Source organism: Gossypium arboreum, chromosome 7 (assembly GCF_025698485.1).
Source record: "Gossypium arboreum isolate Shixiya-1 chromosome 7, ASM2569848v2, whole genome shotgun sequence".
Lineage (NCBI taxonomy): Eukaryota > Viridiplantae > Streptophyta > Magnoliopsida > Malvales > Malvaceae > Gossypium > Gossypium arboreum.
The window spans coordinates 89,599,054-89,743,232 of NC_069076.1; the positions used below are offsets into that span (position 1 = coordinate 89,599,054).

General features: G+C 34.6%; 6 protein-coding genes, 1 long non-coding RNA gene and 1 pseudogene across 7 annotated transcripts; 4 read left to right on the top strand and 4 right to left on the bottom strand.

Annotated features, from left to right (window-relative positions):
- Nucleotides 1-6,693: 6,693 nt before the first annotated feature.
- On the bottom strand, nt 6,694-7,852 carry LOC128295381 (uncharacterized). Its single transcript, XR_008285851.1, has 2 exons — nt 7,459-7,852; nt 6,694-7,380 (listed from the first exon to the last, which is right to left on the bottom strand). It is a non-coding gene; the product is annotated as an uncharacterized LOC128295381 (long non-coding RNA).
- A 5,356-nt stretch (nt 7,853-13,208) lies between these two features.
- Nucleotides 13,209-17,730, top strand: LOC108478903 (putative respiratory burst oxidase homolog protein J). Its single transcript, XM_053030418.1, has 14 exons — nt 13,209-14,011; nt 14,110-14,272; nt 14,356-14,404; nt 14,483-14,596; nt 14,681-15,487; nt 15,581-15,676; nt 15,771-15,886; nt 15,980-16,082; nt 16,188-16,306; nt 16,401-16,545; nt 16,627-16,773; nt 16,860-16,988; nt 17,069-17,147; nt 17,236-17,730. The coding sequence occupies exons 1-14, from the start codon at nt 13,567-13,569 to the stop codon at nt 17,343-17,345; spliced, it is 2,622 nt and encodes an 873-aa protein (XP_052886378.1). The 5' UTR covers nt 13,209-13,566; the 3' UTR covers nt 17,346-17,730.
- Nucleotides 17,731-65,802: 48,072 nt separating this feature from the next.
- Nucleotides 65,803-66,662, bottom strand: LOC108487059 (embryo-specific protein ATS3A-like). The gene is made up of 2 exons (XM_017791283.2): nt 66,519-66,662; nt 65,803-66,411 (listed from the first exon to the last, which is right to left on the bottom strand). Exons 1-2 carry the CDS (start codon nt 66,615-66,617, stop codon nt 65,944-65,946), a joined length of 567 nt encoding a protein of 188 aa, XP_017646772.1. The 5' UTR covers nt 66,618-66,662; the 3' UTR covers nt 65,803-65,943.
- A 25,920-nt stretch (nt 66,663-92,582) lies between these two features.
- Nucleotides 92,583-93,972, top strand: LOC108478913 (pentatricopeptide repeat-containing protein At5g18390, mitochondrial-like; annotated as a pseudogene).
- A 2,012-nt stretch (nt 93,973-95,984) lies between these two features.
- LOC108478925 (chitinase 2-like) lies at nt 95,985-97,270 on the top strand. Its single transcript, XM_017781381.2, has one exon. It carries the CDS (start codon nt 96,199-96,201, stop codon nt 97,123-97,125), a length of 927 nt encoding a protein of 308 aa, XP_017636870.1. The 5' UTR covers nt 95,985-96,198; the 3' UTR covers nt 97,126-97,270.
- LOC108454895 (BTB/POZ domain-containing protein At5g60050-like) lies at nt 97,268-99,721 on the bottom strand. The gene is made up of 2 exons (XM_017753548.2): nt 98,778-99,721; nt 97,268-98,421 (listed from the first exon to the last, which is right to left on the bottom strand). The coding sequence occupies exons 1-2, from the start codon at nt 99,354-99,356 to the stop codon at nt 97,468-97,470; spliced, it is 1,533 nt and encodes a 510-aa protein (XP_017609037.1). The 5' UTR covers nt 99,357-99,721; the 3' UTR covers nt 97,268-97,467.
- Nucleotides 99,722-110,840: 11,119 nt separating this feature from the next.
- Nucleotides 110,841-112,902, top strand: LOC108478935 (uncharacterized). The gene is made up of 3 exons (XM_017781391.2): nt 110,841-111,832; nt 111,928-112,470; nt 112,559-112,902. The coding sequence occupies exons 1-3, from the start codon at nt 110,963-110,965 to the stop codon at nt 112,676-112,678; spliced, it is 1,533 nt and encodes a 510-aa protein (XP_017636880.2). The 5' UTR covers nt 110,841-110,962; the 3' UTR covers nt 112,679-112,902.
- An 18-nt stretch (nt 112,903-112,920) lies between these two features.
- LOC108478945 (uncharacterized) lies at nt 112,921-113,569 on the bottom strand. The gene is made up of 2 exons (XM_017781402.2): nt 113,395-113,569; nt 112,921-113,198 (listed from the first exon to the last, which is right to left on the bottom strand). Exons 1-2 carry the CDS (start codon nt 113,567-113,569, stop codon nt 113,023-113,025), a joined length of 351 nt encoding a protein of 116 aa, XP_017636891.1. The 3' UTR covers nt 112,921-113,022.
- Nucleotides 113,570-144,179: the final 30,610 nt, after the last annotated feature.

Consider the following 144,179-nt stretch of genomic DNA (forward strand, 5'->3'; position numbering starts at 1 on the left):
TGTTTCAGCGTGATTCACTTCGATCCTTGATGGCCTTCTTTTCATTATTTACAATATGAGTCCCTCTTCCCTTACATGTATCTCACTTTAGCTCAAATTCTAACTTTTAATTTATCCCTTAAAGTTCATTTCTTTTTATTTTCGGTTCCTTGACTATTTAATCTTGTTTATTTTTCATTTTTTATTATTTTCAATATTCGGTTTTATTTTTATTTTCTTTAGTATTTTATTTACTTGCTCTTTTAAATTCAACCCTTATATTTTATTTTATTTTTATATTTATTAATTTACCTATATTTTCGCCTTAGACTTCATTTTTTATGTTAATTCAAATTCTTTTAGTTTCCATTTTGTTTTTTCTTTATTTTATTTCACCATTGTTTTGTACTATTCTTTTGCCTTTATTTTTACATTCATGGCTTATTACAACTGCTCATTGTATTATTACTATTAATATCCTTATCACGTTGTCCTTTTGCTCCATCAATATTATTTGTTATTTTTGTCTTATTTGTTCTATTTATTTTATTTTACATTTATAATTTCAAACTAAATTGTTTTATTTATTATCTTGTTCATCTACTTATTTCTTTATTCCTTTAACTTTTATATTAAAAGTTCATTTATTTATGTTTTTAGATGCTCTTGATTTTTCTATTATTTTATTATTATTATTATTATTATTATTATTATTATTATTATTATTATTATTATTATTATTATTATTATTATTATTATTATTCCTAATATATATTTCATGTATACACATTTAAATATTATATCATACCCCATATTATGCATACATATTAACATTATACCGTATATGTATTTTTTATAAATATTATATTTATATATTTTTATATATTATATATTGTGTACATGCTTTGAGTATTATCATGTGTTCATTTTGATATATGTATATATCTATGTAATATCATTAATATCTTTTTATTATTTTTTAGCATGTATATACTATGTAAATATTTCAAAGATTGCATTTTATTATGTATATATTTTTAATACGGGTACATTTTTATATTACGTGTATATATCTTTTAATATTGCATTTTTATTGTTATGCATATACCTTAATACTACATCATTTATACATTATTATTTCTCATACTATCTTATGTTCATGTTTTTTTTAAAACTATGCCATGTATATACAAGTACTATATATCTATTTATATAGTTATTAATAGTTGTTTTTTTTTATGATTATTTCTAATATGTATGTATTGTGTATTTACCTCTAATACTATATATATTGTATATTCTTACCATTATCTTTGCTATATTTATTATTATTAATCTTTATTATTTGACATATTATTGTTATTACTTTTTCTTTCTTACTATCATTGCATTATTATTATTATTATTATTATTATTATTATTATTATTATTATTATTATTATTATTATTATCATTGTTTGTGTTATTTATTTATTTACGTATATATCATTTACTTAAGTTTTATTTTACTTTTCGTTATATTTGATCTGTGATTATTTAGCGTGTTAGCTAATTTTTGTTATTCTCGTCTCTTATTTTATTTTATATTAATGCATCTATTATGCTCATGTATATTATCCGTTTTTATTTTATTTGATTTACAAATATCACTTTATGATTTCTAATTCTCTAAATCTAATTCAAGTTAAATTAGTGTATTCAAGCGATTTATAATTATTAGTTTAAAATTCTTTAAAAGCGGAGATGATGTTCGATGTTTAGCAATTAGGGAATCGTGCCCTATCGTCTTTGGGTTGCAATTTCTTGTTTGCCCAAAATAATCGGATGTCTCTTTAGAATTTCGTTCATGTTTTCTAAAAAATTTAAAAGCGAAGGAAATGTTCGACGTTAAGCAATTAGAGAATCGTGCCCTATCGTCTTTGGGTTGTAATTTCTTGTTTGTGCAAAATAATCGAATATCCCTTTGGAATTTCATTCACGTTTTCCAAAGCGAGACAATGTTCAACGTTTGGAAATTCGAAGAACCGTGCCCTACCGTGTTGGATTTCGATTCTCTCGTTGGACTAAATAATTGGGCATCCTTTTGCGGTTTTCAACATATAAATTTTTGAAGTCAAAATTCATCATGTTTTTGAGGGCTTAAAGGATCATGTCCTATCGTGCTGGATGTGATGCTATATTCCTCTTAGGCAAGAGAATTTTGATGACTAACTTGAGTTACTCAAATGTTATAAAAAAGGAATCACATTTCAAAAACATTTTTTAAAGCTTAGACATAAGGACAGTAGTTAATTGATTTGGTATCAATTTTGGACGTAATTAGGGTGCTAATCCTTCCTCACACGTAACCGACTCCCGAACCTTTTTCTCAAAATTTCGTAGACCAAAATCATTGTTTTAGTAAACCAAAATGTTTTATTAAAACAACCCAATTTTCTAAGTGATCCGATCACACTTAAACAAGAAAAGATTGGTGACGACTCCATTTTCACTTTCCGAAAAGTTGATCCATTATTTTTAAATCGAAATAAAAAAATGGTTTCGACAAAGAGAAATAAATTCTTTCTAACCAACACCATCATCATCTCATCTCCCCCTTTCTAATAAAAAATTCTTGCCAAAGTGCTACTGGTTCCGCCTAGCAAGTAGATCATATCGAAGATTCTCAGCATGAGCCTTTATGGATAGGACATGCTACGAAGTATAAGCTTTTGTAACAGTTGCTCAACATGTGTAATTTCTTATTCTGTTACTAATTTATAAAAAAATATTTAGATAAAAGTAAACAATACCTTAAAGGTATACTGAAGTGTATAATATTTATTGAAATGTATATTTCATCACGTAAACATACAAATATAATTAAATACTTGCGAAAAACCCTCTTTAACGATATGCATTAATTGTGAAATATACACTCTGGTGATGAATAATGCTTCCACAGGAGATGGTGTGTTCTTAGAGGGTGTTATGAACTCCTCTATTGTGGTATCGACAATGGAAGAACGCATGTGATTAAATTTTGTCTACCAGAAACTATGATGATAAAAATTTATCATTAAACGTTGGGTTAATACATATGAAAATACATTAATTTAACAACTTTTACCTATTTAGTTTTTTTTTACTTAATTTATACCTAAACTTAAAAACTATGAGCCAAGTTAGTTTTTTTTATCGCTACCTAGTTAACACCATTATTTTTTACTTCATAGCCAATAGAATGCTCACACATGGCATAAAAATAATAATATATTTCAAAAATTAAAAATAGAGTTTTCTTTTTAATTTTTTTATTTTACACTTAATGAATCTAGACAACTACTTGCTCAAATTTATTTGAATTGAGATAACCATTTGCTCAAGTTAATTCTCTCTATATATATTAGTAATTTTATATTCTTATAATTTCAAAAATAAACTCATGTATTTTATAAAATTTTCTATTTTTAATTGTTTACATTTTAGATTTTTTTAAATTTTAGGATTATTTTACAAGTACGTGTAATTCTCTAGTAGCTTTATATATTTTATAATTTCAAAAATAATAATATAAAAATATATTTTAAATAAATTTCATGTTTTAAAATAAATTGAATTTTATTGATTAAATAATTTATAGTCATTTTAAAATTGAAATTTATTTAAATTTTATTACTTAAGTATTAAAATTTATTAGAAATGATTTATAATCATTATTATTTTTAAATTCTGAAATAAAATAAAACTTATTTTAATTTTAAATTCATTTTAAAAATACTTTTATATTTTTATCTTTTAAATTATAAAAATATATAATATTACTAGAGAAATACATGTTCAGAATGAACTTAAAAAATGGTTGTCCTATTTCAATTGTATTTGAACAACCATTTGTCTAGATTTATTATGCACTTGAAATAAAAAAATAAAATCCTAAAATTCAAGAAAATGCTAAAAATATAAAAGAAACTAAGAACGTGAAAATTTTATAAAATACAAGAGTTAATTATTGTTATTTTAAAATTATAAAAATATAAAAGGTACTACACAAACATTTAGAATAAACATAGACAACTGCTTATCTAAATTCATTACGCATGTAAAATAAAATATAAAAAATAAATTTCATGTAAAATAAAATATAAAAAATAAATTTTCTAATTTAAAAAATTATTATTATTATTCAATGTGTCAACATTGTATTTGTTATAAAGTCAAAAATTAACAATGTTAGTCAAGTAGCAATAAAAAGTACTAATTTTTATGATTTTCAAATTTAGGTACCAATTAGATCTCTAGGAGATACAAATTGCCAAGTTTAGGTTCCTCTGTATATATTAACCTTAAAAGTTTTATTAAATTCTAATTAAGAGAAAAAGATTAACATACCTTTTTAATAGGACAAATCTTTTAGGAACGTTTAGATTCTTGTAAGCCTTCATCGCTACTATAGAGAATATATAGTGTGTGATTACCTTTATAAATATTGCAGTTTGTTGGTGTTGAAACCATCTTTTAAGTTTAAGGAAAAATGGGAAATCGACTTTTTGAAAACGGAAATGGAGTCACCGCCAATCTTTTTTGTTTAGGTGTGATCGGATCACCTAGAAATTTGATTATTTTAATAGAATATTTCTTTTTACTAAAACAACGATTTTGGTCTTACGAAAATATGAGAAAACGGGTTCGGGAGTCGGTTACGCATGAGGAAGGATTAATACCCTCACTACGCCCAAAATTGGTACCAAATTGATTAAATACTGTCCTTATGTCTAAAATTTAAATTTTTTTTTTTGAAATGTGTTTCCTTTTATAAACATTTGAATAGCTCACGTTGGTCGTCAAAATTCTCTTGTTCCAAAGGAATTCAGCATCACATCCAGCACGATAGGACATAATCCTTTATACCCTCGAAAACACGATAAATTTCGACTTCCAAAAGTTTATATGTTAAAAAACAGTAAAAAGGATGCCCAATTATTTAGTCTAACGAGAAAATCGAAACCCAGCACGGTAGGGCACGACTCCTCGAATTTCTAGACATCGGGCATTGCCTTATTTTAGAATTTAGAGAACATGAGTGAAATTCTAGAGGAATATTCGATTATTTTGAATAAACAGGAAATTGCAACCCAGCACGATAGGGCACGATTCCCCGAATGGGCAAACATCGAATATTACCTTCGTTTTGAAGAATTTTTAAAGACATGAGTGAAATTTCAAACGAATATTTGATTATTTTGAACAAACGAGAAATCGCAACCCAACACGATGGGGCACGATTCCCGAATTGCCAAGCACCGAGTATTACCTTCGTTTTAATAAAATTTTAAATGAATAATTATAAAAATAGCTTAAAACGTGTCAATGCGACTTGAAATAAAATGAAATCAATCTTAAAGATTTGGACCTTATAAAACCAAATTTTGTAAATCAAGTGGAAAACAATGATATGGGACAATATACACACATGAGATATAATCAATTAACAAACTAATAACTAAGTATAACTAACCTAAAAAAATATAACCCGATTACGATCATGCATGGGGAATAATTGATATAATAATACAATGACGAAAGTAATAATATAACAATACAACACAACCGAAACAATACACACAATAATATGCCACAATAATATACATAGCATGATATAAAATAATCAATGCAAGGTGTAAAAAAGCGAAATAGCAATTAGAAGCCAATGTACTATAGAACGATTTTAAAATAATGACGAATAAATGAACACATAATATATAGGTTGACAAATTTGCATAAAAACTAGGGATATATAATTATTGAAGCGGATATTATAGAAATAAAGTTTGAATCAATTAATATGCAAAATATTTTGAACACAAATTCATTTAAAAATTGACAAGGTATATGATAACTTAAAAATATGAAAAAATGGTGGAATACATGATAAGATATACGTACCAAACATATATATATAAATACATTTAGGAATAATTATCTGTAAAAAAGGGCATGAAATGAATGATGCATACAAAATTAAGTTACCTTATAAATTATATATGTACCATTATACTTAAAAACATTTAAAAGAGATACTATATAAAACATAAAAATAATATAATACAAAGAAACATTCCAAAATAATAACTTTATAAATATAGAGATGAAGTTCCTAAAATAGTTTCATATATATATATATATAAAAAATACTTAGTGAATCATAAAGCAATAAGTATTTTAAAATAAAAAAAATCTATTAAAGTAATAAGTGTATTAATATATATACATATATATAAAAATTTAAAAGTAATTACATGTAAAAATAACATAGAAATGATAATATGTATAAGACCTAATTAATTTTATTATAAATTACATAATAGATTTAAAAACATGCTTATATATATAAAAAACTATATGTATAAAATACATAGATTTAGAAAAGTATAAGGATTAAACATAGGCATTAATTAATATATATACTTACATAATAATAATATAAAAGATATATTATGTAGGATCATGTAACAAAATATAAGAATGAATTTAAAAGGAATTATATGTGTAAAATAATATGAGATTATTAATATACATGAAATAAAATTAACTTTGTTATAAATATATATATATATATATATATATACGTATAATAGTGTATATAAAAATATTTACATGAAATAGCTTACAAAATATGAAAATACAATTACCCCAAAAAGGTAAGCAAATGATATATAATAATAAACACGAATAAGAAAAAAAAAACTAATTGAAATCAAATTAAAATAATAAGGATAATTTACAAATGAAATAGTTTATACGGCCAATATGTAATGCGCGCGATTGTGTAGGGACTCAAGCTGGAAATATTCCAGGCCCTCAAAACGCAGCACACAAATACGGACTAAAATGCAAACACGCACAAATTGCAGGGAAAATTTAAAAACAAAGGAAACACAAATATAAGCTGCTTTAAATGCGGCGCGAAAGGGGAGGGACTTAGATTGCAAATGACCCATTTGCAGCGCAAAGGCACTGGTTCGGGTCCTGGAACGGGTTGACGCGCGAACCCTTCCCCTTAAAAAGGCGCCGTTTCATTTTATTCTCAAAAAAAAAAAAAGAATGGCAATCAATCAGCCATTTTACAAGCCACAAAACCGAACACCCATTTGCTAGGGTTTCGGCGCCGCAACTTTGTGGCTTTTCCAACCTCTCTTGCCCTTTCAACTGCCACCGTCCCACCATTGAAACCGATGGAAGGTAGCTCGCCACGGAATCGCTCCCTTTTCCTTCTTTGAACCTCGCCTCAGAAGGTCATTTTTTCTTTTAGCCCCGAGAATCTATTTCGATCTTCGATTTCGACGAAGAAGAGATGGTCTCCGATGGCTTGTATGCGAAGGTAAGCCCCCTCCCTTTTCCTTTTTTATTTTTCTAAATGCACTGATGAAGGATTTTAGTAAGTACCATTAAAAGAAAGAAAAAAAAAAGGAGTATAGAAATCGAAAGCCAAAAAATCACCTTTCTCTGTTTTTTTGCCTTCTATTGCATGTTTTTGTATGTGTATATCGCGTAAAAAATTACAATGATCGAATCCCTTGGCTTTATAGTCGAAGGGATTAAATGATAGCAATAAAATAAAGAAAAATACAATATTCTTTGTTTTTGTTTCTTTTTGCTGTGCGTTCGTCCTATTTGTTTGCAGGTACGGAGTGTGGGGCATGCGCTGGCCCTTGGCGTGAGGCGTACGGAGGCGCGGACGTGGTCGTACGGTGTTGAAGGCACATGGAGGCTGGGACTGCTGCGGCGCAAAGTGGGAGAAGCCCTTAGGGTTTCTGTTAGGGTTTTAATTTTTCGGGCCTGCTGGGCCATAAATTCTTGGGTCTAGACTTGTTTGGGCCTGTACCTGTAAACTAGACTTGGACATTCAATGGACTTTTTATTATTTGTTTTTATTTTGGATTTTGGTTCTGACGTGGGCCTGAGCAAATTGGCCCATTTACAGTTGGGATTGACCTGTATAAACAACGAAATAAAAAATGTAGAGAAGGTTGAATACAAATTTTACGTGGAAAACTCCTCCGAATAGGATAAAAAATCATGAACAAAGGAGGTTTCGACTTTTCACTAAATGAATAAACAAACAAGAATACAATATGGAAAAAATAAGCGAAAATACAAAACACACCCCACACAGTTAATTTCAATAAACGAAAACAGTAAAAAAAATGTAAAGAAAATTATGTTTATATTCCATGAAATTTTGATACAATGGTGGAAGTAACGATAACTGCGACTTTATTTTGTTTCTCTAAAAGGGCATCATTGATTTGATAAGCAGATGATATTCAAATGTCGAAAAGTAACAAATATAGAATGGAAGTTTTAGTTTTAATAATAAATAAATTATTTGGTGTCTTCAACTTGTATTGTCCTCCTTAACACGATATTCCCATTCACTATTCTTTTATAATTTTTTCAGCCCACCAGTAACATTAATTTAATATGCAATGCAAAGGACAAGTATAATGATTATACAACATAAATTGAGTTGTTGATGGATAACTAACCTATGTTATTTTTGAGTCATGTGTGGACAAAATTAAATGACAAGAATACAATTTTGTGAAACATAATTGAAGCTATGTCAACATTAATTGGTTGGATGTATGTGTTGGACTTAAAACAATATAGTTGGATACTCTCAGTGATTTGCAAACAGAAAATTGTATAACGCGTAGACAGTTCCTTCTAGGATGTTTGAGCGGTGATTTTTTAAAATAAAGGCATGTATATGATCATCCTATACTAAATAATACAAATTAGGAACTCGAAATGTATAGTTAGGTAATTAAAATTGTTAAACTATAGATGAAATAACTTATTAAATTACTACTTACATTTTATTTAAAAGATCATTTCAACTACAATTCATTATTATTCGTATATTTATCGTATCCCATATTACATTAGCGTGAATTTTTATTTTTCAATTATTATCAATTGTTGTAAGCCAACTGATAAAGTTGTAACTTTGCATTATACTTATAGAAAAAAAGAAAATAATTAAAATAATGGGATGAATATAATGATAATTAATTGTTAAATAAGTTTGTATTTGTTTTATAAGTTTTTTAAGTAATAATATCACCTCCTAAAAACGTCATAAAAACTTGTAATATATACAACATTGTTAGTACATGTATGCGACGTTTCATTATTTTCTAAAAGGAATTTCAAACTATCGGGTGAAGAAACTCATGAATCAGCAACATATACTTGCAAAACATATTTTTTTATGAGAGACTGCCTTATTGCAAATGTGAATTGTGATGTTGTATTAGATGGAAAAATTTTCAGTGGAGGAATAAAAAAGTGTTGACCAATATGAGTATCAGTTATAGTAATTGCTTCATTCAATGGCGAGACCAAATTTGTTAAATCAATCTAGTGTGATTACATAGTCCAAGACTCTTATTTATGTTTTTGAGAAGGATAATTTGAATACCAATTTTCAAATCAATCTCATAGTTAGGGATTTCAAGAGATTTTAAGAATTCAGGGAGATATTAATTGTTGTTTAGAATTCCCTGATGTTGATGAGATTCTTCTGTCTATATTTAGATATTTCTTAAAATCGCTGGAATAAGAGATAATATAAATTCATTAACCCTGTCAACAATCACATTAGTGGGTGACAAAATAACTATATCTTTTATACAAGTTGGATTGAAATCAAGACAGTGGATTCAACAATGTCACAAAACAGAAATTCAAATCCATGTAAAATTAAAAACCTCTCCAAAACAGAAATTACTTGCGAAACATCATTCCCCTCATATTTGATAGTAGGTAATTTACCATCACTCAAAATCCAACAACCACTTACTAAAAGCAGGGATGGAAGAAGTTGAATTTACATCTAATCATATGTTTATGGTTAATTAGAAAAGCTCACAATGATCCTGTATTGGAGACTTACTAATAGAAGCTGAAATCATATCACTTTGGCTGCCCCAAGGAACAACAAATAATATATGTCTGAAATCATATCCTAGCAACATAGTAACCCCACTACATAATTTATTTTCAGATGAATAATCATCACACCGTAAAATGTCCTACAACATCTTATCAACATATTCAAATGCATGCCTATGAGCCATTGGCGCCCGCTTCTTCCCATATTTTTAAACTTAATGCCCCCTCACTCCTTACTTCATTCACCATCATTCTCTAGCACTTCTTCTCTACTTTTTGAGTTTCTCAATCAATTTTATCAACCTCCAACTCTAACTTCACCGAATATAGTAAGTCAATTACCTTACATGATTTATGTAATTATTAATTTAAGATTCAATGATATTAATTAGACTTTTTTTAATATCTAGCCAAGTTAATCCCCTTCCAATTATCATTTCTTACTTTACTCTTTTAACTTTTCATTCCAAACCTACAATGAAAAAAGAAAAAAATAGTAAATCCAAATTAAATCTAAAACCTATGAAATATTAAAAAATGTGAATAAAACATAATTAATCTGAAAAACTTTTAAAAATAATAATTAACCTAGAAGTTAGAATTTACTTGTAAATACTACGAAATATACTAAATTAATTTAAATTAATTAAAAATAAAATAATCATTTAATACAATGATTTATTTAATTTAGTCGGTGATAATATATATTTTTATTTATCTCTTAATTAATTTAAATCTTTTTAAAATAATCATAACTTCATGGGCGAAACTAGGGGGTGGCGGGCCCTAGATTCCCCAAAATGAAAAATTTTCCATTTAGACCCTTTAAAATTTTAAATTAGTAAAAATAAAAGTACATTTTACCCCTCTAAAAATATAAATATTTGATTTAATCTATTCCTTGCTTTTTTTTTATCTATATCTAACGACTACTCTTACTTGTTACTAGACGACTAAGCAATTCCTTAAAAAAAAAAAAGAGGGCTTCCAACAAAAAAAAAACTGTCTAGCACTTCACGTCGATATACTGTTTGGAATTGTGTTGCTATGTCAGAAGAAGGATAGCTATTCTAATTTGGTATACTCTAAAAATACCTTTAGTACAATATTGACGATCTCACAAAGATTGAGTTTCGGTGAATTCCCATTTATTGATCCCATCTTTTACGAAATCGATCCCCTACAAGAATATGTGGAGCTCGCATGTGCGGAAGCACGGAGAACGTTCTTTTGCGATATTATTACCGTATTAAATCTTTGGGTCATTTATAGTATTACTATATCTTTCCTATTCATTGCGGGTTGGTTATTCGTCAACACAGATTTAGCTTATGATGTGTTTGGAAGCTCTTGTCCAAACGAGTATTTTACAGAAAGCCAACAAGGAATTCCATAAATAACTGGCCGTTTTGATTCTTTGGAACAACTCGATGAATTTAGTAGATCTTTTTAGGAGGACCCATTCGGAAGGATTGTATCTCATAATTATCTATGACTGTTTATGTCTTTAGCATGACCACTTGATGAAATGCAGAGGGAAGTGGGATAAATGGTCGATACTACTGGAAGGATTCCTCTTAGGATAATAGGTACGGTAATTGGTATTCCTGTGATCGGTTTAATAGGTATTTTCTTTTATAGCTCATATTCTGGATTGGGTTCGTCCCTGTAATATGGAATAATGGATAATGGGATGAACTAAGTTATAGGCATGAAAGTGTAAGAACTCAACGGGGCCTGCCTCTTCTTTCTTTCTCTGATTCGCGAGGAAGGGGGGTCCTGTTGAATTCTTAAAGATCATGATCATAATATTTTGGTCGTATAAATAACAACAAACAGACCACTTTTTCCGATTATTTTTTTTTTGAAAAATGAATCCAATTTCAATTAATTGATTTATAGCATCTACTCTTTGATAGTATCTATTGATACTTTCAAGGTTAGAAGAAAAAAAGGAATCACTCAATTGGATGCCCCAATACAATATATATTTAATATTTCTTCTTCTTTTTTTCTGTCGACCAGATATCAATCAAACCTTTTCGAGACTAGTCTAACCTTACTCGATTTATTTTAGTATTTCATCAAAGTTTGAAATTATTTTATAAGTTTATCGCCTTGATTCTATTTTATCAAAAAAAAATCGTAAGGATTCCTTCTCTTTTTTTTGGTTGTCCATTACATAGTATATTTATTTCAACTTATTTTATACTTATTATATTATCCTTATTACTTATTCTATTATAAGTAAATCAAAAGAATAAAGGGTTCTGAAAAATCTGAAAAAATTGAAAATAAGAATAGAAATTTTTGACAAACGGGTCCTGGAATTGTTATTATTTCGACACAAGAAAAGGGTGTGTAAAATTCCTTTTCTTGTGTCGAAGGCTAGAAAGATGAAGAATATTCCCTATAATTATTTGTTCTCCTCATTTAATTTATCCTTCCTTTCTATTCTCCAATTACTTATCTTATGTTTAGTATCTACTCAAATTGAATTTAAAAACAAAACATATTCTGTAACATTTAAATATGACACTGACAATAGGAATATAATTACAACCCCCTCAATTTAGTTCAATTTAGATTGAAAAAAGAAGAAAAAAAGAGGTAAAGACAAATAGTCCTCTTCACAATATATATATTTTATTTTGAATGCGGTAAAAGTTTTAAAATTATTAAAATGATGAAATTATAATTTTACTATTATAAAAATTACGATTAATTTAGAACCCTAAAAATTTTCTAATTTCGCCTTTGCATGACATAATAAAAACTAATCTTTATTATTTAACACGTAACTTTTATAATTGTTTCGAAAAACTTCATCTACAAACACACAGTTTGCTTTAAAAAACAAACAAACATGCATGCATGACATAATTGAATATTTTTATAAAATTAAATAATTAAGAATATGGGATTATAATAATGTTTGTCGTTATCAAATAAAATTGTAGATTATAATCAATTCTCATTCGCATAAAAAACGTCCTCCATCTTCTTCAAGTGAAGAATTTTTTTTATTAAAATTGAATGGTACTGTATGATTTGATGTTGATGAAATAATTTGGTGGATGTTGTAGTAAATATTTTCGTATTTTAGAAAATCATGCATCAATCTAACTAATTCGTAACAAAGATTCCATTTTTACGTGAACAAAAATTTGGATCTTCCAGGATAAAGACAAGTAGCAAGTGATTTTCAGTTAGTGCCATCAAACATCTGTTAATGTTTTGCTTTATTAAGTGAGAGATATTGGTGGTTTCAATCTCCGAATTTATTAATGCTAAAATTGTGGGTCTCGATAGCTGTCTTAACAAAAAAAACCATAAAACGTGATCAAAATAGAGAGAAAGTTCCAATGTTTTGTGGAACAACAAAGGTGTTAGAATAACTTGAATCTTTGTAGCATATTGTCGTTATCTCCTAGGTTTTCTGTCTTAACAATTCCCTATTTTCAGACAAAAAAAAACAATAAAAATTGAATGTGGAAGGTCTCTTCCTTCTTTATCAACTCATGTTTGAACGTTTCTTTTTCATCATTCTCCCTGGAATTTCTCTAAATCAAGATCTCGGATTTTAGGTGATAAGAGTAACAAAGCACTCCCAATTACTCTTATCACCACCATTTTATTTTAACGAGTATGAAGGAAAAGGGTGAATCAGGGCAGGAAATAAAAGAGAATCCAAAGCAATGGAAGCTGGAGAGCATTGTGGTCGATAAGAATCCGGCTGGTGTTGAAGGTTCACGGAAATCCATTTCCCAAGAAAAACAACAGGCAGACTTATCGGGGAAAGCCGGAAGGAATCCGAGTAGTTCTCAAGGGTTACAACGGAATGCTTCGAAGGCGTCATCCTTTAGGAAGCTTATGAGTACCGCTAGGAAGAGAACAAATGGGCCTCCTCCAACCGGTATTCATAGATTGGACAGAACTGCTTCTTCTGCTGCAAAGGGGCTTGAGAGTCTACGTTTCCTCGATAAAAAAGTCACGGGGAAAGATTCGGATGCTTGGAAACCAACGGAAAGGCGCTTCAACCAGTTTGCGGTCGAGGGGAAGCTCCATAGGGATAAATTTGGCACCTGCGTTGGTAATATTATTATATATACACACACAGCTGTATACACCCTCAACTAATATTAACATATTTTTAATTTGATGGGAAATTGACAATGTCTTATATCGTAGGAATGGGAGATTCCAAGGAATTCGCAGAGGGACTATATGATGCTTTAGCAAGGCGTAAAGGTTTGAATCCAGAAGAAGGGATAACCAAGGAACAGTTGCATTCATTCTGGGATGAAATTACTAATCAAAATCTCGATTCAAGGCTTCAGATTTTCTTTGATATGTATAAATTACCCATGTTCCTATTTTCATTTAAATACAATGCAAGACGGAAGAGCTTGAACCTTGTTGTTACTTTTTTTCCAGGTGTGACAAGAATGGAGATGGTAAGCTGTCAGAGGACGAAGTGAAGGAGGTGAGAACTGAAACTAGCATTTTGTGAATGTGATTTCTTCTTTATATTATGCTTAATCTCTGCGGTGTATGTAAGTAGATTATAATGTTGAGTGCCTCCGCTAACAAGCTTGGGAGACTTAAAGATCAAGCCGGAACATATGCATCTTTAATCATGGAAGAGCTTGATCCTGATCACTTGGGATACATAGAGGTTAGGAATTATTGACCAGCTAAACAGATTCATTTAAGTTAACTAGAATTATAATCATTGTCAAATTTCTCTTGAAAAAAACAGCTATGGCAGCTAGATATTCTACTAAGGGGAATGGTTGCCTCGAATGACCCCAAGCCTGCCTGCAAGCGAGAGAAGAGCCTGGCAAAAGCTATGATCCCTAAAAACTATAGAACTCCAATCAGCAAATACAAGACCATAACTATAGAATATTTACATGACCACTGGAGAAGAATATGGGTTATTTTCCTTTTCATGGCCGTAAACTTAGTCCTCTTCTATTGGAAGTATATCGAGTTCATTGGTTCACCTACGTATCAGATCACAGGCTATTGTGTCTGCGTTGCTAAAGGTTCAGCTGAGGCTCTCAAGTTCAACATGGCTCTTGTTCTCCTTCCAGTGTGTAGAAGAACTCTCACTTGGCTTAGATCTTCATTTCTCAACCAGCTTGTCCCTTTTGATGACAATATAAACTTCCACAAGTTGGTTGCTTTGGCAATAGCCATTTGGTCCACCGTCCATACGTTTATGCATCTCGCTTGTAATTATCCGTTAATAGCAAGTTGCCCCAAAGCAAAATTCATGGCAACTCTTGGACCTGTCCTTAATTACAAGCAGCCAACTTATGCAGATCTAGTAGACAATGTTGTCGGCATTACTGGGATACTTATGGTGGTTATTATGTTGTTTTCGTTTATTCTGGCAACACATAATTTTAGAAGAAATGTTGTCCGTTTACCTTGGCCATTTACCACCTTGGCCGGCTTCAATTCCTTTTGGTATGCACATCATTTGCTGATCTTGGTATATATCCAAATGATCCTCCATGGTTACATCCTCATCTTCGAAAAGCCCTGGTACCAGAAGACGGTACGTATATATGTTGGATTAATTAAACTCCAAATCCTTCTTGAACAACATTACACAAAACGTTAATGGGGTTAACCCTCTCGTTCTCTACAGACTTGGATGTATCTCATTGTCCCAATGTTACTCTATGCTAGAGAGAGATTCCTTACCAGGTTCCAGGATCACAAGCATGTGGTCCATGTCATTAAGGTAGTTCATATAAATAACCCTCCCTCTTTTCATCTCTTTTGCATTCAGTCTCGGAATCGTAATCATATCTGTCATGTTATTGGGACGTTTTCAGGCAGTGATATATACAGGAAATGTTCTAGCTATATACATGACCAAGCCTCCTGGATTCGAGTACAGAAGTGGAATGTATCTGTTTATCAAGTGTCCAGATGTATCAAAATTTGAGTGGTACATATATATATATATATATTATATAATCTTGTCTTAGATTTGTCAGAAAATGTTATCCAAGCCTCAGAACTAATTATCATATGTTTACAGGCATCCATTTTCCATCACTTCGGCACCTAAAGATGACTACTTGAGTGTCCACATTCGGGCCCTAGGGGACTGGACTTCTGAACTAAGAAATACTTTTAAAAAGGTGATAAAACAAGTATTTTGGCATTAATGTCTTCCTTCTCAGCATTCCTTTTTTTCCCCCTTTTTAGCTGTTCTCCTTTCTGCACTCTAAACCAAAAGAATTCAGGTTTGTGAACCCCCCACTGTGGGAGGAAAAAGAGGAGAGTTACTGAGAATGGAAACTAAGACAGTAAATCATGCATCAGGTTCAAGTAATTATAAAGGCCCACAACAGGAACAACCAAAGTAAGTCAATTGTTGGTTCAAGGTCATTTTACGACCTCTCGATACATTGTTTTCAGTTTATACTAACATATATAGCTTTGGCTTCTTGGCACAGTTTTCCAGAAATCTTTATCAAAGGGCCATATGGAGCACCAGCTCAAGACTATAATAAGTATGACATCCTCTTTCTTATTGGCCTGGGAATTGGAGCAACTCCATTTATCAGCATCATAAAGGATCTGCTCAGCAACATCAAACCAGTGAGTAAATTTGGAAGTAGAACAAAAAACATATGCCCATTTGTTTTGTTTTTAAAAATGGAAATAATTTGAATGGCACAGGAAGGTCAAGAAGAAGAAAATTGCAGCTGTTTGAAGACTGGTAGGAAGTATCCTGAAAGGGCATATTTCTACTGGGTGACCAGGGAACAAGACTCCTTCGAATGGTTTAAAGGAGTTATGGATGACATTGCAGAATTTGACAAAAATGTAGGTTTCCAAGTTTTTTTAAAAAAACTTCATTTTTGTCTCAACAGTCAACATATGATCTCAATCAACCCTTTAAATTAATGCAGAAAATGATAGAGATGCACAACTACTTAACAAGTGTGTATGAAGAAGGGGATGCACGGTCTGCACTCATTGGCATGGTGCAGAAAATGCAACAGGCTAAGAATGGAGTTGATATTGTCTCAGAAAGCAGGGTAATCTTATTCACTTGGTCCATGGCCTGAATATGTTTAAGATAAGCTTATTTCTTTCTTAATTTCATCTTTTGACACAGATAACAACACATTTCGCAAGACCAAATTGGAGGAAAGTTTTCACTGCAATGGCTAACAATCACCCAGCTTCAAGAATAGGTTATAAAAACCAAACTGAAACCTTCAAATTTTATAGCTCATGCCCAAAGTTTTCTTTTTGTCTTCCTGAATATGATTATTGTTGCAGGTGTTTTCTACTGTGGAAGTGCTACACTTACCGAAGTATTAAGGAACCTATGTCATGAATTTAGCTTAGAGACGTCAACTCGGTTCCAATTTCACAAGGAGAACTTTTAATAAAGTAATAGTTTCAAAACTGGCTTTACGACACCAAATGATGGATAGAGTTGAAGAAACTGGCTCGTAGAGACACACCCAAAGAGGAGAAATTTGTGCAATCAATCCAATATTAACACATTGTAAAACCCTTAGGATACAACTTTAATTTTCATGATGATTTCATTTATAACCATTTAAATTATCCCCCCCCCAAAAAAAAAAAAAAAAAAAAAATTTCATTTATAACCATTTAAATTATCCCCCCCAAAAAAAAAGAAAAAAAAGATTGTGCCATTGGTTTTGGCGTCTTTTGTCACATAAATTGTACGGAACGGGTTGTAATTTATTTATTTTTGTAATACCCAATATTTTGGTGCAATTCAAACGTGAACTGATATACAATCAACATTGCCTTGCATGCATGCACAGATCACGTCGCTTGCTTTTTTCTTTGTAGTAATTAATATTTTCGGCTGTATTTACACCTTTTATTGCTCTGCAAGCTCTTTGAATGCTGTCTTGATATACATTTAATTAATAATTTGCATGTCTTTTACTTATAACCAGTGGAAGGCACTTGCACGGAAAGATTGTTATATACAAAAATATTTTAATGTAATTTAAGTGTTAAAAATATTTTATAAAAATAAAATATAAACTACGCATAAAACTTCACATTTTTCTTTCACAAAATAACACTTTTTACATTATTTTTCTCTTAAAATATTATTTATCAGAAATACATAAAAAATTGCTTGAAAAATTAATTTATAAAATTTAAAATAGAAAGTTAATAGTAAATGATCAAATATACCAATTTTAAATAGATTTGGGAGGACACATTCAATAAAATTTTAATATTAGAATTTTGTTTTAAGTCAAAGTTGTTACATTTTACTTTTTCAGTGTTAACATAATATATGATATGTTTGGATCAATGTTTTCTCATTAATTTCTTCATTTATTCTTTAAGTTTTTCTTCTATATTTTATTTTTTATTTAAAATTTTCTCCTTTATATAAATACAATTAATTATGTTTTTATTCCATTTCTTTTAGTGTGTAAATTTTTCCTCCCATTTTCACCTTTAATTTTTTTTTAATTTAGGTATAATCTATTACATATAAATTATATATGTTAATTTTTATACAATGTCTACTTCTACGGTTAATTTCTCAAATCCTTAAATATGCTTAAATCAACATCTTTCGATTGTTGCAATAGAAATAACCTATTAGCATAAAGCTCAATTAAAAATTATATATGTTAGTAGAGATTTCATTTTTAAATTAATACGTTGAAGACTTACCAAATTTTCAAATTTGATAAAAATAAAAATTGTACTTATAGTAAAAAAGTAATTAAGGAAGAAATAACATAATTATTTAAAATTAGACCCCAAACAAAATTTAGTGTCTACCGAAGATTGAACATTTAAAAGTTAATTTAGTGTTTTAAAATGACTTTAAAAATATAGCAATTTAATCTTTATCGTGTTTTAAAAAGTGCTTAATTTATTGGCCATTTTCAATTTTCATCACGTCATTGCAGCATCTTAAGGTGAGTTTGGATGGGCGATGCATTTACCTGAGGTTAGTGTAAAAACAGCGGTGGCGGTGAGATTGGATACTGTAGCGATACTGTAGCGTGAAACAAAAAATAAGCTAAATACACCGCACCGCACCGTACCACACCGCCGCCACAAACCCATCCTTAGTGTGGTTGTTCTAAGATTAAGATCAGAAAATTTTACCTAAAAGTTGTATGAACGATGCTTGCAAGTGGTGAAGGTGATAAGGATGGTCAAGCCGAGGATCAGTCCACCTAAAAGGTCTACGTTAAGGACCAGGGTTTAGATCCGATAACGTCAATTGTAGCGGAATCAGTCCTTGCACTAGCTGTATCCTGGAAGGACTAACTAATAGGAGGATCCTCCGCCTTAGGAGAGTTGACTGGAACACCAGAAATAGAGATGGGGACGGAATCTTCTCTAGAATTTGCTAAAGGAGACATCAAAAAATCATCCATCAATGGAATTACCTCTATTGTTTTTTCTAATAGGATCAATTAGATGCTTATTAACGATATGGTTTTGATGGTAGTGATAAAGCCACTATAGGAAAACAGACTTTTAGCGGCGCTTTTCCTACAAACGCCGCTAATTTTGGCAGATTTGTAATGTACATTTTTCACCAATATCCAACCCTTCCTGCATTAAATCCAACAAAAAACAGCAAATATAGCATTGAATCCAACCAAAAACAACAAATGTAGCATAAAAAATAAAACAAAAAACGTTAAATCTAAATGATACTTCAAATTCAACGAAAGATATATGATGTAAATTAATAAATGAAGTATAACTCAAAATATTCTTACAATAATGTTAAATGTGACAATGTTAAAAATATTCTTACAACGAGAAAACAAATGTCTAAGATGGCGGCTTTTGCGACTGCTGAAACATCTGCATCATATATTGAAGCTATAACTGGAGCTCATCGTACTTTTTGCTCTGCTCTGCTGCTATCACTGCTGCCTCTGCCTCCCTCGTTGTTGCTGCTGCCTCCCTCGCTGCTGCATCCACTCTAAGTTGTTGCTGGAGTTTTTCATATTTTCTTTCAACCTCGACAATTTGCTCAACTGTGCTCGCTTGCATCCGAGCTATCTGGTCTCTTAACCTCTGAACTTGACTTGAGCTTGACTCAGAAGGCATGTATTGCTAGAGTCGGATCCAAAATATTGGGTCGGGTAACACGGATCCTTGAAATTGAACCGACCATACCTTTCAGACCCAAAACTTGATAATAATTACATTATCAATGTTCTCAAGATTAACAGAACTATCAGTCGAAGCAATCGCTTCATACTCCTCCTTCTTCTCCTTTAGTTTCTCCTAATAAATCAATCAAAGAGTTAGAAACGAAATATATAATAAAAAGGAATGCAACATAACTTAACATTATTTAAAAATACTAACGATGAATTAAACCATTATAATTAAACATTATAAATATCTATAATAAATCAAATTTTATTAAGTAAATATACCATAATTTCTCCAGCTTCGGATGTCATAGGAGATCCATCTTTCTTCCTATGCGTAAACTCAAAAAGCTGAAGGCGTCCAACTTTTTGACCAGACGAGACTTCCGACAATATAGTAGTAAAAATATTATTTAATAGTAGAAAGTTATTAATATTTGATAGAATTAATAAATTCATAATACCTCGGCCTCAGCTACAGAAACAAAACTTCTCGACCCTACCGTGTGCGTGCAACTCGCTCACGGTCCTACATAATGTAATTATTATTATGTATATAGTAAACATTATATACCGAAAAATTTATAAGAATTTGGAAGGACGCAATACCTTTCCTTTCTTTGAATTCCAGAATCTAACCGCATCTTCCTATTCGTACCTCAGCATTCCCGGCGGGACATTTCACAATTTTTCTTCGAGGCTTATGTCTTTCTTAAAATATTATTTTTTCAAAGTACTTTTATGGTCTCTCCATTTTTTACCCAACACCTTCTTAATATAGTCATACGAGACCTCTAAAGCAAATCTCTCCTAAAAAAACACAAGTTTAGAATGTAAATATAAATGAAACTTAAACCAAAGTATTATAAATTACATTCACGTTTTGTTGCCTTAATATTATTGAGAGCTTGATTTTTATTGCTATCAGGCATGTGATGCCATGATTCGTAGTTGATGGGCAACATATTGGCATTTCGTGCTATAATGCCCAAATAGCCCGCTAAAAGTCGAGCTTTAGATCCAACAGGCTGACCATGGCTGTTTCTACTTAATTTGACACGTTCGACAGGATTTAAGTCATATAAATCTTTAAGTAGTGTACGTCCTCGACCTCTTTGCGTCCCACCACTTTCATCTGAAAAACGATATGTTATTATTTATATTAAAAATGAAAAATAAATCAATAATAAAAGTCAACACATGTAACACCCCTACCCGTATTCCAAGTATGATCAATCATGTAAAAAAATCAGCTATAAAATTTTTTCTAAATTAAAAACTTTCATACATATGTTTAACGTCCCTTATATGGGCCTACAGGGCCCAAAACATACATTCAGGGTGGTTCGGGACCAAACTGTAAACACATGAAACTTTTACAACACTTAGAAAATTTTCACACTTTGGAGAGTCAGACGCTCGTGTTTTCAACCCGTGTAACTCTCTGTTTATAACTTCATCACCCTTGTCAGTCGTACACTTCATATAAATAACAAGAAACGTGTATGGGCTTAATTCTCATTCAATTTCTCATATATATACACAATTTCACGTTATGTAATCATACAACATATATCACCATATCTCGTAATCTAAATATATTTTATAACAACTTATCTTGATTTCGGACTATTTCATATTTAAGCTTAAATAACCAAAGTATTTGAAATATCATCTTTATGCAAATAGTACACATGAGGTATATAATTCTATAATTATGAATAAACACATTTATCAAACATTTTCTATATTCATATATCAATGTCTCATGTCTCCATATATCAATAACCGTCATTTTTATGAATTCCGATTTCAATTTCATAATTATTTGTCTTGTGTTCAATTTATTCCATATCGGAATTTTATTCATTAAAACATTTGAATTATCAATACATATGGACAGTACATTCAAGATGAACAATTATATAATCACAAATGAATTCATTTATCAACCAAGTTCTATACTCGTATCTTATCAACTCAAACTTCCTTGTATAACATAATTCCATGTAACACTTACCAAACTTTGTCAAATTAGTGAACGTCTTACGAAATTGAGTACTTCGTTTTCTCGATGCCATAGGTCAACTATGGTCTTACACATCTTCACATAATGATGCCATAGCCCAGCTATGGTCTTACACGAATCACATATCTCACTGATGCCATATCCCAGATATGGTCTTATACATAGCATATATCACACCGATGCCATATCCCAGATATGGTCTTATAAGGAAATCACTTGTCACTTGTCACTTGTAGCTGGAGCTACCACTATTCACGATCGGTGGCCGAGCTACCATTTTCCTTGATCGGTGGCAGAGCTACCACTTTTCATCGATCGGTGGCCGAGCTACCATTTTCATCGATCGGTAGCAAAAGCTACCACTTTTCACTGATCAGGTAGCTGAAGCTACCACTTTTCACTTGTCATTTGTCATTGATCAGATAAGTGTAGCCGAAGCTATCACTTATCACTTTCACTTTTTCTTGATCAGATAAGTGTAGCCGAAGCTATCACTTATCACTTGTTTCCATGGTCCAACCATGGTCTTTTCCTTCAATTCATCTTGTCACTGAACTGAAATGCTCAATTTGATCATTTATTCAATTTTCATGCTTTTACATTATTCACGATTTTATCATCAATACATATGAAATAACACATCATGAAATTCATAAAATTAACAAATAATCACTAAAATTTAGCCATATAAACTCACAAGTTCAATTTTTGTATTATAACGATAATCATAATTTCATAATAAATATACCAAATAAAACATTATATCATTTCTAATCCAACACTTATCGATTATGATCGGGCATGTGATCAATTTATAGACTAGTCATTCATATATTTTTGTATATTTTCCTCCTCCTCCTCTCCATAATTTTCACTATCTACTTATGTGAATATTCAAGCTGTCCATCTGTGTCATAGTCACTAAATTATTTTTATCTTGAGCTACAGAACTCAAAATTAAGATCCATAATTTTTTTCAGAAACTAGACTCATATTTATTCTTACCATAAAAATTTAATAATTTTTGGTTGGGCCAATTAATACAGTTTATTCATTGAAGTCTCCCCAATTCTGCTGTCTGACAGTTCCGACCCTTCTTCACTAAAAATTAATTATCTTCTCGTAAAAGATTCTAATGATGTCCTCGTTTGTTTCTCTTGAAAATAGACTCATTCAGGATTCGAAACATATAAATTTAAGCCTCTAATTATTTTTATCAAATTTTTTATGATTTTCCAAATTCAGAACAGGGGAACCCGAAATCATTCTGACCTTGTCTCACAAAAGTTATTGTATCTCATGATTTACAATTCCATTGCTTACATAATTTCTTTTATAAAAAACTAGACTCAATAAGCTTTAATTTAATATTTTATTCATCCTCTAATTCGATTTCTAAAATTTTTGGTGATTTTTCAAAGTTAAACTACTGCTGCTGCCCAAAACAGTTTTAGTGCAAAATGTTGATTTCCATTTTACCCCAAATTTCACAATTCATACAATTCAGTCCTTGCTCAATTAACCCCTCAATTAAGATAATTTTCTCAATTAATACTTTTTCTAGACATTATAAGTTATTTCATAACTATTGAAATTCATAATTTTCACATAAAACTCTAACTTCAAACTCTTTTACAATTAGGTCCCAAACATTCACTTTCTATTCAATTCTTTCAATAAAATTAGAATATAAACAATTTAAAGCTCTAATTCCATGCCAAATCATCATATACTTCTAGAACTCATCCATAAAAACTTCAAAAATTAGACATGGAATAAAAAACTAATGAAATAGTAAGTTGGACCCAATTGTAAAAGTCGAAAAACATAAAAATGTCAAGGAGAAAGCAAGAATTAAACTTACATGAAGCTAGAGTATGAAAACCAGCTTGAACCCTCCTCCATGGCTGTTTTTCAGCTGATGAATATGAAGAGAAATGAAGAGAATTCTAGATATTCCAATTTAGTCCCATTTTTGTTTAGCCAATTTTGTCAATTTTCCAATTTTGCCCTTATTTCACTCATTTCTTGATTTATCTTAGCTATTGCCGCCCAAAATATCTCCTTTGGGCTTATTTGTACTTTAGGTCCTTCCTCATTTTACAATTGAACTATTTAATCCTTTTAGCAACTTTTACACCCTTTTCAATTTAGTCCTTTTTATTTAATTAACCATCCAAACGTCAAAATTTTCTAACTAAATTTTATTACTACCTCACCAACACTCCATAAATATTTCTAAAAATATTTATGGCTCGATTTATGAAGTCGAGGTCTCGATACCTCATTCTCGACCCAATTTACCTAATTAATTCTTTTAAATCACCAAATTCACTAATTCAAAAATGCTTTTATATTCACATTTGACTCATAGATATTAGTTTATTAAATTTTCAACTCACCTGTCGGATTGAGTAGTCTCAAATCTCTATTCTCGATACCACTAAAAATTAGGCTGTTACAACACACATGTAAAATAAACTTAACATTACTTTGAAATTCTGCAGGCTCGTCAAGTGTCTCCGGTACATTCGAAGATCCAATAATTATCTGCTGTTCACTATTTGCTTCTTTCGAATTTGGAGTATTCTGGACAATACTTAAATCTCGTAATCTTTTTCTACGCATTTTTCCTGCAATACACATAAAATAGTTGAAATTTTAGTAACAAATTACAACAATAATAGTACATATAGAATAGTCAAATTATATAACATGAGCAAGATTAAAATTATAATATTACATATAATTAAAAAATCGTAAAATCTTACTACATCATAATTCGTAAATATCTTCATCCACATCCTGACGAACCCATTGAAATTATGTACTAGTACTAGGGATATTTTCATTTAAGTTTTGTTCTGGAAAAGGCAAAGTTTCTGATCTTTCGACGATGTCATCTCTACTTCCATTGCCCATATCAAACAAGTCTCTAGGGGTGTTTCGGAGTACAATGTACCAACCCTCATCAGTTAGATCTTTCGAGTAAAAAACTTGTTTCACTTGAGAAGAAAATACATAAGGCTTGTCTATCAATTGTTCTCTAGTGTGAATCAATCGAGAGAAATTCACCATTGTAAAACCAAATTGATCGTTTTTAATTCCGCGAGCAGTATTAACATCAGCCTAATCACATCGAAATAAGACAACTTTCCATTTTCCATAGTAATCTAACTCAATTATATCAGTAATCTAAAGCTCGATCTATAGCGGTGTTTTTCAAAAAGCGCCGCTAATGCCACTAAGGCTCAACAAAAAAAGGCGTCGTGTTGATGAAATATTTTGCGGCGCTTCTAAAAAAATGCCGCTAATGCTCGACCTATAGCGGCGTTGGTCAAAAAGCGCCGTTAAATGCCTCTAAGGCACAACAAAAAAAGACAACGTGTTGATGAATTATTTTACGGCGTTTTTATAAAAGCACCGCTAATGGTCAATCTATAGCGGTGCTTTTATAAAAACGCCGCTAATAACACTAAAGCTCAACATAAAACGACGGCGTTCAACTTTACTTTTTGCGACATTCTAACGCCGCTAATGCTCGATCTTTAGCTACGTTTTTTGAAAACGCCACTAATGTTCAATCTATAGCAGCGTTTTTTTGTACAAATGCCGCGAAAAACCTGTTTTGCTGTAATGAAGCTGGTTAAATGGAATATTGGTTTTCTCTCTCTAAAAAATAGGATTTCAAACTTATAGAGACCCTCAATTCCTTTTCATTTAATGGATATAGAGAACGGGTATTTTCTGGTTAAGTTTCACAACAAAGACGATTATGATAAAGTTTTGTCCTAAGGGCCTTGGATTGTTTTTGGCCAATACTTAACAGTTCAACCCTAGTCCAAAGATTTTAATCCTGCAAAACCTTACCCGAGTTTGGCCAAATCTTGGATTCGGCTTCCTAGTCTTCCAAGGCATTTGTACAATCAAAAAATCCTTTGGGAGATTGGAGAACTGATAGGGAAGGTTGTTAGGCTAGATTTTAACACGGATAGTAAGGCCAGAGGAAGATTTGCTTGCATAGTTATATTCATTAATCATGATAAACCCTTGATTTCCCAAATTCTAATCAATGGTGTTATTCAAAGGATTGAATATGAATCTTTCCCGATTGTTTGCTTTGCCTGTGATAAATACGAACATGGAAAAAACTTATGCCCTTCTACTAAAAGTGGTTTGGTGGAGGAGGGTGAACAGGTTGTAGTGACTGGAAATGGAAAAGATGCTGCAGTGCTTGAGGTAAGATTGAATCGGCGAACTTTGGCCCTTGGATGATTGTTGTGAAAAAATCAAGGCATAATCCTAGGGATATTCGGGGATCTGGGGATGGAATCAAGGCAAAAGATTTTTCTGGCTCCTGTAATAGCATTATCACTACTGCAAATCAACAGGACTGCGGATTGGAAGGGATTTTGAAGGAAACTGATTGACAAGGAAAGGGAACGCTGGAGAATAATAGGCGTGGGGTTGTTTTCCAAATCTCTAATTCTGGAGTAGGAAATGATGGTTAATTAACATAAAAAATATGAAAAAGAATTAAATTCTGAAATGAGTTGTGAGTGATACTAATTACGAAAATGGTATGTTTTTCTGGTAGAGCCTTTTTATAGGTGACACTATTTGTATTATTTTTTCTCGGTTCAGTATATGACCTGTATATATATACCAATGTGGTATGAGATAGGTGGTGCCTATTTGGTAGGTGCCACTGGTGACTCCTATCTGATAGGCGCCACTAATGACTCCTATCAATTAAAATTGTCAAATAAAAATAAAAGTACATTATAAAAAATTTACATTAATAAAAATCACAAAACACTACATTAAACACTAACAATTTATATAACCTAATCATAAATTACTAACAAAATAACTATAATTTTTTTTTAAATTACATTATAAAAAATCATAAAACCCTAAGCTAAATACTAACAATTTATAAACTAATCATAAATTACTAACAAAATAACTATAACATTTTTAAAAAAAAGAATTTACATTACTAATAAATCACAAATGTCGAAACCATTTATAAATCGAGTTTTGGAAAATGAGAATCGACTTAAAAAACGAAAACGGGAGTCGCCACCAATCTTTTTAGGTGCGATTGGATCACCTTTAAAACATTTTGTTTTGAAATCATTAGTTTTGGTTTACGAAATCAGAAAATAGGTTCGGGAGCCGGTTACGTATGAGGAAGGGTTAGTACCGTCGTTACGCCCTAAAATTGGTACCTAATTGATTATCAAGTGTCTTTAATGTCGGAAATTCAAAAAATTTAAGATGTAGTCCTTTTTAAAATACTTTGATTTTGAAAATTGGGGGTTCACTTGTATCAAAGTATTGACACTAAGTTAGCCTTTTTGGAAATCCTTATCTCGAAACAACAAAACGCCATATCCAATAAGTTAGGACATATTGCTTTGAAATTCCAAGATAGTGGCTTGCATTTAGAAAACCTTTAAAAAATTATAAGGGTACTTGATTATTCGAACTCAACGAGAAAAGTCGTAACCCAATAAGTTAGGGCACTACTTTTCTCGAAATTCCCAAACACCAAGCATTGCCTTTATACCTTTTTTGAAAACTTTGGAATTTTGTTTTTAATTAATGCATGAGAAATCACATTATCATTATGGAATAGAATATTGCAATTAAAAATGAACAAAACATGCATTTAAATGATACAGATGGCAATAATACAAAAATCATAGCAAATGCATACAAAGATATACATAGTATATATTGAAAATGAATAAACAAAACATACAAACATTCAAAGTAATAATTAAAAACAATGCATAATATACAACGTAATACAATATCAATGTACATGTTCATAAAATGTAATATCAAATAATAAATATAAAATGACATTTAGCACATGATATATGCAATATAAAAATAAAATGAAATGAGCAATTGTTAACAAAATATACATATAATACAAATAAAACATGATATTTAATAATAATTTTAAAATAGTATTTAATATACAATATATATTAACAAAATATTTATAAAAGAATAATAATTATATATATAAAATATATTAGTTTAAAAGTATGTAAAAGAACTTATAAAACAACACATAATACAAAAAATATTATTTAAAATAAAATAATACATAATAAATAAATAATTAATAATTTAACATGAGTATAATATGAGTTAAAAATATAATTTAATTTACAAATTTTAAAATTATGAATAATATAATGAATAATATAAACATAAATAATATAATAGATAATATATATGATATACATAACATATATAAAAAAAGAAAAATAATAAGTAATATAGAATAAAAATAAAAATATAATAAATGTTATATAATAAAATATAATTTAAATATATAGGAAATAAGAAATATAATAGATATAATATAAAATAATGAAAGTATATATGTAAAAACAATATATATAAATAATTAATAAATATATATAATACAAGTAAAAATATAATAATAATAATAATAAAATAATGATGTAAAATAATAATAATTTGTGAAAAATAATAGATAATAAATAATATTAATATGTATAATAAAATAATCTTACAATATATAATATAAAAGTAAGGTTAAAAACAAAAACAAATTACAATATATGAAATATATATATATAATAATAAACATAAATATATAGGGCTAAATTTAAAGCTCAGCAAAATTACTAGGCAAATTCAAAAGAAGTAGAACTGAATTTAGGTCCTAATTAAAACGCGCGCAAAACAAAAGGGACTCATTGGGAAAATTTTCCTATTCCCAAAACGACTGCGTTTTAAACTTGGACTTAAAGCAGCTACTTTAGGGATTAAATCTCAACTGAGACAAGATATTAGGGTTAAATCATAAATAAAATAAAACTTAATTGTAAACACAAAAAAGGGTAGAAGGATTAATTAGGTAATTAACCTAATCCTCAAAAAACACGCGGATCCTCCACGGGTAATCGGGTCAATGTGCGGATCCTAGGGCCATGAAACGATGTCGCTTTGTCAAGGCTATATAAGCCAACTTCTCAGCCTTAAACTCATTTGAAACCCGATTTAAAAAACCTAAAATTTTCTCTGAAAGAGAGAGAGAGGAGAGAAGCTCCGGGCTCTGGCCTCCGTAGGCCTCGCCCCAGTCATCGGCCTCACACGCCCATGCGCCGTCCTAAGGACCACCGCGCAGGTGGCTAGGGTTCGAAAAACCCTTCCTTTCCTTCGCCAATCGTCAGGTAACCTCCCTTTTCTTTTATTATTACTCAAATCCGTGTATTCAGGTCAGAAAACAAATAGGTGAATAAAAAAAAAGAAAAGAATGATTTGATTACCGTAAGAAATGAAAAAGGAACTGCTTTTTATTTCTTCTACTTTAAATGGATACAACTACTAGTAAATCTTTATCTCTGTATTTTTGTTTTCTGTTCTATTGTGTGTAAAAATCCCCCTGTTTACAGATTTGAAGAAAGATTTTATAGCCTTAGGCTGTTATGTTTTAGGAAAGAAATCAAAGATTTCTTTCCATATTTTGCCTTGATTTTCTGTCTTTGTTTCCTCTTTTGTTCGCAAGTAATCCACGAGAATCTCGCTTGATCACTGATGTCTGCGCGCTGATGGAGCCAACGCCAGATTTTGGCGTGTCTTGTGCGTCAATGGTGGCGCAACGTATAATGGCAGAGTCAAGAAGTCACGGCGTGCTTGGTGGCGATGATTGAGATGAAAGGCCATGCCGTTTGAAGTGCCCGAAGCTTCTAGAAACTCCTTGCGGCGCGAGGAGAGGGCTAGGGTTTCTAACCCTAGTCGAATGCTTCTAAATTTTGGGCCTTTGAGAGTTTGGGTCTGTTTTAGGTTTGGGCTTCGGGTGTATTTGCGTTAAGGTTATAACTGTAATGGGTCCAGGGTGTAAACGGGTTAAGGTTGTAAGTGGGTCCACTGGGTAGCTTTAGGCCTGCTGGGTAGTATCCGGGTAAATGAGTCTGATGTTTGATTTTTGGGCCCATTGTTTTGGCTTTGTAACATGGACTTGGACTGTTTAATAAATATATATTTATCTATTTATCCCTTTTATTATGTTTTTAGCCCGGTTAAATTTGGGCTATTACATCTGCCCCTCTTTGCTCGTTGCTGTGTAACAGGAATTGAGCGAAGACTCAGAAAAACCAAATTTGACCGGTCTTATCAAATCATGGTCTTCAATCTGCTTCTCGTAAACTTATGACTGTCATGTTGGTATCTTCGATCTACTCTTCGTTGAACACAGAGACGCCAAATCTACTTCTTCGATTTGTTCCTTGTAAGCACAAGGGTACCAAACCATCTTGGATCTGCTTCGGCATAAACATCTGAAGGTGAGATCTGCTATGTATCTGCTCTCCATCAAAGTGAAGAAGCCAGACTTCGATTCGTTCTCTGACAATACAGAGATGCCAAATCATCTTAGATTTACTTCAGTGTAAACACGTGAAAGCCAAATCTGCTATGTCTTCGATTGTTCCTTGTAAGCCCAAGGGTACCAAACCATCTTGGATCTGCTTCAGCATAAACATCCGAAGGCGAGATCTGCTATGTATCTGCTCTTCATCAAAGTGAAGATGCCAGACTTCGATTCATTCTCTGACAATACAGAGATGCCAAATCATCTTAGATTTGCTTCATCGTAAGCACGTGAAAGCCAAATCAGTTATGTCTTCGATTTGTTCCTTGTAAACACAAGGATGCCAAATCTCTTGGATCTTGCTTCAATCTAATCGTCTAAAGTTCAGATCTGCTATGTATCTGCTTTCCATTGAAGTGGAGATGCCAGACTTCGATTTATTCTCTGACAATTCAGATATGTCAAATCATCTTAGTTTTGCTTCATCGTAAACACGTGAAAGCCAAATCAGCTATGTCTTCGATTTGTTCCTTGTAAGTACAAGGATACCAAACCATCCTAGATCTGCTTCAGCATAAACATCTGAAGGTGAGATCTGCTATGCTGTGGCCTATTACCCTACTGTTTAGGGGATTAAAGTGCGCCATCTTTGATAACTTGTTGATGATTATGCATGATAATTAGGATGCCATGCTCGAAGTGAGTCGAATGTTCCTAATTAAACATGTTATGATGCAAAATGTTGTGCACATGACCCCTATCCTAGACATCATCACTCATTCCTTCTTTTGTAAAGTATCATTCTTGCTCAACTTGTAGGCCTGTTCCCTTCCTCCAATGCTACTATCCACTGTAAAATAATCTTTCCTTAAAATTGAATCATTGGTTTTGTCCATTTTCCTTTTAGACTGGAGGAAATTCCTCGAGTTCCTTCATCCTTTACTTACGTGAATTTCTCGAACAATTGTCCTGTTTTAGTTTCTTGTATTATCTAGAAATTCTAGAGTAACGCGCAAAACCTCATTTGTGAACATACTTAATTCATCTATTATTATTTCAATGCAATATACTTAAAGAATAATGGAAGATGAATAAACTTTATTGGATTAAAATGAATTATCGAAAAGATACAAAGAAAAATAATCTGAAAACCTATCTTCTAGAAGAAATAGAATCTAAAGATAGCAAACAAGATAGAAGTTAGGTGCCCTAGATATCGCTGCTTGAGTGTCTATACACCAACTCCATGAAATCTTTCTTGAGTTCAACATGTGTTTAAAAGATTCAAAGTACTTTGTTGATGCCCCAATATACAACATGCTTCACTCTTTATAGCAAGATCACTATGTACTTTTCAAAATTTGAGCTGCCCTTTCGGGTTTTCAACTCAAAACCCCTTTGGTCACAAGGTGCCCTTTGCGGGTTTTCACCTTGGCCTCTCTTTTTTTTTTTTTTGAAATCTCAAGGCGCCATTTGCGAGTTTTCACCTTAGATTCTCTTCTCTTTTAGACAAAGTATTTTTTAACTGAGTCTAAATTCACTGGATTGGGTAAACTTTTCCCATCCATTTCCGTTAGGATCAATGCACCACCGGAGAAAGCTTTCTTCACGACATACGGCCCTTCCCAATTCGGCATCCATTTTCCCCTAAAGTCCTTTTGAATAGGAAGGATCTTTTTTAGCACCAGGTCTCCCTCGTGAAACTCTCTTGGTCGAACCTTCTTATCATAAGCTCGTATCATTCGTTTCTGATACATCTGACCCTGACGGATGGCTCTTAACCTATTTTGCTCAACTAAGTTTAGCTGGTCATATCGGGATTGAACCCACTCAGCTTCATCTAACCTTACCTCCATCAAAATTTGAAGAGAAGATATTTCTACTTCAATTGGTAATACTGCTTCCATCCCATAAACTAGCGAGAATGGAGTTGCCCCAGTAGAGGTTCTGACAGATGTCCGATAGGCGAGGAGTGCAAACGGTAATTTCTCATGCCAATCTCTATAAGTCTCGGTCATCTTCCCCACTATTTTCTTAATGTTCTTGTTAGCGGCCTCCACTGCCCCATTCATTTTTGGACGATAGGGAGAAGAATTGTGATGTTTGATCTTGAATTGATCGCAAACCTCTGCTATCGTTTTGTTGTTTAAGTTCAATGCATTGTCACATATGATCTTCTTAGGCATTCCATACCGACAAATGATCTCCTTCTTCAAGAATCGACTCACAGCCGACTTAGTAACATTGGCATAAGAGGCAGCCTCTACCCACTTTGTAAAGTAATCAATTACCACAAAGATAAACCGATGTCCATTCGAAGCTTTCGGTGATATTAGTCTAATAACATCCATGCCCCACATGGAAAAGGGCCATGGAGAGGTCATAACATGCAAAGGTGAAGGTGGAACATGAATTTTATCCCCATAAATCTGACATTTATGACAGTTCTTGGTATAGTTAATACAGTCTCCTTCCATAGTGGCCCAATAATAGCCAAACCTCATGATTTGCCTTGCCATCGTGAACCCATTTGCATGCGCCCCACATACACCTTCATGAACTTCTTCTAAAATTAGCTTAGCTTCCACAGCGTCGACACATCTCAAAAGTACTTGGTCTTTCCTTCTCTTGTATAGGATATCCCCGTCCAAGACATAGTCACAAGCTAACCTTCTCAAAGTTCGTTTGTCATTTTCATTGGCTTGTTCAGGGTATTTACGATCTCTCACATATCGCAATATATCTTGATACCAAGGGTTATTGTCATTTCCTTCCTTCTCAATATTACAATAATGAGTTGGAGCCTCGTAGACACTCATTTGAATTGGCTTCATTTCTTCTTCTTTATTCGCCTTGATCATTGAGGCCAAGGTTGCTAAAGCATCTGCCATCTGATTTTCGTCTCGTGGGAGATAATTAAAGGTGATGTCATCAAACTCCTCAAGTAACCCCAAAACTACTTTTCGATAATTAATCAATTTAGGGTCCCTTGTCTCCCATTCACCTCTTAGCTGATAAATTACTAACGCGAAATCTCCATATACTTTTAGGGTTTTTATACCTCGCTCTATAGCTGCTTGAAGTCTCATTATGCATGCTTCATACTCAACCATATTATTCGTGCAATCAAAGTCCAACTTGCACGTGAAAGGGTAATGATCGCCATTCGAGGATACCAAGACTGCCCCAATTCCATTTTCGACTGCATTAAAAGCCTCATCAAAATTTAGCTTCCAATGAGAATCCTCGGTCATTGCTATACACATTAACTCCTCATTTGGAAAATCAAAGTTCAATGGCTCATAATCCTCTAAAGCCCTACTGCCAAGAAGTCTGCTACCGCACTTCCTTTTATAGCCTTCTGGCTTATGTAGACTATATCAAACTCTGAAAGCAAAATTTTCCATCTCGCCATTCTCCCATTTAGAGCCGTTAACTCCATCATGTATTTCAATGGATCAAGCTTTGAGATGAGCCAAGTGGTATGGTATAGCATGTACTGTCTTAATCTCCGAGTTGTCCAAATCAGTGAACAACACAGCTTTTCAATCGGTGGATATCTCATCTCACAGTCAGTGAATTTCTTACTGAGATAATAAATTGCCTTCTCCTTTTTCCCTGACTCGTCATGCTGGCCAATCACACATCCCATGAAATTACTGAATACTGACAAGTATAGTATCAACGGTTTATCTGGGCTTGGTGGAGATGATACCGGAACATTCAACAAATACTGCTTGACCTTTTCAAAAGCATTCTGGCACTCCTCATCCCAAGTACCTTGATTGTGCTTTCTGAGGAGACGAAAGATAGGATCGCATTTCTCAGTCAGTTGTGAAATGAACCGAGCGATGTAATTCAACCTTCCTAGGAATCCTCGGACTTCCTTCTGAGTGCGTGGTAGAGGTAACATTCGTATGGCTCTGACCTTGTCTGAGTCGACTTTAATTCCCTTTTCACTGACCACGAAGCCTGATAACTTTCCCGATCTAGCTCCAAAGGTACACTTTGTTGGATTGAGCTTCAACTAAAATTTTCTCAACCTCATGAACAATCTTCTCAAGACCTCAATATGCTCTTTTTCTGTACGCGACTTGGCAATCATATCATCAACGTATACCTCAATATCCTTATGCATCTTGTCGTGGAATAAGTTTACCATGGCCCGTTGGTATGTTGTCCCTGCGTTTTTTAATCCAAACGGCATTACTTTGTAGTAAAATATCCCCCATAAGGTTATGAAGGTGGTTTTATCCATGTCCTCTGGATGCATCTTTATCTGATTGTATCCTGAGAAACCATCCTTGAAGGAAAACAATGAATATCCCGCTGTGTTGTCCACCAAAGTGTCTATGTGTGGCAGAGGGAAATTATCTTTTGGGCTAGCTTTATTTAAATCTCTGTAATCAACACACACTCCTACCTTTCCGTCTTTCTTAGGAACTGGTACAATGTTAGCTACCCATTCAGAGTATTTCATTTCTTGTAAGAATCCTGCATCGAACTGCTTCTTGACTTCATCCTTTATTTTCAGAACATTATCTGGCCGCATTCTCCGCAACTTCTGTTGGACTGGCTTATAGTCCTGTCTTATTGGAAGATGATGTACTACAATGTCAGTATTCAATCCAGGCATATCCTGATATGACCAGGCGAAGATATCCTTGAACTCTCGAAGTAACTCAACCAGACCACGCCTTGTATCCTCGGTAATCAGTGTTCCAATTTTCAACTCCTTCCTTTCCTCTAGGGTTACATTCTCTATTGCCTATTTCTCAAATTGCATGATTTGTTTCTCCTCTTGCTTTACCATTCTTAACAGATCAAGAGATACGTCACAATCTTGAATATCTTCAAAATCCTGAGGTTCCTCTAAACACATGTCTTGCTCGCAAGAGAAATCAAGATTTGCAGTATCAGTGCTCATATCATTGATATCTAAGGACTTGTAGGGGTATGAAAGAATATACAAAGAATGAATGAATCTAAGAATGATTGTTTATGTGCTATGAATAAAAGAATAAGAATTGTCAAAATTTAAAGGATAAAAATGAAACAACACTCGTTTAAATTGATCAAAGTTATGTTTTATTTAAATAATAATAGATAAACATAAGCCTACTTCACAAATGTAATCTTACTACTCCTGGGCCCTAGAGTAACAGACATGTTTCGAGAATTACTCTGAAAAATTCCTAAAGACTACAGGAAGGTCTTCCACAGTCCAATTGTTCAGAGAGCTCCTTGGTTCTTAAGGGCGAATGCCCTCGAGGTTTCCTTACTCCAATCCCTCATCGTGTACAATATTAATTTGTTGACCTTCATCTACCAGTAATCCTCCCGACTTAAAGGATTTGGATATAGGTGGGAATGTCATCGGTTCCCACTCCACTTCTCCTCCATTCAGACGCGCCTTTCTTCTTGCTTGGCGCTTCTCAATCTCTTGCCTCTTGTGCTTAGGGTCTGGCTTGAAGCCCAAACCAAAGCGATCTTTCTTCTCAAATAGTTTTGGGATTTGAATTCCTCCTTGCAACTGTCTTCCTTGTCCTTTTCCTGGCAATGCCCCTTTTCCCATCATCATTTGCAAGGCCATCCTTGTGGTTCTAGACATTTTGGGTAACGGCACCTCACTTCTTTCCAAAATAAAGGTGGCATTAATGATTTCTAAAGAGCGGAAAGAACACTCGATAGCCTCTTCATTTGCCTCGACATAAGGGGCCTTGCTGGTGATTGCTACTATGATGTCCCCCTCCGTATTGATGGTTATTAACCGTTCATCTGTCAATAACTTCAATTTTTGGTGCAATGAAGAAGACACCGCTCTTGCCGAGTGTATCCATGGCCTCTCCAATAAGCAATTATAGGAGGGCTTGATATCTTTCACCAAAAAATCAACTTCATATGTATTTGGCCCAATTTCCAAAGGGATGTCGATTCGTCCCATCACTTTCCTTTCAGTTCCATCAAAGGCTCTTACCACGTTATGACATGTTTTCATATGCGAGCTGTCAATGGGTAATTTGTTCAAGGTGGATAGTGGCAGGACGTTCAAAGCAGACCCATTATCCACGAGTACACTTGGTAGCGTGTATCCTTTGCATCGAGTAGTGATGTGCAAGGCTTTGGTTGACCCTATGCTCCCAGGTGGAATTTCATCATCATTGAAATAGATGAAATTTTCAGCACTGATGTTATTTACCAACCGATCCAATTTGTTAACGGATATGTCGTGAGTGACATATGTTTCGTTAAGCACCTTCAATAATGCATCCCGATGCACCTCAGAACTCAGCAGTAGGGCTAATACTGATATACGTGCTGGTTGCTTACGCAACTGCTTGACCACACTATACTCGCTATACTTAAGGAACTTTAAAAACTCCTTAACCTCCTCCTCCTTCACTGGTTCATTGACGGGTATTTCAACCTCTTTCTCATTCTCAACCTTGACGGCTTTTGTCTTTATGGGCTCCACTCTGCCGCCCCTCGTATCATAACGTTTCCCACTCCGCGTATGGGAACCTTCATTTTGCACACCTCTAGATGCACTGGCTATACTTTCCCCCTCAGGTATTGTTACACTGCAATCATAACTCCATGGCACCCTCTTGTCATCCTTGTAAGGGAAATGATTGGGTTTATAGATGACAACCCTAGGCCCAGTTTGTGCCCTCACTTCATTATTCCCCGGTAAGGAAATAATAATCCTTGGCCGGTGGGTTTCTTGTCATTCATTTCCAAGTACACATATTTGTCTTTCACCAGAACTACCCTAAAAAATCTATAGCTCTTTGTTAACCATAAGGCCTTGCACCATGGCCTTGAATTTCTCACAATTTTGGATCATATGACCCATCTCTCTATGGAATTCGCAATAATTCTCTATTCCTCTTCTACCTTTTCCGGAGGTCAACATACCTCTCTTCACCATCTCCTCCCATACTACTTTCATGGGTGTCTTCACCTCCGCAACATCTTCTTTGACTTTTCCTTCCCTTGTTCCATCAATGGCATTCACTCCTTGATTGCCATGATCGGGTAACGGATTTTTGGTATTAGGGGTACTGTCAAATTTCACAACCCCCATCTTGATAAGCCTCTCCACAACCTTCTTGAATCCGGTGCAGTTTTCAATTGACTGCCCCGGTATTCCCGCGTGATATTTGCATTTAGCATTTGCATCATACCATTTTGGGAACGGTGGCTGCAGTGGTTTCAAGTGAAATGGAGCGATGGCATGTGTATCGTATAAGCTTTGATAAAGCTCACGATACGTCACAGGAATTGGTGTGAATTGTATCCTCTCCAAATTCTGTCTTGTACTCAATTCCTGTCTTTGAGTACTTTGTTGCTCTGCTTTGGATTGACCAATTGTGACTGCTCTCAAGTTAAAGCTATTCACCTCGTTGTCCTTTCTCCTTGGGGTAGATCTTTTAGCCACTTCTCCCTCGATTTTACCGCCCCTCACGGCATTCTCAATCATCTCACCTGCCATAACTATATCCACGAAACTTTTCGTGGTACTTCCGATCATATGAGTGATGAATGGCGCCTTCAAAGTATTAATAAATAACATGAAGGTCTCCTTTTCCAACAATGATGGTTGTACTTGCATTGCCACCTCCCTCCATCGTTGTGCATATTACCTAAAACTTTCATTAGGCTTTTTCTCCATGTTTTGAAGTGTGATCCTATCTAGCGTCATATCAGTCACATGGTTGTACTGTTGCATAAAGGCCTGTGCCAGATCTCTCTATGAACCACTTGCACGGCTCAACTGATTGTACCATCTAGCTGCTGCTCCTACTAGGCTGTCTTGAAAACAATGGATCAATAATTGATCATTGTTCACATATCCAGTCATTCTCCTACAAAACATTGTTATGTGTGCCTCTGGACAAGTAGTCCCGTTGTACTTTTCAAACTCTGGCATTTTAAATTTATGAGGAAGCACCAAATCTGGGACCAAACTTAAGTCTTTGGCATCAATCCCATGATGATTGCCAGCGCCTTCCAAAACCCTTAACTTCTCCTCTAACCACTTGCAACGATCCTCTAATTGCTTCGCAGATTCGGTTGCCATTCTTTCCTTCTCCATCAAATCCAGATCAAGAGTTATAGGGTTGATCGAGCTATCAACCAAATTATTTCCCAACCCAGATGGGAAATTTACGGGGACTCCAACATCAACTATCCCATGTTGGGGCCTCACAGTGACAGATGGCCTTCTAGGAGGTGCCTCAGTTTGCAGTGGCACATAAGGCAGAGTAAAACCCGGAGGAGGACCTTCATTCTCCTCTTCAGTGATCGCCATGGGAGCTTTTCCTTTATCAGTGGCTCTCGGCAGCTGAGCCATTTCAGCCATCATGTTCCTCTGAGCCTCTAGCATTTGCTCCCTCATTTCATTCTTCATTTTGGCCAACTTCTCTTTCATTTGATCTTGCATATCTTTTTGTAATTGCTCAAACCTTTGATCCATACTCTTAGTTTTAGTGCGAGTGCCGTAAGGATGTGTGATTTCTAGATTTTCTTTTCTACTGTCTGAAGTAAACTTTAACTAATCAGGGTCTTTCTATAACTTTGAATGCAAACGATGTGATGAAATGCTATGAGATGCAAATGCATGAATGCAAAAAGGATATCGATTCTGGTTCAACTTCATTTAGAAAATTTTATTTAGAAAAAGAATATCTTTACATATAAGAGGATTACAAATATGCTTTCGCCCTAAGGCCCAAAGCTTTAACTCTATCTAAGAAAAGAGCTAACTCTCGTCCTATATCCGACGATGATGAATACATCAGACTCAATACATCAGCTCGGATTGCCAAGTCTTACACATATTCAGCGACCTCTCGAATCTGGGCTATGGCTTCACCAATGACATGATCCCTTTCTCTGACCTACCCTCTAGCCTGATGAAGCTCTCCCTTTAGATAATCTTCTTGTGCCTCGAGCTGCTCAACCCGGAGTTCACCGTCATGCAATGCCACCTCCAAATCTTCAACCTTACTTTTTAGCCCCTTTAACTCGACCGTAGAATTATGGTTTTGGTGCCAATGTAGGGATCTTCCAAGCTCAATTACCTTAGTCTTCAACCCTTTATTATCTTCCTCTAATGCCAAATTCTGCACCTGCATCTCTTGGAACTTCCTCTCCCAATACTTGGCTCTAGCCTTTTCCTCTATGACCTCTTTCTGCAACTGATCTAAAGATCCTCCTACTCTCGCTCTCCTCAAGGATACTTGTGCCCTTTTGTAACACTTCTTTAGATCATCTCGATCCTCCTCAATCTTCTTTTTTTCTTTTTTCTCTTTCTCGACCTCCATCTTTTGAACATCGACGTCTAAACTCAAATACATCTTTTCTTCTTCGAGCTTTGCTATCCTCTTCTCGAACTCCAAGTTCTTTCTCTCGAACTCCTGCTTCATAATTTCTAACTCTGAGGGCCTTACTTGCAAATATTCCTCTATCGGTTGAGCTCCTTCCACGCTTGGCTTAGGTATATTATCGTTAACCCTTCTGCCTCTCCATTCAAAGTATTCCGGTGTGGTTGCAGGGCTAATAGCTACTCCTTTCAACCAACAAGTCTTTTTCCAAGAACTAGAAACTTCACTAACCTTCCTCTTGTAATCGGCTCCTCTATATACGAGCTCACTTTGAGCCAACCCCTAAGTCACTGGTACGAACTGTCCCAATCCATGCTGCCTCAGCACGAGCAAAAGGGCATAACCAATGGCACCCCAAATTCCCAACAGGGGGACCCAATCAAAACTACCGCATCGGTAAAGAAGCTCATCAGGAATCATCCACGGAGCCCTCCACTCGACATCTTTCGATTGAAGGTGCTGAAGTAGCGCTATCCAATTCTCTTCTGGAACATCAACTCTCCTAGTTGAAGCTACTATGTCTTTCAACGGTGAATAATCCTCAAAGAAACCTGACAAACCACCCTATCTATCAATCGGAAATAACTGTAAAACCAAGCCAAAAGTAACTGAGCACACCCTATAAACCTGCCAGCACCAGCCCTCCTACATGCACCTAAAGACCTGAATGTTTTTGCCAAAATTGCAGGAACAGAAGTGACCTTTTTACTGAGTCGATGAAATAGATCCATGGTTGCCTCATCCACATATCCTAAAGCCCTAGGGAAAACCATCAATCTATACAAACTTAAGGCAAAAACATCTACCTTCTTCGTCTCATCAGGGTGTGTCAGAATCAAATCTTTCAAAGCGTCCCACGAAATGCTCTTGCACTCACCCTTTTCCTTAATTTGGGCCGTAGCCCACTGCTCACTCATCCCCGTAATAATCATCAATTTCTTCCAAAAGGTAGGGACACAAGCAGCTCGAGAATAGATCCTATCGTTCTAAAACCTAGGATAACGAAGCAAGGCAGTGTACTCCTCCACAGTAGGTACCATGTCTACTTCCCCAAAAGTGAAACAATTGTACGCCAGGTTCTAAAACTGAGCAAGGGCTCAGAATAAGTGCTCGTCTATCTGAACATCAAGTAAGTAAGGTAAGTCTCTGTAATTATCGTAGAATAACTGCTTGGTCTTTTTGCCCCACTGATCCCAAATTTCCTTAAGTTCTTGGAGATTATTCTGCGTAACACTAATACAAGTGTAATCTGACAACTTCGACACGTATCCCACAGCTATACTATCTTCTTTTTCTAGTTGAGTTTGCACAGACTATCTATGGACGTTGGCATTGCCTTCTACTCTATCAAGAAGTCTGTTCTCCATAATAAAACTTCCTAACTTAGAAAATGATCGTGAATCGATACCTTTGTAAATGCAAAATGACATGCAAACAAAAGAAAAGAAACAGTCAGTATCACATGATATCAATAAATTTCAACAATAACTTATAAGGGTAATATCTAAACTTTAAACCTAACTAAGTTGGGCTCATACGATTTTTCGATATGAGGTTGGTTCTAAAGTTTGAGGTACCCGAACCAGCAGATTCCTCAATTTTCACCCATTATAGGCTCAATTGAATCGAGTTCGGTTCAGGGGAATACATTTCACTATGGCTACACGGAGATGAAAATCTCACGAAACCATAAGTACAGATGTATTCTGAAAGTGATCCACTATCCTGCACGGAGGCAAAAACCTCACGAAAGTGTAGTTTCTCACTCCCATTTAAGGGTATGACCATAACGGTCATGCAAATGCAATGCGTATCATAATATAGCAACACATGCAATAATACAAACACATGTAATGCAAAGAGGATTAAATTTTAAAATTTTTAATTTCCGACATTAAGACAAGAGATAATCAATTATACGGCTTGACTCTTTTATTAGTCCCCAGTGGAGTCGCCAAGCTGTCGAAACCATTTTTAAATCGAGTTTTGGAAAATGGGAATCGACTTAAAAAACGAAAACGAGAGTCGCCACCAATCTTTTTAGGTGCGATTGGATCACCTTTAAAACATTTTGTTTTGAAATCATTAATTTTGGTCTACGAAATCAGAAAACAGGTTCGGGAGCTGGTTACGTACGAGGAAAGGTTAGCACCCTTGTTACGCCCTAAAATTGGTACCTAATTAATTATCAAGTGTCTTTAATGTCGGAAATTCAAAAAATTTAAGATGTAGTCCTCTTTAAAATACTTTGATTTTGAAAATTGGGGGGTTCACTCGTATCAAAGTATTGACACTAAGTTAACTTTTTTGGAAATCCTTATCTCGAAACAACAAAACGTCATATCCAATAAGTTAGGACATATTGCTTTGAAATTCCAAGACAGTGGCTTGCATTTAGAAAACTTTTAAAAAAATTAGAAGGGTACTTGATTATTCGAATTCAACGAGAAAAGTCGTAACCCAATAAGTTAGGGCACTACTTTTCTCGAAATTCCCAAACACCAAGCATTGCCTTTATACCTTTTTTGAAAACTTTGGAATTTTGTTTTTAATTAATGCATGAGAAATCACATTATCGTTATGGAATAGAATATTGCAATTAAAAATGAACAAAACATGCATTTAAACAATACATGGCAATAATACAAAAATCGTATACTAGATACATACATATAAAATAATACACATAGCAAATGCATACAAAGATATACATAGTATATATTGAAAATGAATAAACAAAACATACAAACATTCAAAGTAATAATTAAAACCAATGCATAATATACAACAAAGTAATACAATATCAATGTACATGTTCATAAAATGTAATATCAAATAATAAATATAAAATGACATTTAGCACATGATATATGCAATATAAAAATAAAATGAAATGAGCAATTGTTAACAAAATATACATATAACACAAATAAAACATGATATTTAATAATAATTTTAAAATAGTATTTAATATACAATATATATATTAACAAAATATTTATAAAAGAATAATAATTATATATATATAATATATTGGTTTAAAAGTATGTAAAAGAACTTATAAAATAACACATAATATAAAAATATTATTTAAAATAAAATAATACATAATAAATAAATAATTAATAATTTAATATGAGTATAATATGAGTTAAAAATATAATTTAATTTAAAAATTTTAAAATTATGAATAATATAATGAATAATATAAACATAAATAATACAATAGATAATATATATGATATACATAACATATATAAAAAAAAGAAAAATAATAAGTAATATAGAATAAAAATAAAATATAATAAATGTTATATAATAAAATATAATTTAAATATATAGGAAATAAGAAATATAATAGATATAATATAAAATAATGAAAGTATATATGTAAAAACAATATATATATAAATAATTAATAAATATATATAATACAAGTAAAAATATAATAATAATAAAATAATGATGTAAAATAATAATAATTTGTGAAAAATAATAGATAATAAATAATATTAATATGTATAATAAAATAATCTTACAATATATAATATAAAAGTAAGGTTAAAAACAAAAACAAATTACAATATATGAAATATATATATATATATATATAATAATAATAAACATAAATATATAGGGCTAAATTTAAAGCTCAAGAAAAATTATCGGTAATTCAAAAGAAGTAGAACTGAATTTAGGTCCTAATTAAAATGCGCGCAAAACAAAAGGGACTCATTGGGCAAATTTCCCTATTCCCAAAACGACTGCGTTTTAAACTTGGACTTAAAGCAGCTACTTTAGGGATTAAATCTCAACTGAGACAAGATATTAGGGTTAAATTATAAATAAAATAAAACTTAATTGTAAACACAAAAAAGGGTAGAAGGATTAATTGGGTAATTAACCCAATCCTAAAAAAACACGCAGATCCTCCCCGGGTAATCGGGTCAACGCGCAGATCCTGGGGCCATGAAACGATGTCGCTTTGTCAAGGCTATATAAGCCAACTTCTCAGCCTTAAACTCATTTGAAACTCGATTTAAAAAACCTAAAATTTTCTCTGAAAGAGAGAGAGAGAGGAGAGAAGCTCCAGGCTCTGGCCTCCGTAGGCCTCGCCCCGGTCATCGGCCTCACGCGCCCATGCGCAGTCCTAAGGACCACCGCGCACGGTGGCTAGGGTTCGAAAAACCCTTCCTTTCCTTCGCCAATCGTCAGGTAACCTCCCTTTTCTTTTATTTTCTTTTATTATTACTCAAATCCGTGTATTCAGGTCAGAAAACAAATAGGTGAATAAAAAAAATAAAAGAATGATTTGATTACCGTAAGAAATGAAAAAGGAACTGCTTTTTATTTCTTCTGCTTTAAATGGATGCAACTGCTAGTAAATCTTTATCTCTGTATTTTTGTTTTCTGTTCTATTGTGTGTAAAAATCCCCCTGTTTATAGATTTGAAGAAAGATTTTATAGCCTTAGGCTTTTATGTTTTAGGAAAGAAATCAAAGATTTCTTTCCATATTTTGCCTTGATTTTCTGTCTTTGTTTCCTCTTTTGTTCGCAGGTAATCCACGAGAATCTCGCTCGATCACTGATGTCTGCACGCTGATGGAGCCAACGCCGGATTCTGGCGTGTCTTGTGTGTCGATGGTGGCACGACGTATGATGGCAGAGTCGAGAAGTCAGGCGTGCTTGGTGGCGATGATTGAGATGAAAAGCCACGCCGTTTGAAGTGCCCGAAGCTTCTAGAAACTCCTTGCGGCGCGAGGAGAGGGCTAGGGTTACTAACCCTAGCCGAATGCTTCTAAATTTTAGGCCTCTGAGAGTTTGGGCCTGTTTTAGGTTTGGGATTCGGGTGTATTTGGGTTAAGGTTATAACTGTAATGGGTCCAGGTGTAAACGGGTTAAGGTTGTAAGTGGGTCCACTGGGTAGCTTTAGGCCTGCTGGGTAGTATCCGGGTAAATGGGTCTGACGTTTGATTTTTAGGCCCACTGTTTGGGCTTTGTAACATGGACTTGGACTGTTTAATAAATGTATATTTATTTATTTATCCCTTTTATTCTGTTTTTAGCTCGGTTAAATTTGGGCTATTACAACAAAACACAAAACACTAACAATTTATAAACTAATCATAAATTACTAACAAAATAACTATAACATTTTTTAAAAAGAATTTACATTACTAATAAATCACGAAACACAAAACACCAACAATTTATAAACTAATCATAAATTGCTAACAAAATAACTATAAAAATATTTTACATTACTAAAAATCACAAAACACTAACATAAATTACTAACAAAATAATTAACAAAATAATTTTACATTAATAAAAATTACAAAACAAAAACACTAAAAAATAACTAAAATTTATAAAAAATATTTTCAACTTTATTCTCAATTCGCTGATCAGTATTTTGACTCAGATAAATATATATTTTTAAAAAATTATTTCTTTTCTAAAAACAAAAAAAAATTATTATAAAAAAAGTTGTATGCCTATATATATGATATGAGTTTAAAATATAATTTAATTTACAAATCTTATAATGAGTAATATAATAGATAATATATGATACACATAACATATATAAAAATAATAGTAAGTAATATAGAATAAAATAAAATATAATAAATGTTATAAAATATAATTTAAATATATAGGAAATAAGATATATAATAGATATAATATAAAATAATGAAAGTTTATATATAAAGACAATGTGTATAAATAATTAATATATAACAAGTAAAGATATAATAATAATATATAAAATAATGATGTAAAATAATAATAATTTATGAAAATAATAGATAATATAAATAATACATATATAAAATAATTTTATATAATATAAAAGTAAGGTTAAATATCAATATATAAAAATATATATAGAATAATAATAAAAAATAAATATAGGATTAAAATTAAAATTCATCAAAATTTTAGGCTAATTTAAAAGAAATAAAACTGAATTAAGGCCCTAATTAAAAGCGCGTAAAAAAAGGGACTCATTGGGAAAATTGCCCTATTCCCAAAACAAGCTGCGTTTTAATCTTGGACTTTAAAAGCAGAATCTTGTAGGGACTAAATTAGAACTAAAACAAAACATCGGGGAAAAATCATAAATAAAATAAAACAAATTGTAAACATAAAAAGGGTAGAGGACTAATTGGGTAATTAACCCATTTATCAAAAAACACACGGATCCTTCCCGGGTAATCGGGTCAACGCGCTGATCCTGTTGTTTAAACGACACCTTTTTAATGCTTATTGAATTAAGCAGAAACGTTGTCGTTTTACCAATGTTATAAAAGTAAAAAAACTTAAAAAAAATTTATTTTAAACACTCATAAAAAAACAAAGAAAGAAAACTAAATTCTCTCAGAGCTCTGGCCTGTGGCCATCCTAGCTCATCCCGGAGCACCACCGCCTTCGGCCCCACATGCCTCACGCACCACCGTCTGGGTCTTCAAACCCGGCGGTTAGGGCTTCAAAACCCTATCCTCTTCGCGATGAATCGAAGGGTAACCTTTACTTGCTTCTTTTAAAGTATTTTGTTATGTATTGTACCAAAAAACCATAAATATCGAAAGGAAAGAAAATGAAATATCATCTCTGTTCGTCTGTTTGTTTACTGATTTTTGTTTGTATATCTCTTTTTTTATTTCTGTCTCTCTGTAAAAATGTTATAAAGGTTAGAAAGGGGCTTTTTATAGCCACTGATTTATTACATAAGCTGGGAAAGAAATCTCTGATTTTCTTTCCATTTTTTGTCTACTGCATCCACCGTATCTTTGTCCTTGATATACTGAGATTTTTTTGTTTCAGTTTCCTCTTTCTTGCTCTATTTGTTCGCATCTGCTGTATTTCTTTTTTCATTTTGCAGGTATCCCGACGATCTCGGCGTTAACGGAGGTATGAGGCCTGAGATTACGGTGCACCGACAGTGGTGACTCTCGGAGTACCTCGACGTTTCTGGGCAACTCATTGATTAGGGCCAGCTGAGGTGACGTGGGGGACAGGGGCATTGATGGCTCTTGCTTGAGTCGAACGGCCTGCACTTACTTACTACCGAAGATGCGAAACCCTAGGGTTCCTAACCTAGGGTTAAGCGTTCGGGCTTTTGGGGTGCAGCTTATTGGGTCTGATTTGTTTGGGCCGATTTAGGTTCTTTGGGTCACGGGTGTAATAGGGTTTGGGTTGCAATTGTTTGGGCTTGGTTTAAATTTGGCTAGTCTAGGTACTGATCTAGCTATTGGGTTGTAACCGGGTATGGGCTTTTGTATTGGGTAAGTTTTAGGTGGGTTATTGGGTTTTAACATTTGTAAAAGGACTGTTAAGAGACTTGTATTATTATTTTGAAATTTTGGATTATGCTTTGGTTTCCCATGGGCCGGGCAAAATTGAGGTATTACACCTGCCCCTCTTTGCTCATGGTTGTATAACAGGAATAGTGCAAAGATATAAAAGAATCAATTTTGCCCGGGCTCGCCAAACCTTGAATTTTCGATCTGCTCCCCACCGAATATAGAGATGCAAAATCCACTTCTTCGATTTGTAGAGATGCCAAATCATCTTGGATCTAGCTTCAGTGAAATTATCTGAAGGTATGACCTGCTATGTATCTGCTCCCCATTGAAGTGGAGATGCCTGGCTTCGATTTGTTCTCTGAAAACACAGAGACGACAAATCATCTTAGATTTACTTTATCGTAAACACGTGAAAGCCAAATCAGCTATGTCTTCGATTTGTTCCTTGTAAGCACAATGATGCCAAACCATCTTGAGTCTATTTTAGAACATTTGAAAGTCAAATCTGCTATGTCCTCGATTTGTTTCTTGTAAACACAAGAATGCCAAATCACCTTGGATCTTGCTTCAGTATAAACATCTGAAGGTTAGATCTGCTATATCTGAGAACATCTGAGAGTCAAATCTGCTATGTGCTCGATGTGTTCCTTGTAAACACAAGAATACCAAATCATCTTGGATCTGCTTCAGTCTAAACATCTGAAGGTTAGATCTGTTATATCTGAGAACATCTGAGAGTCAAATCTGCTATGTCCTCGATTTGTTTCTTGTAAACACAAGAATACCAAATCATCTTGGATCTGCTTCAGTATAAACATCTGAAGGTTAGATCTGCTATATCTGAGAACGTCTGAGAGTCAAATCTGCTATGTTCTCGATTTGCTCCTTGTAAACACAAGAATACCAAATCACCTTGGATCTGCTTCAGTATAAACATCTGAAGGTTAGATCTGCTATATCTGAGAACGTCTGAGAGTCAAATATGCTATGCTATGGCTTATTACCCTGCTGTTTAGGGGATTAAAGCACGTCGTCTTCGATAACCTGTGGAATCATTATGCCTGATAATTAGGATGCTATGCTCGAAGTGAGTTGAATGTTCCTTATTAAACGTGTTATGATGCAGAATGCTGTGAATATGACCCCTATCCTAGGTGCCACCATTCATTCCTTCATTCTTGCTCAGCCTGTAGGTCTTCCTCCAATACTACAATCTACTGAGGATGTCTGTAAGAATTGAATCATTGGTTTTGTCCATTTTCCTTTTGGACTGGAAGAAAGAAATTCCTCAAGTTTCTTCATCCCTTACTTACGTGAATTTCTCGAACAATTGTCCTGTTTTAGTTTCTTGCATTATCTAGAAATTCCAAAGTAATGTGCAAAACTTTGTTCGTGAAATATTCTAGTTCATCTATCATTATTTCAATGCAACATACTTAAAGAATAGTGAAAGACGAATAAATTTTTAAGAATAATTAGATTTGAAAAAAAAATACAAAAGGGAATTAATCTGCTAGCCTATCTTCTAGAAGAAACAAAATCTAAAGATAGCAAGCAAGACAGAAGTTATATCCTCTAGATATTGCCGCTTGAGTGCCTATACACCAGCTCTATGAAGTCTTTCTTGAATTCAACATGTGTTAAAAAGATCCCAAGTACTCTGTTGATGCCCCAGTGTGCAGCGTTCTTCGCTCTTTGTTGTATCAAATAATAGCAAGATTACCGTATGCCCTTCCATATTTGAGCTGCCCTTTCGGGTTTTCAACTCAAAATCCCTTTGGTCACAAGGTGCCCTTTGCGGGTTTTCACCTTAGATTCTCTTCTTCTTTAGACAAAGTATTTTTTAACTGAGTCTGAGTTCACTGGATTGGGTAAACTTTTCCCATCCATTTCCGCTAAGATCAATGCACCACTGGAGAAAGCTTTCTTCACGACATACGGCCCTTCCCAATTCGACATCCATTTTCTTCTAAAATCTTTTTGAATAGGAATGATCTTTTTCAGTACAAGGTCTCCCTCATGGAATTCTCTTGGTCAAACTTTCTTGTCATAAGCTCGCATCATTCGCTTCTGATACATCTGACCATGTCGAATGGCTTTTAGCCTCTTTTCTTCAATTAAGTTCAATTAATCATATCGGGATTGAACCCACTCAGCTTCATCTAACTTTTCCTCCATCAAAATTTGAAGAGAAGGTATTTCTACTTCAATAGGTAACACTGCTTCCATCCCATAAACTAGCGAGAACGGAGTTACCCCAGTAGAAGTTCTGACAGATGTCCGATCAGCGAGGAGTGCAAACGGTAATTTCTCATGCCAGTCTCTATAAGTCTCAGTCATCTTTCCCACTACTTTCTTAATGTTCTTATTAGTGGCCTCCACTGCCCCATTCATTTTTGGACGGTAGGGGGAAGAATTGTGATTCTTGATCTTGAATTGGTCGCAAACCTCCGCTATTGTTTTGTTGTTCAAGTTCAATGCATTGTCAGATATGATCTTCTCAGGCATTCCATACCGAAAAATGATTTCCTTCTTCAAAAATTGACTCACAGTTGATTTGGTCACATTCGCATAAGAGGCGGCCTCTACTCACTTTGTAAAGTAGTCAATTACCACGAAGATAAACCGATGTCCATTCGAAGCTTTCGGTGATATAGGTCCGATAACATCCATGCCCCACATGGAGAAAGGCCATGGAGAAGTTATGACATGTAAAGGTGAAGGCGATACATGAATTTTGTCCCCATAAATCTGACACTTATGGCATTTTTTGGCCTAGTTGATGTAGTCTCCTTCCATAGTGGCCCAGTAATAGCCAAACCTCATGATTTTCCTTGCCATCGTGAACCCGTTTGCATGGGTACCACATACACCTTCATGAACCTCCTCTAGAATTAGCTTGGCTTCCACAGCATCGGCACATCTCAAAAGTACTTGGTCTTTCCTTCTCTTGTACAGGACATCCCTGTCCAAGACATAGTCGCAAGCTAACCTTCTCAAAGTTCGTTTGTCATTTTCGGTTGTCTTTTCTAGATATTTACGATCTCTTACATATCGCAATATATCATGATACTAAGGATTATCATCCTTTTCCTCCTCTTCAAGGTTACAACAGCTAGCTGGAGCTTCATAAACACTCATTTGAATTGGTTTCATCTTTTCCTCTTTATTTGCCTTAATCATTGAGGCCAAGGTTGCTAGAGCATCTGCCATCTGATTTTCATCTCGTGGGAGATAATTAAAGGTGATATCATTAAACTCCTCAAGTAACCCCAAAACTATCTTTCGATAATTGATCAATTTAGGGTCCCTTGTCTTCCATTCACCTCTTAGCTGATAGATTACCAACGCAGAATCTCCATATACTTCTAGGGTTTTTATGCCTCTTTCTATGGCTGCTAGGAGTCCCATGATGCATGCTTCATACTCAGCCATATTATTTGCGCAATCAAAGTCTAACTTGCACGTGAATGGGTAATGATTGCCATTAGAGGATACCAAGACTGCCCCAATTCCATTCCCAACTGCATTAGAAGCCCCATCAAAATTAAGCCTCCATGGAGAATTTTCAGTAATTGCTATACACATTAATTCCTCATTTGGAAAATCAAAGTTCAATGGCTCATAATCCTCTAGAGCTCGACTAGCCTAGAAATCAGCTACCACACTTCCTTTTATAGCCTTCTGACTTACGTAGACTTTATCAAACTCTGAAAGTAAAATTTGCCATCTCGCCATTCTTCCATTTAAAGCCGTTGACTCCATCATGTATTTCAATGGATCCAATTTTGAGATGAGCCAAGTAGTATGGTATAACATGTACTGTCTTAATCTTCGGGAGGTCCAGATTAGCACACAACACAACTTTTCAATTGGTGAATATCTCATTTCACAGTCAGTAAATTTTTTACTGAGATAATAAATTGCCTTCTCCCTTTTCCCCGACTTGTCATGTTGACCAAGCACACATCTCATAGAATTACTGAACACTGATAAATACAGTCAATTGTGAAATGAACCGAGCGATGTAGTTCAACCTTCCTAGGAATCCTCGAACTTCCTTCTGAGTACATGGCAGAGGCAACTCTCGTATGGCTCTGACCTTGTCTGAGTCAACTTTAATTCCCTTTTCACTGACTACGAAGCCTAATAACTTTCCCGATCTAGCCCCAAAGGTGTATTTCGCTAGATTGAGCTTCAACTGAAATTTTTTCAACCTTAAGAACAATCTTCTTAAGACCTCGATGTGTTCTTTTTTTGTTTGCGACTTGGCGATCATATCATCAACGTATACCTCAATATCTTTATGCATCATGTCATAGAATAAATTTACCATAGCTCATTGGTATGTTGCCCCTGCGTTCTTCAATCCAAATGGCATTACTTTTTAGCAAAAGGTGCCCAATAAGGTTATGAAGGTAGTCTTATCCATGTCTTTTAGATGCATCTTTATTTGATTATATCCTGAGAAACCATCAATGAAAGAGAACAACGAATACCCTGCTGTGTTGTCTACTAAAGTGTCAATGTGTGGCAAAGGAAAATTATCCTTCGGGCTTGCTTTGTTCAGATTTCTGTAATCAACACACATTCGTACCTTTCCATCCTTCTTAGGAACGGACACAATGTTAGCTACCCATTCGGAGTACTTCACTTCTTGCAAGAATCCTGCGTCAAACTGCTTCTTAACTTCATCTTTTATTTTCAGAACAATATCTGGACGCATTCTCTGCAACTTCTGTTGGACTAGTTTGCAATCTTGTCTTATCGGAAGACGATGTACTACAATGTCAGTACTCAATCCAGGCATATCCTGATATGACCAGGCGAAGATATTCTTGAACTCTCGAAGCAACTCAACCAAACCATGCATTGTGTTCTCGCCAATTAGGGTTCTGATTTTCAGCTCCTTCCCTTCCTCTAGGGCTATATTCTCTATTGCCTCTTTCTCATGGGGCATGATTTGTTTCTCCTCCTACTTTACCATCCTTATCAGATCAAGAGATATGTCACAATCTTGAACATCTTCAAAATCCTGAGGTTCTTCTAAACACATGTCTTGCTCGTAAGAGAAATTAGGAACTGTAGTATCAGTACTCATATCATTGATATCTAGGGACCTATGGGAGTATGAAAGAATATACAAAGAATGAATGAATCTAAGAATGACTGTTTATGTACTATGAATAAAAGAATAGGGATTACCAAAATTTAAAGGAATATTGGTCGATAAAAATGAAACAATACTCGTTCAAATTGATAAAAGTTATGTTTTATTTAAATAATTATAGATGAACATAGGCCTATTTTCACAAATGTAATCTTACTACTCCTAGGTCCTAGAGTAATAGACATGTTTCGAGAATTACTTTGAAAAATTTCTAAAGACTACAGGAAGGTCCTCCGCAGTCCAATTATTCAGAGAGCTCCCCGGTTCGTAAGGGCGAATGCCCTCAAGGTTTCCTTGCTCCGATCCCTCATTGTGTACAGCATTAACTTGATGACTTTCTTTTATCAGCAGTCCTCCTGATTTAAAGGATTTGGATATAGGTGGGAATGTCATCGATTCCCACTCGACTTCTCTTCCATTCAAATGCACCTTTCTTCTCGCTTGGCGCTTCTCTATTTCCTGCCTTTTGTGCTTGTGGTCTGGCTTGAAGCCAAGCCAAAACGGTCATTTTTCTCAATCAGTTTTAGGATTTGAACCCCTCCTTGCAACTATCTTCCTAGCCCTTTTCCCGGCAATGCTCCTTTCCCCATCATCATTTGTAGGGCCATCCTCGTGGCTCCAGACATTTTGGGTACCGGCACTTCGCTTCCTTCCAAAATGAAGGTGGCATTAATAACTTCTAAAGAGCGGAAAGAACATTCAATGGCCTCTTCATTTGCCTCAACATAAGGGGCCTTACTGGTAACCGCTGCTATGATGTCCTCTTCCACATTGATGGTTATTAAGCGACCATCTGTCACTAACTTCAATTTTTGGTGAAATGAAGAGGGCACTGCTCCTGCCGAGTGTATCCATGGTTTCCCCAATAAACAATTATAGGAGGGCTTGATATCCATCACTAGGAAATCAACTTCATACGTATTCGGCCAATCTCCAGAGGGATGTCAATTCGTCCCATTACTTTTCTTTCGGTTCTATCAAAGGCTCTTACCACATTATGACACGTTTTCATATGCGAACTGTCAATGGGCAATCTGTTCAAGGTGGATAGTGGCAGGACGTTCAAAGCAGACCCATTATCTATGAGTACACTTGTAAGTGTGTATCCTTTGCACCGAGTAGTAATGTATAGGGCTTTGGTTGACCCTATGCCCCCAGGTGGAATTTCATCATCATTAAAATAAATGAAATTGTCAACACTGATGTTGTTTACCAACCGGTCCAACTTATTGACAGATATGTCGTGGGTGACATATGTCTCGTTAAGTACCTTCAACAATGCCTCCCAATGCACCTCAGAACTTAGAAGCAAGGCTAATACTGATATGCGCACTGGTTGCTTACACAACTGCTCGACCACACTATATTCACTATGCTTAAGGAACTTCAGAAATTCCTTAGCCTTTTCCTCTCTTACCGGTTCATTGATGGGTATTTCGGTCTTTTTCCTTTTCTCAACATCAATATCTTTTGTTTTTGTGGGCTCCACTCTGATATCCCCCTCATCATAGCGTTTCTCACTTCTTGTAAAGGAACTTTCATTCTGCACATCCTTAGATGCACTGGTTATACTCTCTTCTTTGGGTACTGTTACACTGCAGTCATAACTCTATGGTACCCTATTGTCATCTTTGTAGGGGAAAGGCGTGGGTTTATGGATGACCACTTTGGGTCTGTTTTGCGCCCCCACTTCATTATTCCTTGGCAAGGAAATAATAATTCTTGGCCGATTGGTTCCTTGTTGTTCTCTTTCTAATGCATTTATTTCTCGTTTATAAGAGCTATCTTTAAAAATCTGTAGCTCTTTATTGTCAATGAGACCTTGCACCAGGGCTTTAAATTCTTCACAATTTTGGGTCTCATGACCCTCCTTCCCATGGAACTCGCAGTAGTTCTTTGTTTCGTTTCCTTCTTTCTCAGAGGTTATTATCCCTCTCTTTACCATCTCTTTCCAGATTACTTTTAAAGGCATCCTTACTTCAGCAACATTTTCCTTCCCCCTTTTTCCACCGGCTTCAACAATGGCATTCACTCCTTGATTGTCATGGTTCGGCAAAGGGTTCTCAGTATTTGAAGTACTCTCAAATTTCAAAACCTCATTCTTAATCAACCTCTCTACGGCTTTCTTGAATCCAGTACAATTCTCAATTGAGTGCCCTGATATTCCAGCATGATACTCACACCTGGCATTTGCATCATATCATTTAGGATATGGAGGCTGTAATGGTTTCAAGTGGAAAGGGGCTATAGCATGCGCATCATATAAGTTTTGATAAAGCTCCCGATACGTCACAGGTATAGGTGTAAATTACATCCTCTCAAGCCTAGTGCTAGATTCCTACTTTTGAGAGCCCTGTTGCCCAACTGGGGCTACTTTGGGCTGACTAACCGTGACTACTTTTGAATTGAAACTGCTTGTATTGTTCACCTCATTGTCTTTTCTTCTTGGGGCCGATTTTTTGCCCACTTCCCCCTCAATTTTACCGCCCCTTATGGCATTCTCAATCATCTCCCCTACCATAACTATATCCACGAAACTTTTCGTGGTGCTTCCAATCATGTGAGTGATGAACGGCGCTTTCAAAGTGTTGATAAATAACATGGTGGTTTCCTTTTCTAACAAGGGTGGTTGTACTTGTATTGCCATCTCCCTCCATCGTTGTGCATATTGCCTAAAACTTTCATTAGGCTTTTTCTCCATATTCTGAAGTGTGGTCCTGTCCGGCGTCATATCAGTCACATGGTTGTACTATTGCATGAAGGCTTGTGCAAGATCCCTCCACGAATTTATTCTAGCCCGGCTCAGCTGATTGTACCACCTAGCTACTGCTCCCACTAAACTATCTTGAAAACAATGGATCAACAGCTGATCATTGTTTACATACCCCGTCATCCTTCTGCAGAACATTGTGATGTGAGCCTCTGGGCAAGTAGTACCATTGTACTTTTCAAATTCTGGCATTTTGAATTTATGAGGCAACACTAGGTTTGGGACTAGACTTAAATCTTTGGCATCAATCCCATGATGATTGCTAGTGCCTACTAAAGTCTTAAACTTTTCTTCTAGCCATCTGCAGCGTTCATTTAATTGCCTTGCAGCTTCAGCTTTCAAATCCTCCTTTTTCACCATATCTAGGTCAGGAACGAGAGGATTAGTAGGATTGTCACCCAAATTAAATTCTGAACCAGCTGGGAAATTCATATGGATACCAGTATCAATTGGCCCATGTTGAGGCCTCACAGTGACAGATGGTCTTCTAGGAAGTGCCTCAGTTTGCCATGGCACATGAGGGAGAGTAAAACCTGGAGGAGGACCCTCATTTTCCTCTTCAACGATGGCCATAGGAGCCTTTCCCTTATCAGTAGCCCTCAATAGCTGAGCCATTTCGGCCATCATGTTCCTCTGAGCTTCCAACATTTGCTCCTTCATCTCATTCTGCATTTTGGCCAACTGGTCTTGCATATCTTTTTGCAATTGTTCAAAACTTTGATCCATGTTCTTAGTTTTAGTGCGAGTGCCGTAAGGATGTGTAATTTCCAGATTTTCTTTTCTACCTTTATAAAGAAACTTTAACTAATTAGGGTCTTTCTATAACCTTGAATGCATATGATATGATGTAATGCTATGAGATGCAAATGCATGAATGCAATAAAAGTATCAATTCTAGTTCAACTTCGTTTAGAAAGCTTTATTTAGAAAAAGAATGTCTTTACATATAAGAGGATTACAAATACGCTTTTGCCCTAATGCCCAAAGTTTTAACTCTATCTAACAAAAGGGCTAACTCTCGTCCTATGCCTGACTACGATTCATACATCAGCTCGTATTGCTAAGTCTCGTACATATTCAGCAACCTCTCGAATCTAGGCTATGGCTTCACCAATGATGTAATCCCTCTCTCTGACCTGCCCTCTAGACTGATAAAGCTCTTCCTTTAGATAATCCTCTTGTGCCTCGAGCTGCTCGATCCGAAGTTCACCATCATGTAACGCCACTTCCAAATCTTCCACCTTATTTTTTAGTTCCCGTAACTCGACCTTAAAATCATGGTTTTGATGCCAATGAAGAGATCTTCCAAGCTCAGCTACCTTGGACTTCAACCCTTTATTTTCTTCCTCTAATGCCAAACTCTGCGATTGCATCTCCTGATACTTCCTTTCCCAATACTGGGCTCTAACTTTTTCTTCTTGGATCTCTTTCTGCAGCTGGTCTGAAGCCCCTTCTACTCTTGCTCTCTTCAAGGATATTTGTGCCTTTTTGTAATGCTCCTTCAAATCATCTCGATCTTCTTCGATCTTCCTCTTTTTTTTTCTCTCTTTCTCGATCTCCATCTTTTGAACATCAACATCTAGGCTCAAATACATCTTTTCCTCTTCGAGCTTCGCTATTTTCTTCTCGAGCTCCAAATTCTTTCTCTCGAACTCTTGTTTCACAATTTCCAACTCCGAGGGCATCACTTGCAAATATTCCTCCATCGGTCGAACTTCTTCTCCACTTGGCTTGGGGATGTTATCGTCAATCCTTCTGCTTCTCCATTCAATATATTCTGGAGTCGTAGTAGGGCTAATAGCTGCTCCCTTCAACCGACAAGTCTTGTTTCAAGCACTAGAGATCTCACTGACTTTCTTCTTGTAGTCGACTCCTCTATACATGAACTCACTTCGAGCCAACCTATGGGTTGCTGACACGAACTACCTCAAACCAAATTGCCTCAACATAAGTAAAGGGGCATAACCAATAGCTCCCCAAACTCCCAATAGAGGGACCCAATCGAAACTGTCGCATCGGTAAAGAATCTCACCAAGAATCATCCACGGAGCCCTCCACTCAACATCCTTTGACTGAAGATTCTGAAGCAGCGCCATCCAATTCTCCTCTGGAATCTCAACTCTCTTTGTTGAAGCTACTATGTCCTTCAAGGGCGAGTAATCCTCAAAGAAAACCCGACAGACAACCTTATCTATCAATCTGAAATGACTGTAGAACCAAGCTAAAAGCAACTTAGCACAACCAACAAACCTGCCTGCACCAGCCCTCCTACATGCACCTAAAGACCTGAACGTCTCCACTAGAATTGCAGGAACGGGAGTAACTCTCTTACCGAGTCGATGAAAAAGATCCGTGGTTGCCTCATCCACATATCCCAAAGCCTTAGGGAAAATCATTAATCCATACAAAATTAAAGCAAAAACATCTACCTTATTCGCCTCATCAGGGTGTGACAAAATCAGACCTTTCAAAGTGTCCCATGAAATGCATTTGTACTCACCCTTTTCTTTGATTCTGGCCATGATCCACTGCTCGCTCATCCCCGTAATAGTCATTAATTTCTTCCAAAAGGCAGGGACACAAGCAGCTCGAGAATAGATCCTATCACTCTGAAACCTAGGGCAACGAAGTAAAGCCGTATACTCCTCCACAGTAAGTACCAAGTCTACTTCCTCAAAAGTGAAACAACTGTACGCTGGGTTCTAAAACTGTGCAAGGGCTCGGAAAAAATGCTCGTCTACCTGAACATCAAGCAAGTAAGGTAAGTCTCCGTAATTACCGTAGAATAAATGTTTAGTCTCGTTGTCCCACTAATCCCAAATCTCCTTAAGCTCTTGAAGATTATTCTGCGTGACACTGATGCGAGTGTAATCTGGCAGCTCCGACACGTATCCAACAGCTACACTATCTCCCTTTTCTAGTTGAGTTTGCTCAGACCATCTATGGACATTGGTGTTGCCCTCCACTCTATCAAGAAGTCCGTTCTCCATAATAAAACTCTCTATCTTAGAAACTGACTGTGAATCGATACCTTTGTAATGCAAAATGACATGCAAACAAAAGAAAAAGAAAAGTTAGTACCACATGATATCAATAAATCTCAATAGTAACTTATAAGGTAATATCTAAAGTTTAATATCTAACTAAACTGGGTTCTTACGGTTTTCTATATGAGGCCAGTTCTAAAGTTTGAGGTACCCGAACCAGCAGATTCCTCGATTCTCACCCATTATAGGCTCATTTGAAACGAGTTCAGTTCGAGGGAATACATTTCCCTATGGCTGCACGGAGATGAAAATCTCACGAAACCATAGGTACGGATGTATCCCAAAAGTGATCCACTATCCTGCACGGAGGCAAAAACCTCACGAAGGCGTAGTTTCTCACTCCCACTTAAGGGTGTGACCACAACGGTCATGCAAATGCAATGTGTATCAGAATATATATCACATTCAATAATACAAACACATGTAATGCAAAGAGGATTAAATTTTAAAATTTTTAATTTCCGACATTAAGACAAGAGATAATCAATTACATGCTTGACTCTTTTATTGGTCCCCAGTGGAGTCGCCAAGCTGTCGAGACCATTTTCAAATCGAGTTTTGGAAAATGGGAATCGATTTTAAAAAACGAAAATGAGAGTCACCACCAATCTTTTTAGGTGTGATTGGATCACCTTTAAAATATTTTGTTTTAAAATCATTAGTTTTGGTCTACGAAATTAGAAAACGGGTTCGGGAGTCGGTTACGTACGAGGAAGGATTAGCACCCTCGTAACACCCAAGAATTGGTACCGAATTGATTATCAAATGTCTTTAATGTCGGAAATTTTAAAAATTTTAAGATATGATCCTCTTTAAAATATTTTGATTTTTGAAAATTTGGGTTTACTCGTATCAAAGTATTGACACTAAGTTAGCCTTTTTAGAAATCCCTATCTCGAAACGACAAAACGCTACATCCAATAAGTTAGGACATATCGCTTTGCTGTTCCAAGACAGTCGCTTATATTTTGAAAGTCTTTAAAACTTAGAAGGGTACTTGATTATTCGAACTCAACGAGAAAAGTTGCAACCCAATAAGTTAGGGCACTACTTTTTTGAAATTTCCAAACACCAAGCATTGCCTTTATATATTTTTAAAAACTTTAGAGTCTCGTTTTTTTTTTAAAAATGATGCATGAGGAATTGTATTGCATTATAAATCACACATAGTAACATAATACGTACATTTAAGCAAAATGATGGCAATAATATAAAGTTCGTGCATTAGATACATACATATAAAAATAATACATATATAGCAAGTATTACCAATATGCATACAAAGATATATATAGCATGTATTAAGAATGAATAAACATACAAACATACAAAGTAATAATTAAATAATGTATGATATACAAAAGAGTAATATAATATCAATGTACATGTTCATGAAATGTAATATCAAATAATAGATAAAATAACATTTAATACATGGTATATACAAAATAAAATAAAATGAAATGAGTTATTATAAACAAAATATACATATAACACAAATAAAGACATAATATTTAATAATAATAATTTTAAAATAGTATTTGCTATACAATATAAAACATAATAACAAAATATTTATAAGAGAATGATAATTATAAAAATAGATAAAATAAAAGTAGGTAAAAGGATTTATAAAATAATACATAACATAAAACATCTTTTTAAAATAAAATAAAACATAATTAATAATTTAATATATATATATATATATATGATATGAGTTTAAAATATAATTTAATTTACAAATCTTATAATGAGTAATATAATAGATAATATATGATACACATAACATATATAAAAATAATAGTAAGTAATATAGAATAAAATAAAATATAATAAATGTTATAAAATATAATTTAAATATATAGGAAATAAGATATGTAATAGATATAATATAAAATAATGAAAGTTTATATATAAAGACAATGTGTATAAATAATTAATATATAACAAGTAAAGATATAATAATAATGTATAAAATAATGATGTAAAATAATAATAATTTATGACAAATAATAGATAATATAAATAATACATATATAAAATAATTTTATATAATATAAAAGTAAGGTTAAATATCAATATATAAAAATATATATAGAATAATAATAAAAAAATAAATATAGGATTAAAATTAAAATTCATCAAAATTTTAGGGCGAATTTAAAAGAAATAAAACTGAATTAAGGCCCTAATTAAAAAGCGCGTAAAAAAAAGGGACTCATTGGGAAAATTGCCCTATTCCCAAAACAACTGCGTTTTAATCTTGGACTTTAAAACAGATACTGTAGGGACTAAATTAGAACTAAAACAAAACATCAGGGAAAAATCATAAATAAAATAAAACAAATTGTAAACATAAAAAGGGTAGAGGGACTAATTGGGTAATTAACCCATTTATCAAAAAAAACACACGGATCCTTCCCGGGTAATCGGGTCAACGCGCTGATCCTGTTGTTTAAACGACACCTTTTTAATGCTTATTGAATTAAGCAGAAACGTTGTCGTTTTACCAATGTTATAAAAGTAAAAAAACTTAAAAAAAATTTATTTTAAACACTCATAAAAAAACAAAGAAAGAAAACTAAATTCTCTCAGAGCTCTGGCCTGTGGCCATCCTAGCTCATCCCGGAGCACCACCGCCTTCGGCCCCACATGCCTCACGCACCACCGTCTGGGTCTTCAAACCCGGCGGTTAGGGCTTTCAAAACCCTATCCTCTTCGCGATGAATCGAAGGGTAACCTTTTACTGCTTCTTTTTAAAGTATTTTGTTATGTATTGTACCAAAAAACCATAAATATCGAAAGGAAAGAAAATGAAATATCACCTCTGTTCGTCTGTTTGTTTACTGATTTTTGTTTGTATATCTCTTTTTTTATTTCTGTCTCTCTGTAAAAATGTTATAAAGGTTACAAAGGGGCTTTTTATAGCCACTGATTTATTACATAAGTTGGGAAAGAAATCTCTTATTTTCTTTCCATTTTTTGTCTACTGCATCCACCGTATCTTTGTCCTTGATCTGCTGAGATTTTTTTGTTTCAGTTTCCTCTTTCTTGCTCTATTTGTTTGCATCTGCTGTATATCCTTTTTTATTTTGTAGGTATCCCGACGATCTCGGCGTTAACGGAGGTATGAGGCCTGAGATTACGGTGCACCGAAAGTGGTGACTCTCGGAGTACCCCGACGTTTTTGGACAACTCATTGATTAGGGCCAGCTGAGGTGACGTGGGGGACAGGGGCATTGATGGCTCTTGCTTCAGGAGTTGGAACGGCCCTGCACAGCTTACGGCGCTGAAAGATGCAGAAACCCTAGGGTTCCTGACCTAGGGTTAAGCGTTCGGGCTTCTGAGGTGCAGCTTATTGGGTCTGATTTGTTTGGGTCGATTTAGGTTCTTTGGGTCACGGGTGTAATAGGGTTTAGGTTGCAATTGTTTGGGCTTGGTTTAAGTTGGGCTAGTCTAGGTACTAATCTGGCTTTTGGGTTGTAACCGGGTATGGGCTTTTATATTGGGTAAGTTTTAGGTGGGTTATTGGGTTTCAACATTTGTAAAAGGACTGTTAAGAGACTTGTATTATTATTTTGTAATTTTGATTATGCTTTGGTTTCCCATGGGCTGGGAAAAATTGAGGTATTACAAGTTAAGTACTTGACTAATCCTTAGCTAAACAAAAAAGTTACAATCAAACCAATAAAAGTCACATGTTACAAAAGTTTAATAATCAAAATACATAGTGGACATTAGCTTGTTGCTGCATTCTTGATGACATTTGGTTGTTGTTGTATTGTTGACAACTTTCAACACTCCTCCTTGGCTACAAAGTAGCAGACTCCAATTTCTTTCCTCAAATACTCAAATCTTGTAGTAGTTAATGGCTTGGTCAGAATGTCTGCGAGTTGAACCTCCGAGAAGCAATGAATCAAATTGACTTCCTTTGACAATTCTGCCTCCCTTACAAAATGATACTTGATCTTGAAGTGCTTGGTCTTGCCATGAAATACAGGATTCTTAGCAATAGAAACAACTATTTGGTTATCCATTTTGATCTCTTTTGTTTCCTCTTGAGCAACATTCAAATCACTTAAAAGCTTCTTAAGCCAAATGGCTTGATTAACAGCAGTAGCAGTTGCAATGTACTCTGCCTCTATAGTGGATTAAGCTACTATTTTTTGTTTTTTAGAACTCCAACAGAAAACTTCGAAACATAGAGTGAAAAATAGCCCGATGTGCTCTTCATGTCATCAACTGAGCTTGCCCAGTCACTATCTGATTAGCCAACCAGTTTTAGCTCCTCAATTTTTACAAATTTCACTCCATAACTTAAGGTCCCTTTGACATACCTTAAGACTCTTTTAGTAGCTTTGAAATGAGCAACATTGTAGCAATGCATGAACCTTGATAGAAGGATAACAGCATACATGATATATGGTCTTGTTGCTGTCAAATAGAGCAAACAACCAACTAGACTTCTATAGTTTTTTTCATCCACTCGTGCATGGTCATTGTTGCTAGAGAGTTTTTCTCCTTATGCCACAGAAGTGCTAGCAGGTTTGCTATTTTCCATGCAAAACTTGCTTAAAATTTTTAAAGTAAAAGCTTCTTGGCTTATGAAAATGCCATGTTCATTCTGTTTCACTTCCATACCAAGGAAGTAGGTCATCAATCTTAAATCAGTCATCTCATAAACATCTTACATCTGCTTCTTTAATTCTTCAATCAACTTACTCCTACAACCAATAACCAATAAGTCATCAACATACAAAGACAAAATTAGCAAGGTTTCTCTCTCAACCTTCTTCACATAAAGTGTAGGTTCAGTAATGCTCTTTTTGAACCCCAGCCTTGACAAATAGGCATCAATTCTGTGATACTAGGCCCTTAAAGCCTATTTTAGGCCATACAAAGCCTTCTTGAGCTTGCAAACCTTGTGCTCTTTATCGAGAGCTTTGAAACCATCTGGCTACTCAATAAAGATCTCTTCTTTGAGAAATCCATTCAAGAGAGCTGATTTGACATCCAGTTGGTACACTTTTCATAGCTTTTGAGCAGCTAAGGCAAACAACAGCCTTATAGTGACCATTCTTGCAACTGATGCAAAGGTTTCAGAGAAATCAATACCATGCTGTTGACTATACCCTTTCACAACTAGCCTTGCTTTGTGCTTGTTCAGTGACCCATCTGAATTGTATGGTCCTAAACACCCATTTCACACCAATAACTTTCCTGTTTGCTGGCCTATCAACCAACTCCCATGTGTCATTTTTGTGAATCATCCTCATTTCTGCCTCCATTGTTTCTTTTTAACAGCCCTCCTTTGTAGCCTCATCAAAGTTGGAAGGCTCAACAATGGTCATGTCACATTTTTCATAGATATTTATAATAGTCCTAGTGCCTCTGACAGGTACATCATTATATCCATCCTCAATTTCAACTTCATTCTCAACATGCTACAAGTCAAGGTCTTTCTGGTCTTGCTCAGACAAACTTGCATCTGTTTCATCCTATTTCCAACAGTTGCCCTCATTGAATTTCACATCCCTGCTTGCTACAATCCTTTTAATGGATGGATCAAAGACTCTATACCCTTTCTTTATGTTGCTATAGCCAATAAAGACTTTAGGCATGGACCTCTTTTCTAGCTTAGTCCTTTTTTCAGCTGGCACAAGTATGTAGCATATGCAGCCAAACACCTTTAAGTGTGAGACAGTTGGCTTATGTCCAAACCAAGCTTCAAATGGTATTTTTCCTTTGACTGCATTTGTTGGCAGTCTGTTGAGCAAATACACAGAGGTATTTACTGCCTCAGCCTAAAAGATGTTAGGCATTTTTCCTTCAAACAACAGACATCTGGCCATATCAAGAACAGTTATGTTCTTTCTCTCACAAACACCATTCTACTGTGGTGTGTAAATGGTGGTTAGTTGATGCTGAATTCCAGCATCATCACAAATCTTCTGAAACTTTTGAGACATATATTTAGTCTCATTATCTGAACTCAATATCTTCAGCTTGTAACTTGCTTGATTCTCAGCCAATGCCTTAAACTTGCATAAGAAATCAGCCATATCTAGCTTTTGTTTCAAGAAACTCACCCAACAAAATCTGGTGTAGTCATTAATAAACAACACAAAATACCTGCTGCCATTCAAGGAAGAAGCCTTCATGAGTCCACAAATATCATTATGGATCAGTAGGAGCCTCTCTTGAGCTCTCCAAGCTTTGTTAACAGGAAAAGGTAGTCTGGTCTGCTTGCCAAGCTGACAGACCTCACATACATCATTCTTAGGCTCGATCTTGGACATGTTTTCAACTAGGCTTATCTTATGCAGTAAACCAAGTGACTTATAGTTCACATGCCCCAACCTCTTGTACCATAAACATGATTCATCAGTCAGAGCAGTATGTGCCTTTACTTCCAACTGATTCACTTCTAAAGTGAAGGATCTATCATGTATAGCTACTTTTACTAGCTCTTGACCAAAAAAATCCTTGACCACACAATTTTTTCCTTCAAAAATAAGAGAGTAACCCTTCTCTAACAATTGACCAACACTAAGTAGATTCTTATCAATATCAGGTACAAAAAGAACTTCTGAAATGATTTTGTTACCTGATTGAGTGTAGATCACAGCCTTGCCTTTGCCTTTGGCCTTAATGAACTCACCATTCCCAATTCTGACTTTGGACACAACACTGGTGTCTAGCTCCCTAAACATGCCTTTATCTGATACCATGTGACGAGTGCAGCCACTTTCAATCAACCGATTCTTTTCGACTTTGCTCGAACTTGTAATCAAATTAAAATTGAGGGTTTTACTCTATCAAGACTACATGAAAAACATGTCGAATTTAGCCTATAAATAGATTGTTGTGCCGCACATTTAGAGGTAGCCTTTGGAGTGCTTTTAGTTCGTTATTTGTTTATTCTTTTAATTACTTGGTATTTTTCACTGTTGTGTTAGGCTTTGATTGGAGAGCTTATATTTGATATAAGTGATATTTTTAAGATAGTGATTTCTAACAGTCGAGGTCGATGTTGATATTGTAATTAATTCTTTGTGTAAGGGTAGATTGAGTTTAAACCAATAGGTGATTCAGAAGATTGTTGAGCGGGACTATGCAGAATAAAATTATTTCCGAACTGAGTTAACAAATGACTACTTGCAAAATCTCTCTTTACTTCTCTATTTTTTGTTTCTATTTCACTATTTGATTAATACAATGACTAAACACGATATTGAACAATCATCCTATGATTTTTCAAATATGTTTAGGTGAAGATCATGCCACAACTGTTTCGCTACCAATTATTCACTTTATCATAGACATTGAGGACCATCCACATAAGTCCGAGATGTCTTGGTGAGAGGGTAAGCATCGAACATGTCTTGTTTAGGGTGCGATTCCATGGCAAAAGGGTGACTCCATATTATGGGTGAGCTCTCAGATCTTTTACTCTTGAATTGGATGGAACTTGTTGCCTATTTATGTTGGGAAATTTGGATGATACGCAATGCTTGTTTACTGGAAAGTACTCGGAAGGATCCAATTATTTCGACTTGGCGAAGAGCTCTCCACGACCAAAATCAAATGGAGAGCAGCAGCCCAACCCGAATAGCTAGTGACTTTGTTACACAATTATTATCATCATTATTGTTATTCATATTCAATTATTTCCAAGACTAGAAATTGCATAAATTCAAGGGTGAGTAATCAAAACAACAAATCTTCCAATTAAATTCTAATTAAACCACAGCCAAAACTGATTCATGGCGCTGGTGTCTTCTTGAATACCTTCCTCTTATGCCTGATGCCAAAAGGAGTGATTTCTTTAGAGCACAAATCAGAGCCGTGCCAAACGTTCCGAGGCAGATATCTTCGGAAATAGAAACTTTTTGAGCTGAGACCAGACTCTTCCAATGCCTCAACCTGCGCAAAACCTGGACGCCAATCGTCGCTTCCCGATAGCTTTAGATACAAATAGCAAATTTGTGATTCCATGCATTGGCCTGTCACTTGAAACTCATCTACCAAGCAAGCCTGGAATGGTTTTCTGGGAATGTCGTCGAGGACAAGAGGCTGCAATGGATCCACTTGCCTTACATGCTTGGAGTTTAGATGGTGAACTATCATGTCATTAGATTTTTCATCACCAAATCTCAGGCTCACATGGTCTGATGTGTCAGCACCCTTTGTGCATGTGGTTTGTATTGTCACTGTGTAGCTGCAGTTTCTCTACAAAGCGTATTTCAGCATTACCTTAAGTAGGCTGTGCTATTCAACTCTTAGTAAAGATCATACTAAACTATAAATTGGAAAGCAATTTATGCAAAGTTCATTACCTTGATGTTTTGAGGGAGGTTTTCACCTCCTGCAATCAAAGCAAGTAAAAATACGCAACAAGCAACGATGAGTCCTCTGCGACTCCTTATGATCTCCATTGTTGTTTCTCCCAAAGCTTAAAGACAAGACTTTAAGTTTTCATAAAGTGTTGTTGAAATCTATGGCTGGGGGTTTATAATGATGGGGTGGGTCATTCATTCTTTCCTTGGCATACTCAAAAAGTTAATATTCCCTCTTTGGTTGCTTTAGGAAATTGATTAACAAAGTTTACTTCACTTTTACTTATACCAATTTGATTTATCACGGATAATTTGCACTTTTGTTAGGCTGAGCAAAGCATATGATTGATGTCCTAATTAACGATGAGAAAGTGGTTGCCCGAGTATTATTAATTATTTTGGTATGACATAAACTTTTTTTTTTTTTACATTATTGGGTCGTGATGGTATGATAAGATTTAAACAAAGTGTTAAATAAATATTTAAAAAAATTAACTATCCTTCTATACAACATTTGACCGATTATATTTTATATTTATATTGAAATACATCTTATACGTATAACTTCATATAAAATGTGCTAAAAATAGTACAAATTCGGAAGAAAAAAAATACATGCTTACTATCTTGTAAAAGGAGGTTTATATCACGACTTGACACTTCAAGTTATATCCATGTTTTATTCGAAAAAAAAAGTTATATCCATTTTTCTCACATACTTATAAACTTTTTTTTTAATCTCATTTCACTATATAAATTATTCTCCCATTATAACTTTTAGTTCAAAAGGTTAATGGTATAAAAATATATATGGCACAACCAACCAATGGGAATATGCCATATGTTTACCTTTTTTATCATGTCATCTATGACCTAGCCATTGATTGTTGATCATTTTAATTTATATATTTTTAAAATTTTAAATTTTTGAATTATTTATATTATATATGGTGTTCTATAATTTTTTATTTTATATAATGATATATTATAAAAAGAAGTTTTGATTTTTTAATTTAATAATTTTTATGATTTTTATAATTTTTATGATTTTTATATTTTATATTTTTATTTGACAGATATTAAATTTAACCTTCAATGTTTACAATTTTTTTATCAATTTGACTCTTATCCTTTTTTAGATAAAGTACACCAATAGTCACTCAACTTTGATTAAAATAACAAAACAGTCACCAAAATTTAAAAAGCTACAACTTAGTCACTAAACTTTTCGAAAGTAACAAATCAGTCACCCGGGCTTATTTTCCTTTACATGCATATTAATAGACAACCTACATGGCCTGTTAGGGTGCCACGTTGGACATGGTCCCACCATCAAAATTTTTTTTCTTTTAATTGTTATTATTAATTTCCTAAACAAATACAACCAACACTTTTTTTCATTTAATATTCTCTTCTCCCTTGTACATTCAAATTTTCTTTGTTCTGAAGCAACTCATAAACAACAGCCAAAAAACCCAAAAATCGATGTCTGACTATCGCGCCGACTTGCTGGTGGTGGTCAAAGAACTCCAAACTCTTAACTAGTCTCTCTTTAACCCTTTGAACATGCATCCAGAGTCTGATTCTCCAAAAATTACCCCGAACTACTCGAATCTATGTTTGAATTTTCAAACTACGCCTTGCCTGATCTCAAAATCCGACCATCGAATTGCGGCCCCTCCTACATTCTTACCCTTCAGATTTATAAGACGATGACCCAATACCTCAAAATTGGCCTCAATGTTCCTCTTATTTCTTTTTTTTCTTTATATTTTGTTTCTTCTTCCTTTGATTTTGTTTCCTTTCTCTCAGGCTTCCACTTGGTTTTCCTTTGGAGTTTTTTTTTTGTCGTTTATTTTGCATTTTTTGTGTTGTTATTGGTGTGAATTTTTTGGTTGTTGAGGGTGTGGTGAGGATGTGTTTATGGTGTTGATGGTAAATGGAGTAATTGTGAGGGGGTTTGGATTTGATAATTTTGGTGATGTATGGTGGTTAGTTAACTAGATATTGGTGGTGATTAGTGTTCAGAGAGGTTGATGATGGTGTGGTTAAGAGAAGAACAAATTCAATTTTTTTTTAAAGTTTTCTAGAAAAAAGAAAAGAAAAGAGGAGTTGAAAGAGGTTAAAGCAAGAAGCGAAATTAACACGACGCGCGAGACGGTTGAAGCGGGAAGCAGATATGGTCAATCTAAAGAGGTTACTAGAATGAGTTCTGAGATACCCACTGTGATCTTCATTTCATCTTCTTCTTCTTCTTCCATGTAACACCCTTAACCCGTATACGTTGCTGGAATAGGGCTACGAGGCATTACCGATCAATTACAACATACAACATACATTTCTCATACATGAAATTTATTATCACATAAATTTTAATCAAACATAATCATATTGTCCCTTATAAGGCTATACGAGACCTTAAAACATGCTTAAAAAAGATTCGGGATTAAACAGATAACATTTGGAAACTTTGAAAAACTCATATAATTTTCATGCATACAAGGACCACACATCCGTGTGAACAGGTCGTGTGCCTCACACAACCACCAGACATGCCCGTGTCAAAGGCTATGTGAAAATAGGGCATACATACTGACTTGCACCACACGGCAGAAGACACGCCCGTATGCCATGGCCGTGGAAAAACTGGAGGGTATGCTGACTTGAGTCACACAGCCAGCCACACACCCATGTGTCAGCCCGTGTGTCACACACGGCCAGTAGACACGCTCATGTGTCTAAGCCGTGTAACTCACTGACTTGTTTAACTAAGTTACAGCAGACACATGGTCGAGTCACAACTCATGTGCTCAACCGTGTGGAGAGTAAATAGGCTTGGTTTAAGCCACATTTCTCACCCACCTCAAGCATACCTAAACTACAACATTACATACCATTTCAATTCACTTATAGGCAGCCAAAACATACCAATTCATATACAAATCATGCCATCTCATCTTCAACCATTTCATTACTCAAATCATAACCATAAACATACCAAAACAATATGTCATTATCAATAATTTCAACTATCTTTGTAACACCCCTTACCCGTATTCGATGACGGAACAGGGTAAAAAGTGTTACCGAACATAAACTTACACAATCATACAAAACCGAGACATGAATTTTTGTCCAAATTTAAAACTTTTCATTCACATGCATATTGTCCCTTATATGGGCCTTCAAGGCCCAAAACATACATTGGGTGTGGCTCGAGACTCAACCAAGAACTCTCAGAACTTATACAACACTACTTAGAAAATTTTTCCTATTTTAGAGAGTCACACACGCCTGTGTGGCTTGGGACACACTCATGTCCTCAGCCCGTGTAACTCTTTGTTTATGATGTCATCAACTAAATTGATGTCACACGGCCAAGTCACACACCCGTGTGCTTAGGCCGTGTCCTCTATACGGCTGAGACACACAGCCGTGTCTCTGCCTGTGTGTTTACTACTGAGCATTCTATTTTACCAAATTAGGGTGCAAGGGACACACTGCCGGATCACACGCCCATGGGGGCAGACCGTGTGTCACACATGATCTAGACACACGCCCGTGTGATTACCCGTGTGGACAACTTTGATGTAACATCTCGAAATAGGGCCTAAAAAGAATAGTGGTTGCGAAACCATAAATCTGAGATAGAAAAGTTTATTTCAATTAATTTTTATAATTTACCGAGTGATTAGATGCATGTGTTAGAGTATTGATAAGAAATTTTATAGAGTGCATGTTTAATTTGCCTTTTAGGACTAAATTGCAAAAGTTGCAAAATATGTGTTCTAATTCATAAGTACTTGATTGAAATGGGGGTTTAAAGAGGAGGTCCTTAAATGGTAATTAGACCATTATATTTCGTTTGGACAAAAATGGGCATGAATAGGACAAAATTTTAAAGAAATGCCTTAAGGGCATTTTAGTCATTTGGTAATTAAAAGAAATAAAAAGGGAAAATAAAGCCAAAATTGACTCATCTTTTTCATGGAGGCCGAAATTAGCATGGGGGAAGCCATGGCTAGGGTTTTCAAGCTTTCCAAGCTCAATAGTAAGTCCGTTCTAGCCCCGTTTTTCAAGTTCTTTACAATTTTGGAATCTCGATAACTTGATTAAGCTTATTCTAGCAATAATTTAAGCTAGGGTTCATATTTGGAAAAATACCCATAGGTGAAATGTGTTTATTTTGATGTTTTATGGTAGAATATGAAGGCTGAAATTATGTTAAACAACTTTTACTAAGCGGTTTTAAGCAAAAATGAGTAAAATGGCTTAATCGGTAAAAGTTGTTATTGTTCATAACTATGTGTTAGAGTGAGAATTTGATGTTTCCATAGAAGGGAAAAATTATCAGCATGTCATGAAACATAAGAATAAGGGATGAAGTTTAATTCCCGAGCCTAGGGGAAAAAGTGTAAATATGCAAAAGTTTAGGGGTAAAATTGTAATTTTGCAAAAGTTTGAGTTAAGGACTATTTTTAATAGTACATTAATTAAATAAGTAAAATATTATGTTTTAGATCCCGGAAAATGAGATTTGAATCTAGAATGGGAGAAAAATCGAAAATCGGGAAAGTTGGTAAAATGGCCGTTTTAGTATTGAGGTAAGTTCATATGTATAATAAGCATTAATTTATGCATGTTTCAATGTAAAATTGATATATTTACTATGATTGTCGAGGTGTTGAAAGTAAGTATAATTATGATGATTTAAATGTTCAATATTAATTCGACATGGAAATGAGAAAGTATGTAAGTTTGTATGTAAATAATACATTATCTTTATTATGTTTTTGTATTTCAACATATTTTATGTATTGTAGCTGATTTTTGAATCATAATTGACTATTGGAAGTATGGAATCAAGCATTAAAAAGAGAGAGAAATCCCAGTTGAACCTTCGGAAAGATTAGATGATACAGATGGTATGTAGCTAGGTCACATGTATGATGCTGAGTGCACATCATGTGTACAAGAGAGCTACGAGACATTATGATGTAGCTAGGTCGCATGGGTGATACTATGTGTACACCATTTAGACAAGAGAGCTACGAGATATATGTAGCTAGGTCGCATGCATGGTTCCAGGTGAAGGATACCATGTAGACAAGAGAGCTACTAGATAAACTGGCTAGGTCACATGGGTGGTACTAAGTGTTCACCATGTGTACAAGAGAGCCAAAATTATATGTACAATCGAGCTAGGTCACATGAGTGGTGCTAAGTGAAGGCCACTATGTGTACAAGAGAGCTTCGATTTTAAAGGTAGGTTGTGTGCGATACCATTGTGTATCTGTTATTAATCCGAAGCGTTCAACTAGGAAATTGATTAAATGAAATTGTGTATGACTTTGTGATGATAAGTGAAAGTATATACGTGTGTAACTTATGAGCAATATGCTCGATATGTGATTGGAAATTGGAAAGATTGTTATGGGAAAGTGATGAATACAATTGAAGTGTGAAAGATCAAAATTGACAATAAAACTGTTCTAGATAGTTACAGTGACGTGAATCTAAAAATTTACCAAAAATAGTAGAAATTGAATCAGAGGCTGAATGAGATATCAAATTAGAGCTTAATGAGTTATTATGAGATATTTAAGTTTTTGAGAGACTGGTTCAAAATGACTACGTGATCCCCTGTTCTGACTTCGAGAAATCATTAAAAATTGTACAAAAATAATTAGGGAATATAATTTATATTCCTGAAATCCTTAATGAGTCTAGTTTCAAATGAAATAAAAGATAACATCCTTTGAATTCTGTAGGAGGAGAAAATTGATAATAGTGAAGAGTAGTCAGAACAGTTGAGCAGTGAAATAGGGGTAACTTCAATGAATAAACTGTACTAATTGGCTAGACCAAAAATTTTGAAAATTTTATGGTAAGAATATACGTGAATCTAGTTTCAAGGAAAATTAACGGTTTGTAATTTTTAGTTTTGTAACTCCAGAAATAAATAATTTAGTTGCTGGTACTCTGCTAGACAGCTTATTTTGAACCTGTTTATGATTGTAATAGTGAAAGTATGTGTGTTTGTGATGGTAATATTCCGGGAACATATTGTGACTTTATTTAAAGTATGATAATGTATTGTTTATTAATATTTACATACTTACTTACTAAGCTATAATGCTTACTCCTTTCCTTTCCATTTTCCTATAGTGTCGCGGATGTTAGCTCGAGTTGGAGGTCGCCGGAGGTTAAATCACACTATCAAACTATTGATCGATATATAAAGGTTTTAAAGTATTTTAAGTCTTTGGCATATATGGAAACTCATTTAATTGTTATTAAGTTGCTAGGAATTGGCTTAAAATACTGACCTATGTTATTTGAAGGTCTCTATTGTATAAAGTCATTTAATGTAGATAGTCTTGATTATGTTATTAATTATGAATCAGTTTTTATACGATGATTAGTGACTAAGTCTGGTAATGCCTTGTACCCTATTCCGGCGTGAAACACGGGTAAGGGGTGTTACATTTGAGGTTATTTTCCAAGCCAGTTGCCACCCTTATTTACACTACATACTTGACTTCAAAGGCACTTAACATGGCATAAGTGAGCACTTAAACATACACAAACAAGACATGATCGTGATCATTTCATCTTTACTTATACATGTATAAGACTTCATACTTTGTCAAGCCCAACTTACCAATTCTCATTTGAGTCATGGTTATCATCATGCTAAACAAATCCCAATTAGATCATCAAGCATTCATAGCTACAACACATCTTATCACATACACACAATCACCAACCACATCACAATTGGATGGGCACATGTATACTTAAATAAATAAGCTTACAACCTAATAATCAATATGAGCCACATCTCATGGCCTTATATAAAATGAATCAAATATCAATATAAGCCAATTTACATGGCTTCACATACATGAAACCCTTAACCATTACAAGCCAATACCTTTGGCTAAATCGTAATGACACATTCACAATTGACTAAGTCCCTATAAATACCATAAACTTAAGAGGTTTGTATTCATTTTTACCTACGATGATAGCATGATAGTGTGATGACATCTCCGGCGGCCTCCAACCCGAGCTAACTAAATTAACCTATAAGAGATGGGAAAGGAAGGGGAGTAAGTTTCAAAGCTTAGTAAGTTCATATGAAAATAATGAGCAACTCATGCTAGTCATATACTATGCTTGACAATATAAGCACAAGTTAATATAAAAATTGCTATAAATCTCAAGGCTGTAATATAACCTATTCACCTGTTTACTCTCTTTTGATTTATTAAAATAATTTAACTTTACTCGAATTTCAGTTTAGCAGCTATAATTTCTCCATTGCAGCATGTTTTATAATTAGCAAATCATTTTAAACATCTTAGTAAAAGTACTCATAACCAATAAATCACAATTCAAATAAACAATATTTACTATCTCACCAATCAATTGGGCCTCCAAGGCCTAACATATAGTCATCAACCGTGTTTCCATGCATTTATATATCATGACCATAAATCAAAAATCGTAGGGCTATCTCAAAGTCACTTTCATAGTGATCATAACTCATAATAATATGAAGTCAATACGTAAAATCTTTACGTACATACCTGTACCATCTCATAACATAACCACTTACTTTCTCATCTTTGGCATACCCGTTGAACACTTGGAATACTAAATGGATACACGGAAAGTCTTTGCACATAAGTGCCACATATGTAGCTAAAGCTAACTCATATCTCATATCACATAAATGCTCCACACAAGCTGATGGTCAAGATGCAACTACGCGTGTTGCTCACACAAGTTGTCAAGTATCCGCAACACATGTCGGACTACCCAACCACCGGTAGACGTACGAGACTAGCACCCGGATCACATAATCACACATACATCATAAAGATATTTAGTGACATGTCACTCTATCCTATTCTATACCTAAGGTTCAAACGAGATTTTTCTCACTTATCCGAACTTCGTCAAATACAACTATAGAATCAATCATTTATTTCATACATTATCAAAGCATTTAGAATATTTAAAATACAAACATAACATAGCATTATTTACATATGAACTTATCTCATCACCAAAATGGCAAAGAGGGACCTAAATGTTAATTACTCATTTTCCCTCGTCCTAGGTCCGAATCTCATTTTATTTGATCTATAACATCACATTTAGCCCACTTATTAGTCACATTACTCAATGTGACCCAAAAATCATACTATAGAAAAATTATGTTTTTGCCCCTAGAGTTTGTCATAATTACACTTTTGCCTCTAAGCTCGTAAAATGAAATTTATTCTATTTATTTAACATACAAGCCTTAGCCGAATCATTTTCATAACTATAGTAGCCCACAATTTCCATTAAAACACACTTTTACTACATATATTATAACTTTTACAATTTATTCATTTTGGACATTTTCACCGAAAATCACTTAGTAAAAGCCGTTTCTCTAACCATAAACATGCATAATCTACCATTAAACATCAAAAAACAAAAATTTATAACATGGGTCAAAACCTAAACCTTCATCATATCTCAAATTCATTGTAGAAATAGCTAGATCGTGTTACCAGGATTTCAAAAACGTGAAAATCATTAAAAACGGGGCTAGAACAAAATTACAATCGAGCTTGAAAGCTTGAAAAACCCTAGCCATGGCTTCCTCTTGCAAATTTCAACGAAGGAGGATGTAACATCCTGATTTTCGGGTTTTTCGCGATTCTTGATATTTTAAGTAAGTTTCTAAAATTTGGTATGTGATTATGGAATTCATAATTTGAGTATGTAAATGGGCTTATGGAAGGCCCATGTATTGGCCAAAACCCGGTAGAATTTTCAAAATTTGGACTTAAGAGTTAGGGGTTCTGGCTAGGTGACCTTATGCAAAGTTATGGGAGAAATATATCACAAAAAGAGCTATAGTAAAGTGGCAAGGGTGACGCCACTAAGCTCCTAATAAGGTGGCGTGTGGAGCATAGGGGAAGACATGGGATCGATTCCCTGTGTTGGCAAATAAGGTTATTTATTTTTATGAGCAGGAGGGGTAAGTGATGGAACCCAGGTGGATTCTGTTGGAGGAGTTTGAATTAGTCAAGTGCATGGATTAAGGAGTGATAATGGGAGAGATTTTAGGGATGATGGAGATATAAGAGGGAGCGTATCTAGGAGAGATTTTATGAGATTTGAAATGGGGGAAGTGATGGCCGGCCAAGGGGGAAGGTTAGTGTAAATTCGGCTATTGGGTTTTAGGGTGGCATTTTCCTCTTTTGTTTTCTTTCTTTCTTCCCACTTGTGCCGATTTTTCTTAAGAAATTCCTCTCTTTTCTCTTCCATTATTTCATCCATAAACTCTTTACCCCCATTCTTCCTCTCTTTCATTTATGGTAAAAGTCAAACTCATCCTTCTTTTCATTGCTAACTGAATAGCAACAAGCCAAATCCCGAAGGAGGCAAGGGAAGTCGATTTCTCCATAAAGGTATACACTTGTTCTTTTTTCTTTTAGCCGATTCATGTTATGTCAGAAGCCTTTCAACTCTTTTTTCAACACCCTTTTTGGTCCATAACCACTTCTTCTTCAGTGATCCAAAAGTCGAAAGCACAGCATCCTTGGGTGACTTGGTGGCCGATTCTTAGGATCCTTGTGGTGCAATTTTTACTAGTGTTTTGAAGCTGGGACTGCGTTGAATTGGAGTTGACACGGGATTGGAACCGTTTGGGTAGGTGAACCTTGGTAAGTGCTCGTAGCTTTAAATTCAGTATTATAGAGGTTAAGAAAAGCCGAAACCCCTCTAGTTTAGGGAGGTGGCCGAATATGGGTATAGGCTTTATGGGGTTCTTCTTTTAATATTTTTATGGTTTCTATAGTAGAGGAACAGCAAGGCGTAGTGTCGATTTGGGTTAGCTTGGATCATCGGAGTGGCTAGATCTTGTCATAAATCTCGGCAAAGGTAAGGTGCCTAAGGCCATTATGGATGGTGGCCGAATGTGTAAGTGTTAATATTAGATGGTTCTTGGTTTGGTTCAATAATTGTGAGCTGATTTATTAACGGTTGATTATAGGAGAAATCGTGTAGGAGATCTCGTCGAGGAATATCGCAAAACAGGTGTGTAACGAACCCTTTTTCATAGCTTAAAACGATGAATGCCGAAAAGCTGAAATGCCGAAATTCTGGCATTTCGAGGACTTGTGAGCAAGCAAACGCTCATTAGTTAGTTAGATTCGTTGAGATTATGATTGAGAACATTGGAAACAGTAAGAGCGCGATTTTTGGCGTTCAGGGTAAGTTGGGCCTCGAGGGGCCGAAGTGGGGCCCAATGGGCTTTTGGGCCCATTTGTAAAAAAAATGGTAGAAAAGGAAAACTTGCTAAATTACGCATCGAGATTGATAAAACCGTTATGGAATATAGGCTAAATGGGCCTAGATGACAAAATCGGCCAAGTAGGGCCCATTAGGGGTTTTAGGCTCAATAACTCGATTTCGCTAAAAATGGGCCAGAATCACTGTTTGCACCCATGAATTGTTAGTAACCGTTAGTGAACATGGAAACCCTAATTTTTGGTAAGATTACAGGATTACCCTTATAATATGAAAATGATCGTTTTGCCCTTAGCTAAAAATGACCATTATACCCCTAGGGTTTATATATGAATTTAATACATGGGATTTTGATAAACATGGTATGTATGATATGCACATGACATGTATGATATGCACATGATATGTATGATATACACATGATGTATTCATAAATGCATTGGGTTGGGTTTTTATATGGATGGAGGAAGTGCAAAAGGGCTTATGCCCCAGTTATTAAAAAAAGAGCTTATGCCCCAATTATCAAAAGGGCTTATGCCCCAGTTATTAAAAGGGCTTATGCCCCAGTTATTAAAAGGGCTTTTGCCCCAGTTATTAAAAGAGGCTAGGCCTCCAGTTATATGATAAAGTAGCTATACTGCCAGTGGAGAGTTATGGTTGGGTGGGTTGAGTTATTCCCCACATGGTGTGTTGGTTGGTACGGGTAGAGAGTAGCGGATGGTGGGTCGAGTAGTCTCCCCAAATGGGCCATACCGTTTACAGTAAAAGGCTACGGCCCAGTATATACATATTGAAATTGGACTTGGGCTAAGGCCCAGCAGGCTGATATTGATTTGGGCTCTAAAAGGGGCTTGTTGCACACTGCGTTTCCAAACTCACCCCCTTTCTTTAAACTTGCAGGTGAGCCTTGATGTGGGGACGTGGAGCTGGAGGGGATTCAGAGTGGCCGCGGTGATCGCCTTTGGGCTTTTAAATAAGTATTGGTTTTCTTTAAATTTCCTTTAATTATTATTTATTCTTGGGTTGTAATAAGGTCATTTTACCTGTTCATTTTTTGTCGGGATTATTTTATTTTTAATAACTTTAAAACTGGTTGATAATTATTCAAATGGGCTAGACTTAGGACGTGATTTCAAAACGATACTTGATTTCAAAATATCACAACACCACGATTATTCGATTTATCAAAGAGGTTCACTTAAACAAATTTAAACTCGATATAACAAAGTGTGGCAATGGTTGTGGGCATGTCTAGGATTGGATCCAACTGAAGAGCTCGGTACTTAAGCAGCCTTCATGGCTCACCTCCTCTGTCTCGGATACCTACCTGGTGCCCAGCTTCCATTCACTTTGTTAACTCAACAAAATATATGGTTTTTAAAACACTAAAACGGAATATGGGTTTTCAACTCCAATGTGGCACGTCAGATTCGGCCATAACGTCTAGGCCGAATTTGGGGTGTTACATTTAGTGGTATCAGAGCCTAGGTTGTAACAACTCGACTATGGATCGGGTCCAAAAATTTTCCAAAAATTAGGCCTAAGAAGGGTATTTTTGGAAATGGTTTTTGAAATTTCTTTTCAAAGATGTTTTACAGAGTATACATGTTAAAATGGTACAAGTTTTTCTGTTTTAAACAAGAGTGTCAAAATAAGGGTGCTTTCAAATCAAAATTTTTAAATTTTTACCTTCTATAAGTAAAAATATGGCTTTTTGAGTTTTAAATGGATTGGAGAAAGAAGTGGCACACTGAATCCCCAGCACCAAGTCTGTAAGTATATTTTCCTTACGATATATGGTAATGATATGATATTAGGAATAGTACTGAGACCCTACATGATACTTTAGATAGGGTAAGGCTGTAAAACGGTAGAAATGAGACTGTAGCTAGGCTACGATGATACGAAAACAATTCTTGAACTGTTATATCTCCATAAGACACTTTCTTAATAAACAGTGGAACATTATACTAATATCATAAAACTCATAATCAGATAATTCGATATGAGTACAGGAGGAGCTCGTAGACGAAGCCGCGGACGTGGTCGCGGAAGGGTGCAAGCTGAATCTTCATCCTCAGGGCATAGGCCAGCTGAGGAGGCATCTGTGCCACTAGCAACGGAGACTGGGTCTTATGATCGAGCTGCGGGGGATGACGCTTTGTCTCAAGCCATGTTAAGGGTTTTGGAAAGGGTTGCTGGAGCTAGCATCGGGACAAAGGAATAGGGGTCCATATCGGAGCGACTCAGAACAACGGAGCGTAAGTATTTAGGGTGTATCTCGAGTAGCCCCAAATGTGGCAGAATATTGGCTAGAGGCAACAGAACGGATCATGGACGATCTAGACTGCTCACTAGAGCAGAAGTTGAAAGGAGCCGTGTCACTGCTACGTGATAAGGCATACCGATGGTGGATCACTGTAAGGGAGAGTACCCCAATTGAGCAAGTAACACGGGAATTGTTCAAAATCGCTTTTAAGGGAGGTATGTTGGAGCTAGTTATGTGGATGCTCGCGGAAGGAATTTTGAATCTAACACAGGTAATAAGACTGTAGCGGAGTATGAGGCAGAATTTTTGAGGCTGAGTCGATATGCCAGCGGGATAGTGGCAACTGAATATAAGCGCAGTGTTCGATTTGAGGATGGCCTCTACGATGAGCTTAGGATATTGATTGCTCCACAGAGAGAGCGTGGTTTTGCTGCATTGGTAGAGAATGATAAGATAGTCGAGGAGGTGAAGCTGATTGAGCGGCAGACTCTTGAGAAGGATCAACCCAAGTTTAAGAGGGATTTTAGACCCTCAAGTGCCACGAATCGAAATGTTAAAAGAGCAAGGATGGAGGAACCAATTCGAGCAGTTCCAATAAATACTTATAGACCGCAGGCTTGCAGGGACTGGGTAAGGTGCATATGGGGGAGTGCTGGAAACGAACTGGAGCATGTTTTTGATGTGGGTCTAAGGAGCATAAGTTCAGGGAGTATTCTCGGAGGACAACTCAGGAGTTAGTTGCAGAGCAAAGGGATGTCCAACCACGGTGAGGAGGACCACCACCACAGAGGGGTCGTGGGCAAGGTAGAGGTGGCAATGGTAATGGACGAGGACGTGGGGCACTTGGCAGGGGTGCTAGACACGTTGAAGCTCGACAACCGGTGTTGGTTTATGCTGCACGACGTCGTGAGGAGGGTGACACTTCTGATGTTATAACTGGTACGTTCTTCATTCATAGCACGCCTTACACTGCTTTGATTGATGTAGGTTCCACTCACTCGTATGTTACTTGTGACGTATCTGGGGCTTTGGATGTGCTTTCTGAGGAGACTGTGAGTGGGGTATCGGTGATAACCCTTCGGGACATTCGGTTAAAGTAGATGAACTTTTTAGGGCAGTGCCTTTAATGACACAAGATAAAACTTTTGAAGGAGATTTGATGGAGCTGCCATTTGGGGATTTTGATCTTATCTTGGGAATGGACTGGTTAACTAAGCACAAGGCGACGTTGGATTGTGCTGCAAAGAGGATGGTACTAAGAACTGCCGAAGATGAGGAGATAATGGTCATAGGGGAATGAAGGGATTATTTGTCCAATGTTGTTTCGGCTTTAAGAGCCGAGAAGTTGATTCGGAAAGGTTGTGAGGCGTACTTGGCCTTTGTAAGTCAAACCGGACTTGAGGAGATAACGGTGGAGTCGGTTAGGACCATTAAGGAATTTCAATATGTATTTCTAGATGAACTTCCTGGATTACCCCCGAACAGAGAAGTCGAGTTTGGAATCGACTTATTACCTGGAACAGCTCCTGTGTCCATTGCGCCTTATAGGATGGCACCAAAGGAGTTGGTAGATTTGAAAGCTCAGATACAGGAACTATTGGATAGAGGGTTTATAAGACCAACTGTTTCCCCGCGGGGCGCACCAGTACTGTTCGTAAAGAAGAAAGATGGGACTATGCGTATGTATTGACTATCGGCAGTTGAATAAACTGACTATCAATAACAAGTATCCGTTACCAAGAATCGACGATCCGCTCGACCAATTAAAAGGAGCCTCGGTATTTTTAAGATCGACCTTCTGGTCGAGATATCATCAATTAAGAGTTAAAGAAGTGGATATTTATAAGAAGGCGTTCAGACTCGATACGGTCATTACGAAGTTTCGGTAATGCCTTTTGGTTTGACTAATGCACCGCAAAGATTCATGGATTTGATGAATCGGTGTTCCACCATACTTGGATCTGTTCAGTAGTCATTTTATTGACGACATCTTGGTGTATTCGAAACCAAGAGAAGCATGATGAGCATCTTCGTAGTGTTGCAGGTGTTAAGGGAAAAGTAACTTTATGCAAAATTTAGTAAGTGCGAGTTTTGGCTGAAAGAAGTTACCTTCTTGGGGCATGTTGTGTCTGCACGAGGGATCAAGGTGGACTCTCGAAAGATTGAAGCAATTTTGAATGGAAGCCACCGAAGTCGGTAATGAGATCCAAGTTTTCGGGGTTGGCAAGTTATTATCGAGATTCATGGAAGGATTTTCGTGTTGGCGACCGCTAATCTAAACTTATAAGGAAAGGGCACCTTTTGTTTGGACAAATAAGCAAGAAGAGGCTTTTGAGAAGTTGAAGAAGCTTTTGACGAAGCGCCAGTGTTGATTCACCAGAGTCCGTAAGGATTTCACGTGTACAAATGATGCGTCACATGTAGGTTTGGGTGCGTGTTGATACAAGAGGGTAAAGTGGTCGCTTATGCTTCACGACAGCTTAAACCGCACGAGGTGAACTACCCTACGCATGACTTGGAATTGGCAGCAGTAATCTTTGCACTTAAGATATGGAGGCATTACCTGTATGGGGAGAAATGCATCATCTATACGGATCACAAGAGTCTTAAGTACTTTCTGACTCAAAAGGAGTTGAATCTTAGACAACGAAGGTGGATAGAGTTGTTAAAGGACTATGACTGTTCGATTGAGTACCATCCAGGTAAAGCAAATGTCGTGGCTGATGCACTAAGTCGAAGGGCTGTAGTGGAGTTGAAGGCGATGTTTGCTCGTCTAAGTTTGTATGACGACGGAAGTTTATTGGCTGAGTTACAAGTGAGACCGACTTGGGTAGAACAGATTAAGAAGCAACAGTTAGAAGACGAGTCGTTGGTTCTTTTGTTTCAGCAAGTTGAGAAGGGGGAGAATCCAGACTTTGGGTTAAATAGTGAGGGAGTTATTTGTTTTCGAGGGAGAATTTGTATGCCGAAGAACTCTGACTTGAGATTGATGATTTTGAAAGAGGCACATAATGGATCTTGTACTATGCATCCAGGAGAGAGTAAGTTATATCGAGACTTGCGAGAGCTATATTGGTGGCCTGGGCTTAAGCGAGAAGTGACCGAATTTGTAAGGAGATGTTTGACATGTCAACAAGTGAAGGCCGAGCATCAACTGCCTTCGGGATTGTTACAACAGGTAAAGATACTACTTTGGAAGTGGGAAAGGGTAACTATAGACTTTGTGAGTGGGTTGCCGTTGACACCTTCTAAGAAGGATTCAGTTTGGGTGATTGTGGATAGGCTCACGAAATCTGCTCATTTCATACCTGTCTGAACCGATTACTCATTTCAGAAGTTGGCCAAGTTGTATATGGCAGAGATAGTGCGGTTGCATGGTATGCCAGTATCGATAATTTCGGGCCGAGACCCAAGGTTTACATCTCAGTTTTGGCAGAAGTTGCATGAGGCATTGGGAACGCGATTGGACTTCAGTACGGCTTTTCACCCTCAGTCGGATGGGCAGTCAGAGAGGGTTATTCAGATTTTAGAGGATATGTTGAGGGGTTGTGCTATTGAGTTTAGGGACAGCTAGGAGGACCATTTGCCATTGGCGGAGTTCGCGTATAACAACAGTTACCAAGCAAGTATCCAGATGGCTCCTTATGAGGCACTATATGGGCGAAGGTGCCGTTCGCCTACTTGTTGGGCAGAAGTGGAGAAAAGGCAAATACTTGGGCCAGAGTTGGTAGCAGATACTGAAGACAAGATTAAGGTGATCCGGAATCGGTTAAAGGAGGCAGTGGATCGAAAAAAGTCTTATGCCAATCTGAAACGTAAGGATATTGAATATGCTATAGGGGACATGGTCTTTTTGAAAGTTTCGCCTTGGAAGAAGATATTGAGATTTCGTAAGAAGGGTAAGTTGAGCCCACGGTTTATTGGGCCATACCGAGTTATTAAGCGGATAGGGCCGGTGGCTTATCAACTAGAGTTACCTCCAGAGCTAGATCGTATTCACGACGTTTTCCATGAGTCCATGCTAAGGCGATATCATTCTGACCCAACTCATATCGTGCCAGTTGCAGAAATCGAGGTACGGTCGGATTTGACTTTCGAAGAGGAACCTGTGCAAATACTTGATCGCGATGTCAAGGTGTTGAGAAGGAGGTCAGTCCCATTAGTGAAGGTACTTTGGAGGAACCATGGCAAGGAAGAAGCTACTTGGGAGACCGAAGGGGCAATGCATCAACAATACCCTCAACTGTTTGGATCAGGTAAATTTCGAGGCTGAAATTTCTTTAAGGAGGGTAGAGTTGTAACATCCTGATTTTTGGGTTTTTCGCGATTCTTGATATTTTAAGTAAGTTTCTAAAATTTGGTATGTGATTATGGAATTCATAATTTGAGTATGTAAATGGGCTTATGAAAGGCCCATGTGTTGGCCAAAACCCGGTAGAATTTTCAAAATTTGGACTTAAGAGTTAGGGGTTCTGGCTAGGTGACCTTATGCAAAGTTATGGGAGAAATATATCACAAAAAGAGCTGTAGTAAAGTGGCAAGGGCGACGCCACTAAGCTCCTAAAAAGGTGGCGTGTGGAGCATAGGGGAAGACATGGGATCGATTCCTTGTGTTGGCAAATAAGGTTATTTATTTTTATGAGCAGGAGGGGTAAATGATGGAACCCAAGTAGATTTTGTTGGAGGAGTTTGAATTAGTCAAGTGCATGGATTAAGGAGTGATAAGGGGAGAGATTTTAGGGATGATGGAGAGATAAGGGGGAGCGTATCTAGGAGAGATTTTAGGAGATTTGAAATGGGGGAAGTGATGGCCGGCCAAGGGAGAAGGTTAGTGTAAATTCGGCTATTGGGTTTTAGGGTGGCATTTTCCTCTTTTGTTTTCTTTCTTTCTTCCCACTTGTGCCGATTTTTCTTAAGCAATTTCTCTCTTTTCTCTTCCATTATTTCGTCCATAAACTCTTTACCCCAATTCTTCCTCTCTTTCATTTATGGTAAAAGCCGAACTCATCCTTCTTTTCATTGCTAACCGAATAGCAACGAGCCAAATCCCGAAGGAGACAAGGGAAGTCGATTTCTCCATAAAGGTATACACTTGTCCTTTTTTCTTTTAGCCGATTCATGTTATGTCAGAAGCCTTTCAACTCTTTTGTCAACACCCTTTTTGGTCCATAACCACTTCTTCTTTAGTGATCCAAAAGCCAAAAGCACAGCATCCTTGGGTGACTTGGTGGCCGATTCTTAGGATCCTTGTGGTGCGATTTTTGCTAGTGTTTTGAAGCTGGGACTGCGTTGAATCGGAGTTGACACAGGATTGGAACCGTTTGGGTAGGTGAACCTTGGTAAGTGCTCGTAGCTTTAAATTCGGTATTATAGAGGTTAAGAAACGCTCATTAGTTAGTTAGATTTGTTCAGATGATGATTAGGAACATTGGAAACGGTAAAAGCGTAATTTTTGGCGTTCACGGTAAGTTGGGCCTCGAGGGGCCGAAGTGGGGCCCAATGGGCTTTCGGGCCCATTTGTAAAAAAATTGGTAGAAAAGGAAAACATGCTAAATTGCGCATCGAGACTGATAAAACCGTTATGGAATATAGGCTAAATGGGCCTAGATGACAAAATCGGCTAAGTAGGGCCCATTAGGGGTTTTAGGCTCAATAACTCGATTTCGCTAAAAATGGGCCAGAATCACTGTTTGCACCCATGAATTGTTAGTAACCGTTAATGAACATGGAAAACCCTAATTTTTGGTAAGATTACAGGATTACCCTTATAATATGAAAATGACCGTTTTGCCCTTAGCTAAAAATGACCATTATACCCCTAGGGTTTATATATGAATTTAATACATGGGATTTTGATAAACATGGTATGTATGATATGCACATGACATGTATGATATGCACATGACATGTATGATATGCACATGATATATTCATAAATGCATTGGGTTGGGTTTTTATATGGATGGAGGAAGTGCAAAAGGGCTTATGCCCCAGTTATTAAAAAAGGGCTTATGCCCCAGTTATCAAAAGGGCTTATGCCCAGTTATTAAAAGGGCTTATGCCCCAGTTATTAAAAGGGCTTATGCCCTAGTTATTAATAGGGCTTATGCCCCAGTTATTAAAAGGGCTTTTGCCCCAGTTATTAAAAGCATTGCCTTTTTATTTTTGAAAATTTTCACGTTGAGTTCGAATAGTCAAGTACCCTTCTAAGTTTTTAAAAATAATTTTCAAAATACGAGCAACTGTTTTGGAATTTCAAAGCGTTGTGTCCTAACTTACTGGATGTGGTGTTTTGTCGTTTCAAGATGGGGATTTCAAAAAAGGGCTAACTTAGTGTCAAATATCTTAAAAATATTGTGTCCTTACTTATTGGATATAATATTTTGATTTATTTGATACAAGTAAACCCTAATTTTCAAAAGTCAAAAATATCAAAAAAGGATTGCATATCAAAAAATTTAAATTTCCGACATTAAAGACATTTTGATAATCAATTAGGTACCAATTTTTGGGCGTTACGAGGGTGCTAATCCTTCCTCGTACGTAACCGACTCCCGGACCCGTTCTTTTATTTTGTAGACTAAAACTAATGATTTTAAAACAAAATGTTTTAAAGGTGATCCAATCACACCTAAAAAGATTGGTGGCGACTCCCGTTTTCGTTTTTTAAAGTCGATTCCCATTTTCCAAAACTCGATTTAAAAATGGTCTCGACACTTTATTCTCATGATCAGACTCTATACCTTCATACTCCTTTTCATTAACATTAACATCATTAATTTCTATGTTAATCATAAATTCACCTTCCCCATTATTAGAATCCCTATGTTGTATTTTCCTAGTCTTTTCTTGATCAATTATAGAATCTTCCTTAGTATAATTCCCTCCCTGAAGATTAGAATCAAAATAAGATTGTGTTTCAACAAATGTGACATCTATGGTAACAATAATCTTCCTATCAATTGGATCATAACATTTGTAACCTTTTTTATTAGAAGCATTGTAACGGCCTAATTTTCAGTGGTGTCGGAAATGGTGATTTGAGATCACTAAATTCGACAAATAAGATTGAACAAGATAGTAATTTAATATTTATGAGTCAAGTAAGAATTTAGAAGAATTTGTGAAATGGTGAAATTAGTGAATTAAAAGAATTTATTAGGTCAAACGAGTCAAAAATGAGGTATCGAGACCTCAAAGTTGAAAATCGAGCTATAAATATTTTTATAAATATTTATGGAGTGTCATTGAGTTAGTATTAAAGTTTCAGTTAGAAAATTTTAACGCTTGGATGGCTAATTAATTAAAAGGACTAAATTGAAAATAGCACAAAATTTGTTAAATTGTGAGTAAATAGCTTAAGTATTTAAAAGATGGATTTAAAGAGCAATTAGACCCAAAGTTTAATGGCTGGACGGTTTGGGTATGAAATAAGCAAGAAAACAATGTGAACAAGGGCAAAATTGGAAATAGCATAAAAGTTAATAGTTAAATAATGATGTAATTGAAAAATCTAGACATTTCTTCATATTTTCTCAGCCAAAACGCCATAGAAGGTCTGGAGAAAGCTGGTTTTCATATTTTTACATCATGTGAGTTTAATTCTTACTTTTCTTGATAATTTTTATGTTTTTATGACTTTTACAATTAGGTCCACTTGTAGAATTCATTAGTTTTTATTTTATGGGTGAAATTGGAAGTTACCCTGGATGGATAAGGGAATTTTATGATGAATTATTATGAAATTTAAGTTCTAATTTCATATTAAGGTGGTTTTATTAAGTGATTTTGATAGGAAATGATATTTTGGACCTAATTGTGAAAAAGTTGTGAATTGAAGGTTTCTGTTGAAATTAAGAATATAAAAGGTTTTGAAATAGTTTATAATGATAAAATAAAGTGTTAATTGAGAAAATTAGTTCAATTGATGGGTGAATTGAGTAGGGACTAAATTGTGAAAACTATAAATTTTGGGGTAAAAGTGCAATTTCGAAATTTGAACAGCATAAATTGTGAAGTGAAATAGAATTGAAATGGATGCTAATGAAGGAATGATTTTATAATTATAGATCAAGAAAACGAATCAATCGTGGAAAGGAGAAAATTCAAGAATAGTCCCCAATTTCTACGACTTTTGCAAATTAGTCCGTAAGTTCATATGGCAAAGTTCAATGTTTTGATATGAAAATATTATGATTGTTAAAGTATTTTATTGTTGATGAATACTATCAATTTGCATTAACTAATGAATAATGTGTAACTAAAAGTACAAATTAGTAGGAACAATAGATTTGAGTGCTTCTATTCGTGACCTCGATGAGTTGACGAAAAATATGTGATAAGTGTGCCGTTTAAGACCATAGCTGGGCTATGGCATCGGTGTAATGTGATAATGTGACTCAGATAAGACCATAGTTGGGCTATGGCATCGGATAATGTGATAATGTGATTCCGTATAAGACCATGTCCGGGATATGGCTTCGGATGATATGTGAACTGTAAGACCATGGCAAGGCTATGGCTTCGTGTGTGATGCGTAACAATGTGAAAGTCCATAGTTTACTATGGCAATGTGATAATGAAGCACTCAATTCCCTTATTGTTCCTTAATTTGACAATGAAGTAAATGAGAAATGGGCCTAAGGGAGTTAAATTGTGAGTAGCCATATGCAAATTATTCCAATGAGTTATTAATGAAATTTTGATTTGAAGGATGAAATAGTTAAACTAATAGATATATGATTGTGTACGATATTTGATATGATTTGTGTTTTTATGCTTATGAGCTTACTAAGCTTCAATAAGCTTACTTGTGTGTGTTTAATATTTTTATGTAGATTGACTTGAAGTGAAGTGGGTAGATCGGATCAACACAACAGGGCACACTATTCAGATCAATTCTGGTAGTTTTTGTTTTATGTTTAAAGATTTATATGGCATGTATAGAGTTTGAATGAATTGAAGTAAAGATGTTATGAACTAGTTAACAATATTTGTACTAAAACAGTTTTTGGTTAATAGCAGTAGTTTGACTTTGAAAATTCACCATAAATTGTGGAAATTGAGTTAAGGGCTGAAAAAAAATGAGATTAAAGCCTAATGAGTCTAGTTTCATATAGAGGAAACGATGCATGCAATTGGATTTTTTGTTATGAGATATTTAAATTGTGGTGAGACAGAGTCTGAATGACTTCGAGTTCCCCTGTTATGATTTTAGAAAATCATTAAAAATTGAAAAAAAATAATTATGAGTCATACTGTATATGTATAGATTCCTCATTGAGTCTATTTTTAAGAGAAACAAACAGCATGATTATTTGAATTTTTTACAGAGAGAAATTTGATTCGTAGTGCATAGGGGTCAAAGTAGCAAAACCCTGAAAAAGGGGAGGATTTAACTAATAAACTGTACTAATTGGACCAACCAAAAATTATATAAAAAAATTTGTAGGTAGATATATGAGTATAAATTCAGGGAAAATTTACGGATTTGGATTTCGAGTTTTATAACTCGAGATATGAATTATTTAGAAACTATGACGCAGTTGGACAGCTTGTCTGAAAAGTATGATATAAATTATCTGAATTTGGTTAAGTGCTCAAATAAGTTTAGTAGTACCTTGCGCTCGACTCCGAAAACGGTCTCGGGTAAGGGGCGTTACAAGCATAGCCAACAAAGACACATTTTTTTTGCTCTAAGATCTAGTTTACCTTGGTTGTGAAGATGAACAAAAACACTACACCCAAAAACTCGGAGGGATAAATCTGTGATTAATTTAGAGTTAGGAAAGTTATATTTAAAGAGACGAAAAGGAGTTCTATAGTTTAGAGTTTTACTGGGCATTCTATTAATAAGATATGCAGCTGTTAACAAGGCTTCGCCCCAAAGATAACGTGGTACCTGATTAGTGAACATCAAGGCTCTAGTTACTTCCAAAAGATGTCAGTTTTTTCTTTCTGCAATCTCATTTTGTTGTGGTGTATTTGTACAAGAACTTTGGTGGCCTATTCCATTTTGGTTAAGAAAACACCTAATTGGTCACCAAAAAATTCCCCACCATTGTCAGTCCGAAATACTTCTATTTTCACACCAAATTGTGTTTCCACCATAGCATAAAAAGACTAAAACACATTTTTAACTTCAGACTTATCTTTTAATAAAAACACCCAACAAATTCGAGTATGATCATCAATAAATGTGACAAACCAACATTTTCCTGAAAAACTTGAGTCTCTTGAAGGTCCCCAAACATCACTATGAATTAACGAAAAAGGTTTGGAGGCTTTATATTTTTGAGGTGGAAAGAATGACCGATAATGTGTAGCCAAATCACAATGATATAAAGAAGGACTTTTATTTTTAAATAGATTAGGTAACAAATATCTTAAATAGTAAAAATTAGGATGTCCAAGCCTATAATGCCAAATCATAACCTTATCAAAATCAGAAACAAAATTTAAACATAAAGTAGTTGTTGGTTGACTTAGATGGTCGGCTTCAAGAAAGTAAATTCCACCAAATTCTTTAGCATTGCCAATCATCCTCCCCGAGACCATGTCCTGAAACTTACACATAGAGGAGTCAAATATAACATGACAATTTGAGGACTGGGATAATTTACTGACCGATATGAGATTACAAGCTAGATTTGGCACATGTAAAACATCATGTAAAACCAAGGAAGATGAAATTTTAACAGACTAAGGAAGACAAAATTTTAACAGTGCCTTTCTCGGCTATTTCCGAGAGGGACCCATCTACTACTTTGATCTTTTTGTTTCCTGCGTAAGGTGTGTAAGTTGAAAAAAGAAAATGACTACTAGCCATGTGATCACTAGCTCCAGAATAAACGATCCACGTGTTTGTTTTATAAGGCTTGACACTGAGAAAAACAGAAAAATCAGTACCTGATTGGGCAAAAGAGGAAGAAGGATTATTGGATGAGTTAGGAATAGAAGAATTCATCCGAAATTGTGGTGATTGAAAAAACTTGTGTAGATGCTCTAATTGTTCTTTAGTGAATGGGGACACTTCCAGAGAACTTTGGCACTCATAATTTCCATTAGTTGTTTGGAAAGCTCTGCTATCCCCTGATTGTAAACCACGACCACTGCCACTCTTTTTCCTTCCATTTGTTGGTTTCCCATGGAGCTTCCAACACATTTCTCAAGTGTGTCAATATTTTTTGCAGTGATCGCACCAAGGTTTAACCATCATGTTACTAGAGATTTAACCTAGCTCAGATGCCATGAAAGTTTCCAAGAGAGCTTTTAATAAAACTGTTCTATATTATTAACTAAAGAACGAACTTAAATAGAGAAAACAGTCCTAATCCTAAATGTGATAATAGTTTCCTTATTCTAATAAACTACTAAAAGATAAAATAAAAATATTCCTAGAATCAATAAAATTTATCTTCCTAAATAAGATTTATCTACCTAAATAAATTTAAAATATATACATATTTCAACATGTTGGGTAGGAACCTTTTTGAATTCTGAAAATATTGCATTGCCATATATGAACATGCATTTATACATTAAGATCTACAATTCTGTATTATTATGCAATTCTGAATATTAGTTGTCTTTAGTGCTATATTTATTGATTGATTCTGATATTTTGAGTTACGACTCACACTGGGCTTATTAACTCACTCCTTAGTTTACTGTTTTTACAGATAACCAACGAAGTTAGGATTTTGGATTCGACAATCGGAGGATTATCTCGGACAAATTTTAATAAACTTATTATTTTTAAACTTAATATTTGTACTCTTTTTTATTTAGGATTGTAATGTTTTATTTGGATTGTGGCATGAGACTTTAATTTGGATTTATTTTGACATCTATGATTTTTAAAGTTTTAAACTATCCAAACTTGGAAATTGATTTAATTATGTAAACATCTTGGTTTTAATTAAAAATCATCATATATCACTTTTTCCACTACAATATAAAAAAAGAGTTTTAAAAGTAAATAAAATTACAAATCAACTTAGTTTTTAAAATAATTAAACTTTGAAAATTAAACATTAAATTTAATCAACTTTTGAAACTAATAAGTTTTTATAAAATTAAGAAAGTTGCTCAATTTTACTTTTCCAGAAAAGACAAGCAAATGGCTCCGTTTGAAAGCCAGGAAAACATTTTCCGGAAAATATTTTCCTAGTTTTACGGTGTTTGGAAGGTTGAAAACATTTTACATTAGGAAAATGTTTTCCTAGGCACGTGTAAAATAACCTACAATTTGAGGAAAATGTCTTACTGATTTCATTTCCGTAAGACATTTTCCATCCCCTTCTTCATCCAGGTAAGTCTTCTTCTTCTTCCATTCTTCAACTTATTCCATCTCCTTCTTCGTCCAGGTAAGTCTTTTTCTTCTCTTCTGTTCTTCAACTTCTTAAATATTTCTTCCATTTTTCCTTACCGTCGCATATCTTCTCTTCTCAGGCAAATTTTACATGCTGCTGTTTCATTTCCTATCTTTCTCTCTTTCTCAGGATCTCTTTCTCAGTTCAAGGCCCAATACCCAAACTTCATATTTTCCTCTGGTTTTTAAGTGTCTCTGAAGTCTTCACGCTCTCACTCTCTGCAATATCCATGTGTGTTCTTTATTTTTATTTTTATTTTCTCATGTATTTTCCTTCTTTTCCATTTTACTTCTAACTCTCAAGCTTGTAGATTTAATTGAGTTATTCAAAGCCTCTACCTTTAAGCTTATGTTTCTTTAAGATTGTTAGTCTCTTCTTTGATATAAGAAATTATACACATGGGTTAAAAGTGATGAATTTATTAATGGGTATTTAGCTTTAATGGATAAAACCAACTTATTTTCTTAGAAAATGTCATTTTCAATTATTGAGCTTTGCTTTCTCAAATGGGTTATGTTTAACAGCTTGTATCCATCGTTAAACTATGCAGCAATTTTATGGAGCTATTTGTTTTATGTTATTTGGGTTTTTTTCTTCTTTAATTGTTCTGTTTCTATGGATTACCTACGATGCCTTGTTGTTAAAAGCTTGAAAACATGCTCAATTTGAATGAACATCAGTGTGAATAAGAAATTTACAAATTCAGTTCATTGTTCAATTTTGGATATCAAACAAGTTGCTAATGTGAAATGATTTTAAGAAATGCCATTTTCTGATGCTCAGTATACCATTTTTATGCATTTCTCTTTGGTGTTAGCGAAATGTAGCTCAAATTCTTTTTGCCCTAGAGGGCTAGGTCTCTGTACAACAACTGCAAAACTTAGGACTCATAGAAGTGAACTCAATATGTTTATATGTTAATGTATGATAAGAGTGAGTTTCTTTACAATTGATTTTAGCCATCTTGTCTTGTTTCCTTTTCGATGTGGTACATGTGATTGGTATTTTCTATTTATTCCTTATTATAGTACGGAAGTTCTTTGAACTTGCAGTATAATATTCCTCTGTTGGTTCAGTCAATTAATGAGTATCAAGGCGGAAATGGAGGTTACTGGACTGTAATTTCTACTGCAAATGCTCTGGTCTGCATAGCTACTCCACAAATATGGAAATAGATCCCAGAACATTCTTTGTTCCTTTAGAACCCTAACCTCAGTAAATTCTCTCCAAGGTACTTTTGTTTCGAAAGATGACTATTTTGCAGCTATCCACCACATTTCTAACATCGTTCGTCGTAAAGTTCATCCAGAGCGCACTCTCAACAGCATGAACCTTTCTATGAACTCTGAACTTGTATTCCGCGTACTTCGTTCTTGCTCAAACTCCCCTACAGAATCTCTTCTCTTCTTCTCATGGGCCCGTTCCCATTACACCCCCACCTTTGTCGAATTTGAGGAGCTAGTCAAGATCTTCATTCTCCATAGGAAGTATAAATCTATGTGGTAAACCATTCAACAAATGCAAAAGCAGCAGCTTCGCCTTTCTTTTGATACCCTTTATTTTATCATTGAAGAGTACGGAAAGAACGGCCTCATAGACCAGGCTGTGGAAGTTTTCAACAAAAGCATTTATTTAGGTTGCAAACAAACCGTTAGCGTTTACAATTCATTGCTCTTTGCACTTTGTGAGGTGAAGATATTCCATAAAGCATATGCATTAATCCGGAGGATGATTAGGAAAGGTGAGGTACCAGACAAGAGTACATACACAGTTCTGGTGAATGGATGGTGTTACTCCGGGAAGATGAAGGAAGCGTAAGACTTCTTGGAGGATATGAGTAAGAAGGGGTTTAATCCTCCGGTTAGAGGTTGAGATTTATTGATAGAAGGTTTGTTGGATGCAGGTTATCTTGAATCAGCAAAGAAAATGGTAAGAAGAATGACCAAAGAAGGGTTTGTGCCTGACATTGCTACATTTAATTCTTTGGTGGAAACAATCTGTAAAACTGAGGAGATTGATTTCTGCATCGATATGTATCATAGTGTTTGTAAATTGGGGCTTTGTCCGGATATTAATACTTACAAAATATTAATACTTGCAGCTTCAAAAGTTGATAGGACTGACGAGGCATTTCGACTTTTAAATAATTCAATTGAACAAGGTTATAAGCCATTCCCTAGTTTTTATGCACATATAATCAAAGGCTTGTGTAAGAAAGGGCAGTTTGATGATGCATTTAGCTTTTTCTGTGAGATGAAGATCAAGGGTCATGCTCCAAACAGACTAGTCTATACAATGTTGATAACAATGTGTGGACATGCAGTCAGATTTGTAGAGGCAAGAAATTATTTGGTGGAGATGATCGAATGGGATTAGCACCAATTTCAAGGTGCTATGATATAGTTCTTGATGGTTTAAAGAATTGTGGGAAGCATGATCGGCTAAAAGGATAGAGCAGTTTGAGGTTTCCTTCGACGTATTTGATGCATAATTGAGAATTGAAGATTATAGCAAACCTCATTGTCACAATACTTGATGACTCAATGTAGCTATTAACTTCGAAAGGTCAATTGTTTCGGATTCGCTTACTTCTAATTTAGTTCCGACTCATTCTTATTTCGACCTTGTTCGATACTAGTTATACATTTTAAGTTCTACCACACAAAAGTCTCATTGAGAATTACTTGGTTACTTCGCTTTCGATTTACGCATTTAAGCTTTGACCAGTTTACTTAATGAGGCTTGATGCAAGCCTTTCAAGAACAATTGTGTCAAGTCGTTCTTGCCTAGCAAATCGAATAGGAGCTTAGAGTAATATTTAACAAACGGACTGCTCCAGCATTAACTGTTTGGTGAAAACGTTAATGGTAATGCAATGTTGAAGTATTTTCATGGAAGGCGTTAAGAATTAATGTTATTGGGATTATTAATTTCTAGTATCAACTGTGGTTTGGAAGCTAATTTATAATTATTCAATCCTTGTTTTTATTTTTATAACACAATTACAAATAATTTATTTGACTTTGGTTGTTTTTAATTTATGACGGTTAATATTCTAGTTTAATAATTGAGTATTATTATATATTTAAAATGATTTATTTATTTATAAATAAATCATTGCAATATATGTAAAAATAATTTAAAATATAAATTTATTAATATATATATATATATATATATATATATATATAAACTCAATCAAACAATGAAAAGATAATAAATTCTTAAATATATAAATTTCTTAAAACAACTTTTCAATAAAATAATTTCAGAAATCACAAACAATAAAAAATATTTTATACTGATTCATTGAAACACTGAAGAGTAAATCATTTCCAGAAAAATAAATCAATTTCTAGAAATCATTTTTCAGAAAATATTTTACTGGCAAATAAACGGAGCCTAATTTTAAAAACATATTTTGAAATCTAATGACTTAGCTTGGCCATCTATTTGGCCCATGTAACCTTCAAGATCTGGCTATGACATTTAGGTCGGGTTGAAGAGGTTATATATGTTGAGTGTGGGCTTATTTTGAATTAGAAATTTTTTTAACAAAATTACTAGTGAAGCAATTTCATAATTTGTTTAAACCTCAAATTGTAAATATAAAAAATATCTCTAGAAATTTTCTTGAATAATTTCTTACGAGAATTTAGAAAGAGTTCAACTAGGATTAAAATTAATAAAATTCTATTTAGATAGGTATTAAATTAATATTAAATTAATAAATTATTATCTAAATAAATATTTAATTTAATTTAAGATTAAATTTATTAAAATAATATTATATTTAGAAAAATTAATTTGAAATTAAGTTAGTCAATTTCAATAGGACTCTCATTTTTTCACTACTCTAATGTTGAAGAACCACCACCGTTGACCATCCGCTGGCCTCTAGATCGTCGTCGTCGCAACCAACGTGCCCAACGGTGCCGTTGTCGGCGCCACTTCTTCTCGACACTTGGAACTGTTTGCATTTTGCCTGAATGGGTCTGGCCGGTTAGGCCTTCCCTTGCAGTGCAGTCAGTGTCGTGGTTGGGGTGGGGCTGGCCGTTCGAACTAGTGGCCCTACGCTCAGCCTCTTCCTTTCCCTGATCGGCAGGTGTTGGTCCCTTGTATAGGTATCACATTGCACACGGACTGACACTAACCCTTTTTTTTTTTCTTTAATACTCGGATTCAAGACGGTGCTGAATGAGGTTGAATAATAAAATCAAAGAAGGATATTCTTTTGATCTGTTAACTTTTTTTTTTATCTAAATGCAAATAAAATTTGTTTTAGAATTTACAACGCCTGTATAAGATTCACCCACCTGTAAGAAATGATCAGAGTACAAAAGGATATTATAGTGTCATTGTTTTCATTGAAAGTTTAGAAAGTTCAACGGGTCCTCAACCTGCATTAACATATATGTTGTTTGACTAAACCGGTATATGTCGTAATATCAGCCCCTAAAAAAGGCAGTCTTTGCCGCTAAATTTGTCTTCTCCCTTGTGATCAATGAGAGCAGGGCCAACAGGATGTAATGATGAAAACGGAGGCATCAGACAAATCCCTTGTAAATCTGCCGGATATCATGCTTTCTTATAAAACCAGACGGCTACAATTACAAAAGAACAAATATCTTGTTTCTAGATAATAATAAATAATCTATGACAGTATAATTATTGTCACCTTATAAATATCTCCTTCTGGAACTTAACAATTACCTTCATGGATTTATGCATGCTTGTTGTTTCTCTCATTCTTGAGATCATCTTCATTGCTCTATTTTCCTCACACCCTGTAGTAGCAGCTAACTCGAAACTCTTTAGAGAATACATAGGAGCTGAGGACAAAGGTGTTACCTTTTCAGATGTACCCATCAATGAAGACGTAGATTTTCACTTCATCCTTTCCTTTGCTATTGATTACACCACCTCTTCTTCTTCCCCTCCTTCCCCCACCAATGGTGATTTCAGGGTTTACAGGGATACACAAAACCTCAACCCTTCTCATGTATCCTCCCTCAAAACACATTATCGGAATGTGAAGGTAGCTATGAGTCTAGGAGGCGATACAATAGCCAACAATGAGAAAGTATACTTCAGCCCTAAAACAATCAATTCCTGGGTTAGAAATGCCATTCATTCCGTAACAGATATATCAAGACGGTATCATTTGGATGGCATAGATATCGACTATGAACACTTCCATGCAGATGCTGACACATTCGCTGAGTGCATTGGGCGACTTCTTTTCTTCCTAAAACAAAATGGGGTTGTCTCATTTGCATCAATAGCACCTTATAATGATGATTCCGTGCAACCCCATTACTTGGCCTTGTGGAGGAAGTACGGGCATGTCATAGACTACGTTAACTTTCAGTTCTACGCCTATGAAAAGTGTACAAATATTTCTCAATTCCTGAAATACTTCGATGAACAGAGCTCTAACTACAGAGGTGGTAAGGTCCTAGTGAGCTTTGGCACCGATGGAAGCGGAGGGTTGTCTCCGGAAAATGGGTTCTTTATGGCATGTCGCAGGCTGAAGCATCAGGGGAAACTTCATGGCATATTTGTTTGGTCAGCGGATGACTCCATGAAAGATGGTTTCCGCTATGAGAAACTCTCACAAACCCTGTTGGCCAAATCAATATGATCTATTCCGAAATTAGTGTTGAATTTGCAAGATTTTGGTCTTGTTGTTGTGATAATATTTTCATGAAATTTGTATTCTTTGGCAATTAGTATAACTTTGAAAAAGTGGGATCTAATTCTAAGCCTATTTGGCATCTTCAAAATTTTTTATGAATCAATCTTTTAATTTCCATTACCAGTCACCTTGGACAGCAGTTGAAGATAAAAAGTTTCAGTAAGAAGCAAAAAAAAAAATCAGATGAGGGAAAATAATATGGATATAAGCTGAGAAAAAACAACAAAAGAAAGTCATTCATATATGTATACATTCGACTATAACTCTTGTATGGCAATGACATAACTTTCAGGTTGGATAATTGCAGATGGTTATTTGCATCTGAGAACTATCAGGCACGTCAGCGTACTGTCTAATGAAGGCTCTTCTCCACCAAACTTCAAATGCTCTCTGGATATTGGGATAGTCATCCCCTTTATTCAGAAACCGATGGAACCAGTTGAGCAGAATAACCTGCTGTTGTCGCAACGAAAGGGTAAGAATTGTCTGACTGAGTCCTTCTTCAATTAGTTTTTTATCTACAGATCTAGAAGCCCTTCTCATCCATCTAAAATCTTCGTAAAGAGCGTCCAACCATGTTGACAGCAGAGAGAATCGGCTGTCTTTGGGCACCAAGATGTTTCCTCTACCAATTGCGATACATAGTTGAGCAGTGATCCTGCTGATTTCATGTCGGTACATGGTGGGAATCTTGGAATGGAGTTCTGCAAGTTCCTTTTGATCTGCCCACAATTTCACGAAGTCATTTGCCATCCTTTTATCGATTAGAATATCAACTAGCCACTGCAAGTTGTCAGCTTCTCCAGCTATTTCAGCCATTAAAACTCCTCGATCTTGCCTGCTGCTGTCCATGCACATAGCTTCAGATAAGCAGAGCACGAGAGAACAAAGACATCTATGACAAAGATGATAAAGGATATCTTTGGAGACATCAACCCGGCTGTTATAATCAAACGAATCTTCTCTGAGTAACCGTGAAATAAGAGTTTTCATTTCTCGACGCGCTTTATCATCTTTTGCTTGAAGAACACCACTAAGTAGCTTCAAGAAGATGTCATCTGTTCTCACAGAAGTAGATGGTTCGGATAATACTCTCTGAAGAACTTCAGTCATCGAGCCATGAAGCTCAAGTTGGCAGAGAAGAGATAGGACTTTCTCCTCTTCATCCTCGGACCAGGGGACAGCTTCCAGATATTCCAAGCACGAACTAATTCCAGCATCAAACATAATAGCCGCAGAAACCTACAACAAGCACTAATATTACAAATGCTTCACTACAGCAGATACAAGAAGATAGGCCAAAAAACAGACATCCATTTCAAGCTCATCAATATAAAAGTTTTCCTCTGTCAACCATTTTATACCACACTGCAATTTATATTTACTTGGTTAAAGTAACTCATCTACCATGGACTTATAAGAACCTAAGCAGGCAGGGAAAAGCACAAGAAATTTACATTTGCAGAGAGATTCACGGATATGATTCCTTTTAAGTCATTGAACACTGAAGCACAAAACCAAACAATCTCTAATTAACTGAACTTTCTAACAATCCAAACAAATCATGAAGTAGAAAGCAAAATTAGAAAGAGATATACCTGAAGCAAAGCCAAGACCTTGTTAACATTTTCACCAATCAACCTCTTCTTCAAATCATCAGAGTACATCAAAACCACAGTTTCCACATAAACCTCCACGTCATCACATTCACTGATTTCCACGGTGTGAGAAACTCCTTTCTCTTTCCTTTGACTCAACTTCTCAGCAAAGAACCTACTTTTCTCAGATAAAACTCTTTTGTGCACATCCATTGACACTCTATGCCCATCCCTAGAGACTACGGTGAGCCTTACATCACCTGATCCCAGCCCCCAGTCGTTGGAGCTACAGGTTTTGAGTTCATCGAGGAATTTAGCAATTCGGGTTTGCGTCTTTTTGCGAGACTCTTCAATGGCTTTGGAGTCACGGAGGTGTTCCTCCGACATCATTCCAAAGAGGGTTTGATTGGGAAAAGGGCGAGTTGGCTCAGTTTGAGGAGGAGGAGGAGAAGAGGAAGGAGTATAGAGTTTTGAGGTGGTGATTGTAGAAGTTGTTCTTGATGGAGAGGAAGATAAAGACGGAGTTGGGTCCGAAATAAAGCCTTGTTTTATCATAGCAGATACTTCCCTTGAAGCCATTGATTTTTATTTTTGAAGAAGAAGAAGCTTTTCAATAAAGAATATCAACGAACAAAAGGTAGGTTTTGATTGAATTCGGGGGGGGGGGGGATTACTAGCTTGATGCCATGGATTTAAAAAAAAAAAGCTTTCTTCAAAAGAATAATAGAAAGAAATCTGGGCTTTCTTAGAATGAAGAATATAGAGTAGATCCCTTGGCAAGAAGGTATACCTGGTAAAGAAAGGGGATCTTCTTGCAAAGAATAAGAGAGAAATAGAGAAAAGAAGTAAACTCGTTAGTCTTGGTAAATTAGAGAAAAAGGCTGAATTTTATCGGGGAAATAGAGAGAGAAGCTGAATTCTGTTGATAAACTAGAGAGATAAAGAATCCAAGGAGCGGAAAGCTTTGAATATGTAATTTTAAAGAGATCCACGTTGAGTTTGGATGAGCGGTGTTTTTAGTTGCGGTTAGTATAAAAATAGCAGTGGCGGTGAGATTAGATATTGCAGCGATATTGTAACTTTAGACAAAAAGTAAGTTAAACGCACCGTACCGCAGTCAATCGCTCATCCAAACGAAGCTAGAGCGTGCCCAACAACTGAAACTGGGCACGGTAATTATTAAATAAATTATTTTAATTTTTATATTATTAATAATAATAATAATAAGTTTTGCGTACAACGAGAGATGTAACTTTAAACAACAGAGATACATTATTAAGATAAGCAATTTTGAATATAAATTTTAAAATAAAACTGAACGGTATAAAAAATATAATAAGACCAATTTTTGAGAAAAAAGTAAATTTTTGATAAATTTAACATTTATTGTTTTAAAATGTGGAGTGATGTTTAATAAAATTATATTTTAAGAACTTGTTTATAGTTGAAATATTTTGTTGAAAATTGAGATGTAAAAGAAAAATAATTTTCATGCCATTTTTAAAGGCTTAGTATCATTTGGCTCTTAAAGTATATCGGTTTCTTACTTTAATCTATAAATTTTGTTTTAGTTCATATTGATATCTAAAGTTACATTTTGTTATCTTTTCATTTCACTACTGTTAAAAAAATTTAATTTACGATTTGGCCCTAAAGTATACATATTTCTCATTTTGACAGCTATTTTTTTTCAATTTAGTATTTAAAATATTAATTTCTTCTATTTTCTATTTAATTTTTAATTGTTGTTAAAAAATTACGTTTGGCAACTTTAGCCAATAAAAAACAACACATAGCATGTTTTGGCCAAAGAGAAAACATCACGTGAAAATTAAGTTTTTTAAAATAAATATTAAATTTAAATTAAAAATAAAAATAAAAATTATAATATTAAATATTTAAACATTAAAAAGTATTTTAGACTTTGATCGAATGTTAATTACTGTTGATTGTTGAATGATGAGAAATTTAAAAATGAAAAATTATACGTAAATGAGGTGTTGACTCAAAATTTTAAAATAGCCTATTTAAGCCAATATTTCAATTATCATCTCTTGATTGATGTTAGTGAGTAATGAAGTTGGGCATCTCGAGTGAAAGAATGGAAGGTGAAATTTGTGCAGTGAGGTTGGTAACAATGATGGATAGGATTAATTTTCTTCTTACCCGGTGGATAAGTTAAGAGGTGCAGTTGTCATTTTCACAATAAAATCACTGTCATCAAAACAGAATGAATTTATGATGCACAAAATTATATGTTGCTTATGGAATCTTGAAGAGAAGGTTTTTTTCTTATATAAATAATATAAAATTTTAATTAATTACTGGAATTAATTATTTATTAAAATAGGTTGTTTATTATTTTATATATATTGTCTGACACATTATTCTTCTTTTCTAGCTAATCATTAATGTTTAGAAAAAGAATTTCTTTTGGTATTGTTATCATGTCAAGTAACATTCGTATGGATTTTTTAAAATGCTCGTAAAAATATAAGTATATACAATGAAAAAATATAATTTTTTTAATTAGTGTCGCCAATTTATCATGCAGCAGCGATACATTTTAATAAAAAAATTGTTAGAAAAAAAATAAAATAAAAAATAATTTATTAATGGTGTTGTCAACTTGTCAGGTGACACCGGTGGTCCCGCGATATTGTCAAGCGGCACCACCTAGTATGTATACATGACCCCAACCAAAAATTGCTTCGATTGATGTTTTGTGTTTCTATTCAAGTCTTTTATTTGCGTTGAAGTTTTTGCTTTCTGTTGAAGAGAAGAAAAAATTTTGTATTTAGTAAGAAGGGAGAAAACAGCAAAGAAAAGAATGAAGATTTGTGTTTTAGACTTCAAAAATCAAGTTCGAATTTATAAGGTTGGCTTGTAATTATTTTTATATAATTATATTTTCTCAGCAGGATCTAATATTTTTAAATAAAATCTATTTTTATTTTTATTTTACTGATTTAGTATCTAATATGAATACCTAATTTTTGTATACATTCATTTCAAGGAGTTACTCACCATATCCATATTAAATTACCACATTAGTTAAAAATGACAATTAAATAAAAATGACATGAAACTTTATAAATATACCCGTGAAAAAAATAACAATTTTTTCTGGCACATTAATTATTTTACCTGACAACCAAGCGGCACCGAGTTGACACCCTACTGCCTACGTGATTGATCGATCACGGGCTCCCTGTTATTTTTTTCAACTTTTTTTCTCTTTCAACGTTTTTTTTCTGACACTGGAATTTTTTTTTAAAATGTCATCGTTGCTGCCTAACAGTCTGGCAACACCATTAAAAAATTTTGTTTTCTTTTTTCATCGATACGCTTGTATTTTCACGAGTATTTTATAAAAATACATGCCGGTGCCGCCTAACATAGTGGCGGCACCAAAAAATTTCTTTTTTTTTTAACACTAATGATTAGCTAATGATTGGCTGGAAAATAGAAATGGTGTCACCGATGTGTCAAGCAGTATCGACAGGCACTGTAACGAACAACCCATTTTTGTAAATAATTTATCCTCCAATCCATTTTCATAATTAATTAATTTTTATATTATTTTTAAAAAAAAACCTAAAGAGAAAGATAAAAACAAAATTGATATTATTATTGTTAAAACTTCTTTTTATAAAATTTAATAAATTACTGTCTATTTATATGCATAAATTTCAAGTCAATATTAGTTCTTACTTTGGGATGGGTGGATGAGCAAGAAGACTATCAACTTTAGCTATTCTCTTCTCAACACCATATGAGGCCTTAACATCAATATTAAGATTCTTGAACTATTGTTCTCTTGCTTTAGGAACATCAATTAATGGTCGATTTATCTAAATTATCTACCTCATTACTACCAAAAATTAGATTGGGTGATTGAGTCATAGCTTCAGATGGTGGCATTGATTCTTCAAAAGAAGGTTTATGAGTTTGAGAAAGCTCTCTTGCTTGTTGGTCTAGTTAAGCTTTCATGTATTCTTCATAAGAGGTAGTCTTTGTGACACCCTTAATCTGACCCGATTCATCAAGTTCGGATCTCGGGTGTTATACAAACAATATATAACAAAATTTCAAAATAGTTGATAGACATTCTATACTTAAAACATTTTTTATTATTATTTCATTTAAAAACTTAATATCAAAGACACAATAGAAAGTATTTTAGAAATAAAATATTACATCAGACCAATTACAATTCATTACAATACAAACATTTACTAAAAACTGACTCTTAATGTAAAGTCCTACAATACGCCACTTTTTCATTGTATGTATAATAACCCAATTTGTCGCCTCCTTGGCATAGTCTTGGCGTCGTCCCTCTTAGCGCAAACTCGTACTATACTTCCTAAAACATAAACATAAACATAACACTAAGTTCAAAAGAACTTAGTGAGAGTTAACATAGAGTTATGAGTTTGAAAAGGCTCTCCTGCTTATTGGTCTAATTGAGCTTTTGTGTATTCTTCATATGAGGTAGTCTTTGTAACGCCCTCAATTCGACCCGATTCATCAAGTTCGGATCTTGGGTGTTACACAAACAATATATAACAAAATTTCAAAACAGTTAACAGACATTCTATACTTAAAACATTTTTCATTATTATTTCATTCAAAAACTTAATATTAAAGAAACAACAGAAAGTATTTTAGAAATAAAATATTACATCGGACCAATTACAATTCATTAAAATACAAACATTTACTAAAAATTGACTCTTAAGGTAAAGTCCTACAATACGCCACTTTTCCATTATATGTATAGTAACCCAATTTGTCGCCTCATTGGCATAGTTTTGGCGTCGTCCCTCTTGGCGCAAGCTCATACTATACTACCTGAAACATAATCATAAACATAACACTAAGTTCAAAAGAACTTAGTGAGAGTTAACACAGAGTTACCTTGGCAGATACTTTTATAATATTGAAGAACATCTGTGCACTAGCTACCATTCATAACATCTTACTTCTGTTTCGGTGTATACTTTCACAATTTCAAACTTACACTTATTCACGCCAGCTACCGTACTCTTAATATACCAGTTTTCTCTTATCTACCTAATTGACTTATAATTCTTCTAGAACATTCTACAATTTTTCTCTTTATCTTGAAACTACAAAAGTACCTTTCCAAATAATATGCCTTCAGAGCCTACTCATACAGACTATCTTTCCACACATACACTTATTTCAAAACGGATCACATATATTGTTCATTGGCAAATGATTTCCCATGATGAATTGGATACCATCAGTTAACCAAATCAAATCACTTTCTAGTTGAAACTTAATACATGTTTATACTGATAATGAATTATTCAGATCATTCAGAATTATTATCCACATCTTTATTACGATCACAAACCTACTCAATGTACCAAATAACTTAAATTCCATAAGATTTCAAAATAAAACCTAATACTATTTAGATATAGCGGATACCGAATACTCAGATTTATGTACTATATAACACAGACAACTTCAAATGGACAGTTTATTATGTGTTTCATGACTATATATATACGCCTATATTCAGAACCAACAGATTACCATGTCGAATACCCTTTTTTAAACATACATAGACACATTTCTTTTCAAGAACTTCCCTTAAATCTTATTGATTATAATACAGATCTAAATCAACCAAATTAATGTTGGACGTATCATAACCTTATCAAAGAAAAATCTATCATAAAATACTCAATAATATCAAGAACATACCATAATACCATATATTCATATTCTACCATACAGACTTAGCAAAGTATGTCACAAAGAGCCAAACAGAATATGCAATCAAGGCATCATACATAATCATGTGTTTATTGTCCCAGCAAACTTTCACAAAAGGTGTCATGGATTTATACATAAATTTCATGTATCATGATCTACTAGTTCGATTTACATTATTGAAGGCAACACGATGAAACATCCATACCGACATATCTTGTCATGGGTCTCAGCCACATGGATTTACACTCATTCATATATCATGATCTGCCAATCCAGCCTTCATCTTACTAGAGGCTACACAATGAGTATTTTCATATCATACAATGCCATGAGCCTCAACCTCATAGTCTTACACTTAATTTCATATTGTGATCTGCCAATCTAGTTAGCAATCTAACTGCCCTACCAGAGGCAACTCAAAGAGACATTACTCAACATTCACTTACCTAGATTTGTTTGCATTCTTGACTAATTCATACTTTTCCTATATCAAACTTTACCTGCATGATTACCAATCAACATTCTTTTCATCAGAACATTATACATATCATCACAACACATATCTCATCTTTATTATACTCATACACTTATCAATTATCATCGATTTCATCATATGTTATATATATATATTTCTACTTGAACATTCCACACATAAGAGTCAAGTAAAGACTCACCTGATATTCACCCACTATAGTTCGAAGTTCCAGACTTAGACATGCTTCACGAACCAGTAATAATAATGATACGTGATATTCGTGAGAGGTTTTAAATATTTATAATGAATCGTTCTTGAAAATAACTATTATCACGATAAAGGCAAGTGTACCTATCGAACAGTAGTATAGCTTTAGCAAGACCGAATTGTCAAACCCAAAAGAACTAAAAGTACTAATAATGACTGTCTTTTTATTAACTAGCCTAAGAATAATGGGGTTTGTTTTAACTAACTAATTAACTAAACTAAGAATTCATAGAAAATAGAATTGTGGAATTACTTTTGGAAAACTCGATTGATTGAGACAATACCTAGGGAAAAGTCCACCTAGACTTCACTTGTTATTTGAGTCTGAATCGGACGATTTATTCATTTGACTTGATCCGTAGAAATCCTTAAGTTATATTATTATCTCTCTCGAGACTAACAACGTCTAACCCTAGGTTGAATAATTGAAATCTTTTTTCTAATTAACTCCCTAGGGTTGCATTAACTCGATCTATGGATCCCCTTATTAGGTTTCAACCTAATCCGGCAAAATCTTGTCACCCTGTCTCTAGGCGTGCAATCAACTCCGCTTAATTATGATAAATATACTCTTAGACAAGGTCTATTCCTCCCCTGAATAAGAGCTTAACTTGAATCAATATCCTGGAATATCAAAACAAGAATTAAGAACACATTAATTAAGAACAAGTCAAATATTTATCATACAATTCAGATAATAATAACAAGATCTATTTTAGGTTTCATTCCTCTTAGATATTTAGGGGTTTTAGTTCATAACTAAAAAGGTAAACATCTTAGAAGAATAATGAATATAAAACATAAAGAAAAACCCAAAACTCCTGAAGGGAAATTGAGGGGAGATATTCAGTCTTGATGATGAATCCGGCTTCTGAGATGGATCAGTCGGCTTTCCTTGAGCAGTTTCATCTTCCTCTTGTCCGTCCCCCTTTTCTCCTCTTCTATAGTGCATTTATAGACTTTGGAATGCCTAAGAGCCCTCAAAATTGGCCTTTTCCAAATTGGACTAAACTTGGGCTTGGCAGGGACACGCCCGTGTGACACGCCCTTGTGCGTTTGCTTAAGGCCGTGGTCAAGGCTGTTAAATGGGCATGGGCGTGTGATCTACCTGTGTAAATCGTGCTTTAACCTTGCCAAAGGGACACGACCGTGTGGTCTACCCGTGTGAGGAAGTCCAGGCTGTGTTGATTTTGTACGCTGGCCCATTTTCTCCGTTTTTGGCCCGTTTCTCGTTCCTTTCACTGTTCTATGCTCACCTAAGTATAAAACATGAAATTAAGGTATAGGAGCATCGAATTCACCAATTTTAAGGAAAAATCATCCATAAAATGTGCTAAGCATGGGATAGAAATATGTATAAATTACGGTTTATCAAATAACTACTTAAAGAACATAGGATTACCATTAAAACTCTTTTACATACAAGTTACTATTACCCATGCAATCGTAATTGTAAATAAACTCTTTGTGTATACCAATTGAATTCTCGTATTATTCACTTATGTATTCCTTAGAGGAATTTATAATTAAAAAGTTGTAATCGAATGTAAAATTGTATAATTGAGTGAGTTACATATAAACTTAAGCAGTAACACCCTAGATTCGGATCCGGTTCTTCGAATTGAGGGTTACAATTATTGAGTCTAAGATATTCACTAGATACTAAAGTTGATGTACAAGATCATGTGTTTAATCTAACTTGTGCACAGAAACAACTGAACCTTGAGTAATGCAAACAAAGACATCACTATAAGCAATATCAATAACAGAAGGTTTTAAGAGAACTTTAAAGGTTTTATTAAAACATAACATTATACCAAATATATTATTTATACCGTAATAGAATACTATACTCCAAATTTCATACCAGTCTTTTGAAGTGAATAATTTACACCTAACAATCATCGATACGTCTGGAGCCCAATGTCTCATCAGACAAGCCGAAGTAATCCAATTGCGCTCAGCGCTCGTTAATTTAATTTGCACCTAGTGCCTCATCAGATAAACCGAAGCATTACTTGCACATTTACTAAACAATGAATTTTCTATAGAGTTTCAGTTATATCCTAACAATTCAAATTCATAACTCAATTCAACAAGTCATCTCAAAACATAACATTTTTCAGTTCAATACAAAGTCAATTCCATACTTGCATCAAAATACCTTATTTTCCATTCTATACAACTAGTCTTTCATCACAAGAATTAACATTTCACAACAACTTGATTCCATCAATTATTCTTAACTTACTTTAACATATGATCATGTTAAGCAATGAAAGTATATATAAATTTAAATGAATTAATTTATGGAGTTACAAACTGTAAGCTTCAAGCTATACATATACACTAAAACTATGTAATATCACTATATACATATCAATTTCATAATCAAGCTCCGCATCCACTAATTCCCATTTAACTAAACCAATGTACCTAGATATGGTACCCAAATTATACTAATTCAATTTGTACAAATCTAACCTATATTATATAATATTTAACCATTTATAATTCATTCAATTCCATAGTATTTACTTCATACCATTAGTCATTGCTACCTAGTCAATATTTATTATACGTATAGGTATTTCATAGCATCACACTTACCATATTAAAGGCTACAAGTGTAACTTGTACTAATATTGTCTCACAACATAACCATTCGATACTACATATCATATTTATTATATATTTCATATTTTCAATTTAATCATTTGTATGCCAAAAACATTATATAATAACAATTAATAAATATATCATCAATTAATAAAGTAAGCCTCATATGAACTTACCGGAAAAACAATTAATAAGCAATTAAAGTGTCAAGGACTAATCTGTAATTTCTCTTTTTCTCAATTATCTTCCAATTAGCTCAAATCTCAATCTATATAATAATTTGTTCCAATTTATCAATTTCAAACATCTCAAAACATACTATTGTAATCATATATTATTTCAATTTCATTTTTTAGATGTCCCCTAAATTTTTGTATTTTATTCAATTTTGTCTTTAAAATCGAAACAACCATAACTTACAACTCTAAGCTCTGATTTTCAATCCAATTTTAATTACATCCTTCAACAGCCTTCTATTATCTATTAGTTCAAAAATTAAACATCAATTTTAACTTTTCCACACTTTAGTCCCGATGTTCAAAAACTAACAATTAAACTTTACAAAGTATTCATTTTTCATTTCTAAGCTTAAAAGCTAGCATTTTAACACCAAAACTTCAAATATTCATCAATGGAGACATTTTAAAACTTTAACAGTTTTAAAAAATAATATATGGATTAGCCAAATTGAGCTACAACGATGTCAAAAGCACAAAATTTACGATAAACAAACTCTAAAATCCTTACCATGCACTTGGCCGAACCTTATAAGCTTAGAACAATAGCTTCTTATGTTGTTTATTTTTGGTTTCGATGGAAGAAACAAAATGATGAACAACCTTCTTTCTTTTTTTTTCCTTTTATTTGTTTTATTATTTTATTTACTTTATTATAATTAAAATTTTATTATAAAATATAAACAATCCACACCTACCATCCATTATCTAAACAAATTTGGTGTAATTTTCCTTTTAGACCTTTGTTTAATTACTAATTAATCCCTTTAACAAATAATAATCAATAGTGATTAATTTTTACTATTTTTATGATTTAGTCCTTATACCTTAATTAACTATCCGATTGACAAAATTAAGCGGTCAAACTTTAATTAAATTTTATACTAACCTCACAAATATTAAATAATAATATTTATGGTCTCAAACATCGAAAATGAGATTTCGAAACCATATTTTTCAATACTATTGACTTTAAGATCATTACACTTGTACTTTAATTAACTATCAATTAAACAAAAATTACTAGACGAAATTTTATTATTTTTCTATACTAGCCTCGTAAATATTAAATCACGGTTTACGAAAATGACATTTCAAAACCGTAATTTTCGACACCACTGAAAACCAAGTCGTTACACAAGTCATCTTGCAATCAAATACAACGAGCTTCCTCTCATACTCCTATAGGTGCTAGGAGTAGCGGGTACTCCTCATGTATTAATGTTGATCATCTCACTTGGTGACATTGGGGTTCTTGTTGGCTTGGCTCTTTCCATTTCAAACTTTTTAATTAAATTCTTAAATACTTTTCTTAAGATAGATGTTATTCTCCAGCTACTTACTTTGGAAACCAAGGAAGTCAATTCAAACTCATTCTACATCATCTTCATAAAGCTTTCCCTGACGCTGACAGAAGTGGAGCCAAAGATTATATCATCTATATAGATTTGAACTACAATAAAATTACCTTAACGCTTTTTTATGACAAGAATTTTGTCTACTGATCCTATTTGGTACACTTTTTCAAGGAAAAATTGTGAAAGTCTCTCATACCAACTGCAAGGGGTTCACTTTAATCCATAGACGGGCTTGTAAAGTTTAAATAAAAATCAGGATGCTCCGGATCTTCAAAACCCTTTAGTTGTGCAACATACACTTTCTTTTTCAAAAAATTATCAAAGCACTCTTCATATCCATAATAAAGCTTGATGTTGAGGAGAGTGGTCATTGCTAATAATAATCAAATTACCTCCAATTGAACAACTGGAGCAAATGTCTCATGAGAATTGATTCCCTCAACTTGAGAGAAAATAAGTGCTCTTAGTCTAATACAATATCTATACAAGTTCCACAATATATATAAGTAATTGAGACATGCTAACATACTATATCAACTACAGTCAATCTTCCTTATAAACAAGTAGGATAATAAACATAAAGAATGGCTTCAATTAACTCAAGATAAGTCTTGAATCTGCAGGATAAACTTCCAAGTTTTTCCTAATTTGATGCAATCCACCAAGCTCAAGAAGTTGATTACTTTGATCCAAATCCAAACCAATCTCTAAGATTTATTACTATGTGTAGTTCAGATATCAAAGATGGGCCGATTGTTGTCCAAGGAATCAACAAGAATCACAACCTAAGGATTTTTGTTGTCAAAATTTACAAACTTAAACATGTAAAGTTTTTTAAGCAAGCAATGTCACAACCAATTGGCACTAATCTAGGTACTGCTCAAAAATTGCCTCAACGATTTTAAAATTTTCCTTTCTCAAAAATGAATTTAGAACAAACTCTTAATTCTAATAGGCATCACATTGAGCAGTGGAGGTAATTTTGTTTGCTTAAAGTTTCGTTAAGCTATCAACAAGTGTTGAGTGCAATGGCAATGCACGTTGTATTCTTAAAGGGAGACACATGTTTAAGCCTTGGAGACGACATTATTAAAAGGGGCAGCCATGGAGCTCAAATATGGCATTAAAATGGACGTGAAGAATACTAAAAAAAATTTGTTAAGCTAGATAATAACACCCAAACTTTAAATGTTAATAATTAAATTTAGACAGGATACTATGATTTAGTAGGAAAAAATAATAATGTTGATATAAAAACACAAATTGTCAAATAGATCCGAACAATTCTCAGTCCAAGCTAATTTCTATAACCATCCTTCTCCTTGTCCATGCCTTGGACCGAAAACATGGGAAGCATCAAACAACAAAATCACCATCATCGTCATCGTCGTCATCATCATCAACAACAACAAAAAAAGCCAAAATAAAAGTCACAAAGACAACCTTGTAAGAAATTTTAACCTTTGTAGGAAACAAATGAACTCTCCCCTGCAACGCATGCCACAAATTAGATTTAGAGGGCTAATCATTTATTTCATCATAACCATGACTTTACTTTACATTTCATACTCAAATCTCCTGTTCAGCAAGAAAGACCGGAAATCCTCGGATATAACTATTGTCTCCAACAAAATTGAAGCGCCACCCTTTAACCATTCCTCCAACACCACCTCTTCCCATGTCCAAAACCCAGCAGACCAAAAGCGACCAAACCTTGTTGAACCACCTCCTAGGAGATACCTACGATACGATACTCATCTCAAACACATTGCCTTCGGGATAGCATCGTCTTCGAATTTGTGGGAGATCAGAAAAGAGTACATTAAAACATGGTGGAGGCCCAAAGAGACAAGAGGGGTGGTTTGGTTGGATAAGAAAGTGGTAGCCAAGAAAGGTGAACGCCTACCAGAGATTCGGGTATCCGAGGATACTTCTCAGTTTAAGTACTTAAACAAGGTAGGATCTAGATCGGCTTTGAGGATCACAAGGGTGGTTTCCGAGACACTCAAGCTTGGGATGACGGATATTAGGTGGTTCGTGATGGGGGATGATGACACGATTTTTATTGTTGAAAACTTGGTACGGGTGCTCTCTAAATATGATCATACGCAGTATTATTACATTGGGAGTGCATCAGAGAGTCATATTCAGAACATATTGTTTTCATATTCCATGGCATATGGAGGGGGTGGATTTGCAATAAGCTATCCACTGGCAAAAGAACTGTCCAAGATGCAGGACCAATGCATCCACCGATACCCAGCATTATATGGCAGTGATGACAGGATTCAGGCTTGCATGGCTGAGCTTGGAGTGCCCCTTACCAGGGAGCTTGGCTTCCATCAGGTAAAACTTCCACTTCTTCACCTCTTTTACTAGGCTGAATATATATATATATATATATATATATATATATGAACCATTTTGTTGTGCTTGTACAGTATGATGTGGTCGGAGACATATTAGGCCTCTTGGGAGCCCATCCAGTGACTCCTTTGGTATCACTTCACCACCTAGATGTAGTGAATCCTATATACCCGGGCATGAAACGAGCCAAAGCTCTTGCACACATGCTTGAAGCTGCCAATGAGGACTCCGCGAGCTTAATGCAACAATCCATCTGCTATGATTCAAAGCGATACTGGTCGATCACGGTGTCGTGGGGCTACGCGGTTCAAATCTTGAGGGGAGTGATGTCTCCCAGAGAGCTTGAGATGCCGAGTAGAACATTTTTTAGCTGGCACAAGCGAGCTGATTACACTGCTTATGCATTTAACACTAGGCCTGTTGAAAGGCACCCTTGCCAAAGACCCTTTGTTTTCTACATGTACAAGACTAAGACTGAACCTGAAACGAACCAAACAGTTGGCCTCTACTATCGTCATAGAACGCGCAGCCGATATTGCCGATGGAAAATGGCCTCACCAGAGGAACTCGATTTTGTCGTAGTCATAAAACAGCGAGATGAAGATCGATGGCTCAAGGTACATATATTATTATTATTTGCATGTTATTGTAATTGTAGGACGCTTGCAAAATAAACCACCTGAATTCGTTTTTTTTCTTTTGCAGGCGCCAAGGAGGGATTGTTGCAGAGCTTTTCCAAAAATTAAAAACAACACAATGATTTTATATGTGGGAAATTGCAAAGACGGTGAGATTAGTGAATTTCAACCCAACAAGTTATTGTGATACTGTTAGGTCTTCTTTTTTAATGATTTTTATCTTCTTTAATTTTCTGTATTTTTTTTAACCATGGCCAAATTAGGCATACAACAATCAGGAATAAGATAATGCTATGGTATACTAATCAGTGAAATGAGCCATACATGATTCATGTTTTTTTTTTTCTCCCTTCATGGTGTCTACATATGTAATTTCATACAAACAAATGAACAGTTATATTCCATGCTTTCTCTAATTGGCGTATTGATGATAAGAACAGTTATATTTCAGTACAAGGCCTTAAAATGTCGAACCAATAAATCGAAAACCGGGTACATCAACAGAAACGAGAATTCCTCAAAACCGATCCGTCAATCAGAAGCTAATACCGAGGATTCGTCGATTACTGTGAGATTTAGTGATACCGAGGCAACTGGTGATGCAGCAGATGCCAGGAGGGATACATCAATCTGAGAATCACTAAGAGGCAATGGCATCTCCACATGATGTATAGCCACAATTCTGCCATCCTTTATCTCCACATTTACTGCTTTTCAAACCCAAAAATAAGAAGAAAATTAAACAAGTACTTCACTTGTGCACTTGCCATTTCTTTATCTTTATCCCAGCTTTCTTGAGAATTGAAACAATATGGCCTAATATCATAAGCTAAATTACCAAAGAAAATGAGCATTTGAAACAGTTTCTTGACAAGCAAACAAGGGAAGAGGGGATATACATACCTGGACGAGACAACCACCAGAGAATGAAGAAGCAAAGCAAGACGAGAAGGGGAATGGTGTGGATCCAAATCTCGGCCAAGGGAAACATTGCAGAGCGAGAAGCCCCTCCTCTTTCCTTCTTGGCAGCGTTACCCACTGGTATCGAAACTGGAAGATGGCTACCAGCTCTCATCATCTTTCAACAGATGCTTCAGTTTGCTACCAATTTCTTCAACCTTCTTAACACTGATTTCCTCAAAGATTGAAATGGATGATGAAATCCATACATATTTCATAATAAAGGAGGCTTCTTCAAGGTTTCAGTTAAGTAATTAGTTACGCTCCTTAACGACTTTCGGCGGGAAATCTTTTCCTACGTAATTGGGTTCTGTTCTTTAAGAAACCCCATCCAAGCTGGACTTTTAATTCCTTCTCTTTTTTGAAATTATAAAGTATATAATATTTAGTGGTTACTCTTCGCATATTTAAAATTTAGTCTCTTTAGGAATAATGAGATTAAGGACAAGAGTGCTCTCTCTTAGTGTTTCAGAGAAACAGTACTTACTGTGGTTAGGTTGGAGTAGAGTGGTGACTTTCTCCGATATGACGAAGGACGAAATCTCCCTCTTAGCAATAGAATTGATACAGTTGACAGTGAAGAGTTCTTTGGTTGTGCCGAATGGTAATTTGTCGTTGTTATGCTTTGTGGACAAGAAAATTGTATAACTTGGGTAGTCTTTGTGTACAATTGAAGAGTATATGGAATACTAAGAGAAAATTTGAGATCCAAATGGTCGGGCAAAACTTGTTTCAGATCTCGTTTGAAGATGAGGATGACTTGGAAATGATCATGGAAGGGAGACCGTGGTTGTTTAGAAAACAATTGATTATCTTCGATAGATTGAAGGAGGCTACAAAAAGGAGAAATATTAAATTGGTTTTCTCCCAATTTTGGCTTAAAATTGGTCCTTGCCCTTCAGAGTGTGAGAAGAAAGATTTGATGCATGCAATAGGTCTACTTTTGGAGGAGTAATGAGATCGGAGATAAAAAATGATATTTGCAGGTTGAAAGTTCAGTTGGATGTCCAAAAACCGTTATGGAGGGGAATTTTTATTACAACGGGCAATCAAAAGAAAGTATGGCTTCCCTTTAAGTATGTAAACCTACTGAATTTTTACTTTGGTTGTGGTTGTATGGGTCATGCTATGAAAGATTGTACTGCGATCTCAAATTTAGGGGAAGAGAAGCTAGAATACGATCTCCCTTACTCATTGGCATTAAAAGCTGAATCTAATTTAATAGGTAAAGAAAGTCTGCAGTTTGGTTTCTCAGTTAAAAAATCTATGAAACAATGTTTATATATCAGGGAGAATGAGAGGGTGGAAACGTCGGGGGTCAATTTTCAAAAAGATCCCACTCATAGTAAGATGCCGATAGAGATTCATCATGGGGAGAAGAGCCTGCAAAAGGTGGAATTTTTTACAGAACGGCAACCTGTAGATTTGCACCATAATTCTAAGGAAATTAGGGCATCTAACCAATGCTGTTCTACAAAAATTGAATCTACAAAAGTTGTTTTTCGTGTCTCAAATCTAGGGATTGAGCAGTCTCGAGAGAAAGCTAAGAATATGAACCGGATGGATGAAAAGTGTCAGAAAAAACTGAAAACCCCAAAAGAATGAGTTGGAAGATATTGGAAAGGACCGTGCAGATTAATGACATCCAAATAGAAAGTATAACAGGTAAGAGGAAAGGTGTTTTAGCTTTAAAGGATATAATTAAGAATTCTTCTCTTAGTGAGGATAATTATAAAAAGGGGAGATTTGATGGAGATGGTCTTGATCATCAGTCTCTAAAGACCCCTCAGGAATAAATGGTTGTTTTTTTCTCAAATAGGATCAACGGCTACCCAAAGGCAAACCAACTAAACACAATGAAAACCATAAGTTGGAATGTCTATGGATTGGGGAGTCCTTGGGCAATAAGAAGGCTTCGGTTCACGCTAAAGCAACATAATCCTCAAAAGGTCTTCTTTATGTAGACGAAAGTTTATGGCAGACGGATGGATAGGATTAGAAGAGCGGATTCATTAATGGGTTTGATGTTGAGGTAGAAGGTTCGCAGGTTGGGTTTTCACTGGCATGGAAAGGAGATGTTCTTGTTACAATCATTAGTTATTCTAAAAATCACATTGATACTCTGATTAAGAAAAATCAAGTCAACAGGGAATGGTGCTTCATGGGGTTTTATGGAGCACCTTTTGCTACTGAAAGGTGTAGTACTTGGAGTTTACTTCGAAAATTGGGAAGGATTCAAACTCATCATTGTCTTGTTTGTGGGGATTTTAATGAAATTTTGTACTCTTTTGAGAAAAAAGGAAGGGTGCCAAGAGATGAAAAAAGAATGGAGGCTTTTTGGGCAGTTTTTAACAAGTGCCGACTTTTGGATGTAGGATTCTCTGAGTCGTGGTTCACATGGGAAAGAGGAAACTTACCAGAAACAAACATAATGGAAAGGCTCGATAGAAAGGTTGCAAACATAGAATAGTTTTTGGTTTTCCCACATGCTTGTATTCAATCTTGCCTTACTCACATTTGGATCACTGCCTTTTGCTCATTCATACAAAGCAGAGGTATAGGGAGATAAGGAAGGCTCCCTTTAGGTTCGAGGCATGGTGGCTTCTTGAAGAAACATTTGAAAGGACAATTAAAGATATTTAGGGATCATCTTTGTGGACGACATTTGATAAACTAGAAAGCTTAAGATAGGGATTGACTCATTGGGTAATTAAGATTTGAGAAAGAAGGGTAGGGCTAAAAAAAGATTTAAGTAGAAAACTAGAGAGTTTGTTAGAAGAGGATAGGAATGATGAGAATTTGGCTAAAATCATTTATATGAAGATTGTAACACCCCTAACCCGTATCCATCACTGGATTAGAGTTTTGAGGTATTACCGATCATAACACAGTTCATAAAGATATTCATTACATTTCACAATTCAAAATTTAATCTAACATATATCAAAACAAATTATATATATATAGAACATATAACAAATCATCTATTTCATTAATTGAAATAGTAACCAATCATTATATGGCTTTAGCATAGGTATAAATTATACATCAAACAAAACAAATTTCAAAATTAAACTTATCAATCATTTATGCGGCATTGATATAATAGTCAATATGAATTTACCTGTTTTGTACATTAATGCAAATTAAAACATCCATTCGGATGTATATATATATATATATATATATATATATATATATATATATATATATAAGCATATCCAAATAAAGCATTATGGCAAGTCACATTTACGGATTAATGTACAATCTAAGATATAAGCACAACCATATTTCACCAAGTTCAAACACAAATCACCATATCATCATTAACCATCTTCGGACACAAATAACAATTTATTTCATATTATAATTCACAAACTAAGAATTATATCTAAACATTATACTAAATTACATATACGTGACCAAATCACTTCACATCTATTGAACTATCAATTTAATCACATAAGATTATACCACACATAATGATACCTTAACTAAATATACCATTTCATAATTATTTAACCTTAAATATTATACACATTATGCTAGCTCAATTAACCAACCATTCATTCATAAAACATAATTCCATCTTGCCATAACAAATCGTATCAAACTAGCTATTACACAATCAACCATGTGTTCATCAATTTACCTTATTACCAAGTCATGCTCAATTCACTAGACAAATTATACTCATACATTTTCATTACAAACCGAATATAAAGATTATTGCACATTTGAATATACATATATATTTATAAATTATTAAACCAATCATAAATATAAAACATATCATATAATATACATACCAAATTAATTTCCAACCATGTTTGGATTTAACTGAATATTCTTTATCACCAAATCACATAATAACATCTTAACAAAACAAATCAACAAAATTCACATATACTTTTATCCATGCATAAACCTTAGCCAAATCAACCCTATGTACATCCAAAATCACCAACCATTTTCAAAGCATATAACACATATAAACATGACTAAAGTTTTATATAATCACTTAACATATTAGCCATTTTCGCATGGCTTAATATATATACACAACTTCAAACTTATTGAACATAACCTAGCTTACACATGCCATAAAGTCAAGTTCTAACTTATAATGTGCCAAAAACGGTCGATAGTGTGATAGACTTTGCTGACGATCCCCGAGCTCGTAACCTGAAAAATCTATAAAACAGAGGTAAACAAGAACACACACAGTAAGCTATTTAAGCTTAGTAAGTCATAAGCAAATAAACATCTCAATAACATAATCAACTTAAACTTTACTATCATATTCACATTAAATCACAAACTTACAATTTCATGTATATCATATACTTTCACATAGAGAATTAGTTGGGACTGAATGTACATACATATATTAACAAAGTACATTTACTCTCGTACACAAATACTCATGAATTAAAATATAACTTAATATAAATATTCATAGTATATGGCTGAATATACTACTCAAATACATATATATTCACATTAATAATTTGTAAAATTTAGCATAACATATCAAATGACCAACTTACTTTAATTTCAAATAAGTGATCAACTAACTCATACCTGATCGTTTAGTTCATTTTAGACCTTCGAACACAACTTATCATTGCCCGTTGAACCATTCAGAATTGAATAGGATACTCAGATAATCACATATATCGAACAATGCCAACGTCCCAGACGTGGTCTGATAAACCATAATTTATACATATTTTTACCCCAATGCTTTGCATAATTATGGATAATTTATTATAAGATTTATAGAATTCAATGCTCCTAATCCTTTAATTTTATGTTTTATACTCAGGAAAGCCTAGGATAGAAAAAAGAGCGAGAAACAGGCCAAAATGGACAAATTAGGCCTAAATCAGTGTTTCACGCGACCTAGGCACTTCCACACGGGTGATCCATACGCCCGTGTGTGACACACGAGTAGACCACACGCCCGTGTGTCATGGCCGTGTCGACATTAATCCAAGTTAGAATTACACACGGCCTGAGCACCTTCACACGTGCGTGGCACACGGCCGTGTCCCTATCAAGCCCAAGTCTAGTTCTACTCGGAAAAGGCTAATTTTGGGCTTTTGGGCATTCGAAAGTCTATATAAACACCTTAAAAGAGGATTAGAAGGGAGACACACAGAGTAGAAGGCAGAAAATACTCAAAGAAAGCGATTGAAATCAGCTCGGGAGCAAGATCTACATTAAGACTGAAGATTTCCATCCAATTTCCTAGAAGTTCATTGGGTTTCTTTATGTTTTGTTGTTTTCCAAACTTTGAGATGTTTTCCATTATTATTATGAACTAAATTCCCTAAATACTTAAGGGAGATAAAACTTAATATGGATCTTATTATTATTTGAGTTATATGATAAATACTTGGTCTTATTCTTAATTGTGAATTTAACCCTTGCTTTAATATTTCAGGATATTATTTCAGGTTTTTGATGTGCTTATTCAGTGGAGCAAAAGTCCCTGTTTAAGAGTAGATCATTCATAATTAAGCGGAGTTGCATGCAATCCTAGAAATAGGACGACATAAATGTGCCGGATTAGAGTCAAATCTAATAAGAGAATCCATAGGTCGAGTTAATACGACAATAGAGATTTTAATTAGAAAGAGATTTCAATTAATCAACCTAGCGTCAGTTGTTCTTAGTCTCGAAAGAGATATTAACATAAATCAGGGATTTCTATGGATTAAGTCAAGTGAATAAATCATCTAATTCAGAAGTAATAAGTGAAGTCTAGGTGGATTCTTACTTGGGTATTGCCTTCTCTATTGGTTTTCTAAAAAGTATTTTCCAACTTTAATCTCTGTCGTAATCTTAGTTAATTAGATAATTAGGTTTAGTTTTAGTTTAAAAACATTCTCTTAATTGTTAGGCTAGATAATAAAAAGATAGTAATTACTAGTACTTTTAGTCCCCGTGGATACGATTTTCGGGTCTCACCATAACTATACTACTGTTCGATAGGTGTGCTTGCCTTAGTCGAATTTTGTTAGTTAGTTTCACGATCATCATGGTCTTACATGCTATCTCATATCGATGCCACTGTCCATGGTCTTACTCGTAACCACTTATCGATGTCAATGTCCCAGACGTGGTCTTACTCGAGAACACATATAGGAAATCCTATGTCATGACATATGTATCCTAGCTATTCCTAAGGTTTGTACGGGACTTTCGGATGTCGTAACTCAGACGAAACAAATTCATAAACATAGCTGCCAAGCTTGTACACATTCGACTAACTCATATATATATTCACATATTTCATTTCAACATATATAACTTACATTTAATTAAAATTAACAACGTCTATTTGCTTATAAACTTACATCGAACGATGAAAAACGGAACAGGACGACTAGTTGACAACTTTAGTTTTCCCTCGATCCAAATCTGATTTCTTTGGTTCTTGATCTTGAATCAAGCTTGGACAATGGCCGAACTAAGCTTTCTTTATTTCTTTTTCTTTTCTTTAGTTTTGGTCATGAGAAAATATGAAGAACATGGCTTTTAATTATGGTGTATTATATCATATATATGTTATTTATTATTTTACATACTTAACCTTTAAAAATTAATAACTAAAACACATATTCTAAGGTCACAACCTTCCATCAGTATTCCGTATAGTCAAATTTCTACATAAATACCTCATATAAGAAAGACATCATCAATTCGGCCCTTTTAAAAATAACCATCAAATTTTCACTTTACGCGATTAGGCCCTTTTATTAAATCGGGCACTTAAACGATAAAATTAAATCACGAAAATTTCACACATATGAATTCACATTTAATAAACACAGAAAATAAATTTTAAATATTTTTCTAACTTGGATTCGTGGTCCTGAAACCACAGTTCCGATTAGGGTCTAAATCAGGCTGTTAGAAAGATACATCTCAATTTGGAAATCAATAAAGACAAGGCCTATTTGGAGCAAAGAGCACGCGTTAATTGGCTAAAATTGAGGGATAGAAACACGAAGTTTTTGCATAATTGTGTTACTCAATGCAATAGATCTAATACTATAAGAAGCTTGCTGAATAAGGATGGGGAAGAATTCAATGATGTGGAAGAGATGGAGAAGATATCTAAGAGATTTTTTCAAGAGTTGTTTACAACCGGAAGGGTGAGCAATATGGAATCGATCTTGTTAGGAATTGAGCATTGCATTTCTAAGGAAGCAAATTTGTAGCTTACAACGAAGTACATTGCTGAAGAGATTTGGGTAGCATTGAAAGGAATAGGTCCTACAAAGGTTCCCGGTGATGATTGCTTTTCAGCGATTTTCTTTCAGAAGTGTTGGCACATCGTAGGTACAGAGGAACTTCTTTCTGTTTGGAATCTTAAATGAGGGTAGGGATTCGGAACTCTTAAATGTCACTAATATTGTGTTGATATCCAAAACCTTACACCCTACAAAAATGAAAAAATTTAAACCCATAAGTCTATGTAATGTTCTTTATAAGGTGATAGCTAAGGTGGTTAGATTTCAACATGTTTTGGACTCATGTATTGATAGTGCACAGAATGCCTTTATACCAGGATGTTTAATTACTATTAATGTACTCGTGGCTTATGAAATTATACATACATTGAAGAATAAAAGAATTGGACAAAAAGGACACATGGCACTCAAGCTTGATTTGAACAAGGCTTATGATAGGGTGGAGTGGGATTTTTTAAGGCTTATGATAGAACGAATGGGTTTTGTGCAATCTTGGGTGGATTTCATTATGAAATGTCTTACTTCAGTTCCTATTTGATCATCTTAAATGGATGCAAAGGAGAACGTTTGAAACCAACCAGAGGTTTTTGCTAAGGGGATTCTCTCAGCCCTTTTCTATTTCTGATTTGTAGTGAAGGACTTTCATCTCTTATGTGTTTGTCAATTATGAGGGGGCAGATCAAAGGGGCCAAAGCAAGCAGGAGAGGCCCTCAGATTTCTCATATCCTTTTTGCGGATGATTGCATTTTATTTGGTAAGCCAACAGCCTTGGGAGCTTAAAAGATAAAAGGAATTCTGAATACATATGAGTAGTGTTTTAGCCAATATGTGAACTTTGAAAAATCCATAGTATTTTTTAGCACTAATACTCCGGAAGTTTATAGACATCTTGTTACGGGATTATTGGGAGTGAGAAGCTAGAACGATGTTGAGAAATATCTTGGTCTTCCTAATTTGGAAGAATGCATCTTTTCAAAATTTAAAAGATCGAATTCGATTGAAAATTGAGGGTGAAGCTTGCGGTTCTTGTTACAATGGGGTAAATAAGTCTTTATTAAATCGGTTTTACAAGTAATCCCTACTTATTCCATGATGTGCTTTCTTTTACCAAAAAACTTTATGTGGAGAGATGGAAGCTATAATTGCTAGGTACTTGTAGCAAAAAGGGCATGGGCGAAAAGGAATTCATTGGTGTAGCTGGAATAAGATGTGCAAATTAAAACTGGATGGTGGTTTGGGTTTTTAGAAATTTGGTGAAATTAAATGTGGCCCTACTTGCTAAGCAAGGATGGCGTCTTATTGATCAGCCTGATTCATTATTTTTATTATGGTTCTTAAAAGCCAAAGACTATCCCTCTACTAGCTTTTTACAAGCAGAGCTAGGGTGCACACCATCGTATTCTTGGAAAGGTATTTGGGTTGTAATACCTCTAACCCGAATCCGTCGTCGGAAAAGGGTTACGGAGCATTATCAAAATTTACAGATCAAATAACAGACATTTCATATCATCTATCATTCATATCATAACTTAATCCAAATTCATCATATTGTCCCTTATGTAAGCCCTCGAAGCTCAAAATACATGTTAGAAATAAATAGGGACTAAACTGGGTACTCAAAATTTTTTTCAAAAAACATTAAAATTTTTCGAAGGTGCAAGAGTCACACGCCCGTATGGCCAGGCTGTATGGGCATTCGAATTAGGGACACATGGCTGTGTCTCAGCTCATGCCCAAACTTGGGAGCTCGACTTGGGTCACACGGCCAAGCCACACGCCCATGTGCTAAGCCGTGTGAGCATACTGACTTGTATTAATAAGGTACAGGGGTCATACGGCCAAGCCACATGCTCGTGTGCTAGGCCGTTTGAACAAATTTTAAATATATTGACTTGTGCAAAATTTAAAATACAAAGGACACACGGCCCTGCTACCTGACACACGGCTGAGACACACGCCCCGTGTCTCTGCCTTTGTAGACCAAAATAGGTCATTTTCAAGCCACATTTCTCACCTAAATTTGGTACCAACCTAAACACAAAAATTTATACATTCACAAGACACAACAAGACCTTCAAATCAAGCCAAAACCAAGTTTTATACATGATATATCACGACATATATCCAAGTATTCATACTTACCAAACATGTCAAGGCCATACATACATCAAAATATATAAAAAAACAAGCCTTTCAAATAGCTAATCACAACAAGACATTTACATTCCAACATTTGGCCAAATTAACCCACACATGTCATTATAACCAAAATTGATTTACTACATGTACCGAGATGGGCCGATAGATAGTGCGATGTAGCTCTGACCAACTTCCAACCTTATCGAGCTTCCGAGTTACTATAAAACAGAGAAAATAAAATAGAGTAAGCATTTAATGCTTAGTAAGTTCGTATAACATGGAATTTAACTTACCATTTAATCACATTTAAGGTAAGCATTCTAGACATATTCAAGTCAAATTTGCCAAAAGCCTTAACACATATCCTCATCAATCATGTTACTCATGTATTTCATATGAATATCAAGCAACATGTATAAGCTCATCAATAATCAAATTTCCATATACATATGCTTCCCACATCATGTGTTCATATAGCATGTACAACTCATATCCATGTATATCAAGTATATACCCGTAATAATTCATCTCGAATTCATATTATCTTATATTAGAACTTTTCCTATTGAATCATTCAAAATATCGATGGATACACGGGTAGTACACACAAAGTGTACAAATCTATAATCCGTCAATTCATATACAGGTATGCCCATACGAGAAAATAATCGGGAAGCTCTTTTGAGCCATGTAACGGAAAGCTCATGTGAGCCATATAACGAGAAGCTCTTACGAGCCAATTATTGGGAAGCTCATACGAGCCATAAACGGGAAGCTCAAGAGAGCCATTAATCAGGAAACTCATAAGAGCCAAATATCGGGAAGCTCGTGGAGCCATATAACGAGATGCCTATAAGAGCTAAATAACGGGTCGCTCTTGCAAGTTGTGGTGTGTCCGCAATACATGCAGGACCACAACCAATTCGGGAACCCTTAATGACATGTCATTTGTATCCATCGAATTTTTAATGTTCAAACGGGACTTAGTACTTGTTGGATATGTGATCAATACTTATACATGGAAATTATACATTTCACATACATATATTTAAACACATAAATATATAATTTAGTTACACAAACTTACCTCGATAAGTGTTCATGGGTTTGTAATCTACTAATCCGATACTTTTTCTTTTCCTCGATCTAACCCCGTATTGTGTCTATCCGAATCTATACGAATGAATTTAGCTAAATTTAATACAATTTACATTCAATTCATTCCAATACATATCTTTGGCAAAATTAATATTTTGCCCTTATACAGCTATACTTTTAATAAATTACAATTTTGTCCCTTGGCTCGGAAAATAAAATTCATACTATTTAATCATTATTCCAAGCCTATCCGATTTTCGTGTATCACAACAGCAACTCATGTATTTCATAAATTCAGAATTTTTCTATGAATTTTCCATCTTTACAATTTAATCCCTAAATCATAATTTCATCAAAATTCTCTTTACAAAAATTATTTATCTATCAACAACCTTTCATTTTCTACCATAAAACTTCATAATTCAACTATATTCATCCATGGAAAAACCTTAATACTTTGATAGTTTTACAAATTAATCCCTGAGATAGCTAGATTAATCTATTACGATTTGGAAACATAAAAATCATTAAAAACGAGAGAATATTACTCACCTAATTAAACAAAATAAGTTTTTCATCTTCAAGCTTTATAACTAGGGTTTCCATGTATTTTGATTTAGGAAAGATGATGAAAATGACTTAATTTAATTATTTATTCCTTTTATCGTCATTATTTTACCATCTTTCCAAATTAACCTTTTACTTTTCTTAAATTTTCAATGATGAATAATCATCCTTATCTACTAACTCCTCTAAATGGTCTATTTCCCATATAAGGACCTCCAATTTTGAATTCCATAGCTATTTGATCCCTTTAGCTACTAGAATTCAACTTTTGCACTTTATGCAATTTGGTCCTTTTTATCAAATTAAACATGTAATTGGTGAAATTTCTTAATGAAATTTTTCTACGATATTTCTATCATAATGTAGACCATAAAATAATTTTAAAATAATTTTTCTTCCGGCCTTGGATTTGTGGTCCCGAAACCACTGTTTCGATTTCATTAAAAATAGGTTGTTACATGGGTAGCAAAAGGTCTACTTAAAAATGGTCTAGGTTGGAGGGTTGGCATAGGGAAAAGCATATTAATCAACGAGGATGCGTGGCTGCCCGAGGCAGCAAATTACAGATTACATAATCGAATTAATAGTGCAAACTTATCTACTATTGCATGTTTAATAAATAGTGCTAATAGAGTATGGAAGGAAGAGGTTATCCGCAATACCTTTGAGCCAGATGATGCAAACAGAATCCTACAGATTCCACTTATGAGGGAGGAGCATGCTGACTTGGTAATATGGCGCGGTGAGCCCTCGGGTATGTTCTCGGTAAGAAGCGCCTATAAACTATTACAGACCTAGAGCACTACCCCTAATTTTAATGACTTACAGATTACAACAGAACAATTCTACAAGCAATTGTGGGATCTATAACTTCCCAATAAAATTATAATAATGCTATGAATAGTATCTTGGAATTTCATCCCCACAATGGCCAACCTATATGTCAAAAGATTGACTCAAAGTAACAAGTGTCCCAGATGTAAGGTGGGAATTGAGACTTTATGGCATGTCTTTGGTGAATGCCCTACTTCATTAGAAATATCGCAAATTTTAAATTTTGAATGGGTAATTACAAGACAACAATCGGACTACTTTGAATGGCTTACCTGGGTATTTGGAAAAAACACGGAGTCCCAACAACGCTTGGTTGTGGTCGATTTGGTTAGACAGAAATAAGAACCTGTATGAAGGTAAAACTCATTCAGTTATAGACGTAGCTAATTTCACAAAAAACTACATTCGTGAACTTAATTACTTGACAGAGAAAAAACTACCTTTGATGGTAAGAAGGGGAATTAGAAAACACCTGAAGGGTAGAACATTAAAATCAATTTTGATGCCTTGTTCAAATGCCAAGGTTTTAAGTCGGCTTCGGGGATAGTGGCACGAAACGTGAAAGGAGAAGTTCTGGTCTTTAAATCTCGTCTACACACGGCGGTTGGCACTGCCTTTGATGCAGAGGTCCTCGTTTGTCTCGAAGTCGTGCTCACATGGATTGAATTGGGTTTAACAAATGTAATAGTGGAAGGAGATTCTAGACCCATCATTAACAAATGCAAAACAAGATCAATGGATAAATCACAAATTAGCGCTCACATCAAAACATTTAGAAGGAAAACGAAAGATTTTGGTAATTAGATTTTCATTTTGCTCCTAGATTAGCTAATCAATTAGCCCATAACCTAGCCACGACGAGTCTAAAGAGAAGAGAAATGATTTCCCTAGTAGGTTGTGTTCTTGGATATGCTCAACGACGACTGGAGATGGAATGACCAAGAGAACCAGATTGATGAAAGAAGGGTTTGAAATGGTGATTTAGAAGTTGAGAGATCTCATTTCTCTAATTTTGGTAACTATACTCTCGAGCTTCTAGATCCGACAAGTCAAAGAAAATATTGAAAAGGGGAAAGTTGGGGACAGGTCATTAATGGCAGACTAGGGTTTTCTTGGCATTTATTTTGTTATTTTAATGTGTTTCCAGATTTTTCTTTTTGATCTTTTAACTATTCGGCTCCCGTGTTGGATTTTGGGCTGGTGGTCTTTAGCTAGGTTGGGCTTTTTCTTTTGTTTGGTTTTATTTTGCTTCAATAATAATATCCCAGTTTAATTTCAAAAAAAAATTTAGTCTCTTTATTTTACATATATTAAAATTTATATTTAATTATTAGTATTGATAATATCTTCTAGTGTGACATTTTGAAATAAAAAATACTCATTTTTTGTTGTCGTGTAAAAAAAAATGATGTCGTAATGAATTTGAATTTAACAACAATTTGACTTGCATTTTTAAATCTAAAAAGTAAAAGAACTAATTTCCTTTAAAAAACTAAATTTCAAATATATGAAAATTATAGGGATCTAAAGCATATTTTGACATATTTAGTGCATTGTCATTTTATAAATCTTGTTGTACCCCTCCTAGAGCATGGCGAGCTATTAGACAACTTCCAAGAACCTTCCATGGAGAATGGTCCGCTAGATAGCGCCATGTGACAAACTCATAGGTAATTTGTAGGAACCCCTCATAAGTTGTCGGCAAGGAACACTCCATGAGCCCTAAATAAGGAACAGTCCGTGTAAGACCCCTCTTGAACTCTTAAACAATCACCTTTGAGACAATACGTAGTGCACCCCTTCCCCCTCTTGGATCACTTGAGTGTAACAACCTTGTAATATTAGGTACAACCCCAAGAGCAAAGAACTTAAGAGCAGAATCACATAGTACGTCACATGGTGACAATAGATCTATAACAGTTTTGCCACCTAGCCAACCATACAACCATGATTTTCCCCTCCATACTGTCGTCTACATGGCACTACAGGACACAAATGACCTTTTATATAGTCCAAAGATACAAATCACCAAAACTCACTTCCTTGAACCCAAGAAAAAACCTAAGCCTTTGTCTCTCTCCTTCTCTACTCTCTTAAGCTTCTTTTGGCTTTGACTCTCAAATGGCACTTTTCTTCGCCACTTTTTTTTTTTCTATCTCCTCTTTATATTAACCATTTATACGATAATAAAGAATTATTTGATGAAATATGTTAAGAAATTTATGTAATTTCATGAGGTATATTTCTTTAAGAATTTTAACCTACCATTTACTATTAATAAATAGGTTTGTATGTTGATAATCAAAAAGTTGGTTTATTGGAAGTGAAATAAAATTAATAAAAAAGCTTAAATGAATTATTAAAACTTTGAAAAAGTCAAAATAATTTTTTTAAATGAAGAAATTTGATTAACAGTTAAAAAGGCTTAACTAAAATGATTTAATTGTTAAAAGATGAAGGCACCTGGCTGGGTTTGCCCAAATTAATAATATTATATGACGGTTTGAAAACTCAAAATATTGAAGAATTTTCAAGTTATTAATTAATTAATGTGTTCATGAACCTTGACTTAATAAATTTGGTTGACTTTGGAATGTATATTTTGCTACTTTTGCCTGTCGATTGTTTATTAATAATCATCATTTTACAAATCTTTTATAGTTATTTTAATTTATCACATAAATTATCGATTGAAAATTAATTTAATTAGTATTGGTATTGTTGTCAATACAGGAGGACGTAAATTTGAATGTGTTGAAGTGCATTATCCTCCTATCTAAAAGTTAGAAAAGAACTATGAATAATTTTAGACATGAGATAGAATAAAAAAGTATTGAAATTAATATTTAAAAAATTAACACCAAATTAACTCTAATCAGTGAGAAAGCAAATATTAAACTTGTATAAGATTAAGAATGAGTTTTATTTTATCTCATCAAAAACAATGAATTTGGGCTTTATATTTAAAATACAAAAAGTTTTATGTGATTATTTTATTTTTAAATTACTATGTTCTTTATATTTTCTTTAAAAAAGGTTGTATTTTAATATTCTATCTATATATAAGTAATATATCACACAACAAACTTTATCAATATATTATTAAAATGATATCACATCATGTGATTATTACATTTAAGAATTGACATATTAACTCATAAAGATGAATATACATACAAAATTAGGGTAAGCAGATGACTTAGCTACTTGTTGACTCTTTGAATCATATGTAAATAAATTAAAATAATCTAAAAGTGAGTATAGTTTGCATTCAATTCGATGCGCCATTTTTACTTTGACTTATTTAAAGTAATAAAATAACAGTTGAAAGAATTTCTCCAAATTATATGAAAAGTGACTTGACATGTTGAAAAACGAGCATTTTCAAATTATGATTTCATTTTTAAGTAAAGCGATTGTGAAGATTTATATACAACATGAAAAAGAATATTTAAAAAAAAAAAAGTGGATCACATGAAGACAAAACTAATGCCACTGTCAAAGTGAATTTGGAGTTTTGACTGCAAAATAGAAGCTAAAGACAGCTTGGTTTCACACTTAAAAGTTTTCTTCAGCAATTTCCAGGCAAAACTAGGTCAAAATTTTCCTACATTCAAACCATTTTATCCTTTGTTTCTAAGGCTAATCTTCTGAGTGGCAAAAAAGAAGTAAAAGAAAATTGGGTAGCTCATTAGGTGAAATTGTGTTGTATTCCTTTTTTGTTCATGTGTACTTTAGCAATAAAGCCCGCATAGAAAATTTTGCCATTCGTGTGACAGTTCAATTTTGTTTGCTTCCTATGTCATTTATACAGTGAATTCCCTTTTTTTTTTTTTTTCTTCTTCTTCCTAAAAAAACATAAAGGGAAGAGAAAAATACACTTTGGTTGGAAATTTGAGAGAGAATGAAAATATATTCCTTTCCTTGCCCTCATCTGCAAAAACTTGAAGTTTTGTGCAATGAAAATGGAAGCACTTGAAATCATATTAGAGCAGATATTACTGGAATTGAATTTGAACAAAAAAGTACTCTTCTAAGCTACTGTTAATGGACAAAACTGATTACATATAGTCTGTAAATAAACAACACAAGCCCTTGCATGAGGGACATAAATAAACTCAAAAGAAAGGAGTTTAGAGGCACCCTGTACAAAAATATTGAAAATAAGGTATCATTGCATCTGAGTTTAAAGATCAATCAGAAAGGTAGCCCGTTGGGGTTGGAGCAGCAGTTGTGGGTATTGAGCTAAGGTGTGGGACACTTTCCTTGGGCGACGCCATTGAAGTAACCGATTTGAGGATAGTCTTGAGGATTCTCATCTTAACTTGACCCCTCCTTGGTGGGAGGCTTTGGCTTTGGCTTTGGCTTTGCTTCTTGGCGGGGCTGGAACAAACATTGAATTCCATTTCTTTGCAAGTGTGGGTGCCTATTTGTTGCAAACAGAGGAATAAGCTAAGAACAAAAGAGAGTATGAAATGGAAAGGTGTTTGAAGGATGAATTGGAGAATTGAGTGAAGCAGAAAAGGTGGGGACTTATAAAGAATGATCTACTTCAGACTCAAGCTTATTTCTTGGAGACTAAGGTTGGGGTATGAAATTGACTAGTGATTTGGTGGGGGGCTAGGATTAGGTGCTCCTAAGACCACTGATCCAGTAGGCCTACAATTCAATTTCAGTCATCATGCTGTGTATAAATATTATAAAATGTGTACAGTCAACGATTACTAAATAGTTGTAACAACCTTTCATAAAAAGACTTTAATATATGATTGTGGTTCCAAAACTTTCAAATTCCATCTAAAATCTGATTATTTATAGTTAAATTAAAAGGAAAGAAGAGAATGATAGATATTGTCATAGATGGAATGGATTGCAATTACAGCAGAGCACTGCTTTTTCACCAATTTCATCTGAAGCTTTATTGTTTACTCAAAGCCACCAAAATTTTTGAGGTCACCTCACTGTTTCTGCACCTGCATCACAAAATGACACTGCCCCGCACTTCCATGATAATAAATTTACCAATATTTTATTACTATATTAAGTAAAATATAAACAAATTATTAGATTTACTTATCCCACTTATCACTTGTTTACTAGCTCAAGTCCAAAGTTTCATCTAAATTTTGAGAGAATTTGAATAAAATAATTAGATTTAAAAATAAATTTGAGAAAAAATTAAACCGACTTAAAATATAGATCAATATTAAACTTGAACATTCAAGATTCTGATTTGACATAGTTTAATTTTTTTTTAAGTTTATTATGTTCTACATTATATTATTTATAACATAAAAATTAATTATATAGTGATATACTATAATATAAATATTACAAAATCTTAACATCACAATTAAATATATATCATTATTAAATATTAAATTAATTTTTTTAAAAATAATATTGAGAGGCTTAAAATGAGTTGGGTTATTAACAAATATAGGTAGATTTGGGCAAAATTTTAAGCTCATATTTCGAATTGGACCAGATTTGAATAAGTATAAAGTATGTTAATATCATACTTGAGCTCAACTCCGTCATGAACATTTCTACTTATTTTAAATTAAAATTTTTGTAGTTAATTTAATTTATCACTACATTAAGTTTGCTTAGTTTTTGAGAAAAATAAGAGTTTAAAAAGATTAAGGAGGGTTTTATTTTATATCATCAAAACGTTGACTTGCAGTTTAATTTAATAATTACAAGAATAATTAATAATAGAGATTTACTATTTCATTTGAGGATTGACACGTTATCTCATAAAACTAGAAAAAGTTGAAAATGTATCTTTATTTCTACTAATTTTAATTATTGAATAAAAATATTATTATTGTTTGGACTACTAAACAGAAGCAAATAGCAAATAGCAAAAATTATAGTATTTAAGTGTGCAATCAGATGACTTAGCCACTTGTTCACTCTTTGGATCATAAATGTGTCTTTAATCAATGCACCTTTTTTAGTTTGAATGGATTTTTACTTTTTGACAAGTCTCAAGTAACAATCACCCATCCAACAAAATTCAAACTCTACAATCTCTTCAACACCAGTCTCAATGTTCAAATTATAATGAAAATTATATACTCTATACAATTTAGAAAAAAAATTGTTAATGTATGTTTTCTCTTAATTTAGACAAATTTATTTAGGAAAATTACATTATTAGTCATTAAACTATTTAAAAATTTTCATTTAAGTTATTGGGCTATTAAAATCGATATTATATAATTTTCTTTATTCATATTGTATGCACCAATCAAAATCTTTTTCTCATTTTCTTTTACAGTTCAGTTTTTTTTTATCAAACAACTTTAGACGTCACAAATCTGCGAACCAAAATTCAAATAATTTTTTCCTCTAATCTACGACACTTATCGTCTAATTGAGTTTGATCTAAAGTATGTTATTCTACTCGTCGATGGGTTCAGATCCACTGTATTGATCATTGAATTGTCACTTAAAGCTCGTTGGTGAAACTTAAAAAAAAATTAATAGCCCAGTAATTTAAATAAAATTTTTAAATAGTTTAGTGACTTAAATGAAAACTTTTGAATAGTTTAATGACTAAATTGTAACTTTTTAACTAAATGACCAATACAAAAATTTACCTATAATGTAATGACTAATTTACCTCAAAAATAAAGTGTGAATATCTAAATATATAATGAAAAATATTAAATTTTTATTGCAATGTTGAATCTACAAAATAAAAGACTTGTTTTCCTAATTTTGGAGGATGATTTATTAACCTGATTCAGTGTATTCAAAAAATAAGAAACAATCAAAACATATTCTAAAAGGTTTATTAGAGGGTCAAAGTAAACTTCCAACAACTTCATCCATATATTCAAGTTTTGATAAATTAAGTTAAAATTTTCAATTATTATGATTTAAACTTGGATCAAAGAAATTCATATTTTTTATAATAATTTTGTTTCATATAATCTTCAATAAAATGATCATAATTTGAGTTTTCAAATTTGAAATTGAGTGATTCAAAGCGCATTTCAAAGTTAAGAGACAGTTCTTTAAACACTATGTAGATATCTCAACCCATAAATATCTGAATCACATTCAAAAATTCGTCGCTAGTTAATTAATCTTTTGAGTTTGAAAATTAATTTACTTTAATAAATTTTATTACATGTATCATGAAGAATTGTTAAAAAGATGAAGACAACATTAATGTCACTATCAAAGTGAATATGGAGTTTTGACCGGAAAATAGAAGCCAAAGACAGCTTGGTTTCACACTTAGTTTTCTTAAACAAGTTCCAGGCAAAACTAGGTCAAAATTTTCCTAAATTCAAACCATTTTATCCTTTGTTTGTAGGGCATATCTTCTGGGTGACAAAAGAAATAAAAAAACAAATGGTTAGTCCTTTAAATGAAAATGCATAAGAAAGAAAAGTCATACGTTTATTAAAGAAATCATCATAAACTTAAAAATAAGAAAAAAATTAGAGGTATTAAAATACTAAACACTTTTTTTTACTTTTAACCTAAAGTGACAAATAATCTTTTAACCTGAATCATTATTAATATATCGTGTTGTATTCATTATTGTTCACGTGTGCTTTAGTAGTAAAGCTTGCATTGGAAATTTGACATTCTTATGAGAGATCAATTTTGTTTGCTTCGCATGTAATTATGACAGCGCCTTCTAACCTTAGGTTAATTGAAACCATGTGGTGGCGATTAGATCTTCAAGCTGTCCCCAGTCAAAATTTTGACTGGCAAAAAAAAAAAAGTACAACATTATGTCCAAAAGATTCTAGAAAAAAATATTTTCTGTAACATGGAGGGACGATAGTGATCCGTTTACTAGTGGTAGAGACAGGTTGCATTCATGGTCTTCCTTGGTGATGGTTGACACTTAGCCTGCTGATGGGCTGTCTCCGACCATTGGCTACCATGGGTTGGCTTTGCTCGAAGAATCGGGCTTCTGGTCTAAGCCCTTTATCGTTCCTTCTTGGGCTTTTTGATGTTGAATTTAAGCCCATTCCCTATGCTTTGGCCTTTTAGAGTAGTTGGGTTGTGATATGAGCTTATTAGTTTCCGGTTGGCTTATTTTGGTTTTATAGACCCATTGGTTCATTGTTTTTCGACTTTTCAACTCGATCCAATGCATAAGTTTGATTTACCAAGCTTGTGACTGATGCTTGGCTTAGATCAAATGTTACTACTTTTAAGTTTGAGCGTGTTATCACATCCCTAGTCCCTGAAACCCATAGGGGCATAATCATAGGACCATTATCTCAGAAACACATCCTATGGAATTCAAGTTTTGGGTGACTATGGTTGATACGGTCATGAGTCGAAGTTTAAGCGGAGGTCCCAATCAGCGGTCGTGATGCGGTCACGGGTTTAAGTATAACCTGAGGCCAATTGACAGTCGTTATGCGGTTACGAGTTCAAGCTTTTTGGTTACCCACAAATGATGCCTTATATATACCATACATAATATTGATGCCATAATCATAGGGAAAACTGAAAGACTTTCCAATGTAATCAACGTGAATTTTTTTTATTTCCAAGCAGTTGGTATCTTTAACCTTTCATTCTTATCCAAAGGCTAACACCAATGTGGACACAAGAAGGCTCTCAAGCAGAGAGCAAATGTTCCGGCATAGCAGAGGTCAAACTCGAGTCGGTGCGGTAGTGATTGTAGTTATTAATTGGTTATTTAATAACGACAATCGTTGCCAACCCGAAATGAGTATCACATTTACTACACTGTAATAGTCATTATCTGCCTGAGAGTCTTCTTGTGTCCACAATGGTGCCGACCTTTAGATAAAATGAAAGGTTAAAAATATCGACTAAGTGGAAATAGAGAAAAAAATTACGCCGATTATAGCGGGAAGCCCCATGGTTTTTTCCTATGATTATGCCCTCAAACTTTTTTAGGGTATTTATAAGACAACATTTTGAGTATTCGAAATGTTTGAGCTTATGCCCGCGTAACTACTGTCAATTGGTTCCCCCATTATACTTCCATTTATGACCGCATAACGGTTATCGATTAAGACCTCTACGTAGGCTTCTACTTGTGACTGTACAAAGCAAAATAACCCTAGAACCCGACATTCACAAGATAGGTTTTAGAGGTAATGATCTCATCTCAACAAGATATATGAAATGTGTGTGTCTCATAGCAATATCGCATCACCAACGACTCAAGAATACCTCGAACTGAAAAAAATTTTGGCGATGAAAATTTTTAACACTGAAGCGTGGAAGAAAACATGTATATATATATATATATATATATATATATATATATATAGAGAGAGAGAGAGAGAGAGAGAGAGAGAGAGTGTGTGTGTGTGTGTGTGTGTGTGTGTGTGTGTGTGTGTGTGTGTGTGTGTGTGTGTATGTGTGAAATATTGTAAAGTGAAGGGATGGAGGCCGAAAGAGATGATGTTTTAGGGATGATGGAGTATGGAAGGAGAGCCCCATTTTATAGGCACGGGAAAAGGGTGAGATTTCAAAGGAAAAAATCTTTGTGGTCGAAAACGCGTCACAGGACTAGTGTTTTCATCGAACATATTCAAAACGTACTTCAACTTTACAAAAAAAAAAATCTTGGGATTAGTTACTTTTTTTCAAGACTTGATGAAAATGTTCATGAAAACTCGTCCAGCTGGGTGAGCTTCCCTGATGACATGGCAGGAAAGCACATCAGCAAGGAAGGTTACCCAGCTGAACAAGTTTTTACTAACTTTTTCATAAAGCCTGCAAAAAAGTACCTGACCCCAGGAATCCCAGGTAAAATCTAAAGTATTTAATTTGTGAAATGTGTTTTTGAGCAACAAAGAATGTTCCATTACCATTATTCGACGAAAACGCGTCCTTAGAAACGGATTTTGAAGCACATATTCCCTCTCTCATTGTTCTATTTTGCCATTAAAGTACTGAAATATTCAGAACTTAGGCATGCAGTAAATTCATATCAAACGTCAAAAAGTTGAGTTGTGAGAGTCGTCTGCATTTCTTTGGATAATCATCTGAAGATTTTTTTGTTCTAAATATCCAATTTGTTTTAAATTGAAATGAGTTAACAAGTGAAATCTGTCATTTACTACAACGTAAAATCTGTAATACAGAAGTCGTGGTAGTATCTGTAGGAGCCCAATCTATGGAATTAGCTTTCAACCATACCATTCAATTGTGTGAGCTACATATTATAATCAGGATGAAAGTCGAGGGTTTGAGCTGGGGAAAAAATTTGAGGTTGCAATGTAGATATTTGGCATCGATTAACCCTTTTAAATATGAGCTATTTGATGTGAAAGGCAAGCTCGAGTTAGAGGCAATCATATCATCGCACTGTTCAAGAAAAAATGATGTAATTGAGTTATATGCCGAGTTTGCTAAAATTGATGGAGCTAGTCCATCTTTCACCACCGTTGTGGTTAATGTTGGAACCGAAGCTAAAGTAGAAAATTCTACTACGCGGTTCTGCTGTGGGTTTACTAGTTTGTTACAAAGCTCCTACTATGATGTCCCCGAAACATCAATAAATAAACATTCTTCGGTTTCGAGCACCAATTTAAACTTCAGTAGCCATTATCAGTCGTGGTATGTGTAATACCCCTTACCCGTAACCGACACCGGAACAGGGTACGACGTATTACTAAACTTACATCTAATCATTCAATCACATTTCACAACATAAACTTGCATACAATTTAAAACTTTCATACATTCATCCACATTGTCCCTTATAAGGTTCTATGGTACCTTAAAACATGCTTAAAAGGGGTTCGGGCCTAAACCGATAACTCGAGAAAACTTTACAAAACTTAAAAAAATTTCATCACTGCATGGGTCACACGCCCGTGTGCCCAACCCGTATCACTCACACGGTCAAAAAACACGCCCGTGTCTCAAGCAGTGTAGATACAGGGCATACATACTGACTTCCTTACATGGCTAGACCGCACCCCGTGTGTCCAGCCCGTGTGCTTTGTACACGCCCATGTTCAGGCCGTGTGTTCGGTCATGCCAAAACTAGCTTGTATTATGTTTGTGACATCAACAATCAATAAGAGGCACACGACCAAGGCACACGCCCGTTTCCTCAGCCTGTGCGGCAAATAAAATTCTAAAAATTAAGGTACAGACTTCACACGGCTAGGGCACACGCCCATGGTGCAGGCATTATATATGTTATTCCTATCATCAACTAAAACATGCTTCATCACCTACTAAATCAACAACCAAATCACTTACCAAAATAAATCATCACCTAGACATTATATATGCATCACATAACATGCATCAAACTCACCATTTAAAGCCAATCAAAATGACTACAAACACACTTCATTAACAAGCCAAAATATACCATTATGACACTAGCCTATACATGCCATAAACCAAGCCTCAAAATGTAAAAATACCGTAAAACAAAAACCGGATAGTGTGATACGATCTCCGCTGACTTCCAACCCGAGCAAACATCTGAACACTAGAAAACATAGAAAAATAACACAAAGTAAGCTTCACAGCTTAGTAAGTTCATATATGAGCCTAAAATGATCATAACATTCATATAACAGTTTCGAATTAGATAAATCTTTAACATTTAAAACATCAATTCATGAACTAATGTCAAATTATTCATATCCTCATTCATAAGTTCTCAATTTCATATAACTCAATACTTAAGTAGTTTTCCATACACAACTGTACTGACATCTTCTATTTATCACACATACACTTATCAAACCTTTCTAGTTTATAAGTAATTATGATACAAATTCATCGATTTTTCGATGCCATAGTCCAACTATGGTCTTACTCATATATTGCCAAGGCCCTGCCGTGGTCTTTCTTTCACGTGCCATAAGTATATTTAGTTAAAGCAACTATAATTCATATATCATATAACATTTAATACATACTTTATTATAGTCAAATAAACATATTTTGACATGAACCATATCTATGCACAATTCATTCTTATATAATAACATAATACAATATGAACTCACCAATTTACTTTCATTCAATTCTCACATAGGTTCTGTATGTACCTGCATTGCTTAATTAATTTACACTTTCTTTCTCGAGTTGACTTTTCCTGTTGAGCCATTCAAAATCGTTAAGGATACTCAGTAATCACATATAGCTCGTACAATGCCATATCCTAGATATGGTCTTACATGTTATCACATATCGATACCACTGTCCCACACACGGTCTTACACGAAGTCGATTAACGATGCCAATGTCCCACACATGGTCTTACACGTAATCGCAATACAATGCCACTGTCCCACACAGTGTCTTACATGTAATCACATCTTGATAACCTAATGTCATGACATTTGTATACTATACTATTCCTAAGGTTCATACGGGGCTTCCGAACATCGTAACTCTGTCGATTTCGACTCGTAATCATGACCATCCAGCATTCAATTCAATTCAATAATAAATAAGCATTTATAACACAATTAAATTACGTTTATTAGCATACGAACTTACCTCGTTCACGGTAACGACGAATTAGATCGGCGAATCCGATACTTTGTTTTTCCTTCGATATAGACTCGTACGAGGCTTAACTTAATCTAATCAATCAAATTCAACTATTACAATTCATATTCTATTCATTTTAACTCAATTTCATGTTTTGGTAAAATTACTATTTTACCCCTAAAGTTTCACATTTTTGTAATTTAGTCCTTATCATTTAAAATCACAATTTCATGAAATTAAATATAAACCCAAGCTAGCCGAATTTTCCATATATTACTATCAGCCCATATTTTCAATTACTTCACACTTTTAACCACAACATTTCATATTTTCTCAATTTAATACCTAATTGACATTTTTGTCAAAAAATCACTTTATAACACTTGTTAATCTAACTTCAAATATTCATATTTCACTATTAAACATCAAAGAACACACAATCTCATCAATGACAACGATTAAAATCTTTAACAATTTCAAAAATTAAGGCACAGGCTAGCTAGAACACAAAGCAACGATCTAAAAAACAATTATATCATTAAAAACGGAACAAAATTGAGCTTACATGCATTCAATTCTCCATGGCCGAATGCTTCAAACAATAATGGCTTTCTCTTCTTCCACTTTCGGTTGAAGAAACAAAAGAAATAAAATGCATGTGTTATTTTATTTCTTTATTATTTAACATTTATTAACCATTTACTTATTTAACCTTAAAGCCAACCCAAAATTTCAATATTGCCAAACCATTGCCATTCACTAACTCTTTAATGGATTAATTACCGTTTGAGGACCCTCACTTTAAAATCCAAGGACAAATAACTCCCTTTTCTAATAGCATGCAACTTTTGCATTTTACACGATTTAGTCCTTTTTACCAAATTAACCACTCAAACGGTAAAATTTTTCAACGAAACTTTAATACCATCTTATTGCCACTCTGTAAATATTTATAAAAATATTTATGACTCGGTTTATAGAAACGAAGTCCCAATACCTCATTTTCTAAAACCACTTGAACTTAATAAATCGCTTATAAAGCAAAAAAAAATCACAATATAAAATACCATTTTTTTAAAAAAAATCATAATTAACTCATAAATATTGAAATAATAATGAAATAAATTTTTCGATATCAGATTTGTGGTCTCGGAACCACTGTTCTGATTAACCCTAAAAACGAGCTGTTACAGTATGAACATAACTCGAACCTCGACTCTTGGGCATTTTATTCAATTAGTGCGTTCAATTTCGACTTTAGTTGATTGATGTCCTAGGGCGAAAGCATTAATATCGGGGGGTATCAACCTACACCGATTCACAATCTGATGTAGATTTTGTCAGGCACATGAGTTATAGAAGAACTGATGACTTACTCCTTACGACCGGGTCCGGCGAGGGTACATCAAACCCTTTGGTTGAAAATGACAATGAATGTGCAGATTCAGAAGATGTAGCTGAGGAAGAAGGGGCAACAAATAAAGCTGATGGATCAGAGTCAGACATCGATCCAATCCAACAGTCCAATTCGAAAAGTAGCACTTTTTTCTGAACTAGAGTAGGTTCCAACTAAGCCAAAACCTTGTGGTTCTGACGATGATGGTTCAGAAAATGCTCCAGATCCAGGTTCACGATTCAAGGCATATGAACCTCCACCCTACATGACCAACATTGACCTCTCCGTTGAGGGTGGTTTAAAGTCCTGAAAGCTACTGTACAGAACACCTGGCCATGCAAGCTAATCGTTAGATGTCTGGATATTAGAAGTTGGAATTTAATACCCCAACAAGGATTTTTTTTATTGCACTGAAATTGTACAGCTTGAAAAACAGCATGAACTATCACGTCATAAAATCTCGTTCGAAGAAATTTGATGGAAAGTGCGCAATAGGCAATATGAGGTGCAAATGGAAAATCATGGCATCTTTTTGGAAGAAGACAAACTTGTGGACGATAAAGAAGTATTCTGGTCTACATACTTTTGTTGTAGTAGGCGTGTGATGCAATCACCCTATTTTCTAACATAATGTGACCAAATTGAGGTCTGGTTTTTAGCTTGCAACGTAACTTTAACTTGTAATTTGTGGGTGTAAGTCTGGATTATTTAAGGCTAGACTCTAACATAATATCTGAAATTATTCTACCTATGGTGAAGGTAAGTCCTAAGATTCGCGTCCTAGTATTGATTGCCAACATCCGTAGCCAGCACGATTACACGTCATCGTACTACAAAGCATGGGTTCCAAAACAAAAGGCTATGGATAAGTTGCATCACATTTCGGACAGGTCGTAAAATGATTTATGAAAATCGTGTCAGGTACTGGATCGGTATGTACTAAGTTCTGTAATTGATCTGAAAATGCACCCAGCGTACTTCGACGATTGTCTGGTCCCTATGAAAAGAGTATTTCATTGATTCTTTTAGACATTCGATCTATACAGGGAAGCTTTCCGGCACTGCAAGCCTTTGATGCAAATTGATGGCACCTGATTGATTATTGATTGTTGTTGCCCAAAATGGTAATCAAAAGAATTTTCCAATAGCATTTGTATTAACTCCGAGAGAAAAGGCAGATGGTTAAGATTTCTTCATTAGCCGATTGCGTCGTCATATATATCCCTATCCAATTTCTTCCTGTACATTTGGGTCACAAAGTACGTTAGGCCCAACCAAGACATGTAAGGGGCATCCTATCTTGTTGACCTACCAGAAGGGACTTGTTGTTGTGGAAGATTCTAGTCACTTTGATTCACACATGCACATGTAATTGTCACATGTGCAAATGTACAAATTAAGTACATATCCTATATCAACAATGTGTACAGACTGGAACGCATGCACAATGTATGGAGACCTTAGTTCCCACTCATCCTAATGAGAGTATGTGGCCGCCAGTGTCTAGAACGTCGTTCGAGTCAGCCTCAAACATGAACTTACATCACGTCTCAAAATGTCGTTCGAATTCCACTTGGATACGCACCAATATGGATGTTCAGGAGAGGGACAATTAACAGAGGTTATGCGGCTACTATAGAAACTCATGGCATACGAAAGCAACATATATTGTATTGATGGTTAGATTAGGGCCTCAACGTCGCTAATATTAATTTTTTTCAATGATAGAAAATTGATTACAATGCTTCTTTTCTTTGTGCCAAAAATTTGTTCTTTCTTTTTAACTTGTATTTCATTGTATTTGCCACCATCTATTAACATTTATGTAATGTGAAAATTCCTACTTTAAGTGTATCTTCAAGTACCAATTACAAATTCTCTTGGAATTGAACTCTTTCCATTTTAGAAGTTAGTCTCTGTACTTTTATTAATCATTAGTTCGATAAATGTGTCTATCCAAAGTTATAAATTTCATATTAAATATTAAATATATGGAAATTTAAGCATAATTTACATTAGAATTTAACAAATAAAAATATGAGTTGCAATAAAAATATAAAAAAAATTATTGTTTCTTTATTGATGTCGTCTATATTTACATTGCAATAAGTAAAAAAAAATATCATCAGCATTGTCGAACCAAATGTGTAACGTAAGGCAGTGGCAGACGAGTGCTCGTAGGATTTCTGTACACAACTAGTGGTGTTGACTCCTCCAGTTGGTCGTGATCATCGTCCTCATCTTCTTTATTTTCACATCCACCCTCGTGCTAATCTTCATTTCCACCGTCGTCTTCATCTTAATATTCATCTCCACCCTCAGCTTCGTCTTGATCTTCGTCTCCATCACCTTTATCCAAGCTTGAATGTGGTGTCATCCACTCTTCGAGAAGGTGGTTGTGCCAATGACCCACATTGATAAAATAATGATGCGATGGATGTTTGTGACACTATTGGTGAGTAATTGTACGATGTATCAAAACTCAGATACGTCAGTATTGATCTGAGTATCAATATTGGCATCGATGTTGGCATCAGTGTCGCCATTAGTGATGGTACTAGCGTCAATATTTGGCTCGACATTTGTTTCAATATCAATGTCGGCCTGGAGGCGTAAAATGTAAAGGATGGAGGCGTCCAGGAATATGTACCTATGAGAAGGGTAGAAGTAGGGTGTTGTGGAATTGTATAGTGTGGTGCTTGTGAAAGAAACACGGGGTTAGTGAAATAAACAAGAATAAGTGGAGTAAACTAATTGAGATGTGGTATAGACATCAGTGGTGTTTGTTGGGTCAGAGCCGGTAACGAACGGTCGCGACACCTCTTCCAGACCTACATTGCAAGGCCGCTCATCGTTACCTCTTCTAATGAAGTTGGCTACTCTTCGCCTCCACTGATAGTAGATATGGCTTGTTGGTGATTCTGAACCAAGGCATGTACTCCAAACAAGTTATTGTTTCCGGTGAGAAAAAAGATTCGCATATGGGTAAGAATTTCATCCTATGATCCTAAATGTCGATGTACTCCTTGTAGTAATCTTGCCAATTCTTGTCGGTCTTCCCTTGCAAATCCAACTTGTACAGTGCTTCCATGTCTCGTGGTGGCGACAAAATTTTGTGCCTCTACTGAACTGCCACATCACTCAATCCAATCCATACATCTCTACCATCGTGTACATTACCAATGGCACTTTCACGTCCCACATGCTCCAAATGGCTAAAGATTTTGACGGGACACATTCTATGATATCCAACTCGGTATATGGCATCCATTCAAATTGCAGTGCATAATTGTAAATTCTGTTATGTATGGAGTTTTATTTTACAAATCATTTCGTAATTATTACAGGTTTGAAAAAATAAGTAACTAACATTGGCTTCCGAGCGTTGATCTAACAACAACCGGATATGTTCGAGCTACTTGAGTAGTCCCACGTAACTCGGCCCATGGTTCCACTTATACAAGCGATCTGTTAATTCAAACATATAATAAATAAACAATATTTACTATACAAACTATATATTTATTAACAAATGATTTTTACCTTGTCAACAATGGGAATATATATGGGTTGTTCACTTGTGTACATAGAAATGATAGCTGCCACTAGGCCGATGACTACAGCAAGAGCAGACAACCACCGATTGACATCTTATTCGGTTCGTCGCCCAACACAACTCTTGGTACAATGTGGCCAACACTAGGGGTGTGCAAATTTTGGGTAAAACCAAATTAATTCGGTTAACAGACCGAATTCAATTAATCAGTCGATTAACCGAATTAATTCGGTTGGGGTCGATTAATAATTTTTTAGAAGTTCAGTTAGCGGTTAATTCGGTTCGAAATCAGTCAGTTAACTGAATTAACCTAATTTAATAAATAATATTATAATATATAAGTATTCAGTCGGTTCAGTTAATTTTTTGGAAATATAAATTAATCGGTCGATTAAGTCGGTTAATTGTTGATATGTTTTATACTTGTTTTAACCAAAAATAAAAATAAATAAATTTCAGTTAATTCGGTTAACCGACCGAATTAACCGAAAAAGTTCAGTTTAGTTAATTTTTTGAAAAAAAATAGGTTCGTTAACAGTTAAGGGTTTAAAAGGGTCGGTTAATTCGGTTAATGTTAGTTCAGGTTGGTTAACCTATTTAACACCCCTAGCCAACACAGTTGATCCCCAACTCAACCACCTGCTTTCTTTGAAGTCGACTAGTTGTAGTAGCCACCTTATATGTACCAAATTTCAAGATTTTTCGGGCATTAGAATGCCCTTGATTAACCTCAAGATAAATGCTTGAGCGTATTGTTCTTTAACGACGTCGGGCGCGTCCTTAGTAATATCTTTGAATTTAGTTTCCAACCATTTCATATCTATCCAACCACCATAAAACTTATTTGATAACTTCCCCAAAAATGCCTTACAAAAGTCCTCTTTACTGAGAATGACCGCTGACCCCGTTACGACTGGCCCATCGACCAGTAAACCAAGTTATAAAGCTATGTCATCGAGTGTGATTATACACTCGCCACATAGAAGATGGAAAGTGTATGCCTCAGACCTCCATCTTTCCACCAACGCGCTGATGAGTGTAGGATCGAGTTTGTAACCCCTGAGCATACCAGACGCATGCAAGAATCCCACATCTTGCAAGTAACCACGAATTTCAATATTCGAGCTCTTTAACAAGCTATGTATGAACCCCTACAAAACACGACCATCTACCTATTTATATCGATAAAAAATTTAATTTAAAATATTTTAAAAAATAAAATATTATAAATTTAACTTAATTGAAAATAATGAAATTTAAAATTTCGTCTTACCATTATCGCTTGAGTGGCAGAAATGTGCTTGTCGTCGAAACGAATCAGAGATGTTTTTTGTGAAAATTTAATTGAAACGAATAATATATGAAATAATTAAAAAAAACT

Excerpts from the sequence above, each read along its gene's own strand:
- LOC108454895 (XM_017753548.2), bottom strand. The coding sequence starts at position 99,356 with ATGGCTTCAAGGGAAGTATCTGCTATGATAAAACAAGGCTTTATTTCG. Across the intron at positions 98,422-98,777 it reads AGGTCTTGGCTTTGCTTCAG|GTTTCTGCGGCTATTATGTT; the intron begins GTATATCTCTTT and ends TGCTTGTTGTAG.
- LOC108478935 (XM_017781391.2), top strand. The coding sequence starts at position 110,963 with ATGAACTCTCCCCTGCAACGCATGCCACAAATTAGATTTAGAGGGCTA. Across the intron at positions 111,833-111,927 it reads GGGAGCTTGGCTTCCATCAG|TATGATGTGGTCGGAGACAT; the intron begins GTAAAACTTCCA and ends GTGCTTGTACAG. Across the intron at positions 112,471-112,558 it reads ATGAAGATCGATGGCTCAAG|GCGCCAAGGAGGGATTGTTG; the intron begins GTACATATATTA and ends TTTCTTTTGCAG.
- LOC108478903 (XM_053030418.1), top strand. The coding sequence starts at position 13,567 with ATGAAGGAAAAGGGTGAATCAGGGCAGGAAATAAAAGAGAATCCAAAG. Across the intron at positions 14,597-14,680 it reads ATCACTTGGGATACATAGAG|CTATGGCAGCTAGATATTCT; the intron begins GTTAGGAATTAT and ends TGAAAAAAACAG. Across the intron at positions 16,989-17,068 it reads ATATTGTCTCAGAAAGCAGG|ATAACAACACATTTCGCAAG; the intron begins GTAATCTTATTC and ends CTTTTGACACAG.
- LOC108478925 (XM_017781381.2), top strand. The coding sequence starts at position 96,199 with ATGGATTTATGCATGCTTGTTGTTTCTCTCATTCTTGAGATCATCTTC.
- LOC108487059 (XM_017791283.2), bottom strand. The coding sequence starts at position 66,617 with ATGGAGATCATAAGGAGTCGCAGAGGACTCATCGTTGCTTGTTGCGTA. Across the intron at positions 66,412-66,518 it reads ACCTCCCTCAAAACATCAAG|AGAAACTGCAGCTACACAGT; the intron begins GTAATGAACTTT and ends TACGCTTTGTAG.
- LOC108478945 (XM_017781402.2), bottom strand. The coding sequence starts at position 113,569 with ATGATGAGAGCTGGTAGCCATCTTCCAGTTTCGATACCAGTGGGTAAC. Across the intron at positions 113,199-113,394 it reads CTGGTGGTTGTCTCGTCCAG|TAAATGTGGAGATAAAGGAT; the intron begins GTATGTATATCC and ends TTTGAAAAGCAG.